At 38.2% G+C, this 144,179-nt stretch overlaps 6 protein-coding genes and 2 long non-coding RNA genes across 14 annotated transcripts; 4 read left to right on the plus strand and 4 right to left on the minus strand.

Annotated features, from left to right (window-relative positions):
- The first annotated feature begins 4,469 nt into the window (after positions 1 to 4,469).
- On the plus strand, positions 4,470 to 9,799 carry c1galt1la (core 1 synthase, glycoprotein-N-acetylgalactosamine 3-beta-galactosyltransferase 1, like a). Its single transcript, XM_059528014.1, has 4 exons — positions 4,470 to 4,763; positions 5,792 to 6,056; positions 6,561 to 7,225; positions 8,653 to 9,799. Exons 2-4 carry the CDS (start codon positions 5,834 to 5,836, stop codon positions 8,980 to 8,982), a joined length of 1,218 nt encoding a protein of 405 aa, XP_059383997.1. The 5' UTR covers positions 4,470 to 4,763; positions 5,792 to 5,833; the 3' UTR covers positions 8,983 to 9,799.
- Positions 9,480 to 12,204, minus strand: tac3a (tachykinin precursor 3a). Its single transcript, XM_059528015.1, has 7 exons — positions 12,041 to 12,204; positions 11,661 to 11,776; positions 11,476 to 11,575; positions 11,367 to 11,396; positions 11,230 to 11,283; positions 10,353 to 10,431; positions 9,480 to 10,144 (listed from the first exon to the last, which is right to left on the minus strand). The coding sequence occupies exons 2-7, from the start codon at positions 11,760 to 11,762 to the stop codon at positions 10,126 to 10,128; spliced, it is 384 nt and encodes a 127-aa protein (XP_059383998.1). The 5' UTR covers positions 11,763 to 11,776; positions 12,041 to 12,204; the 3' UTR covers positions 9,480 to 10,125.
- On the plus strand, positions 10,367 to 43,182 carry LOC132118289 (uncharacterized). Of its 2 annotated transcripts, XR_009425886.1 has the most exons (4): positions 10,367 to 10,448; positions 15,158 to 15,265; positions 15,465 to 15,592; positions 42,235 to 43,182. It is a non-coding gene; the product is annotated as an uncharacterized LOC132118289 (long non-coding RNA). The 2 variants fall into 2 exon arrangements; XR_009425885.1 differs by lacking the exon at positions 42,235 to 43,182 and having other exon boundaries at positions 15,465 to 16,302.
- On the minus strand, positions 30,907 to 110,177 carry LOC132118285 (zinc finger protein 385A-like). Of its 3 annotated transcripts, none has more exons than XM_059528011.1 (8): positions 109,872 to 110,177; positions 59,070 to 59,215; positions 52,122 to 52,232; positions 43,176 to 43,347; positions 35,664 to 35,993; positions 32,757 to 32,941; positions 32,551 to 32,643; positions 30,907 to 32,467 (listed from the first exon to the last, which is right to left on the minus strand). In XM_059528011.1, exons 1-8 carry the CDS (start codon positions 109,996 to 109,998, stop codon positions 32,240 to 32,242), a joined length of 1,392 nt encoding a protein of 463 aa, XP_059383994.1. In that variant the 5' UTR covers positions 109,999 to 110,177; the 3' UTR covers positions 30,907 to 32,239. The 3 variants fall into 3 exon arrangements, with proteins under 3 accessions (XP_059383994.1, XP_059383995.1, XP_059383996.1); XM_059528012.1 differs by lacking the exon at positions 109,872 to 110,177 and adding an exon at positions 100,789 to 101,259; XM_059528013.1 differs by lacking the exons at positions 59,070 to 59,215; positions 109,872 to 110,177 and adding an exon at positions 55,586 to 56,206.
- A 927-nt stretch (positions 110,178 to 111,104) lies between these two features.
- LOC132117733 (uncharacterized) lies at positions 111,105 to 111,921 on the minus strand. The gene is made up of 2 exons (XR_009425833.1): positions 111,631 to 111,921; positions 111,105 to 111,451 (listed from the first exon to the last, which is right to left on the minus strand). It is a non-coding gene; the product is annotated as an uncharacterized LOC132117733 (long non-coding RNA).
- Positions 111,922 to 112,808: 887 nt separating this feature from the next.
- birc5b (baculoviral IAP repeat containing 5b) lies at positions 112,809 to 113,991 on the plus strand. The gene is made up of 4 exons (XM_059527047.1): positions 112,809 to 113,124; positions 113,293 to 113,402; positions 113,551 to 113,668; positions 113,832 to 113,991. The coding sequence occupies exons 1-4, from the start codon at positions 112,999 to 113,001 to the stop codon at positions 113,910 to 113,912; spliced, it is 435 nt and encodes a 144-aa protein (XP_059383030.1). The 5' UTR covers positions 112,809 to 112,998; the 3' UTR covers positions 113,913 to 113,991.
- A 6,372-nt stretch (positions 113,992 to 120,363) lies between these two features.
- neurod4 (neuronal differentiation 4) lies at positions 120,364 to 123,688 on the minus strand. Its single transcript, XM_059528017.1, has 2 exons — positions 123,465 to 123,688; positions 120,364 to 122,214 (listed from the first exon to the last, which is right to left on the minus strand). The coding sequence occupies exon 2, from the start codon at positions 122,206 to 122,208 to the stop codon at positions 121,153 to 121,155; it is 1,056 nt and encodes a 351-aa protein (XP_059384000.1). The 5' UTR covers positions 122,209 to 122,214; positions 123,465 to 123,688; the 3' UTR covers positions 120,364 to 121,152.
- A 10,987-nt stretch (positions 123,689 to 134,675) lies between these two features.
- Positions 134,676 to 142,119, plus strand: LOC132118291 (myosin light polypeptide 6-like). 4 transcript variants are annotated; one of them, XM_059528019.1, is made up of 7 exons: positions 134,676 to 134,867; positions 136,972 to 136,999; positions 138,425 to 138,568; positions 139,930 to 140,103; positions 140,248 to 140,325; positions 140,580 to 140,620; positions 141,605 to 142,119. In XM_059528019.1, exons 1-6 carry the CDS (start codon positions 134,691 to 134,693, stop codon positions 140,606 to 140,608), a joined length of 630 nt encoding a protein of 209 aa, XP_059384002.1. In that variant the 5' UTR covers positions 134,676 to 134,690; the 3' UTR covers positions 140,609 to 140,620; positions 141,605 to 142,119. The 4 variants fall into 4 exon arrangements, with proteins under 4 accessions (XP_059384002.1, XP_059384001.1, XP_059384005.1 ...); XM_059528018.1 differs by lacking the exon at positions 140,580 to 140,620; XM_059528022.1 differs by lacking the exons at positions 134,676 to 134,867; positions 136,972 to 136,999 and adding an exon at positions 136,607 to 136,765.
- Positions 142,120 to 144,179: the final 2,060 nt, after the last annotated feature.

The raw sequence follows: 144,179 nt of genomic DNA on the forward strand, positions 1-144,179 counted from the left end.
GGAGATGAAATAAGGAGATGGATGTACTTTTTTGATAAAAACAAATAGAAAAGAAACAATAATTTGTACACAAGGACATAGAAAACGTATTTTTGTCAGGTTTTTTTAACTGTAATTTCATAAATATAGTAGCCTAATGTGTTTGTGGGTCCTTGAGTGACCTCTGCTGGCAGGATGGAGATAAGACACCAATTTCATTATATGTTATTTTCCTATTTTTCCTCCAGTAGAAACAATAAATATTATACACACACTGTATGTCAAATTTTTTTTTTAATTTTTTGCATATAGCACTGCATATAGGACACACTGGTGCTGCAGATACTTAGTAACTTAATATCTATTAAATAAGTACTAGTTGTCACAGTGTCTGGGTTGTGTTCCCTGGGTGTCCACTAGGTGTCCTCCGTTCCCACGGTGTCTGTCATATTATCACTTCCTGTTCCCTTATTTGGTCACCTTCCTCCTTGTTTTAGTTAATTGATTGTTCCCCACCTGTCTCCAGTTTCCCTATTATCCTTCTGTGTATTTATACCCGGTCTGTCTGAGTCTTTGTCACGGAGTCCTTGTCGTATGAATGATACCTCCAAGAGTCTGCTCTTCCCGTGTGTTCTGGTTCTGGTTTTGTTTTTATGTTTTTGGATTTTCTGGTTTTGACCCTGCCTGGACTGTTTATGCTTTTTGGATTGCCCCTCAGTAAATCTTTTACCTGCATTTGGATCTCTTTCGTGCTTCTTGTATCACCGTACGTGACAGAAGGACTCCGTCCACACAGAGATCCAGCGGTATGTCGATTAACGCTTCTTCCCCAGCCACCGAGCGGGAGAGAAGCAATCGGTTTGAGGGAACCCGCCTGGTCGTGTTTCGCGGGACCAGGGGAGGTCGCCGAGGAGGAGGTGGGCGAGAGGAAGCTCAGCATCGCTCTCCACCATGGCCCCCCTTCGACTCGGGGCTCACGTGGGAGGGACCAGAGCAGCCGTCTCACCAGGGCAGAAGGAGAAAGTCAGCGACACTGCCCATGATGGCCGCAGGTCCAGCACCACAGCACCAGATGGCCGCCAACCCAGCGCCGCTGCGGTGCACGGCCACCAACCCCGCACCACGAGGCCAGATGGAAGCCAGCCTCACACCACAGTGCAAGATGGCTGCCAGCTCAGCACCAACACCCAAGATGGCCGCTGACACTTTTCTCGATTACTTCGAGATGTTATCCAAGATCCTAGAGATTCCCAAGACGGTTCACGTCATGGCTGCTGAGCCAGCGCCTCAGCAAAAGATGGCCGCCAGCCCAGCGCCACAGCACAAAATGGCCGCCAGCTCAGAGCCACAGCACAAGATGGCCGACAGCTCAGAGCCACAGCACAAGATGGCCGCCAGCTCAGAGCCACAGCACAAGATGGCCACCAGCCCAGCGCTACAGCACAAGATGGCCGACTCAACTCCTGAATCTCCAGACAAGGTGCCACCGACTCGCCATCATAGAGGGCGGAGGAGGAGGAGACAGGCGTCTACCGTTCCTCAAAGCCGAGGTCGAGGCGGTGCCCGATGCCGTTCCGGAGGCCGAGGCGGTGCCCGATGCCGTTCCGGAGGCCGAGGCGGTGCCCGATGCCGAGGCAGTGTCCGTTGCTGTTCCGGAGGCCGAGGCGGTGCCCGATGCCGTTCAGGAAGCCGAGGCCATTCCGGATGCCGTTCCGGAAGCCGAGGCCATTCCGGATGCCGTTCCGGAAGCCGAGGCCGTTCCGGAGTCAAGTCAGATTCCTGTTGACCTTCCCAAGTCAAGTCAGGTGCCCATTGACTTTCCAGAGTTGAGTCAGTTCCCGGTTGACCCTCTAGAGTCGAGTCAGGTGTTCATGGACCCTCCTGAGTCAGGGTTAGTCACCGTCGACCTTCCAGAGTCAGGGTTAGTTACCATTGACCATCCAGAGTCAGGGCTAGTTCCAGTGGACCCTCCAGAGTCGAGTCAGGTTCCAGTGGACCCTCCAGAGTCGAGTCAGGTTCCAGTGGACCCTCCAGAGTCAGGGCCAGTCACCGGGGACCTTCCAGAGACAAGGCGGGTCACCGTTGAACTTTCAGAGTCAAGTCAAGTCACTGGGTGGCCTTCTGCTCCGCCCTGTTGGACTCCGGCATCGACCACAGGGGCGTGGTGGTCATCTGCTCCGCCCTTTGGGGCTCCGGCATCGACCACAGGGGTGTGGTGGTCATCTGCTCCGCCCTGGGGGGCTCCGATGTCGACCACAGGGGCGTGGTGGTCATCTGCTCCGCCCTGGGGGGCTCCGACGTCGACCACAGGGGCGTGGTGGTCATCTGCTCCGCCCTGGGGTGCTCCGGCATCGACCACGAGGAAGTGGTGGTCATCTGCTCCGCCCTGGGGGGCTCCGACGTCGACCACGAGGACGTGGTGGTCATCTGCTCCACCCTGGGGGACTCCGGCGTCGACCACGAGGACGTGGTGGTCCTCTGCTCCGCCCTGGGGGGCTTCCACTCTGACCACACGGACATGGTGGTCTTCTGCTCCGCCCTGGGGGGACTTCATATTACTGTTTGGTTTTTGTTTTGTGTCTTCACTCCTGTCCCTGTTCCCCTCTGTTAGTCTGGCCCTCCGTCCCTCCCCCTGAGCCTCCACCTGTCCACCTCCCTCCTGGTCTCTGTTTTGTCTATCGTGGAGCATCTGGAAGCCGCTCTGTAGAGGGGGGGTTCTGTCACAGTGTCTGGGTTGTGTTCCCTGGGTGTCCACTAGGTGTCCTCCGTTCCCACGGTGTCTGTCATATTATCACTTCCTGTTCCCTTATTTGGTCACCTTCCTCCTTGTTTTAGTTAATTGATTGTTCCCCACCTGTCTCCAGTTTCCCTATTATCCTTCTGTGTATTTATACCCGGTCTGTCTGAGTCTTTGTATCTAATGAACGAGTACTATCTAATCTAAAAAATACATACTATTACCCAATGAATAACTACTAGAACATAAAAATTAAATACTAGTCACTAGTGGAATACATACTAGTCAAAACTGAATAGTTGATATCTCAATGACGGATCCCCATAGAAGTTAATAGCAAAAATGTTACATTTGTTATTAGTAACAATCTAAAAGTTACTAGTCACTATTGAATTAAGTACTAGTATCTAATGAATAAGTACTAGTATCTTAAAAATAAATACTAGTATCTAATAAATAAGTACTAGTGTTTAATCAATATCTAATGAATAAATACTAGTACCTAATGAATAAGTACTAGTATCTAATGAATAAGTACTAGTACCTAATAAATAAGCACTAGTATCTAATGAATAAGTACAAGTATCTAATGAATAAGTGCAAGTAACTTTACAACAGACACTACAAGCTAAAGAATAAGCACTAGTACCTAAAAAATAAGCACTAGTAGTTAATGAATAAGTACTAGTATTTAATGAAAAAGATACTAGTATCTAAAAAATAAGTACTAGTAACATGCAAAAAGAAACTAGGCTTATAGATTATATGTTATACAGTAAATGCTTTTCTTAGTATATAACATTTAAGTACTAGTATTTAATAAATAAGTACTAGTATCTAATAAATAAGTACTATTTAATCAATAAGTACTAGTATCTAATAAATAAGTACTAGTATTTAGTCAATAAGTACTTGTATCTAATGAATAAATACTAGTACCTAATAAATAAGTACTAGTATCTAATGAATAAGTACTAGTATCTAATGATTAAGTACTAGTAACTTTACAAAAGACACTAGTAGCTAAAGAATAAGAGCTAGTACCTAACAAAAAAAAAAGAAGTAGTAGTTAATGTATAAGTACTAGTACTAAATGGAAAAGATACTAGTATGTAAAAAATAAGTACTAGTAATGTTAAATTAGATACTATTGCACTTTATAGATTAAATGTTATAACGGCTTGCCATAGAATGATGCTAGAGTTCACTCACACATGAAGTTAAAATAGAATAGGAATATCTTTCCCTTAGAAATTTTTATATTAAAAGTGTAAAAATAGCATACAATAAATATAAAGTAATATTAACTAAATATACATTGCTGTTTGATGTTGCTTTCTGAAGACTAGAAATAAATTATAATATCTATGCTATTATTTTATTCTATTGGCATTACTAGCTTTTAAAAGTAAGAAATGAATACAAATCTGCATATGACTGTGTAAAATAAATTATTTGAGAATACTTTAATTTGCAGTTGTGTTGTGTCTTTATCACCACTTTGTCTGTAGCTACTATCTAAAGGTTATCAGGCACTTTTTTGTTATTCAGTTTTAGGACAATATTAATTGTACTAAACGGAAATACATAACGTAGACTGACAAATATTATATATTATAATCATAGACTGTAATATCAAATTTGCCATCCTTGAAATAAGTGAAAGCCCCTAGTGGGCGGGGACTCCCATGACAACAAACCGGCCATTCCTCCAATCAAACACCTCGACACGGCGATCCGTGTGTGATGCTGCTGACACACACTGATGACAGAGGATCTGTTGTCTGGTAATGGCACACACAATAGGCCTTTTAATTTCCGAAAATAATTCGGAAGACTGGCGTATGCTACACCATGTCCTTTAACTAAAGAATGCAATCCTCAACGTTTGTTTAGGTGTAGACGTCACAACGCACACTCAAACGCACGCGCTCCTTTCACGTAAGCTCGCGGATATTTAGAGGAATAAAAGGCATGAAACTGACCGGAGTCCACAGCGTTCCTTGGGACCATGAGAGGTTTGCAGAGGGGTGTTAAAGAATGCAAGGTAAGCACGGGCCTCGATCTCTGATGCGCCTCTTATCTCTCAACGAGTGCGTGCATTAGCCTATGTGTATTTTACATATTAATTTATTTTATTTATTTATTTTTATTTTTTTGCGTAGACCATATAACCCAGTATTACTCCATGTTATTTATCTTATCCATTCATTAAAAGATGTGTCGTTACTTAAAATTCTGTGCCGTATTCTGTCTATTATTCTGGGGTTAAATAGGATTTGTTGAGTCTCTGCTGGATTTCCTGAGAGCAAACATTAGATTCGAACACTTTCGTTAAATTAAATGTTTAGGCCTAACAGTAATAACTGAGAGCTGTTTAGGATATTTGTAGAAGTGTTTCATCCATCATAGCACGGAGTGACTCTGCAGTCAACCTGAATGTTACTTGTCAACTTCATAAAATTGACAGTTTCATACAGCAGCAATATGACTGGAGGTGTGGGAGAGCAGGTGGCTAATTCTTGGAAATGAGGGTAAGAACCAAGATTTATCAGTCATGCAAGGTAACCAGCTTTTAATCTGTTTCTCAGATTTAACCTGGCAGCAGCTTAATTCTAAATAGAAAATGGGATTGGTATATCGAAATGATCTTGAAAAGAATATATGGTTTATGTTTTGTCTATTCAGTTATAGAAGGTTATAATTTATAAATTGTCTGACCCTAATATAAGAAGTATGTATGTTTTTAAAGGAAAAATCTAATAATTAAATAAGGGGAAAAAAAACCATAAATAAATAATTTTGTAAAATATATACATTAACTGACACCAGAAAGCCATAAGCATCAAAATTAGTTTAATAGGCTATTAACTTAAAATCTCAAGTTCAAGTTAAAACTGAAAAAAAAGGTTGGAAATCCCTGTTCTAGAGGGACACAGAATTTACATTTATTTGCAAGTTTTTCTATTATATGGCCAAGGAATACATTTATAATGCAGGATGTTTGTATCCAGACTGTTAAAACAATCGCTGAAAATGAATCGCCTCAAATTAATGTAGACAATATTTTTCTAGCCTCACAGTGACCAGTGTTGGCGGGATCCCTGAATTGTCACCATGAAAGCAGGGAATTCAAGATGTGCTTTCTTCCTGGGCTTCCTGGTGGGCAGCTGCTCCATGTACATCTTTTTGAGACAGGTGTGGTTTGAGGAGAGCTACAGCTGGAAGCGTGATGGCAAGAGCAACCCTGCTCCACTGGGACCTGAACAAAACACCCCCAACCTTACCTGGAAAGTGGAAGGATCTGTCCTGATCAACCTCAAACATCCTCACCAGCCAGGTGCTCAGCACCCTCTAGTGCATAATTTATGTTGCATACATTAATGAGTGTAACATGATATAAAGCACTGGAACATAATAGATGGTGCAAAGCTTTCACTTTCTACTCACTTCATTTAGTTTTTAATGGAAGATAACAGTGATTTGTGAAAGTAATTTTTAGCAGCGTATCGGCAGCAATAGGCAAAAACGAATGTTTTTAGTTACTCATGCCATTGTATTTGCAGTCAGTCATGAATAATTTATTACGTGAGTGAAAGTGTCAGTTGACAGGGTTGTTACTGTTAAAACGAGTGTTAGGATAAGTCAATGGGTCAATAATCTGACTCTTTTTTTGTAATAAGTTTTGTGTATAAATATATTTGTATATATATATATATATATATATATATATATATATATATTGCCTAATAGGTTAGTGTACATAGGTTAAAGTACACCTTCAAAATATGTTATGATTGTATTAAACTGCAATATAACTATAGAACTTGTTTTAAAAACACAGGAGAGGATGGTCACATCGCAGATGAGCTGTTTAAGAAAGTGCGAATCCTGTGCTGGGTGATGACAGGGCCTAGTAATCTACAGTCAAAGGCTCGGCATGTGAAGGCAACGTGGAGTCGTCACTGTAACGTAGTGCTGTTCATGAGCTCTGAGGAAGACCACAGCTTCCCCACAGTGGGTCTCGGCACAGGAGAAGGCCGTGACCAGCTGTACTGGAAGACTATTCGTGCCTTCCACTATGCTCTGAAGAACCATGTCGATGAGGCAGACTGGTTCCTCAAAACCGACGATGACACGTTCATCGTTGTGGACAACTTGCGCTGGATCTTGTCGAACTACACAGCAGAGCAGCCCATATACTTTGGAAAGAGATTCAAGCCGTACGCCAAGCAGGGCTACATGAGTGGAGGCGCAGGTTATGTGCTCAGCAAAGAGGCCCTAAGAAGGTTTGTGGAGGGTTTTAGCACTAAAGTGTGCACTCATACCACCTCAGTGGAGGATCTAGCGATGGGTCAGTGTCTGGAGAAAATGGGGGTGGTAGCAGGGGACTCCAGGGACACACTGCACCGCGAAACCTTCCATCCTTTCATTCCTGAACACCATCTTACAGGAAAGTTCTCTAAAACCTTCTGGTACTGGAACTACTGCTTCTACCCAATTGTAGAAGTAAGTCAAACACTTTTAATATTTTAATTATTTTTATTTTTGATCCTCAAGGCTGAATTTTTTTTTCTGGATTCTTTGATGAACAGCATTTATTTAAAATAGAAGTAATAATATAAATGTATTTACTGTCGAATTTTAGCAATTAACCTGTCCTTGATGACTTAAAATATTATCCCCAAATTTTGGATGGTAGTGTAGGATAAAATATGCACTTATTGTCCTGTTTCTTAAGATATTTTATGTCCTTCGTGGTCTTTGTGATATTTCTCTAAATTCCACAGCTTTTGTCTCCGACACATAGGAAGCACATTAGTTATTACTTTAGTAATGATAGAAGTTAAACTGGTTTTTTGAAAAGTTTTAAGAACTTGACTACTATATGCCTGAGAGGAGAAAACAATTAAAGTGTCAAAAGTAATTTTTCTATTCAGGATAGTATTATAGGTATGAATAAAAATCAACAACATTCTTTGAGAAATATACTTTGAGAACGAAATTATCTCTCATAATTTTAGCCGTCTCATTTTTAAATGCCAAACTGAATTAGAAACTCCTTCAGGGGATTGCAAGCGAAACCAACAATGGATAGGTTTGATGGAGACAGCTTTTGTCAATAATTTCTCTTTCATGTATGTAATGATGTGATTCGTGACTAGACCGCTAATGTCTAGCATTACAAAACCCAAAAATAAACACAATTTTGTCTTGTTGTGGTCATCAGAGTGGCAATGAAAAGAATAAACATGCTGTTTTAGTGTTTATAAAGTATATATAACAAATATAATTAAGAACAGAATTGTAATTTCTTTCAGAAAGATTCCTTTTTACACATACAAATTAGGCTTAATTTAAGAAAATTAATGACAAAATGACAAAAATGTCTTAAATTTTCCTTTAAAAAAAAGCAAAAAACAATGTTACAGACAATAGAAGTAAATTAAAATGTAAAATTGAGTAATACAAAGCTTATTATGTTGTAAAGCACTTAATTTAGTCTTCTGTTAAAACTATTCTCTTTTTTTGCTGTAGAGTTCTCTTTTTGGTCATTAGTAATTACACTGTAAACTTTAATATAACTATATTAGCAAGTGATTTTTTTCCACACTACAATCATACTAACACACATTTATCCTATGGATGAACGAACTAACACATATTTGTCCTATGGATGGATTTTAAGGTTTACAGATTGGCCACATTTACTTCAATTGAAAGTGCCATAATATAACCCATATTTTAAAAAAAGAAAGAAAGCAAGCAAGCACAGATATGTCAAAATTAATTTTAATGGTAATCAGCATTTTGACACAAGTGTGTTGATTGACCTTAACTTGTAATGAACCCAGAATATTTATTTTAATGCAAATAAAATCTGCAATCATATGTTAATATAACAGTATATTCGGTATATTTGTCTTTTCCTACAGGGCCCACAGTGCTGCTCTGACCTAGCTGTGTCTTTCCACTATGTAGACCCTGTGCTAATGTACACTCTTGAGTACTACACTTACCGTCTCAGGCCTTATGGCTACCAACACCGCTACCAGCCTCCAGTGCCTGCTGTACTGTCTTTAGCTTCACACACTGGGAAACCCACCACAGAAGCTCTGAGATTAGAGGAGCGTGTTAAAGAAAAATCACTTCCAACATACACCAAGAATCCCAGAGCTGAGAAAGTGAAGACTACTGGAACAACAAGTCACAAAGTCACAAATGCTGACCAGGGGAGAAACATAACCGACAGAAGCACTGCATGATTGTGAATATGATTGCCTCTTCTTGTGTACTGTAAATCCAAAATGACGCATGACAGATGTGAACTGTGAACTTGTGTAGCATTTTGAATCATCCAGACTGTGTACTGTGCAAATGGAGTGGTGAAGTGGTTACAGAAGTTCAAACTTTTACAAAGAAAATTTTTTGTCATTATTGCTGTTGATCAAGTAACTTGACTGGTTGCGCCAGTTATAAATCAACTGTAAATCACATCAAATATGTGTTTGCCACTCAACGGATTGTTAATATGGTACCTGCTATTTGAATAAATTATTTTGCTGCCTTCTAGTTAGAGTGCAGTGAAAAATGTGTCTGATTCACATTGGCTAAAGTACATGAAGGGCTTCAACAGCTTTGTATTTCAACAATGAAACCAAATGAAAAGCTGAGTTTCATGTCACTGATTATTCTTTGGGGTTTCTTTAATATTTATTTATTTTTACTTTGAGAGTGCAGATGGCCTTATTTTTTGGGATGATGTCTATTATTGTTACATTACTAAACTGTTTCCTTAAAGACATACTGTGCTTTAACTATCTACTGATATCCAAAGCACTAACACTCAAAGTCAAACTTAAAGCATTAGTCATTTGTATTAGGGACATCATGTTTCTTCTAGTATGATTAAGTTGATATCAAGTTAAAATAAATATATGGATGTACATAATTATATATGCAGTTAGTCATGAAGCTTCTGTGTTTTGGCAAATGTAGCAAATTATTACTGTGTACAGTATTTTGCGGGGTCGCTATTTTATGTTGTTTTAAACATTTGACTAATAAAACATTGTGAGATCAGATAGATATTTTTATTTACAAAATCATGTTTTATACATTAGACAGCAAAAATTACTTTTAATAAATATATTGAAATGCAGGGGATGTAAGTGGATATGTAAATGTGGAGACATTTAATCTAGGTTAATGTATAATTTGCAATACAATAAAACAAATCACACCATAGGAAATCATGTTTATTTGATTAATCTTATATAAATATTTTCTCTTGCTTTATTACTTCTGTAAAATAAATGATGACTTTTTGTTGTTGCTCCAAAGAAATTTCTTGAAAAGAAGCTGTCCCGACAGGGTGGGGCAGACGATTCACGAAACAATTCATTCGCCTATAACCCACGACGAAACCTGCAACAACAACAACAAAATAATAGTAATAATAATAAAAATAATAATAAAATATAATTATAATAAATACTTATATAAATAAATATATTTACAAGAAAGCCAGAAATTTTGTAACAATAGACAGACATGCTTTAGGAACAAATGCTGTGTTGTAATAGCTTCAGAAAGCCTGTAGATGGCAGAGCCGCTTTACTACTGAACTGCTCACCTCAGTTTGCATTTGTTGAAGAAGATGCCTCCGCTCGATCCTGTTTCTGGATACTCTTTTCTCCATGGACGCCCAGTGTCTGACGACACAAATACAGTATGTTTGAGATGCGTGATAGACTGAACAATCTTCTGACAATATTTGTTAAGTTTGACACATGTTTGAGGTTCAGCTCACACTGTTCAATTAAGACAAAATCGTTGGTAATGTGTACGTTAGGCTACTACTTATTGTCTCGTATGAACAACCAGTCATACACTGGTTTAAGTTTCACGAACCTTATTTGCACATACTGTATGCTTCATTTCGAGACGGACTTGACTTGAAAGTAATAAAATTTGCAGATTTCGATTCAGTCACCGCTTTAAGATTCGGTGAGTTAATTCATTAAATGATTAATCAGATTTAAATCGGAAACTCGTGTGTCTTATTGATCAATATTAGTTAAAATAACATACTCATAAGAGTCATTTGTTCGTAAACCAATTGACACTGCTTCTGGTATATATTTTGATTCACTAAAAAGAACCGGCTCTTAAGAGTCATTCGGTTGTGTGAATCAAACTGCATTGGTCAAGCTGCATGTTTTTGATTCCCTAAAAAGAACCGAATCATAAGAGTCATTTGTTCGTAAATCGAACTACTGTTCGTGCTTTAGGTTTGTTTATTTCGTGCACCACGCGAGGACAACTCGGACAACTTAAAATAAAATAAAATTATATATATATATATATATATTCAGACGTTTCGTAAATACAGCGTGTAAACACACAAAAATATTTCATGTAAGGGTAAAATTATATCAAGATAACGGTCATCTAAAGGTAACATTATTTCTTTCACAAACATCACAGAATTGAAGAGAAAACGTGTTTACCAGGGTCAGCGTTCCGTCGCCCCATGAGTCCAACAAAGATATCGTGCATTTCCCCTAAAAGAAAACGTATGAAATTTTCTTAGATCATTTTTAAACAGAGGATTTCTGAATGCACAAAAAGTACCCAAATGCCTTACTTTTACGCTGAGGTGGTATATCTTCTGTGTCTGGAAAAAAAAGAGTAGAAAAAAATTATGTAAATCCGATACAAAATTATCACAGCAGCAAATATATCTGTTCACTCACCGGCGTTCCTGCGCCCCATTAGTCCGACGAAACTGTCATAATCTATGTCATTATACCTCTTCAGCAAGTTATGAGGCGACCGCCGAAAACTCGGACTCTCCTGTGCATGAAATTAAGTTTTTATTATACAGTTCATGCAAAACAATATATGTATACCTTTTAGAAGATAATAATCTGTCACTTACGCCTGAAACTGCTCTTTGAGACTCTGACTGCTGACAGCTCGACTCACTCCATCGGGTTTCCAGCACCAAAACCAAGAACAGTAACACTAGCCCACGATACATCTTTACTGACAGGTCTGAGGAGAAAATATGTCAAATACTAAAACAACTGACAACATTTCAAAGCAACCGTTTGTTTACTTCACTGTTACATTTTATCCATAAATTAACACAAAGTTAAAATATTGCAGTATTCATTTATATAAATTCAGTACAAATTACAACTAAACCATCAGGATGAAAAAATAAAAGATTGTTTCAAAGAATTAAATGAAAAAAAAAAACTTAAACGATACTGTAAAATTGTAATTTGATTTACATTTTTCAAGTATTGGACTCACCTGAGCTGAGGATACTGCTATGTGGAAACAGCTGAGGTACAGTTTGTGGTCGAGGAGTTAAATCCTTTTGTGATGGATTTCAGTTCAGACAAGAGACACAGAGACAGGGATTCACTCTTCCCTGATTGTTAAATGATAGCAACATGTGCGTAAGTCCAATCAGATGTCGCAGTGTAGGTGTGGTTTAAGGGTTTGTAGTCTGCATCAGCAATGACCGTGCAATTGAGATCCTGACATCAGAGGCGTCAGGCATTCCTTAAAAGGACAAGAACCATAGCCTCTTTTGTTAAACCCTTGTCATCAATTACTCAGATTTGAAGTCTTGCAACTTTAATCCCATACATGTAACTTTGACAGATTTTTCAAGGTTACAGAGTACCAGGTTTGAATGAATCTGGGTCTCCCGCATCTGTGGGTCAAACTTAGAACATTTGCGTGAGAGTATGTCTACATGTAATGTTTGTTGACTCATTAAGATTATGCTGATATCTATTCGAATGCTACTTTTCTCTGCTAAGTAGGGCCTTATTGTCGTATTTTCCTCCTGACTGCCTAATTGGTGCGTCCACTGGCGGGAATGTAATCTCTCAAGGAAGCAATTACACAGATGGAGAGGTGGATGATGAGAACGGTGTCTCGCAGACTCTATGGACATCTTGAGGGGGCATCTAACTGGCCTGGCGACATGCAGAGTTGATTAGTAGGAACATCCATTAGTTGCCGCCCACACTCAGTGTGCAGCATGCAAAGGGCAGCTGTGCTTTGAAATTTCTGTTAAAGAACAGATTTGATCAGTTCATTAACAGAAGCCTATGATAGCAACAGCCCAGGCAGTACTAACCCACTTTTACATCAACATAATAAAGCCTGTGAGACTCAGACACAATCGTCAGCATCATTACATTTTTTTTTTTTCATTTTTGTTGACTTGATTATTTTTATCATCATTGTCTCTGATGTTATCTATATAAAAACTTTAATGCTGTCCTGTTGAGTGTGAAGAATGTGTTTATCAAGGCTGTGCACCATTTAACTCTAAATTGACTCAAAATTTCTTGTTTGTTGTATAGCAATTACATAATTTTATTCATATAACACATTTTAAACTTAAGAAAGTAAAGTTTACATGTATTTTTTTTAAACTACAGTTGATTTCTCTTACTGTTACTCTAATTCCACCCTATTAAAAATTATTATAATTAAAATGCATTTATTTCATACTAAGTATAGATTAAATCTGTTATCATATTCGCAGACCTATCACTCAAGACTTACTGATATAAAAATATAATAAAACTTTAGTTGGAGTACTACTTGGAGTACACAATGCAAAAACTTTTTTTATTCAGTCAACTCCATTTTTAACAGAGTTAGCCAGATACAGTTTTAGAGTTTTTAGTGAAAATACATTTTAAAACATAAAATAATTTGTTATAGATTCTTCTTGCCATGATAATAGCCACAGAAGTTGGCATGGTGTTAAACACAAACAAACAAACTTAGAATAGTTCCACTTTAGCACAATCAAATATACTTCAGTAAATCTATACTTACACTACTTTTGCACAATTAAAGTGCATTAATTAAAAAATTTGTTATTCCAATTTATCACATTTTAAGTGCACCAGTTTTGTATACCAATAGCACAATTCGCTGAGTATTTATATAAATATATAAATGTATTTGTAGTATACTTAGCATGAATTTAATGCATTTCAAACACATTTTAGTTCACTTTAGGGCAGTTGCTACTGTACATATTTTCCTCAGGTTAAGGTAATTTACACAAGTAGAACATGTTTTCTATGTTACTGTAAAATGTAACTTATCTCTTCCATAAGCACTTCACTGCATTCTAGCTTGTATTTTTATGCACTATATTAGGGATGGGACGATAACCGGTTTTATTGATAACCGTGATAAAATGTGCTGAAGGTTAGTAATATCGTTTAAAAATGAATTATCATTAAAACCGTGTTTGATTATCGCGGTTTTAATAACTCACTATTAAATCATGTCCAGCCAGCAACAGTCTGACGCAAGCGCAGCGCACAATGTTTTTTTTTGTTTTTTTCGAGAAGGAATGGCGAAAGTCAGTGACTTTTCTATGCTTTTCTATGCTTCTACACTTTTCATTGTAAGGAAGGAAATGCCACAGAATTTAATCTTTCTTTAAATTAAGTGCATAGAGTTGCTTGTTTTATTAGTTGTTTGTTGATTATTAAATATAAAACTTGCTGAAATGTTTTCAGTGTGAGCATCAACTATTTTTGAACACTTTCATCTCGTTTCAACAAAACCGTGATAATATTGATAATCGTGATAATTTTAGTCACTATAATCGTGATATTAAATTTTCATACCGTCCCATCCCTACACTATATTTAAAACTTAGTATTGCTAACCCTTTTTCTGTTGTCTCCTTGAGATGAATGGCTCGTTGCGTTCCTCATTCAGATAAAAGTGTCTTCTAAATATTTAAATAACTGTTTTTTTTTTGTTTTCTTTTTTGTTGTTGTTGTTGTACATAACAGTTTTTCCAAAAGTGTAGTGCTAAATTACTGGCCTAAGAATGTTAGCGCAAATGGTTATGACATTAAAGACTAAATTAATAATTTTGTATCTTTAAAAAATGTCCAAAGACCCTTGCTCTCTGCCACTTTACATTCTGTTTTAAATGAGACATGGAAATGCATAATATTTTTCTAGTGCTGATAGGGGAGGATAAATATCTGGAAGCAAATTACTTTGCAAATAGAGGGTTATAAATGTTATAAATGATAGTCAAGAGCAGCTGTTGATTGGGAGCCCTACGGAGAAAGCAGGCATAAATATATTGGGAATAATGTTGTAAATATGACTGATAATGTTTACAGTCCAAATTTTTAAATTCTGTATTTGTTAAAACCTGTGATGGCAATTTCTGTTTGTGCTCGCATAAGGCTTATAAAGCATTCCGACAAACAATAGAGCCAGTACTCTACCCGCATGCCAATTATTTTTCACTGCAAGGGATGTTGGCAAATATGCTGTACCTCTACTATGCAAACCATGTCTGTTTCATAATGTTTTTGATGCATATGTTTGGACTTCATCACTGAACATGTTGATCCACAGGAGACAGTCACTGCCGATGTTCTATGCAGACCGAGCTATGACTTGCGGGGACATGTCATCTACAAAAAAAGTGCAGGTCAGAGTTCCAAATGGCTGGATTTCCCAAAGGTTAGCGGATTAGCATTAAGATGTTTTAGTAATGAGTCCCAACCCATATATGTCTCTTCCTGCTCTGCATGGATCAGACAGCAGGTCAGATTAAGGATATGGGGATGGATGGGAGACACATCTGACAGCAGTAGGGGAAGAAAAAGTAATTAATTGCATTCTTCCATTATTAATGAATTCTTCTTTCCCTTAATCACAGAGCCACATCCTGGGAGTATCAATGAGAACACCATAGGGCTGTTTATTTGGCGCATGCTAGGTTAGAGGGTCCCTGCCGCTGAGAGGATGGCGACAGGAAGAGGATGCCATAGTGGTAAATTCATGACAGTATTTGATATCATTTAGCGCACTCAAAATGTGGAAGGGAGCTATGTATTGCTGCCAAGGAAAATTTTACTGCAATTATCTCAGTTTGTCATCTAAAGTATATATTTACTAAAGGATGCACATGAGAAATCAGGAATTGGTGCAACCAAAATCAGTCCCGATGTTCATGTCTCTATTGATTTCCTATGAGATAGAACAGCATTTTTTGCTTAATGTGAAATGGAGCGGTTACTTTATTTGTGGCAGCTGGTGTTTGAAAATCATCTTATCTTACTTGCTAATGTCATGAGCTTCTCACACTTTTTGTATGAGTTGTTTGTTTTAATTCTTAGTAACGGCTCACAGTGAGCGATGTTTACGGTAGAAATCAGAGTTTATTCACTTCACTGCACATAGAAACATCTTTCTCAGGGTTGTTTATGATTTTTCGAAAGTTCTGGTCTTCTTGTTTGGTGGGTTTTGGATAAATTCCAGGGGTTTTCTTGAGAAATTATGTTCATGATGTTGTGTTTTTTGTGCATAGAAAGGGAAGTAAATGAGATTTGACACATGATGGAACAGTGACTGACAAGTCAGATTACTGGTCTCAGCTATGCTCAGGAACAGCAGGGTGTTGGCAATGGCTCTCTACAGACCAAGACAAACACAGCTTAAAAGATCCATAGCATTAAATGGAGACTGGAAGGGTGACTGATCACAAGCAGTCACTATTGAGCAAATATGAAAAATGATGGTTAGATTTATTCCAGAAAAGTATATTACACTGGGGATAAATCTGTTCCATTTCAAATATACATATGATAAAATAATTCAATTTTAAGTTCTAGTGTAATGTGTATGACACTGTATAGGTATGGGTAAAGGATTTTTATTTTTACAATGTATTTTAGTGTTAGTATATTTAGACCGTTAGTGTTTTCACCTAACTTAACGTTTACATTCTGGTACAAAGATACATGAAATATGTTTAATATTGATTATTTTAACACTTTCATAAAATTTGATATTCTGTTTTTTATGACTGGTCAGAAATCATGAGATCGGTTGTGATTATTATTGTATTGACAATATGTCAACAGTAGAAAAAAAAAACATTGCATTTTTGTGTATAGATTTACGTCAGTACAAATGACATCATTTATGCCGATAATTTAATTTTGGGGAAAAAGCATAAAAATGTATAATCCAATAATTTACATTTTAATTTAATATTGCTGCTTTTAAAATATCCCTATATATATTTAAATAAACTAGGTCACACTTTATTTTAAGGCCCAATATTCACTATACACTAACTGGTAACTTTGCCTCAAGTAACTCCTAATTAGCTGATTATTAATTGTAAGTAATGTATGAGGCAGGGTTAAGGGATCTAAAATATGGCCATGCAAATAAAGCATGAATATGTGCTTTATAAGAACTAATATACTGTAAAGCCAATATGCTGGTAATATGCATGCTAATAACTAGTTGATAGTGGAAATTGCACCCTAAACTAAAGTGTTATCTAAACATATTATTATTACTGCCTTTTATATAGGGTCCCAAATTTTTCATCATCATAATTATCATAAGTAGGGGTCCTTCAATTAAAAAGTTTGAAAAACTCTTGATGCAGATGACGCCACGAGCTATATGTAAGAAACTTCCCCTTGCGTCTTTGCCACTCGTGTTTCATCAATTGGCTGGCTCCCTGCAGCCAGGCTCCTGACTAGAGCGGGTGTAAGGGAGGCAGACGTGATAACTAACTGGCATATGATGAAGCACACCTGAAGTTAATGCTGCCGTGCCAACTGCTGTTAAATGCCAAGCATGGCTCTCATACATTTCCAGTGTTAACACAGTGGTGTCCTCACAGGTCCAGAGAGGGAATGCGTCACGGCCATTTATATATATATATATATATATGTGTGTGTGTGTGTGTGTGTATAGTGCTGTGAAAAGGTCTTTGCCCCCTTCCTTTTAAATTTTTTTTTTTTTTTTTTTTGCATTAATCATGAAAACACTGTCCCGGTGTAAGATCCCTCGGATCCCTATATTAATGCTTTAATTTTTCCATTAAATCATGAAAGAATTGTGATTAATCACATTATTTTAGAAAGCGGAGTTAAATTTCACTAGCCACAACCCGGCCTGGTTACTGCCAGACCTGTTGAATCAAGAAAATCACTTAAATACAACCTGTCTGATAAAGTGAAGCATGGTTAATGGGCAACACATCATGCCATGATCTAAAGCAGTTCAAAAACAGATAAAAAATAAAATAGTTGATATCTATCAATCTGAAAAGGGTTATAAAGCAATTTCTAAGGCTTTGGGACTTCAGCAAACCACAGTCAGTAGATAGAGAAAACTTGGAACAGTGGTGAACCTTCCCAGGAGTGACCGGCCTACCAAAATTACTCCAAGAGCACAACAACGACTCATCCAGGAGGTCCTATGGTGTTCATGATTCAACAATAAGATAGAGACTTGGCAAAAACAACATCCATTGGAAAGTTCCAAGGCAAAAGCCACTGCTGACCAAAAAGAACACAAAGGCTCGTCTCACATTTGCCCAAAAATATCTTGATTATCCCCAAGACACTTGAGCTAAATCTATTTAAGAACATTTTATGTAAGTGCATGAATCAACAGCAACCATAAATAATATTCATGAAATGCCTGTTGCAAATAAAGCAGCATTTTGACCTCCACGTATATGTGCAGATCACATCTATAAAGTAACAAATTACGAAGGCAGGAGGCTGTTATTCCTCGCCTCTGCTGTGTTGGCAGAGGCCACGAAACCCCTGTCTGTGCAACTTTGTATTAGACTTTTCACATTACATTTCAAAGCCTTGTGTCTATTAAAGCATTAGAATGGACTTGAGCTCAAGGACAAAATGACAATCATGAATCAGAATGACAAACCTCACTTCCCCTCGCAGGTTTGTACTGGCTTTTATGGACGGAGGAGGAAAAGCAGCATGATTCAGAAAGAGGGTGACAGATGCAGGAGAGTGTCACAGAAAGCAGATAAAACTGAAGAGTTATTAAAAACTTGGCCAGAGGATGGTCAGTGTAGCAGCGGAGCTTAGGGGAGCTAAATGTGAAGACAGGCTTCGCCGGGGCATCCAAGGGTTGATAGGCAATGAGGCATTGGAGGTGGCTGCGTTGTGTAAGGGACGTGTCTGACAATAGGTTGAGCTCAATGTAGCTCAGAATCCCCTGCTGTTCATGTCACCCAGAGGCGACACAACAGAGCCATAAATAAAATGGACAAGAGGAAGCCCCGTCCTTTCCCCTGCATGTGTGACCTCACACACGCGTTACTCTAATTTGATTGATTAGCTGGAATAACTTGTGAGACTTAGTCATCTCCCCTTTTGAGCTGCTTCTACCCACAGGTCTTCATGATGAACTGCAAATTCACAGTTTTCCCCTTTCTTGATAGCTTTCAGGGTTTTATGGTCATCTATATGTTAATTTAAGTCTGATTGCATTCTCTTATCGAAAGAGTTGAATGTTCTGCACTTAGAGACATTTAGGGTTGTTAGGCAGCGTATTGTGTCATCAAGGCACATCTCCCATCTGTTGCACACATATCTCCTCATCAGCGCTTTGCTGCAGTGTTCTGCAGGACAAAAGGATTCAATCTTTGCACATAAGTGGAAATCCAATCGTGTGTTTTCATTTAGCTCTTCAAAATGCTGTTTGGAGATAATAAATAGTCTATTCTGTCTTTCGGGGTAATGCTGAGAACTGTGTCGTGATATCAGCATGTGATGAGCAGGGTTTATGGACATTTGGCTCTTCAGTAATCAGCGTGTCTCTGTCTGTTCTAGCTGTACTTTTCCATGGTTATTGTTTTATTGCTGTGCTGTCCCTGTGAACTGGTATAATTTTTAATTATCAGTTTAAGATATCACAGGATTACATCAATTCTTGCACCAGAATATTGATTAAATCAATTTGTGGTGTAATACAAAAGGAACAAATACACACAAAACGTAATTGATTACAAAGCAAATACATGGGGACTTTGAAGAATCTTCTGAGAATTGTCATTGGCTTATTATTAGAAATTTGCATTTATGAAATAACATTTAATTGTCCATATTTATTATCTATACTTTAGTATTGCATAAATTATTAACAGTGTCTTTATCTTTTAGGTGCTTTTTCAAGTGTTGCCAATGTTGTGTCAGACTAGATATATTTATTGCCTTTAGTGCATTATGCTGTAATTACAAAAATATTAAGTAATGGTAAAGTAAGCTGGTGATTTAAGAAGAACTGAAAAACTTCACTGAAACAAATTTGGTTGTAGAATCAGTTTTCACTCAGAAATTCCTTTGAAATTTCACAAATATAGGAAATTAACACATTAAATTAATTGTAAATTTAAAACACGTAAATAATCAAAGCTATTTTTATATAGTGTACATATACAGTAGATCAATCTGTTCTTTACTGTATTTATAATGTAATTTATTTTCTCATACTTCTATTGCATGAGCATGATGTTTTATCCTTGGTTGAAATATCTCTATACAATGCAAAAAGAAGTAAAGAAGACTTTTTGTCCCTTCTTTGGTGGTATTTCATAGATACAGTCTCCATGTAGTTCACATGGGAAGACTATTGTCGCAAAAATTAAATCCTAATCCAAAATCAGAGAAGTGAGTCACTTTATTTTGCATAGATCTAACTCCATACTGGCTTTTGATGGCAGTGCCCTTTGGATTCTGTTCTTTTCAGTGAGCTGTAATTAAGGTATTTAGGTGTTGATTAGAGCAGCAGGGACAGATTCGGTGACAGTGATTGTCACAGTAAACAGATCCTGTGTATTGAGCCAGGCTCTTCTTTTTCATAGAATCCAGGTGTCACATGGGTGCTGTACTCTATAAATACATCAGACATGGATTTCAGAGAGATGAGGATGTTCTAATGTGTAATAGATGAGCCAAAACTTTTTGTTTTGTATGTAAAGTTTAAAACTTTTCAAATACGAGTTAAAAAAAAAAACAGTGTGTTACTTTGAGGAAGTTTTCTCCAACCCAAAAAGTTATAAATTCCTAAAAGCACGGTTATAATTTATTAACAGGTACATTAAAGGTCAGAAATTTCCCCTAAATTCTGTTTCTATTTGTACTGTCCATGTTGTTCTAAACCTTTCTGACTGTCTTTCCTCTGTGGAGCAAATGGAAAAAAAAAAGAAAATAAAAATAAAAAAGAAGTTTCTGACAGACTTAACAAAAAGAAAAAAAAACAGTATCAGAGCTTCTTTTTTATCAAAAGAAAATAAGTCAAATGGGTTTGGAACATTGTGGTGAGCAAATATTGAAAGAATTTAAATTTTTGTCCTTCAAGAACACACTTAGAATGGAAGAACACCTGCTGATGTGCAGGAGAAAATAAAAGCAGGAATGTTAAGCTTGTATTTTTCCTAAAACACGTTTGCAAAATTGGTGCCATCATCCTGGAGTCCAATTTACACTTTTCATAGGCTTGTTTACAATTTTGTTCATAGTAATTCCTATTTCTTGATTCTCAGTTTGCACTTTCTTATTAAGGCTGCATTCTATTCAGAAATGATTCTTCCTCCTCTGCCATGTTCCATTCTTCCTCCACAAGGGCTTTGGAGCAATGAAGTGATATTGTCATTTAAAATGCATCTATATCTCATCCTTCCGGTTCCTGTTGCATAATGACTGACATTAATGAATATCCGTTGATTAATGCAAAAATAAACCTAATTTGAGATCTTTACACATGATTTGGCCACACTAATAACCACTTTTGCAATGTAAACAAAACAAAACATTATTTGAAAGGGCTGGACTTGAGGGGAAATTTTGAATGCTTCATTATTAAAATCTTTTATTGTTTAATTTATTTGACCAGAAATTTGTCAAAATGGTGTAGTTATATTTGATTCCTTCAGTAGTGAAAGTCAAAATGTTTACAAAAATAGTTTTTCCTTCAAGGTTTGCATATTCGTTATGTTTGCCATTTGAAACACATGTAAAACCCATTATATGTGTACTACTACATTGCAGTGTGTGTATCTGATACTCCACTGTAGCCAGGCTGAGGAGCCCAAGGATTCCACTGAAATTGCATCTGCCCCCCAACCTCCCTTGTCTTATTAAACAGTTCTGTCAAATCTAGCTCAAATTAACACTTAAATAAATATACTGACCCATGTAACCCATTAGACATAGAAATGTCTCTGCCATAATGAAGACAGTGTCTTTTAATACCACCTCTTTCCATTCAAACCTGTCAGTTACTGTATATTGGGTTACTGATGAGTTTCGTTCATCAACTAATCAGAAAGCTTTGCTTCTTCAGATCAACTATATTTGCAGTGAGTGTTTCTTTTCTGTGCACCCATGTGAGTACGCATTTCTTAGCTCTTCAGACAGGAAACTGGTGTTGTAGCTCAATCAGTGTGGCGCAAAATGTGATGAATACATCTGCTCTTATGATGCCCAATAACATAGTGGCTTATTCCAGTGATATTACACCATCCATGGCAGACCGATCTCTTCCCAACCAGCCAGATAAGGGCCTCCTCTACGCCTCTTCGGCGCTCATCTAAAATGTTTAAGGGAAATTGCAATATGACAGGGATCAGTATAGGCCAAGCAATAACAGAAAGTCAGATTGAAAAGGATTAAACTTGTCTGACTGCCATTTTGCATTCACTGATTGCAAGAGGGGGATCAATCTTTCCCAGATTTATTCTTGTCACTTTTCTGCACTCTCAATCTGTTCCAGCTACGATGATGCGCGTTGTTTGACACCTATGGGCCACAATTCTTTCAGCGTCCAATCGGTGGCAGGCAATGACATCCATTAAATATTAAGATGCCTCTCAATCCTGCAATTATTCAAAACTGATCGCTTCCAAACTGCTAATGATCAGAGCTATTCCGTGTTCATGTCGGCTTTGGAAAGCAGAGTTTAAAGTGTCTTGGAGACTGAAGGATGAATGCACCAATAAACAACGTGGTCAGACTCGTGAATAACCAGTAGGCCCTGCGGCTCTCCGGAAGGTGATTTATTGCCTTGGCAACACACGGCTTCTCTAGGGGTAAAGGCCATGGGTGTGAAAGCAATTTCCAAAGCAATAATACAGCTCTCACCTGCTCATTACTTTTGACATTTTTCTCTTTTGTTTCATTTTTGGAAGAGGACAAAGAATTGAGTGCCTATTAAAGACATTATTCATGCAGCTCTATGGACCCTTTGATCCATTACATACACATAGGTATGATTATTGCTTTCAAAATGTTCAGGGATGTTTCTTAATGGTTTCTGACATAACATAGCGGAGAACTTCTAACGCTCTGCCCTTGAAATCTCTCATTAGCTTTTGCAATGAAGCAGGGGTCATATTGCTTATATAGGTATCAAGTGAGTTATGGCCCTCCAAGGGAACTGTCAAAATAAAGTTTTCTATAAATTCTCCATTAAGAGATCTGTCTTTCTCCTATTTACCTTACTGCAAATGTTCACGGTTTGACACAAGGCACTGCAGTTTATATTCTGTGCTAGGAAACCGTGAAGCTTTCCTTACAAAACTTGTGGCTGTCTTTTTCTAGAAAGGCTAAAGTGGCTGTGATCTGTCTTGGCTTCACCGTTGTTGTCATATTCACTGGTTGGAGGCCTGTCAGTTAGGATAAAGATGTTCTGTGATGCTCCGCATGTGAATGGTTGCCTTTGTTGGGCTGCAGATATTGATGCTTTCGGCTAAATGTGAGTTTAATTGATGTCTTCCACTTGCTAGGTCACACTGGTCGAGGAAAAATGAAAAAACATGGAGAATGTAATTCGTCTACAGCCTTGACATAAATAAGATGCTTGGGGTTACAGTGCTCTTGTGTTAGACTGAATTAAATGTCTTTACAGTAATTTTAAATATTATACAGCTCATTTTATTTGCGAGCTCAGTGAAAATGTCTCATTAAGTTGTCTGTGCAAACAGAAAGAAGCAAATGCACTCCGTGTCTGATTGTAGTCTGCCTCATTAGCGGAGTTAAATTTTCAATTAGACATGTAGCTGACGATGTCCTTCATGGCACTTCATATTACTGTGCATTATGAGAGATGATGACAGCTCTATATTATCTTGTGCACATTTGCTGCTCTCGCATTGTTCATTACTCGCTATGATATTCTTAAGAAGATACATTCATTGTTCTAGATCTTTATCGATCCATTTCATATGTGCGTTTGCTGTATGTGTTTTCGTCTGTATAATGTTCCAGAGGAAATACTGACAAGTTGTTGATGGCATCATCCCATCACTTCCGACGCCTACACTCTGTACGCACATATATACGCAGATACAATTCATGAATGTAGAGACAAGATTGATGACCATAGGCTTCCCAAATGGTTGTCCCTCTATAATAGACAACTGCCATCCAAGCTGCCCAGTGCATGATGATTTGATTATTTTCACAACACACACAATTACAGTAAACAGCCTTGCCTCTATCCATCCATCACATAGAACTCCCAATAAATGCACATTTTGTTCAGGAAGTGTAAATGGCAGTTAAAAAATAAATAAATAAAAGTTGTCTTTTTTAGGGAAAGGTCACTGAACAGGTGAAAAAAGTCTGACTGGATATTAAAGGAGTATAAATGGCATTTAATTTTGTATTTGTTTTATGCAATGTTTGCAACCCTCTCACCAAATTTGTGTCATTTTGGTGTTTTCGTCCCAAATTAAACAACATTTACCCGTTTTTGTAAATCAAATAATAAAAACAAATTGTCCATAATGGTAACACTGCTGTAGTTAATTTGTGTAATATGACATTAGGTTACACTGTCTCGACAGACCTCTAGTTTGATGACAGTTTTCAAGTCTTTTCCTCAATAAAAAGATGTCATCTGTGTGAGAGACTCTGCCTACTTTCCTGTGTGCTGTATAGTCAGTTCATTCACATTGAATGCTGGGTAGAAAGGTGAACGTCCTTGAGATGTTCACTTCAACTGAGCAGTGTATGTACGGTACCAAATCAATTCGCCTCTTTTCTTAAGAATTAAATTTCACTGCAATAACCGGATTTGCGTTAAGTCCTATGAGACTCAACCACATTAATATATCTGCACTGGGACCTAGCTTTGAGAGTTCATTTGACAAGTCCATTGTTGTAAGCTACATATTGCATTCTATGAATGCAAAAGCAAATCTATCAGTATGCGATTACATCCCTCCAGCTATCCACGTCTGCATCTATCAGTTTTTCCTTTTAAGTCCCTCATGGATTGTAGTCACTTGTTTAGAACCAAACAGACAATTCTGGCTGCAAATGAGTCTATTACAGGCTCATTTATTTGAGGCTTTGGGAAGAAAAGGACAACAACTGTTTGTGTCCATCTATAGCTTCTCTCGTGAAGGATGTGTATAGGGAGATTGGTCTAATTATCAGTATGATGCGCTCACACCTGAACCTGCCAGGTTTTGTTCAGCTGAAGCATCATGGAGAGGCTGAAAGAGATTATAATGACTTCTTTATTGGAGACATCTGGAAGCACACAAATGTTCATGTAAAAATTTCCCCCATTTTATCTGGGTTTTTAAGTTTAAGTTTTTAGCTCTATATCTGTCTATCTATCTACAGTATCTCACAGAGGTGAGTACACCCCTCACATTTTTGTAAATATTTTATTATATCTTTTCACGTGACAACACTGAAGACACTTTGCTACAATGTACAGTAGTAAGTGTACAGCTTGTATAACAGTGTAAATTTGCTGTCCCCTCAAGATAACTCAACACACAGCCATTAAAGTCTAAACCGCTGGCCACAAAAGTGATTATACCCTTTAGTGAAAATCTCCAAATTGTGCCCAAAATGTCAATATTTTGTGGCCACCAAAAATTTCCAGCACTGCCTTAACCCTCAGTCCTCTTCCACTCCTCCATAACGACATCACAGAGCTGGTGGATGTTAGAGACCTTGCGCTCCTCCACCTTCCGTTTGAGAATGCCCCACAGATGCTCAATTGGGTTTAGGTCTGGAGACATGCTTGGCCCATCCATCACCTTTACCCCTAGCTTCTTTATCAAGGCAGTGGTTGTCTTGAAGGTGTGTTTGGGGTCGTTATCATGTTGGAATACTGCCCTGGGCCCAGTCTCCGAAGGGAGGGGATCATGCTCTGCTTCAGTATGTCACAGTACATGTCGGCATTCATGATTGCCTCAAAGAACTGTATCTCCCCAGTGAAGGCAGCACTCATGCAGCCCCACACATTGACACTCCCACCACCATGCTTGACTGTAGGCAAGACACACTTGTCTTTGTACTCCTCACCTGGTTGTTGCCACACACACTTGACAAAAATTTGAACCAAATAAGTTTATCTTGGCCTCATCAGACCACAGGACATGGTTCCAGTAATCCATGTCCTTAGTCTTCTTGTCTTCAGCAAACTGTTTGTGGTCTTTCTTGTGCATCATCTTTAGAAGAGGCTTCCTTCTGGGACGTCAGCCATGCAATCCAATTTGATGCAGTGTGCGGCGTATGGTCTGAGCAAGGCTGACCCCCCTCCCCTTCAATATCCGTTTTTTTCTCTCGAGGCACTTAAATATGTACTCATAAGTTTACATTAAGGGCAACACTGTGAGCATCTATGTAATCAAGAGCCTGCGTTCATGTTATTCATTTATATGTGACCTTAATGCAGTGGCCACTTGAGGCAGCGCAAGTGTGCGATATTAATTCATTTGGAGGATTAGAGTTGTTCTATCATAATGAACCTTTTTACATTTCATTATATAACAAATTGAACCCTCTCCAATTATCAGGATTGTTCATTTTCCTTTGAAGTCGGATTGCAAGATACACACCCCGATCTGAATTGCTGTTTGAGGTAGCATCCAAAATAATCGTGACTGGGGAAAGAAAAGCTGTCAAATGTCCTTTCAAACAGCCATCAGAACAGCCCCAACCCCTCAGGGACATTAGTTACCTCAGTATTGTTGCTCTCTCTCTGAGATGGGTGTCACACAGAGAGGTTGAAAGCTTCAGAGAAGTGTAGCCTCCAGCTTTCACTCTACATGTTTGATGTCACTGCTGGGATTCATAAAGCCATGCTCTCTCAAACAGATGCCAGCAACTGGAGCATCATGACAGAGGGAAGCACATCTCTATGGGATTGACGAGAGGAGTGGGTAAAAGGGGTGGGAAAATCTATTTTTTTATTTTAGGCGGTTAGAGAACAATAGTGAACTGCACAAATAATATAAGCAGCATTTGCACATAAGTCAAATTAAACATTTTCTGTTTTAACATGCAATATATTCCTGTGATAGCTAAGCTGAATTTTTAGCATCATTACTCCAGTATTCAGTGTCACATGATCCTTTAGAAATCATTAAAATATGGTGATTTGGTGCTTAATTTGAATCAGTTTTTATTGGTGCTTATTAAGAGGGGTACTTTTTATTTTCAGTGCTGAAGGTTTTTTTTTTTTTTTTTTTTTGAGGAATCTCTGATACATTTTTCTTTTCAGGTGTTCGAAATAGAGATCTTATGTAACATTATGAGTGCAATTCCTTTTTGAATGCATCCTTATAAATATAATAAAATAAATTAATTAATCTTACCCCAAAAGTTGAATGGTAGTGGTACAACATTGTGGTAAAGCAGTAAATTTTACTGTTAGTTGAGGGCTGAACAGTGGACCACAGTAAGACATCAGCTTTTTACAACGGCACACTATAAGGGCTCAATTTTCTACTGATTACTTTACGTGCAACGGTTTAAAAACAGAAACTATAATTAAATCCCTTGTGTTTCATTATCATAACGAAGGAATTTAATTATCATTAGCCTACTTCTTATGGTGGTGAATAATCTCAATGCGTACACGAAGAACTTGTCAAGTTCAGCGCTGCCACTGTGTTTTGTTTTGTTGTCAGCATTAGAATATTTTGTAGGTGTCAAGGATGTAAAAGTGCATTAATCACACTGTTCACTTTCTTTCTGTCTTCTCTGCGTGTCTTTCACCCTTCACATTTTGCTGTTGTTCGATGAAAGTGTATGTTCTGTGTAATTATCCCCACAGACCTGTTAGGTTTGTGCTAAAATCTTTGGTAGAAGTGCAGGCACATATTGCAGCTAATGGAGTTCTCCATTTGCAAAGCACGACGCATGAACCTTTCAAACTCTGACACCGTGTCCTTATGAGATGTTGTTCTCTCTCCACCCATCCTCTCGAGCGCAGTATGTGTACTTCAGCTGTGCTCCGTCCCGCTCTCAAGTGTCATGGAGAGGATTATAGCTCTAATGATGCTCAGATTTCAGTGCAGAACTGCTCTTATTCCTTGATTTTGGATGATGCCGAATCAAAATTTTGGGAATAGACTGGCTTTAACCTCGAAGGGTGGGTATTATGAAAAACAGAATTTTCCTTGATACTTAGTGATAAAAGAGACTACTGAAAACACGTCAAAAAGACCATTCATTGTAACTAGGCTATATGCTGCAAAAAAAAAGAAAAATAACAAGAAAAAAAAAAAACTTTTCTGAAGTGCATGCATTGCTGATGTAAATTTATTAACATATAATAAATATCAGCATATCAGTCCTACAGCGCCATCTAGTGAAGCACAGTAAAATTTACACACGTGAGCTAGGATGTAAAGCTGCCTAAATTATTCATCTATCTAAAGTTTAAAATGAGTGTTAACTGCTACCGTGATGGTGTCTTATATTTGTGTGTATGACTCTTCTATTAGTTTATTCCACAACTTGTGGAAAGGCTACTTCTGATGAACTTTGTTCATGTGTATTTCTTTATGCCACCTGCATCAAGTTGGTTGTCGCATGTGTTCAAGGGACAAAACAAAAGGAAGCAGAAAAGGGCTATTAGATTTGCTGGCTAATTTTAAATTTTTAATTTTTTAATTTTAATTTACAGGTTGTTCTGTAAATATGTTTACATTTCTTATGTATATATATGTATATATATATATATATATATATATATATATATATATATATAATTATTCTGACAATCACAGCTGTTTTTTTCTTCAGTGAAAATTACATTTTAATTATTTATTTAATACAGATTTTTTTTTTACACAGTGTACGGTCTTGATGTTTTAAATAATTTGAAAGAGACTACATTTTAACCTTTAAATCGAATTATAACAGTTCATTAAAACAACTATGAAAAAATAAGCATGAGACATGAGTTTTAATATTCTTTATTGATTTATTGACATTGATTTTTTCTTTTCTTCTTTTTTCCCAGTGGTAACTTCAAGAGCTCTGATACCAAGTATTTCCATAATTTTCTGTTTTTTATTTAAATTACATCTATAATATTTTACTCACATATGCATCTATTGGTTTATTTCCTTATTGCAATAAACAAGAGTAGCCAGTATGAGTTGAATATTGCTACGTTTCATCACACATACTGTTATCCCATTTGACAGCTCAATTCAAAAATAAATTTATTGGCAAGACGAGGTTTGACCGAAGCTTCTCCATCCACGTCCACTCCTGGAGAGGCCTGGGGTGGAATAAGGCTTAGGCTAAAATAGACTTCACCAACTAACATTACACCTGCCCTGAAAAGTTGAATAAATCTACCAAAGACAATTCTGTACAGTGATGACAATATTCTGATTACAGGATGAACGTGATCTTTACAGTGTTGACAGATGGGACTAATGAGTGTGTCTGGAGCCTGTGGAGTGTGATGGCTTTATCACCTCAAATGGTTTCAATGGGGCACTGGACACCTGGTTTCAAACTACAGCATGTGTCAGTGCGCATAGTGTTACCCCAAAATGCTTATCTGAAATCAGCCGAAAACACTTTCCACTGATTGTTTTAATGATTTAGTTTGGGATAGAAACAGCTGATTGCAAATGTGCAATTCAAAGGAATGGGTCACCACAAAAAAAATTGCTCATTTTATACTCAACCTTGTGTAGTTACAAACCCATGTGCTGTTTTTTTTTTTCTCCACAGAACACAAAAATATATATTTTTTTAAAGAATCAGTATATGCTTGGTCTGGGAAAGTATTTTTTTTTTAATCTAAAAATTATTCAGAAAATTCTGAAATTAGAATAAAACTACATTTTGTTTAGGTAGCAATATTGCTTTGGTAACATCCTAATTATCCTGTAAAGTAACTGTATGAAAACTATATAATATATATAATATATATTAAATTATGCAAGTTTTAACAAAAGATGAAAAAAATGCAAATGCACTCTCTGAGAGTAGGTGGCGCTTCTCACCAAAAATAATTTGCACTGATGGTGATAAGTTTGCAAGTATGATTTAAATCATTATTTCTTCAAAATAATTCACACAAGAGTCAAAGATCACTTGAAACTGTGGTAGTTTTTTTTTTTTTTTTTTTTTTTTTTTTTTTTTTTTTTTGGCGTTTGATACCCCCTGGTCTAAAAACTGTCATTTAACTGTAATTTTTCATTAATATCTCCTCCTGTTGAAAAAGGTCTGAAATGACATGAGGGTGAGTAAATGACAACAAAAGTTGATTTTTTTGGTGAACTATCCCTTAAGCCATATTCTGTCAGGTTTCCCAGAACTGGATTCTATCCGTACACACACAACACTACAAGATACACACCGACGCTGAAACTAAAGCACCCATAATAGTGCCTCTGTAACTAATGAAAAACGGAGGTAACGTTCCATCAAAGCACAATGGTGGATGCTAACTGCAGTTAGCATGAAGTAATGGCATTATTATGACGTTTCCCACACAATACAAACAAAAAAGTGAACTAAGCTACATACGCATAGGCTATGGCTGACTACACATTGTTTGCGTTCAGATATACCCTGTCCCCCACTCAGAGATGAGAAAAGACCCTTTAATATGAAGGGCCCGTCCCTGTGGGTGGCCCTTTCTTGCCTTTAAACGGCCAGCTTTTGTACTAAAAAGGCTAGTTTATCTCTGTGGAAGAATGTGGAGGCCTTTTAGCAGCAGTTCTTTTCTACAACAAATGACAATTGCTTATTGCATTGCAATATCTAAACAACAGTAAGACATTGTCGCACTTTGCTTATCAGTGAACTGTCGCGTATCTTCACCAATACGACAAGGCCCTAGTTTGATGTTTATGCTTATGTTACTTTACTTCCTCCAAACACGATTTCTACATGTAGATCCCACCCGAGTGCAGGTTTTCATTCTTCCTTAGAAAAATATTCCTGTTTTTTTCTTTTGCTCAGTTATAATTATTTTTTTCCACAACAATATTTGTTTAACGTAACAGTGTGCTATGAAAACGAACCAAAAAACCAACATCAAAACAATGAATTTATCATAATAAAAGGACAAAAATAATATGCATTGCATGGCTTTAGATTCAAGACAGGAAGTTCATACCAAAAAAAGGGGAGATTGCACAGTCGGGGTCCTCTGTGACCTCCTCTCCGTCTTCTCTCTGTTCATTTTTCTAGACTCACATGGCCGTCCGCTCTGGAGTGGCTGACCTGTTATGTCAGTCCTTGCGGGATGCAGGCCGTCTCGTGAGACTGAATGTGGAAGTCGGAAAGAAGTGGGGCCGTATTGCTTGGGGTTGCATAATGTCCACTGAACATACAGAGACAGAATGAACAGAGAAGCCTGTATGTACTGTAATTCCAAGTGTGTGCTTAGGTTTGTTGCCTTTCTCTGAGAATCAAAATACCCGTCCATCTTATTTCAGCAGTTGCATCATCCTCTACATACATATTTCACTTTGGAATATGTTCGGAACTAAACTACACTACTCAATAGAATAAATAGACATCTACTGATTTTCTAAGATTTAAGAAAGGGGTCTGGGGTTTTTCAGTCAACCGCTCCTAGCACAAATGGATGTAAAAGTGACACAAAAGAAATCTTGAGTGTCTCTTCTGAATCCCTCTGTTTCCCTAGGGAGATGCGACTGTAGTAAGTCGGGCACCATCTAAGCTTTTCAATTCAAGCCAGAATTGGGAAAGTTTCAGCTTCCTTAGACCTTTCCCACAATCCCCTGCTCGGAGTCTTGACGTGGTGGAACTGCGACGGAGATTGGGGTGATTTCCTCTTGCAAAGATGCCAAAGCCAGAAAGGACAAATTGAATATAGCGAATACTACGAGAAGCATACTGATGGTTTCTGTAGGTTCCTCAAGGTGCATAGGGTTGAGGGTGCATTTATTCAGAGCAACATTTAACTGTAGTCTTTGTGTGTTTTGGGATGTCTAGAAACTGATTCCAGCAAGTCTGGCTACCATGTGACTGCTGCTACCTCACAGTATGAGTATAAATAGAGGGAAGGAACAAGGACGTCAGATGCACTCTGCATACGATATTGCTCTATTCCAACAATCCCTGCATTCATTTATTCACCCACCAACGAATAAATCACTCGATCCGAACAAACGGAGAAGAAGGAGGCGGTTGTGGGTGATGGAAAGAGGGTTGGAACGCCAGTCGCCCCCTCCTTTGTGGCTGCGCCCCCTTCTGCTTGGTTTGATGATTGACGTTATTGTTGATGGGCCGATTCTTGTCATTGCTGTGGTGTTTTACAATTTTTTTCGTCTTCACAGTGTGCTTTTGGAGGTGAGGCTCCGGACTGGCTGTGATTGGCTAAGGGGGGATGAGGGAGGAGTCAGTACGGCGAGAACAGGATCGGCCCGTGTGAGGTGCGTATGGGCCCCGGAGCTGGTCTCAAGATGGCGTGGCTGAGGGGTGGACCCTGCAGGAGGTGATGATGCGGATGGTGGCCGGGGGCTGCCGCGCGGAGAGCGAGCTGATTGGAGGAGGCCGCTGCTGCCATTGCAGCAGCAACGGCCAAAGGACTCGGCAGGAGGCCGGCGCCTAATGCTTTGGTGAGATCCTATATGAAGAGAAAAATATTATGACCCAACGATATCATATTGTAATCTGCATGCATTTAAATTAGAATTGGTTACCACTTACCGCAAGGTCAGCTCCCCTGTGCTTCTTGTGTCGGCTCAAGAGGGGGTTTGGCTTTCCTGCCACTCCGTCCCGGTGCCTTCGACTTGATATGTGCTGAAAACATATCAAACATACCAATTTTTGCGCTATAAAAATATATACAGTATGAAAACAGCATGAAAGATTTAAAAGAATAAAAAATGACGAACACCATGACCCTCGCTCACCTGTTTGAGCTGCAGTTCTGAGTTGACCCGCACGTTGCAGATCTCACAGTGGAAGGTGCGTTCCTGAGTATTGGGGTCTGTGGCCCCGCCTCCCTGCTCACCGCTGGGCTTCGGTCCCAAACGAGGGTATGCCTTAATGGGGCCCAGTCCGCTGCGGGCTTCCAGAATGGTTTTGTGTTTAGTGCCTGAGGAGTGAGGAGATATAAAAATGTTGTTATAAATAAAATATAATGTATATATGTACATACATGCATAAAAATTAGGGTTCAAAAGTTTGGAGTTATATATCACTGTTTTTGAAGTCTCTTATGCTCAGCAAAGCTGCAATTATTTGATTGAGTAATTTTCTTTTCAGTAATTATTAAAAAAATATATTATTACAATATATTAACAACAATATTTTATTTCTGTGATGACAAAGCTGTATTTTTAGCAGACATTACTCCAGTCTTCAGCATCACATGATCCTTCAGAAATCTTTCTAATATACTGATTCAGTGATTAAGAATTTTTTTTTGTTTTTTTGCTTTATATTTATTATCTAAATTGTTTTTTTTTTTCCATCAGGTTTCTTTGATATATATAGAAAGTTGTAAAGAACAGCATATGTTTGAAACTGAAATATTTTGTGACTTTAAATAAATGTAAAAATGTCAATAAATATATAATCTAATATAATAAATACAAAGAATATATGAGGAATAATAAACATATCAACAAAGATAATAATAAAATAATAAAATAAGAATATTATATTATGTTAATGATAAATACATAACATTTAATTTAATATGAACTACAGGCAGTATTGCAATATCTGGCCATAGCCACTAGAGGGCTCTTGAATCTTCTGCTTTGAATTTTCCTCAAATGCAACTGCTCATGCTAAGGATGATTCTTATTTTTGTCCACATGTCTAATAGGCATTTTTTTTGTTTGAATGCTTTGCACTTGGAAATCATATCTTTTTTAAATTTCTTTCAGGTTACATTATTGTACAGTACTGTTCATAAATGAAGACGTATACTGCCTGGCTTTTAATTTTCAAAACTTTCTTACAAAACCGAATTTCTTAAGTCTCAGTGATTCATTCAGTTTGGCTTTCCTCATTATAATGAAGCTTTTTAATTATCCATTTCCTGTGTTTGGAGCCATGCGACACATGGTTCTCCTTAAATGTTTCACAGTCATGTTCCTGGCTTCACAATGTCAATGATATGGACAAAAACACACAACGTCCACATTCTCGGGTTCCTAAGAACTAATGTCTTTGTTTTGTTCTTATTGGGAATGTTGAATTATTCTCTTGCCAAACCAAAAGCAGGCTTCATTACCCCCCCCCCACCACCACCACCACCACCACTGACCTAAAGTTCAACTTAAGTTTGAGACAAGGCAAAAAAACAAGCAGAAATGAACTTTCTAATATTCAGACTTAAAATTTGTTACAGACAATGAGCGTTGCTAGTTTCACTGATTTGTAAATGTCATCTGAGAACTAAACAGATATAATAGGAATTGCGAGCTATGTCTGAACATGCAACTGCAGAAATATAGTAAGCTCATACTCTCCCTTCCCCTCCAGACTTATATCTGTTGTCTGCACAAAATATGATTTGATTTTTTGGCTGTGGTTTAGAGAATTAATTTAGGGAATGGACTCTATTGATTCCAGACTGATTAAAATTTGCCATTCCATTGGCAACAACACCCTGATATCATTCATAACTTGTTATGTTGAATTTAAAACATGATCTTGTTCCAAGAGGAACGACTTCCATGTGGCTTCCATGTATCAAAGTGTGAATATGCGTGGTTTAATTTTTTTTAAGACCACATAAACAGTTGTCAAATACTTTATGTAAAGGCATTCATTTCTTTTGGCTCAAGGAAAAACAGACCATTTAATCAACAAGCTCAACATGAAAAATTTGTAATTAGATGGTATATAAACACCTAAACTATGACTGCAGTTTTTCCTGATAAATAAAAGAGGATATCAATAATAAATAGAGTTGGGTGTGCCTTTGCAGCATAGTCTTCTCTACATTCACCTTCTCATCAAACAGGGCTGTTTGTGTTGTGTTGTGATATGAACTGAATAATAGAACAGGACGAGATATGCTCAAGCATTCGATATACCACGAGAAATCAAACACTGCCTAAAATACTACAAGCTGCACTGCAGTACAAAAGCTGATCTAATTCATTACTTTTTTGTGCACACCTTTGGGGCAAACCGAGAGGACAAGTGGCGCTGTAAAGGTGTGTATAAATCATGAGAGAGAGAAAGCTTCTAAAGACGCCCGCTTTAGAAGTTTAAAGAGGTTTTTTGGTGATGGACGTAATTGCTAGTGTTCCTCTGTGAGCTGTATTTGAGCAAGTATTGAAAAAGTGCTAAATTAAAGTAAAATCTAAATAAGGATTATAAAAATTTCCCAGTTTGTCAGCAACTTTATTAGGAACAAAAACATGGTTTATTCCAGCTGAATGATAGTCGGACATTTATTGCATTTTGAAAAACATGGCAAACAATAATGTCTTCACGTTTTGTGATAAATAGTTTTATGAAATATTTGATATGTTATGAATATATATTATATAATTATATATTATGAATATATATTTGATATATTATGATTTTTTCTATAACCTCTCCATTTGCCTTTTTTGTTTGCAACAACATTGTGCATTTTAAAATCATAGCAATTCAAAGTCACATGTACAGACTAGTGAGTCCCTCGAAAAACCAAAAAATACACAGGGATCATTTGTTATTATGTATAATCTATCCACCTCTAAGCGCTCATTGGAGACTCTTTTTTTCCAAATGATGGATGTTTTGTGTAATCAGTCAGCACAGTAAGTTATTCAGTTCAGATGAGCTGTCGTTAAACGAATGTTCACCTTTATTGTGAGCCTCCAACTGGGAGAGCGAATTGACGGCCACTTTGCACAGTGAGCAGTAAAGCAGTTTCTTGGCTTTGTCCTCTTCAGTCTCAGGGTTGCTGGGAGTGACTGATGGTGCCCCAGGGGCCCCGGTGCCAGCCTGCTCTGGGTTAGAAGAGCCACAGCCGGGAGATGAGGAGGTGGCTGGAGGTGGTTGAGGGGTAGTGGGAGTGGGCAGAAGAGGACAGGCAGAAGGAGCGGGGGATTCTGGGGTAGGGGGAGCAGAAATAGCCATGGGCCCTGGGGCGACCGTGGGTCCATTTAACTGTGGCGCTGGCCGCATCTCATCTGCAAAGCAAAGCAAACAACAAAATGACATTTAAATGGACTATTTATGGAAGTTAATGGCCTCTGCTGTTTCATTTTTGAAAATAGCAAAGCTGCTGTGCAGGAATTCAAAAGCTTTCATGCCACAGAAATGTGTTTTCCTGTAAATCTCAAACCAGGCGTACCTCAAATACCTCGTATTAAAGTGAGCAACCCCAGCTTTTATAGACCACATAAAAACAAGTTTGCAAAAAACTAACTTCATAAAATAAAATTATATACATATGTTTGTATGAGCCTTAACATATTGTTTAGTTTAATATGTCAAGTCAAATTGGAGATGCTTAGCAATATACATTTCAGAGCATTCAGGACTTAAAATATCAGCCTTTGCAAATAACTTCTGTTGACCAAAACAAAACCTGTGATAACTGCCTTGGAAAAGGCTGTTTTGTGTACAAAACGAAAGTTTTTGAAAGAAGTCTCGCCAAGGCTGCATTTATTTGATCGAAACACAGTAAAAACAGTAATACAATTTTAAACACTTTCAGCAGCCATTACTCCAGTCTTCAGTGTCACATGATCCTTCAGAAATCAGTCTAATATGCTGATTTGCTGCTCAAGAAACATTTATTAATATTATCAGTGTTGAAAACAGTCAGGCTGCTTAACTGTTTTTTTAGGATTTTTTATGAATAGAAAGTTCAGCCTTTCAAAATAAAGGTATTAAATGAGAAAATCTGTCCATGTGTCACTGAAACTCAAACCTGTGACCCAGGCATTGCTAGAACCAATTACTTAACAGAGAAAAACATGTTTTGTCATTCACCCTACTTTGGGTTCATACTAAAAAAAAAAAACTTAAATTGGGGGGTGTTAAACAGTTCCGACTGTCACCTTCAGTTTAAAAAATGGGTTATCGACTAAAAAACAAACACCCAGCCTACAGATTATAGAAAGGCTTTAGAAAGACTAGGAAAAAGTATCTATTTTGGGGGGGGGGGGGGGGGGGGGAAGTAAGCAGTGACTTCACCACTCAATTGCCTTACAAAGACCATGTGTTGTTTTTGTCATTTTACAAACATTTAACCACAACCTCTTGCATAAACTCTTCCAATATTCCAATTCATTGTCCCTCCCTGTAGAAACACAGTGTTCAGATTTTATTCAACATGGCATTTGAAGTTCAACAGCCTCTGCTATGGTGGCAAATCCTAAATGGCAGGTGGATAAAAGCAGGTTAGAAGCAACTAGATCTCTGGTTTGACAGGAAACAGTCCTCTCTCTGTACATTTCCAGGCGGATTTCTCACTGTCTCTTGGTTTGTGGAGATGAGAGTGTGCTGTGCTCTATATTTCTTTTGGGCTTGAGCTCCTGTCAGAGCCTCATAAAGATCATCTGGATCAAAGCATGGGGCGATGACATACTGCTCTTTTGGAAGATACAGGATGTTACAGAAAACCCTGTGACCCTTCAAAAAAACACCAAATATAGACCAACGCTTCGTCCAATAGCTATTATAGCATCAGAATTGACAGACCAAACTATGTGGCTTGTACTTGCGCAGGTTTGGTTTTGAATAGCCTGAACTTTTAACTCTAAGCTAATATTCCCAGGGCTCTTTTCCACAGCACACCCCATTCCCTTTCAGGCCCCCACCCTCCAACAAACAGACATACTCACACACTATGCGTGTGTGGTGAAAAAATGTGGGTTTGGCCAAGTGCATGTGGTTTGTGTTAGCAGATCGTGGTTCAGGGGTGGAGGAGAGTGTGTAATGGGGGATTTCAAAATCCTCCATACTCTGGATGGTTGCCATCCACCACCATCATTGACATGTCCTCCATGTTCGCGGCAAAGTGTGCCCGCCTGCCCTCCATTTATTCTTGCTCGGCATATTTGAAAGTGTGGTTACAAAACATGCACTCTCAGAGGACTCATATTTAATGCTTAAATTAACACACGCCTTCCTTCAACTGCTGAAGGAATCAGTAATCTGTAAACACTAGCTAGTAATGATGTAAGTATTTTTAAGAAGGTTCAGTGGTCCAGAAGAACCCCCAAATATTATGACTCTTATAATGCTTTAAAAGTGCAACTGTTGCAAACCAACAGTGGGCAGGGAATTATGGACATCACTTAGTATCTTTCTGTTATGCTGATTTGCTGCTCAAGAAAGATTTCTTATTATTAACAATGTTGAAGACAGTTTGTGCTGCTTAATATCTCTGTGGAAATCTTGATACTTGTTTTCTTTGATTAGAACATCACTTACTTGAAACAGAAATATTTTGTAACATTATAAATACTTGTATAAACTGAATGCATCCATGCTAAATAACTTCAGAACTCATACATGGTTTGTGTGTATTATATATATATATATATATATATATATATATATATATATATATATATATATATATATATATATATATATACTCTTTTAAAATATATTCAAATTAGTATAGGTCCTATTTGATAAATTAATAAATATATAAAAAGTAACTAAATCACAATTGTTTTTTCTGAAATTAATTGTGATCAATTTAATTAATGTAGAAACAGCATATAGTATATTTTTATATTTATTTAATGGCATCTTTTTTAATGACTAAAGGTGAATATGACTGGTACCAATACCAATACTACTAATGTCTCTGAGATTTTTTTTTCACAAAAGCCCATTAGAATGTCATATTTACCTGTGCCCTTCAGCAAGTAGAAATTGAAAAACTGTATTAAACGATGAATTCTAAATGAAATATAGATTAATCCTTAAAGCTACAAAAGTTATTGATTTCACTTTTTTTTGTTATTTGAGGAACAGACATCATAGCAACTGGGTTATTAGGTTTTTTGGCTGCTAATACTTTAAGAGCTGCCACTGCTGAACGTGATGCAATCTGACAAGCATGCTCGTAGTTTCATTCACACTTTAATATGAATTAATACAGGCTACAGTGCGTATATTTGTGCATGCAATGAAGGACACGCACTATGAGCACAGTATAACGTTTGACAGGACAGGAAAATTAATTTTTACTGACATATGGCCTGATAACATTTGACCTCGGTTCACTTCTGTTCTGCTGAAGCTGCCTCATCACCTGTACCGTTTCCATGCTCGTTTGACTAACACCTGGCACTGAGGCGAAGTGGAGTGGGCATCTGAAAAGTCTCCTGTTTGATGTGCTCGTAAAGACATTCTGCATCTAAACAAACACAATTCTTGTCAAGAAAAAAAAGAGACCGAAGCAGCAGTTGTGAGTGGGGTGGCCAATTTTAACTCTGCCTCTGCATTTAAATATTTTAATACCTTTAAACTACAAAAATGAATCACCTGCCTTAACAACTTAATTTTGACAGCACTAATATAAAATATATACTCTTAAAATATATACAAACATATAGTTTAACTAAATATATAGTTAAACGTTGAATTTATTTAATAAAATAAAGACATTTTAAACCATCTGCTATTAGATATTACTTTTTTAGTTTTAATGATTTAACTTTAAATATGTGATCTTATGTGGTCTAATCCACGCAATATAACATTTTTATTATATGAATATATATGAGCAGCAGGAACAGTTTTTTTTTTTCTGATATAATTGTAACTGATACAATGGGTGCAAAATCCAAATAGGAAGTAAAGAGCAACCACAGCACAAAAACTAAAAATAACAAATTATTACAAATTCTAGTGGACTGTCACTTAATTATAACACAACATGATGTATACTCGATGCTGAACAATTGGAAAACACTTCGTCTGTATAAGTTTCATCAAGTGGTTGGGACTAAATCTGCCATGACAAAAAGGGTACAGTAAATGATTCCTGTGCATTCAGTAGAATTATGATAGCTTAGTTAGAGGCTCCACATACAGAACCTGAACCCATGAGAACAATCTCTCAGTTTCCAGACAGTAAACTAAACCTGCTATTAATGCTCTCCGGTTTCACAGCATCCAACAGCTGTAGCGGAGAAGACAGTATGTGACGTGGTGAAGCAGGGGTCTGGTTGTGACCTATGCAGGCGAATCAGATGTTCTAGGGGTCAGGTAGAAGAGAGGCTGGCCTTTACCCCACTTCTACCCTGTCCATCATTAATGATTAATAAGCCCTGAAATAAGATGCCCCAATGAGCTGTGTGACTTATTAATTATGGAGTCGGGTGCATTCATTTGCCTCACTCAGATCGCTGTTTCCCAGATGCATCTTCCATCCAACACAGCAGGCCTGTTTACCAAACGATCCATGTCGTCTTTTGTAGAGTCTGCATGTTAGAGTGGTGATTCTTCCACTGTAGCTCAATAGAACAAAGCTGTCGAAGATGGAGAAAGATCTAGCTGGAAATTTAATGGCACTTCAAGCTTATGCTGTGAAATATGGAGGCCCAGAAGAGTGTCGTGCAGCCTTCTGTCTCTATACAATCTCCAGATGTGTAGAAGACTGCTGGAGATGTATGGCTTCATTAAACAGTGTGACTGTGCAGAAGTGGATCTTGGGGACAAACAGAGTGCTAAAATGGTTCAATGCCAAAAATTATGAGCATCCTGCGAAGTCTCCATGTTATTATGGGCTCTGTTAGTCGCATTCAAAACTTACAACAAATCCTCACTGGGATAAAAGTGTTCATACAACAGGAAATGAAAAAAAAAAGTTAAATTTAACGAATAAGCAAAAATCATAATTAAATGAACCATGAACCATTCTTTGTAAAAGAGCTTAGATTGCATCTGAGCATAAACTACATACATTGGTTGGGATTTAATTTTTTTTAGCTTGAATTTCATCTTAAAGGGAAGTTTACGTAAACAATTCTGTCATAAAATAAACCTATTCTGTATTTATTGATTTATAAAAAAACAAATGGAAATATTATTACAATTTAAAAGAACGTTTTTCTATTTTAATGTTTTAAAACTAATATATTCCTGTGATGGCAAATCTTAATTTTCAGCAGCAATTACTCCAATCTGTCCATTTTTTTCTTTTCAGGACTAAAGAATATAAAGTAAAAAAATCAAAAAAACAAATTTTTTTTTAAAATAAAATATTTTGTAAAATTATGAAGGCTTTATTATAACTGTAACAAATGCATCATGGATGAATAAAAGTAAAAATGTGTATTTTGGGGGGTGAACTATCACTTTAAATTATCACTGGTTCAGAAGACAGTCAAGGAAACATGCAGAAAGCAACTGAAACTCTATAGCTACTGTAAAGGTGACTACACAGGCCCTGAGTATTGTCTTTCTACCTCTGTGAAAATGCTGGCTCTAGTGATGCGTGAAACAAAATCATCAATAAATTACATCTCCGGCAGTTGAGGTCCAACACAGCCTAGTGTTTCTCATGAAGCGTGGGAATTCTCCTCTTGAGCTTTCACATAAAAATACACACACACAGAGCACCCAGCAAGATGTGTAGACAAGTGAGATAATGTAATTAGGCCCAAGCACCGAGCCCTGATGCATCCCCAATATCTACTCACATGCTTTAAAGTTAATCTCTGGCTGCAGTGGAAGTAGAAAAAAAGATGAAGAGAAACACACCCAGTGAGCTCTAAACTTTTACAAAATGACTTTGCACTGTACAGTCTCACCCAGACACACACACACACGCTGGGATTATGATGTCCAGATGGAACTGCAGCTGTCAGGACCCTAGGGGTTGGCAACTCAATGAAGGCTCTGTTGTGAAACTAGTATTATGGGAAGGCATCAAAACAAAGCAATTGTCGGGATATACAAACAAGCGAGCCACCGGCCTGCTAGGGGTCAGGGTCAAGGGAGTAATCTTTGGATGGAAAATGGCATTCTTTCATATGTATCTAGTTTCACATTTAGATCATGGCCGGTTTGTTTTGGCACTCTCCCGCTGGAATTCTTTCTAGGCCTAAGGACTATAGACAGTTTTTTCTGGACAGGCAAATCCCTCAGTGAGAGACACGGCTATACTGTCCTCCTCCATCCTCAATGAAAGAGATGTTAAGCAGGACAAGATGCTTGTATGCATCTAGATTTCCAGATGCATGTAAGTCACACACAGACTTGCAGGGAACGTTAAATAAGAGCTAAAAACTTGCAATAGGCATTGAATCCATTGTCCTTCTGAGGCCTTTGATATGGATTTCTTTTGGCGTTCATGAGTGTAGTTTAAAAACTGAAATTCAAACACTTGTTTTAAAGCTTCTCATAAAACATCTACCAGTTATGTATTTTATGTTTTTTTTACCTCATTTCTGACAGTTTGATCCAATAACTGGCACGTGAAGAGAGCAGGGAGCACAGATGTAAAGAGAACGGGAAAAGAACAGTGGCAAATAACAGGCACAAGAAGGAGTCACCCACCCTCTTGCAGTTTATAAACTCTGTGCCCCCATTTCATCTCACCGTCATAATGATCTGTCGATGTTTAATCATTTCTCATTAAAGCAAGATCAACTGCGATGTTTCCCTTCTGCCCTCTTAGCTCTCTGAACTTTTTTATATCCACATTCTTTGTCTCACCCAACTCTCACTCACTGCTCACCCTGTGCTCCAGCTCAGCCCTCCTAATCCCAAAGGTTATTCTGATACAGAGACAAATGGGTTTCTAATACCTAATAGTCCTGCACACATCTCCATAAACACATCAGCTAGGCCTTCCTAATAAAGCAGTGACGGTCAAAGTCACGCCACTCTAGTAAAATTAGGCTCTAAATGAGGTGGTCCATGTCTGAGACCTTCATCCAGACTTCCTCAAGATGTTTCAACAAGACAAACAAGGAATGCACCATAGATTGGCTGTTTTAAATCTTGGCCTGGGACTGAGGGATGTTGTTTTTGTCTATTTCTGTTGTACAGTTGGGACTGTAATTGCCCTGTGACAGACCCCAGGCCTTCAGTGTTGGGAATGTTCAATTGGCTGCTTCTTAAAGAGTGAGGTCGGACCACACACTTGGAGAAGATTGAATATTTGTGGCATCTTTATGTCTCATAGGGTGAGTTAAGTGTCCTGGCTTTCTAGTCATATCTTTTGAGAGTTTTGAAGCAGAATAGACCCCCTTGTATTATGACTGAAAGAATCCATATTGTTCAGCTTAATGTCTTTTCTGTGGAAACACATTTTCTTCCCAAGCGTTCTGTGTGAGTGAGCAGAGACAACCAGATGTGCATGTTTTACAGTAACATTATTCTAAAGCTCTTACCAGTTTTGCTGGGGTCAGTATCTGAGATGGCCAGTAAGGGTCCCGTTGGTGAAGGGGATGAGACGGGCCCGGAAGGAGGTTTGTCACTCTCTTGTGGGCGACTCTTGGAGGTCTCAATGCCTTTGACTCTCCTAGCATGACGGTTCCCCTTGTAGTGGGCTTCGGCCTGACTCTGAAACAAACACAGACAATGCTGCTTAAACATTCTATAAATGCAACGTTCAAAGAGGTACACAAACAAAACAGTTAGAGTTACAACATTTTTAAAGCTCAGGACACAGGCCATATTTGACATCTTTTTCTGGATGTCCTGTCCAGGAGGCATAAAATGGGCTTATACCTACATGCTTGTCCCTGGTCACTGATGCCACATGGAATCCATTTCCTGTGACTGTAACACTGTTTATGCGTCTGCTTTCAGATGTGTCTAATAAAGTAAAGCCCACAAAACATCAAACGAATAAACTTCAAATAAAATAAAATGTTATTTATTTTGTGTATATAATAGTTTAGATAATATATATGAAGTCATTTCAGCACTGTAGTTAAAAGTGATCATGAAACCATTCTATATAAAATATAATAACTAATAAAATTAGCAGTAATTATACAAATTATACAATATTTGTATATTTTAATACATGTTTATTGGCATAATACATAATGATAAATGTTTAATTGTATGTTATTATATATATATATATATATATATAATTTTTTTTTTTTACATATATCATATAACCATTATTCGTGACAAACAATGTGTATTCTGGCTATATATCATAATTATATTTATAATTTAATATTATAAACAAATGTAATTCATTTTTAAATAAATGTCTGATTTGTTTAAATATTTATTTAAAATAAAAAATTTACGGTTAGATTAGGATTAGGGTTAGATGTAAAAATTTCTTGTACTAAAAATAAAAATGTCTTAAACAGACCTTGTACACAGATGTTATAAATGAAATAAAATACTATTTATATAAGTATTTATACCATTACCCATGATAAATAATATGTATTCTGATTTAATATAATTTAATAATGATAATAGTAAGAATATAAAAAGTAATAATCTTTTATTTTGATTCAATTGATACATCAATTATATCATCAGTTTAATTTTTTGTAATTTTAAGATATTCTGTAATTTCAATATTATTTTAATACACATTATTATTATTATTTTTATTATTATTATACTTTAATAATATAACTAGAATGCTAATAATAATCATGAACAATTAAAATGACAAAATTATTTGTACAACCCGAATTCCGGAAAAGTTGGGACGTTTTTAAAATTTTAATAAAATGAAAACTAAAGGAATTTCAAATCACATGAGCCAATATTTTATTCACAATAGAACATAGATAACGTAGCAAATGTTTAAACTGAGAAATTTTACACTTTTATCCACTTAATTAGCTCATTTAAAATTTAATGCCTGCTATAGGTCTCAAAAAAGTTGGCACGGGGGCAACAAATGGCTAAAAAAGCAAGCAGTTTTGAAAAGATTCAGCTGGGAGAACATCTAGTGATTAATTAAGTTAATTGATATCAGGTCTGTAACATGATTCGCTATAAAAGCTTTGTCTTAGAGAAGCAGAGTCTCTCAGAAGTAAAGATGGGCAGAGGCTCTCCAATCTGTGAAAGACTGCGTAAAAAAATTGTGGAAAACTTTAAAAACAATGTTCCTCAACGTCAAATTGCAAAGGCTTTGCAAATCTCATCATCTACAGTGCATAACATCATCAAAAGATTCAGAGAAACTGGAGAAATCTCTGTGCGTAAGGGACAAGGCCGGAGACCTTTATTGGATGCCCGTGGTCTTCGGGCTCTCAGACGACACTGCATCACTCATCGGCATGATTGTGTCAATGACATTACTAAATGGGCCCAGGAATACTTTCAGAAACCACTGTCGGTAAACACAATCCGCCGTGCCATCAGCAGATGCCAACTAAAGCTCTATCATGCAAAAAAGAAGCCATATGTGAACATGGTCCAGAAGCGCCGTCGTGTCCTGTGGGCCAAGGCTCATTTAAAATGGACTTTTTCAAAGTGGAATAGTGTTTTATGGTCAGACGAGTCCAAATTTGACATTCTTGTTGGAAATCACGGACGCCGCGTCCTCCGGGCTAAAGAGGAGGGAGACCTTCCAGCATGTTATCAGCGTTCAGTTCAAAAGCCAGCATCTCTGATGGTATGGGGGTGCATAAGTGCATACGGTATGGGCAGCTTGCATGTTTTGGAAGGCTCTGTGAATGCTGAAAGGTATATAAAGGTTTTAGAGCAACATATGCTTCCCTCCAAACAACGTCTATTTCAGGGAAGGCCTTGTTTATTTCAGCAGGACAATGCAAAACCACATACTGCAGCTATAACAACAGCATGGCTTCGTCGTAGAAGAGTCCGGGTGCTAACCTGGCCTGCCTGCAGTCCAGATCTTTTACCTATAGAGAACATTTGGCGCATCATTAAACGAAAAATACGTCAAAGACGACCACGAACTCTTCAGCAGCTGGAAATCTATATAAGGCAAGAATGGGACCAAATTCCAACAGCAAAACTCCAGCAACTCATAGCCTCAATGCCCAGACGTCTTCAAACTGTTTTGAAAAGAAAAGGAGATGCTACACCATGGTAAACATGCCCCATCCCAACTATTTTGAGACCTGTAGCAGAAATCAAAATTGAAATTAGCTCATTTTGTGCATAAAATTGTAAACTTTCTCAGTTTAAACATTTGCTATGTTATCTATGTTCTATTGTGAATAAAATATTGGCTCATGTGATTTGAAAGTCTTTTAGTTTTCATTTTATTAAAATTTTAAAAACGTCCCAACTTTTCCGGAATTCGGGTTGTATCATTACAATGAATATAAGGTCTGTTTATGATTTACTATTAACACTGTGTTTGAATAAGTCAAGATGAAGAGATGTAACTGAAAATGTGACCATTGTTAAGCAAAAGGATATATTTAGCAGTCTCAGCAGTCAGTGCATAAACAGGACAAAGCCAAAGGAAACACAAAACACTTGACTATTGTGAAAGTTCTAATCTGCATAAACAATTCCACATCTCTGATGTGGCACAGTCTGTCCACTCATCAATCATGCTGACTTGACCTCTAGCAGGAACACATTAAGAGATATTTCCAGAAACACTGACACAGGAGCTGTCGCCTGTAGTCTGCATCCTCGTTACAGGGGAGCGGAACCGCCATGCAGCACAACGCGTATCTGACGTGCCTCCCAGCAGCACGCTACAAACAAATCAACTAGCAGCGGCCTCCCAAAACAGCGATGACTTCAGAATGCATCCCATCAAGACAAACATGATGATTATTAAGTGGCAGGATTATGTGTCGTGTGAAACCGAGAATGAGTTGACAACAGTTGCTGCAGACACTGGGAGCAGGACCAAGAGACTCATACCAGAGTGTCATCCAGGGCTCAGACGCTCACAACATTAGAAGAGGCACAGAACCCCTGCAGAGACTCATGGGAACAGAAGAGATTAAGACAGCTAGGAAAAGCCCTCAGAGACAGTTAGGGTACACTTGCAGTGAGGGAATGGCATTAGGTTGGCCCTTCCTGTCTGTTGTGGCAGGTTGTGGGCTGTAATTGGTGATGACAGAGCCTTATATAGCTAGTGGTCTGTAATCGAAGCCTTCAGGGGTTTGAAGGAGCTGCCTGTCTAAAGCACACAGGAAACTGAGGAGGATGTGGGAAAGAGGCACTAAAAGAGCACAGATCTCTGGGATTAAGGAGGAAATGGGTCTCTGGCAGGAGCCAGAAAGCTCAGTGGATATGGGGTTAAAGCACAGGTGCAGACAGAGATCACACAGACAGAAAAAGAAAGTAAAACAAGCTATATGAGTTAAGGAATGTAAAACTGATGATACTTGCAACGGAGTGAAGAAAAAAATCCACGTCCACATCCAAGAACAAATGAAAAACACAGTTCATGCCATTGCCATGTGCAAGGACTAGACTCAGTCTAGGACGGTAATCACAACCATGAGTTACAGAGATGTCAATACTGGAGATTCCAAAGATTTTTAACTCTTTTGGTTCTGGTTCCAATTACTCTTAACGATTAATATAATGATAAATATCTATTTTTAATTCTTGAAAAAATGCATTTACACAGATGTTATAAATGCAATCAAATAATTAGTTTTACCTGTACTGTATGTTACACAAAAATACCAAAACAATATATGTGGTAACATTTACAAATTTTTTTAGAGACAAATTAAAAAAATAGAAAAACCTATAACAAAACTCATCTAGTGCATCTTTAGAAATTATTTCTTACAATTAGTTGCAAGCTGTATTTGTTTGATTGACTAAAAATAAACTTCGTTAAAATAATTTGTCTGGGAATCAAACAAATTTTCTTTTGGGGGGGGGGGGTCAGAATATATTGGTTCCGCTAACTGTTTTTGCTTCCTAAAAAAACATCTCATAATAATCATCATTTGAGGAGTATCACTGGTTGCACAGCATATTTTTGATTCAATACAAAGAAAAGGTTCGTAGGAGTTGTTTATTGAGCAAACAGACTACACTGTTCATGCGCTCTATTTCATGCTGTAAATTCAGTAATGCTGTTGTGTCACCGCTGAAAAGCAGTTCAGTTCTCTGTCAGAGTATTTCAACACTGGTGGAAGAATTCTTGTTTGAGAACCCTTCATGGAATTGAGTGGTTTGTTTCCAGTAAAAAAGTTTGTGACACTTGACAAAAATGACACTTGACAAATGACACTTGACAAAAATACATCTTGTAGCCAAGCTCTTTTGGCCAGTTCTTATCTCTAATTCAATAAGATAAGCTGACCAGTTTTAGCAATACAAACCCAGTTTTTACATTTTAACTCTTTGAACCCACATACAGAATCCATTCATTGAAATTCTCAGTGAATGCTTTCTTAATGAATCGACTTACAAGAGAGGGCATACATTATGTGTGAAGAATACCTCAGCCATTAGAAATGAATACAAATCAAGTACCAAGCCAAATCCATGATGTGCCAATGAGAATGAAGTTCTCGTATGAATGCAGCGCTATCTATAGAATAAGGAAATGAGGAAAGTTCTCGTCCAGATGGCACAGGGTTGACAGATGAGTTGGCTTTGAGAGCACAAAAAACTAAGCACAACAGTGAAAAAACAGGGAGCACAAAGAACTTTTCCAAGGACAAATTAGGACACAGATTGTCTCGGTCTCATCGAACCACATGTGAACAGTATGTAATGCAACATACGCCAACAAAAATACAATAACAACAATAAAAATGGGAAAGGGCTGCAAAAGGTGGATTGACAGCTGTGGCCTAACATGAAGCTCAACACGCATATGGAAGTTAATTTGCCCTAGTGATGGAAAGCCTAGTCAACGAATGACGGAAATTGTGCAACAGCGGTGGGCCACTGCAGTTCTGGCAGAGGAGGGACACGCAGTCAACCCTGTCCTGCAGCAACAGAGACACAATATGGTGATATCAATTCTGCAGCACGGCAAGGTTATACCTCCATCTTGCACTAGAGTGAAAGGGACAGAGGGACACTGGCAGCACCTCATAAGACAACTCTGAGCCACTAGTTTGATGAATGCATCAGACAACACATGCTGTCAGCCAATAGTCTGCTTTTTCCACTACAAATGTCCTCAGTTATCGGCACTGGGGGTTAGTAATCTATGAATCCATAATGGAGCGTGAAATGATGATGGGAAGGAGGCAAGGGAATAGATATTTTCAAGGGAACAAAAGCATTGCTTTATTCAGCATATAGTAGAGGAACAAAAAGTAGACTCATTGCTCAGTGTAACCATTTAATGAAAGATGGCATTGTATAATTTAATCTCTTAATGTACTGTAGCTGAATCATTTCCAGTGCAACAATGCATGAAAGACGCAGCATAATGTCTAATACAACATCAGAACTTGCAATTCTTTGATGTCTTTTCTTTTACATTTACATTTATTCATTTAGCAGACGCTTTTATCCAAAGCGACTTACAGATGAGGACAGTGGAAGCAATCAAAAAGAGCAATGATATATAAGTGCTATAACAAGTCTCAGTTAGGTTAACACAGTACATGTATGGGATTTTAAATAATAAAAATAAAAATTAAAAAAATAACCGATAGAATAAAAAAAGAATAGAGCAAGCTAGTGTTAGATCTTTTCACATACACATACACATACACACACACACACACACACACACACATACAATTGCATAATAAATGAAAAGAAAATAGAATACAAAAAGATTAGAAAGGTAGATTTTAAAGAATAGAATTAGAATAGTGAGTGTTAAAGTTAGAGGGTCAAATAAAGATGGAAGAGATGTGTTTTAAGCCGATTCTTGAAGATGGCTAAGGACTCAGCTGCTCAGATTGAGTTGGGGAGGTCATTCCACCAGGAGGGAACATTTAATTTAAAAGTCCGTAAAAGTGACTTTGTGCTTCTTTGGGATGGCACAATCAAGCGACGTTCACTTGCAGAACGCAAGCTTCTAGAGGGCTTCACATAAGTCTGAAGTAACAAATTTATGTAAATGGGTGCAGAGCCAGTGGTAGTTTTGTAGGCAAACATTAATGCCTTGAATTTTATGCGATTATTAGATCAAAAATACAGAAAAAATTTTAATATTGTGATATATTATTACAATTTAAAATAATTGTTTTTAAATTTATTATACTTTAAATTATCATTTATTTCTGTGATGCAAAGCTGAATTTTTAGGATCATTATCACATGATCCTTTAGAAATCATTCTAATATGATGATTCATTATCAAAGTTGGAAACAGTTCTGCTGCTTAATATTTTTTCAGAACATGTGATACTCTTTTAGGATACTTTGATGAATAAAAAGTAATAAAAAAAAATAAAAGAAGCTATGTTATGTAACTCCTTCAGTCTTGAAGGAGTTCCCCGAGAGATGCTTAGCACTTGTTGGCCCAATTGGCAGGCAATAGCAGAGCAGGAGCAGGATAGCAGGAGATCATAAGCTAAACCTGACATTTTTGTCCGACAAGCAAACCAGACAGGAGAGGAGATTAACGTCGGTGGACCTGAACATATAAAAGGTGTATATTGATGTCTTTCTGTGGTTGAAACAAGATACTTTCTCATGTTCATGTTCATGTTTATTTCATGCCATAATTAGTAAAGAGGAAGAGATGATCGGTTCAGGTGCTGCTTGAACTGAGGTGCTACAGTAATCTGTCATGAGACATTAAAGAGCTACAAAACAGTATTTATTGTTACAATTTCTTAAAAAAAAAGCTGTGAATTTGTTTCATACCTAAAGTAACCTGCTTTGTCTTGTCTGTTGGCACGTTGTCAGTGTCCTTTTTAGTGTGAGAGCTTCATGGCTTGTCGGACATAGCAATAGTAACAAAGTGCGTGGGTCTTTATGAAGGGTCAATTACAATTGCATAAATAATGCCATGAGATTAATGGGATTTAAATGGGCATTTAAGGAATACTTCAACCAAAAAATGTAAATTCTGTCATCAATTACCCACTATTCTAATGAGTAAATGATGACAAAATTTTCAATTAAACAAATAAATAAAGAGAAAGAAAAAGCAGCCCCCATTTTCTACCCCTTTCATGGAAAGTGTTGCGTGCCTAAATTTGTGTATCGTTAAATGCAATGATGCCAAGCAGGGAGACATTGTAAAAACAGGGGTGTTGAAAGAATATGAATATTATTTACAAACCAGGACAGCTGCAGGTGTCAGAGATGTCCAAGCATCAGTCAAGAGCTTAAGGTTTATTGAACAACATGCATTATTATTTACAAGCATGCTTATATATGTGTCAAACTCGTTTGACTTAAGGTTCATGAACTGGGTTGTAAACTAAAAGCATCTTTGGATGGCACTTTGGGATGTGGAATTTATATCTGAACTAACAACTGTCTAGGATATTTACTGTGAACCAAAACAAAGCAACATTAGATGACAAAAATAACTGTAGTATAAAACTTCAATCTAATCTTCACCTCCCTTGAACTAACTACAACTCTTAAGTCCAATTGCTTCACAGAATTGCTGAGTCTCAAATTGTCTCCCTGTAAATCATTAAAAGCGAGCTAGGCTACAAGCAACTTTTGCAGGTCTCCACATGCAGGCTTGGCCTCTCCATCTTCTCCCTGTCTTTTATTCTCTGGGGCTGTGGTTTAAAGGAAGCCATACATCTGCTCGATTGGAGGGCCAAGATTACAGACTCACACCAAGAAAGCCACTTTCTGCCCATGATTACAGTTCTCGTCCATAAAAATAGCGCAGGCTAGTGGGGCACTCCCAGGTCCTGCTCCGTTACTAATCTCACACATGTCACAATGTCTGCCACAGCTGCAACCGAATTCAGCCCAGAATATTTCAGGCTAAAGTTTCTCCCTCCAACAAGCATAGTAGAAATTTGGTGCATAAACAACTTAAATAATTGCTTTCATTGATGCATGAAGAATATTGGAACAGCATAATGTGCGATACGGATTTTGCAATAAATGACTGTGGCAAGTCTGAAATTGAAAAATTGGAAGTTGTTTTCGTAGGAAGTTCTTACTTGTGGAAATAATATCTTCATAAAGACTTTGTGTTGAGAGAGATTTTCTGTAAAATAGTGTTAATCGTCGAAAGAAAGAAAAAAACACTTCATGCTGTAAGCTTCCACTCTGATGTGCTTTGCGGATACTGTACTTCAAAGAGGATTTGCCGTTGGCTATTTCCGGACTAGAAAGCAGAGGGTGCAAAATATCTCAGCAGTATAAACATAACGCTCATATTACATAGAAATCTCACTCGAAGAATGCTATATACCATTTCAGATCTTCAATAAAGCAAGCCATTTGAGTAAAACACCAAACATGCATGAAGTCAATCGGTCCAATATCAGATACCTTACCTCCGAGTTGAAACGGATCTGGCAGACATTACAGGAAATGATTGGCCGTTTGGTCTTCACCAGTGGGACTCCAAAGGTGTGGTTGATCACTGCCTTCTGAACAGGATCCATCTGAATACAGAACAGGAGAAAGAGAAAGAGGGAAATGGAAAAGAGAAAGGAAGTGTGAAACTAAACTCTGGTCCGACTCCCATTAGACAGACAAGGTCGTTAATCATGTTGATGGAAATGTCTAGGTGGCAGTACAGTGGCTGCAGAACATGGCTAAGGGCAGCCATATGGTGTAAAGAGTCAGGACACCTGTGAGGTCAAGTCAGGGTGAGCAGCAAATCTCCTGCACAACTGTTGTCCAGCCCTCTATCTATCTATATCTATCTATCGATTTGCACAACTGTTGTCCAGCCCTCTATCTATCTATATCTATCTATCTATCTATCTATCTATCTATCTATCTATCTATCTATCTATCTATCTATCTATCTATCTATCTATCTATCTATCTATCTATCTATCTATCTATCTGTCTGTCTGTCTGTCTGTCTGTCTGTCTGTTGTTATAACCATATATTTAGTTTTAACCATATATATATATGGTTATAACTAAATATAATTATAAATATAACTATAATTAAAAAATCTAATAAATGTAACTTAAATATGACAAATATATTGGTAACACTATAATATGTCCCTTAAAAGGTCCTTTCAGTAAGGTCTCTGTTATTTAACGCAAAACTAACATTAAGTAACAATGAGCAATGCATTTGTCATAGTATTGTAATTATTAGATAATAAATGTTGTCTCAGGTCTATTAAACAGTTTATATATATGTATTCATTTGTTTTGAATATAATATTCTATACAATAATATAATATATTATTATATTATATAATTTATATTTTTAAACAATTATTTACACAATAATATTTATGTACATACTACACACACACACACTCACATCATCTTTTAAATTCTTTCTGTTAGATCGGTGTCCACCATGTAAGAGGTCATATTTTAAAATAAATTTAACCAGTTATCCTAAGTACTGCATCCAATAGCGCCAAAGGCTAAGCCTCTGTTTATGACCAGCTTAATGCACAAAGCCTGATGGTTGCAGTCCAAAAATCTTTTGGCCTTGTGGTCTGCGTTCGCTGCTCTATTGTTATATGAGTCCTACCATTATTATTTGCCTGATAGTTTCATTTCATTTAATCAAAAATTTTGACTTGACATTTGATGCAGTTAATCTTCATACTGTACATTGACAACAAATTCGTCAACACTGTCTTTCTGTCAAACTTGATTTTATTATTATTATTATTATTTGACTAATGAAGTGGAAAGTAACACAGTACATCTAGTTGCAGAAAGAAAATGTTTAACCTTTCAAAAACATCTATAATGGTTGTACTTTTCATTCCAACTTCTAAGAACAATAGTCTAAGACGGGCCAGTTTGGAACATCTTCTCTTGGCTGGGAAAGATGGGGAGAGGCTGAAAATAATATTCTCTTAGTTAAACAAAAACATTTTGAAAATCTGCAAACGGATCATATCCAAGCGACCCCCCCTACTAGAAGCAAACACACAGAGAGCTGAGATTTGGTTCATTTGTGGGTTAGCAGGCCTTGCACTGGACTTCCTCAGAATTTTGCTTCTAATCTCTTTTGGCACATGCCTGAAAACTTGATTCTGCGCAGCCATATCCGTGGAGGTCCATGATGCTATTGTGCATGTACAAAGTCCACACTACATCAGTCAGACAGGCACTGGATTTGCCACGATGATGTTGTTCTATGGCTTTGCCTTCATGAATCTCCAGAGGATTAAGAGAAGCTGGCAGTTAGCTGGGTAATCAGAACACCTCCAGCTAGAACACATCAATAGATACAACTGTCATTACTAACAGCCTGGACGAGGAAACGGACGAGGGAGGGGCTCCGACAGGCTCCACTAGAAAAAAATCAAAGGCCTGAATAATAACTTTTAAAGGCTCACGTCTTTTTTTTTTTTTTTTTTTTTTAAGTCTGCTGGCTGTGTTTGAATTCAGAACGCCCTTCTAATCAAGATTTAATAAGATACAGATGTTGACATGCATCTATAGACCAAAATCCTGGGTGTTGGTCCATCAGGCTTAACTTCGTGAAGTAAAAATAGCACTGCAGTGAAGTGGTCTTCTGCTGGTGGCGATTTACTCCTCCGACCTTCTCGGAAAAGGGAGACATCTTGGCTCAAGTCTATCTCAACAAATTTCCTCCAGTGCAAATGATGTTATGATAAAGCTTATGAGGATGCTTCAAGAATAACTAAAAAACCCACAAACCACACCTGAAAGATACTTTAAAGGCATAGCACACCCGAAAATGTGTATTCGGTCATCATCTATTCACCCTAATGTCGTTCCAAACCAACATGACTGACTTTCTTCAGCAGTACAAAAGATACTCTGAAGGACACACAATATAAGTCAGTTGGGTCTAAAACAACACCAGACTCTACTAACTTGCATTGTATGGAAAATTTTGGAACAATGGAGATTATGTTTTAACTATCCCTTTAAAGGCCAGTACGTGAAATATTGCTGGTTTTATCAAAGCTTCTCCAACATGCTGTTTTTATGGTATTGGCAGACACTGCATCTATACTAATTATCAAAGTCAGCAAGTAAAAGCGCATGTTACATTTATCCATTTGACTAGCACAGTGTCTGTCATATGACGCTCCTTCTGGAAAACCACATCCTATAAACTGATAACTGTTCAAAAACAGCCAGATTCTTCTCATTAGAAAAGCACAGACCTTTTAATGACCCCTTAAAGGGATAGTGTACGCAAAAATTTAGATTCTACTCTAAATTCTAGGACTACTCTCAAAAAAAGGTCCGAATGCTGTCACTGAGGCAGTACCTCTTCAGCAGGTACACATTTGTACATACGGTATCATATCAGTACCATAAGTCCATATCAGTACCTTAAAGTAACATGTTATTACCTAAAGTGTATATAGTACATTAGTATCTAAAAGGTATGAAAATGCACCTTTTGAAAAGTAACTGCCACAGTTATAGCTTTTGTAAAGGACAAAAACACATTAAACATTTGTTCAAATATCTTCTTTTGTGTCGTGCCAAACAAAGTCATATAGATTTGAAACAGAATAAAAGTGAACGAATAACTGTGGGTGAACTAGCCTTTAAAAATAAATATGCCCTTACAAAAGTATCATAATATAATTTAGAGTAAAAAAAGATCCTGTGTCATTTATTACAAACCATGGATTGTTTCAGCCTGCTGAACACCACAAGCCCAAAATGCACTGTGTTCAAATACAGAAGAAGGTGCAATGCCACATAAAATATCCCACAAAGCTAATAAATGCTGTTCGCCATCCAGCGCTTTACACAGAGAAAAGTTCTCAGCTTTGTTACATCTCTGCCTGAGCTATTTCACCGAAGGGCACTCACCTTCTTATCCTCAGAAGCGCTTGGATCTCGCAGCTGCATTGGATCCTCTTTGAGGGAGCTCGTGTTTGTGTCTGGGAGGGTGTGTGTGAGAGAGTGTCACTCATCAAGAAGGGATCCTAGCTGTCCCACCACACCACCTGATTCTCCCACATTCACACGCTTCTGTGCCCCCTTCTGGGGACGCCAGCGAGTGATACTTGTGTTTGCAGGTCCAAGATATGATTAATTGTTGTCTCTCTTCCTAGTTTTGCTTCTTCTTTTCCAAATTCGGTCATCACTCTTGCCTTTATGGTTTGATTTCTTGTTCTCCGTTGCTTAATCTTATCCACCTTCCTTCCATTCTTCTCTCCATCCTTCCCGACACTTCACAGCAAGCCAAGATTACGTTCCTGGTTGGATGCTATCTCTTAATTTTCCTCTGTCTCTTACTTACTTTTCGTTCCTTCCCATATTTTTTACTCCAATAATAAATTCTGTGATTCTTTCCTGTGCTCTCTTTCACTGATCTCCTTCCACTTTCTGTTCTACATGCTTACTCGCTGACTGCTTATTTTGCTCAGATGCACTAAGAATGTCATGCACTCCCTCTGTTTTTTTTTTTCTTTCTCACTCCCCAAATCACCCTCCACTCCCTCATTCTATCAAAAGCACAAGCTGCACAATTCAGTCCTCCTCTGGCTCCCCTGTCATGACGGTCCTCTCGCTCTTGCCACATACCTCTACAAAACATGTGGAAACAATACAGCGGCGACCCAGGCGAAATGAATAAAACTACTAAAAATATCTGTACTTGCAATTGATATCTTCCAGCTATTAAGGTCGAAAATTACAGTTCTTGAGGGGGTCATCAGAGGTAATGTGCATGCAGCCAAAAGGTTCCAACTCCAAAAGTCCACGTGGATTTGCATAACTCAGTGAGGAAAATTGGCAAGCTGTGTGCATAAACGTCACCTTTTGCGAGTGAAAGAAAGCAAGGCTTTACTCGAAGGAGGCTGCAGGTAAGATGCAACAAGTTGGCACACGAGCCGCCCGATTTAACGCCTCTGAAATTCCTGATTCTGCTGAATAAGCGAGTGTCCACGCCATAACCAGCTGCTTGGTATAAATTATTCAGGTGCCTCAGTGCCTGCAGGCACATTGTCTGAGACAGGCAGGTAGAAGCCAAATCACATTAAAGACAAATTACAGCTGGACTGTAGAGGAATGGAAGAATGGGGTCCACCCCGGCTCTATCTACAGCTGTTCAAAAGCCTCTGATATTGGTGAAATTTACAAAGCAATATAATTTTTTGGCCAAACCCACACATTTTTGAAAAATACTTTGAACTAGAATACAGCTTCAAGTCTGTTTGATCAGGCCATTGCATTCCAACATGAATGCGATTCCAGACGGAACAACTTTAGCACAGCTGACAAATTGTGTGTTTACAAGCAGCGCTGGGGAAGCTGCTTTGAAACGGCAGCCTGCCAAACAAAGCTAATCATAATTTAAAGATAAAAAAAAACTTCTTGTTTATAACAAAACACAAAGTTGTAAAAACTAGCTACACTAAAGTTACATAAGGAGGTGTAATATGTTTTTTTTATAAATAAACTATAAGTAAAAAGATTTAAAGGGATAGTTTACACAAAAAATGAAAATTCTGTCATTAATTACTCATTCCGTTTCAAACCTGTAAGACCGGAACACAAGTTAAGATATTTTTCTTTCGGCCCCTGCATAGACAGCAATGCAACTACCATGTTCAAAGGCCAGAAAGGTAGTAAGGACATCATTAAAATTGTGACAGTGTGACATCAGTGACACAACCTTAATGTTATGAAGCTACAATAATATTTTTTGTGTGCAAAGAAAACAAAAATAATGACTTTATTCAACTATTTCAATTTTTCAAACACGAAAGTTCCACAAAACTTGCATGAACGTGCATCGAAAGCTGACAAGGAAGAGAAGAATTTGTTGAAATTTGAAAGAGAACTTCTTGGGATGAACTGATTCAATAGACTCAAACATACTTTCAAACACCATAGACTTTCAAACAAAACTGTATGAGCTTATTTGATTATTATTACACTGTGCACATTTGATTTTAATTTCTAATATATGACAGTTCTGCTAAGTTAATAAGTAGTAACACATTTTTTATGCATTTTGTATGAATTTATGTATTTGGCAGACATTATATAAAAAGAAAAAATTTTTTTTTTATTAAACCGCATAACCGATGAAAGCTAGTATAATACATCAATAGAAGCATATATATATTACAGTCTGTGTGAGTGAATTCCTTTAAATGTCAGTATTACATTAGGCAATGGCGTAAACACTGCAGTGTGCTTTCACTGTGGTGTCCTAGAGTGTCCTAGAGAGAGAGGTCAGCCTGGCCTTCCAGCCTCGCCAACATCGCCACCTACTGGGCATCAGAAGAATTCCCCCTTCGGACATCTGGTCACTCTCACATTGAGCCGTTAACCGTAGTGATTAGCTTAGTGCAACGCTAAAGCTGCCTCAATCTAAAGATTACAGCTCAGTGTATGAATATAAAATAAATGGCGGAAGTACACGAGACAGTAGTTAAGCTCTCAGATGCTGACTCTTTCACAAGCTCATGCATATTTCAAAATATTTAAACATCCCTTGGCTCTTACTAAAAAGATAATAATGTGGCAGAATTGGAAGGCAATGTGTGATGTGGATTTATTGAGCTGGCATGGGGAGATTGTTTTTCCCTTCTCAGTGTTACGAGACTGTGCCAAAGGGCAGGCCATCTTTCACATTGGCAACAAGTGCAGGCAAATACAGGGAATTTAGGAGAGAGAATACAAACGACGGACATTTCTGGCATGGCTGGATCCCACGACTAACCTTTCCCATTCAATTTGCTGACCAGCATCCTCATTTACATAACAGAATGCAATCTGGGAAATGTGCAGAACAGACTCGGAGTAAAAGTGCTGAGAGAGTGAAACAAGCTGCATGCTAATCAAAATGATTAGCTATAAGTCACGATGGCATGAGAGAACTCACAACATTACAGCGTCCAACAGACAGCAGCCTGGCAAATTCAAATACACGAACAACCCAGGTATAATATTTAAGGTCATCTTTTATTTAATCTGATCCCTATTTCATAACAAGGACACATTAACATATTATGACATTAATACACCAGATCTGAATAGTGTAGGGGAATATTTTCAGGAAATACTTGGATAGTGCACATAAAAATGAAAACTGTTTCGTCATTTATGTTGTTCAAAACCTGTATAACTTTTTTTTTCTGTACAATGTCGGGAATGTTGGTAACCAACCTGTTTTGATGAGCATTGACTTACATTGTATGGACAAAATACTATATTTCTTATATTTCTCTCAAAATATATAGATAAAAACCTATAAACAATATAGCATATTTGTTGTTTTTTTAAGAGTAATGCAATAATGCAGCATGGTCAACAAAGGTTTTAAGAGGTCTAATCTCACCGCATTGAAGTTGTGGAAGAGCCCAACGCTGTGTGGAGGCTGAGTCTCCATAGGAAACTGTAGGAAGGGCTTCATATCCAGATGAGGCTGGATGACTGTGGGGGTCCGCAGAAACGTAGGGATTGCCCCTGTTCGGTTGATGCTTCCTGCAGAGACAAGAAGAAAGCAGCTAAAGTTAAAGAAGCCAAACACACTAATTCTTTCTTTAAACTTTCCGAATGAGCTTAGTGTCTTGTCACTGGGTTAAATTCGTAACATCAAGCCAGAATAAAGAACCTTTGATCAAATTCTGACTTTCATGAAGTACTGAGGTAAAACACGGAGGCTCAGAGGTGGCTGTGCTGACACACAAAACTCATCAGAGAGATGTCAACATTTGGTTATGAAACAGCCCCCTCTATCTCTCTCTCTCTCTTTCTGTCTTCCAATCCACGTCACTGAGTCTGTTCCCTGTCAGCCTGTCTTCTCTTATCCTTTACAGCCCGCGCAACCTCTTGCATGAGACTGTATGAGGACCCTCTCATAAGAATTAAGCTTTAGCGAGCAGTTACTTTAAGCTGCTTAATTTCTGCTGCTGGATTTTCCTCGCCTCAAATTCCCTGCAGTCTTAAATCTGTTCCCTTCTATCTCTCTCCGTCTTCCCCTCGCTGCCTGTCTCCTTCTTAATCTTGGATGATTTCTTGGCTTCTATTTCAAGATTGCTCGTCAAGACTACTCTCTCCTGATTTCCTAGCACAGTTGAGATGGTTTCCTCACGTAGGAGATGTCATTAGGATGAGCTGCTGTGGGCACACATGACAAGATGCGCAAGGAGAAAGAATGAAGGAGGAATAGAGATTGAGAGATACGCTGTCTCAGCCTGGCCACAGCTGTTCCTCCTGCTCTCCTGCTGGAGCCTCGGGTCTGCATGAGTCCTGGCATCATTAACTCAAATTAGGCTTGCAAGACTCCTCACTGGCTGCACAGCACACAGGGAGATAAAGAGCAAGGGAGAGAAGGAGAACAGCAAGAATAAGGAGGCAGACTGGTTGCAAGATTGCTGGTGAGAGAGAGAAAGTGCCAGTGGTCGCTTCTGGGCACTGCTGGTCCCTGATGCAGTGCTCAACAAACGACTCACTCTCTAAATATTCCCTTTTGCTGCAAACAGTTCTCTTCAAAAGTGCTGCAGTGTGCCTTAAAGAGATAGTTCACCTAAAATGGAAATTGTGTAATTTGCTTATCCTCAGATGTTGTTATTTGTTCCAAAAGAGAGATTTTCTTTGAGTATATAGTTATCAGGGGCTTTCAAGCTCCAAACAATACACCATAAAAGCACAATAAAATATCAAGAAAGTGATTCTTCTGGCTCATTCACTGTATTTCAAGTCTTCTTATGCCATAAAGACTGACATTTAAGCCATTATTTACTTCTCACAGCAAACATCACACATTAGTTTTAAATTTATGAGATTTTTTTATGGTATCTGGAGGATCAGGTGACACTGAAGACTGGGGTATTGCTGCTGAAAATTCAGCTTTACCATCACAGGAACTATTTCATTAAAATATGGCAGCTAAGAAACTTCTTTCATAAACATAAACATTAATAAACTTACCAACCCCAAACTTTTGAAAGGTGGCATTTGTTTATTATTAACCACAAATCAACATTTAGTCCGTAACTAGCTTGCCCATACAAATAAACTTAATGTTTAATATTTTAATTAAAAAAAATCTAATTATAATATTGTAAACATTCTGTCTATTTTATTTTGATGTTTATTTAATATATATTTTCATTATAAATAATCACAGAAACATATATTCAGAGTTTTTACCAATCCCAAATTTTGTAACAGGGTTGAAAGGGAGAAAAAAAACATTGATTCTAGTGAACAGAAACCAAATCTGCTCATATTGTTTACATGATGATGTGAATTCCTCGTATACAATATACGCTATATTCACATTCAGAATTCATACTGGCATTACGTTTGGTTACTGTGATGCTAGATTCATTAAAGAATATTACTGAATAACAACTTTTGCATTTTAATATTTTTTTAACATTTTAAAACCATTGTCACTATGAGTAAGGTGATTCAAACAGTCCTATATATATATATATATATATATATATATATATATATATATATATATATATATATATATATATATATATATATATATATATATATATATACATAATAATGATACAGCTAATTCTTAAGTGCACTATCCTTTTAACTGGCTAAGAGTTTGTCTGAATGGCACTATGCCCTTCAACCACATAAACAAGGCAGAATACTAAGCTCTAATATACACTGCCACTCTGTGTGCTTGTCACTGCAATACAGTGCTGACATAATTCAGGACATGTGTGACTGATCCAACGAGAGGACCCAAGCCTGTTTAGTCTGTCCACATGCCAGCAGAGAAATGGCACAGATTTGTTGACATCGAGGGAAAGACGTAGAGGGAACACAGAGGGAAACAGAACACGAGTGCACTTGAAGCGTGTGGGGGACAGTTGTCCTTGCAGCAGAGTCAAAGTGTGTGACAAAACACCATGGCCAGCATGCATAAATCAGGTCCAGTCTGCTTCCTGCCCCTAGTGTATAATTACCTCATTAAATTAAAGAAAACTTTCAGGGCCCAGCTCACACTGTAAATCACTGTGACGGGGTAAGTGCATGTGAGTGCGCGTGTGTCATGCATTTACAAAAACGGGAGTAAGATCTCGTACTGCTCAGATAACGTATGGGGCTTTAACACATCTTCCATGAATTCAAACCAGTAAAGACCAGCACAATGACTACTGGCTTCAAACAAGCACATTGATTGGACACTGAGATCTTCCGCTGACAAACAAAGGGCCTTGATGATGGTACCAGCGGTCTTAACAGCCTCATCAAGCCCATGTGGCTCAGGGGGAGATGTTGTTCTGCTACTGTATCTGAGTCTGATTCTCCTAACAAGCTGCAGGAACCTGATCGGGCTAGAGAAGGGTGCGGAGGACCGGAGTCACATGCTAGGAATCCTGCAACACTCGCAGGGCCTGTAATCACCACGTTTAAAGATCGTGAGGAGAAGGGGCAGCCGGGGGCCGAGGGACAGATGCACACGGGAATAAAGGAGCTGGTGTGAAAGAAATCTTTGGGAAGAGGATTTGGGAGAGAATGGTCCATGGCTGCATGGGAGAAGTGCGGGAGAAAGAGTGGGGGAGGAGGGGTTTATAAATAGAGAGAAGGGCATGGGAAGATCAAAGGCGAGGGGAAGCGATTCTGCAAACTCAAATAATTCGGAGCCTGTTTGGGCCTGATAAATGGAATCTCAGGCGTGCTTGCCGCTCTCTAATACTGAAGCTTGGCAATCCTATTTCTTAGGCCATGCGTTTGCCATTTTCCGAGGGCTGGCGTAATTGTGATGAGCGCGGGGGGAGATAAGGATGAAATGGTTTGGAGATAAGGAATAATCATGATGAGGTCAAGGCTGAAACAGCTACGGAAGGAAAAAAAGGGAAGATTTTCGATGGCTGGAAAATAAAAGGATGCTACTGTTATAGCATGCATAAAAGGCACTGAGCTGTATCTCATTAGTTAGCCGGTCACCTTCAAAACCGGGAGGTTGGTAGTTTAATTGGTTTCAGTGGAAGAGAAATCGGTGACTTGGTTTCTTCAGGTGCGGAGAGGCCCCCAAGGGAACAGCACAGCGTTTCTGGCCTCAGGCTGCTCCCCTGGGCAACATTATTCCAAATTTGAATACATACAGTACATAAAGGGTACAAATTGGTGTCATTATTTTGTTTGATTTTTGCTGAATTGAATTCATAGAAGTAAATGTTATTTTTAAATTATTGATTTTAATGACAGTATATTTTTCCTGCTACAAAAAATTGACATTATTAATAATCATGACACTCAAGAAGTAACATTATTTTGCATCCTTTTGACAGCATAATGGGAATAGAAAATAATAATAATATTAATAATAATAATAATAATAATAATGAAAAACCTTGCTATGTGTACTGCATTAAGCTAACTGAGACTTGTTATAGCAGTTGCATATCATTGCTCTTTTGTTGATTTTGATTGCTACAATTTTCCTCATTTGTCACTGGATAAAAGCATCTGCTAAATCTGCGTGTGTATATGTATATACATTCAAAAAATCATCATTCATGTAGTAGAAACAAATGTTGCAATGGCTACAATAGCAAGAAATGAGAGGAAGGTTAAAAGAAAGAAGAGGGTAGCTGGCTTTGAATGAATACAGATGTTCCCTGGCAAGCAGCAGTGGCCCTGAACAGATTGGAGAGAGACTGAGAGAGAGCCAGGGTCCCCGAGAGCCCCTCACTGAGCACCTGTCGTTCAGATGATCCAGAGGAAAGTGAGATTGGAGCAAATGCAGATTAATGAGATGAGAGATGCAGATAGATGTTTAGTCCCATCTGAATCCACCGCTCTATGTCTGTCTGTCTCTCACTAGCTATGAGAACTTTAATCATGGCTATCCTGATAAAGCTTTAGATTAGTGCCATTCACTGCTGGGGAGTAACTAAAGAAAAACAGACCTCATGTTTTACACTCACAATTACGTGATAGTAAAAAAAAAAAAATCCATTCTATGCAAACTTCCCTTAATTATGAAAGTTATGAATAACGTCCCATTCAAGGGCACAGAAATAAGTCATTACATTTTATATAGCGCTTTTCTAGGCACTCAAAGCGCTTTACATTGTCAGGGGGTATCTCCTCATCCACCACCAGTGTGCAGCATCCACCTGGATGATGCGACAGCAGCCATAGTGCGCCAGAACACCCACCACACACCAGCTTACTGGTGGAGAGGAGACAGAGTGATGAAGCCAATCAGCAGATATGGGGATTGTTAGGAGGCCATGATGGTCAGAGGCCAATGGGTGAATTTAGCCAGTATGCCGAGCAAAATGCACAATGTACATTTATTGCTATGTATAAACATTGTAAAAAATCAGATTACACAAAAAGCCCAGATCTTTCCTCTAAAAGCCACCTGCGCTGCATATTCCAGAACACAAAGTGTTGTGTAATTATAGCTTGTATTAGAACAGACAGGTGTCATCTCCTTCAACCATCAAACGAAAGCTATAAGCAGGAACAGTTGGTATATATTAGAGAAAGCACTCAGCATTGGACAAAAACTCATAGTATGTTTCCATTATTATGCTTTGGAATGTGCAACTCCTCAGATGCTTAAATTTTTAAAGTATGCGGCAACTGCGTGGCACACTGTGTTTGCAATTCATGATTATGTGTTGCAATAGCTTTTGTATTACATTTATATTTGTTTATACCACATTTGCTGAGACTAAAGTATGCTAGGTAAATGCACTGATTTTTGTTCATATTGCTAGTGACAGTTTTGTCGCGCGCTGCTGACGCATGTGCATTTTTTTGTGCTGTGTAGAGATTTAATTTGCTGAAACCTAAGAAGGCCAGAAGAGAAGACAGCCTGGTGATAAGGTCAAGTTTTGTCTTCAACTGTCTACAGCTGTAAATTAGAAGGAAAACAATCAAATCAGCTTTCCAACCAAAATTCATCAGAACTCATCACTTCTGCTGATGGGGGAAAAAAATAAAATCACACACTGTCTCCAGTAAATTAATTTCTTTCTTTTCATTCATCTGTATGCTGACAGACCCGTCCGGTTGGAAACCTGAGGCTATGTCTGTCCTGTCCTCAGCTGTGACCAAGGCAGCAGAAATGGCTCATTCATTTAACCAATTTAGGTCCAATTACTGTGACGGCAGCATAGCACTGGTCTCTATTCCAGTCCTGTCTCAGAATGGCGGGGAGAGACAGCCTGCCCCTCATCTGACCGCCAACGCAATCTGCCATCAAAACCAACCTCAGGATAAAAAACACACTTACACTCACAAACCCGATCTTATCACTGAAACACACAGCCTGAGTGGCTTATTGCTTTAACTGCATAAAGAAGTGGCAACAGCAATATGGTAAAAGACACAACATACATCTGCTAATATGCTTTCTTAGTCAAACCAGTCAAGACTGGTTTCATTATCTGTATTGGCTCTTTTATAAAAATGGTGCATTCAATAAGATTTTAAAGCTGGAACAATTTTTTATTTTTTTTTACTCTTAAACATTTTATACGCCTCAATCCAGTGAATGTCTGATCACCAGCCGCCTCTATAAGCCACTGTCTGGATTTCGTCACTCAGGCTGAGCACATGAAAGTGGCTCGAGGTCTGTGGAGAGATCTTCTCATTAAGATTCTCGTTTAATTAGAGTTAACACACTTATCGACGCTTCGGCACTTCGCCTGGCGTCCTTCAGCCTAAACTCAAGTGCATCAACAAATATGAGAGAAAAAACATATGCATAAAAATATCCTGAATGGAATATACTGTATACTGCCTGTTTGCTTAAAACAGTACATGAAACAGTAAATGCTAAATATGACACCCATGTGTAAAGCACAAGCAAAGAAATGAGACGAGACAATAACATAATTGGCTGCATTTAGAATGGAATGCTACTTTACTGCAAACTGTAAAGTATATTCTGTATTTTGCTACAGTATTTGTTAAAAAAATACTATATAGACAGTATACAAATATTACATTTCCAATGTATACAGTCCAGTGTACAAGATAAAAGGAACAAATAATAAGACAAGAATATAAGAACACTGGCCATACAGTATGTTTGGAATGCGATAAGATATTTTATGCATACCATGCAGAATATAAGGTCAATGCCTAGTACTTATTAAAAATTGTGTGTGAAACAGTGGACAGTATGCAACAGTACATGTTATATATGTACAGTCCAATGTAAAAAGTATAAGCAAAGTAACAAGGACAAATAATGACCATGACAAGACTGTACAAGATCATTGACTCTGTCTAGAATAGAATATCAGCATACTGCTTACTACATGTGTGAAACATAAAAAAATTAAATTAACAGAAAACCCTCTAAAATTTATTGTGTTACACTGTTTTTATGTAACTTCATTATTTTGAATGCCAGAAACGTTGGATATAATAAATTAATGAAATTTTGACCCCACACTTTTGAATGGTAATTTATATTTAAAAAATAAATGCACAAAGTACATGCTGCATACCACATAAATAGCATGAACAGTATGCTACAGTATTCCAAACATAGATTATGAGTATAGAAGATGATATGACTGTGTCAGCCAATTTAATAACCCATGTAAAAAGCAGAACTGATTTGAGCAGCACATCTCTACTGTCACTGGAATGGTCTGGCTGTGTCACATGCTATATTTGGCCACAAGGATGTGCTACTGTGACCTTGCTTGCTGACCCTTCCGCAGATATCAAACAGGACATAAATCCCTTTTATCCTTTTTTCACAGCTCTTAATCAATTAGTCTCCCCCTCTCTATCTTTAGGCTGTGCAGTATCAACCCCTCCCAAAGCGCTTCTGATGTTAAGTAGAAGTTTTGCAGGGAGATAAAAACTTCTCGCCAACTGCATGTGCTCAGCACTTTCAAACACAACCTGACTATCGTGCCTTGCTACATAAGCCATGTCTCCGGTCCGTGTGTGTGCCCAGAGTGAGGTGAACAAAGAGATGCTTGACTGTGATAAGCCTCCAAGACGCTACAGCGGGAGGCCAGTATGAGCCCCAGCATGTCTGACATTAATCCCACACATCATTCCTACACAAACCTATATAAACACACATTCACAACTGCACACTTCCACTGCTTGGTGCTGGTGTCTTGGCTGAATACTAAGAGAGACAGAAAAAAGGTTACGAGAAAGAGTGTGAATCAGCTAAACGATTTGTGTTTGTATGTGTGTGAGATAGAGCGACAGTAAAAGAGAAGAAAACAGATAAAGAATGTGTGTCCTGTCACACTTGTGATTTAAAATGGCACCACAAATTATATGTCTGTGGGAGATGCACCATCATAGTGGCCCAAATGATATTTACGGGGGCTATAATTTCAGTATTTTATGTTGATTTACTTCAACCTGAATTATAGATTGGGTTGTAGAGTCTGCACATATTTAGGAGGTCACCATATCAGTTCAAATCCGACCACGGACTCTAAATTAGATTAAATCAAAGCGGGTGTTAAATGAGCTTGTGTTGAATAGGGATCCGTCTGATTTAAGCACTTCTGTAAATGGACACAGACAAACTAGACTAGCAAAGCAAACCACGCTGCCCCCCTCACCTCTCAAAACCAGCACAGTCATTGTAGAAGAACACTGTCCATATTCATAAGTCAACAAAGCTTCTTTAAATTAAAAAAGACTACTTGGACTAGTTTCTGTGTAGCTTGAAAAGCTAGTTTCAATTTAGCTAACCAGTTCTCAGAACTATATTTTGTTGCAAGCCTCTAACAAAGAGCAGCTCTGCAAATATTTACAAATAGGTATCAGATACTGTAATACAATTACTTAGTTCATAGTTATACAAGCACACATTCATTTGTTCATATCATTTTCATACAAAATGATGTGTAATGGTACAGTAATGTTCAGAACGTTTCTTTTTTTACTTTTGAACTTTTATGTAACCAGAATGCAAACTTGTATTTCAAATAATGGATTTAAGGAATAGTTCATCAAAAAAATGTAATGTACCAAATGATTTACTCACCCTCAAGCCATCCTACAGTAGGTGTATTATATGACTTTCTTCTTTCAGATGAATACAATTAGAGTTATATTAAAAATGTCCTGGCTTTGTAATAGCAGTGAATGGGTGTCAAGATTCTGAAACCCAAAAAAGTGCTTCCATCCATCATAGAAAGTGTTCCACATGGTATTATAAAGGCTTTATGAAGTGATAATTTTTCTGAAGTGGTAATTTTCATTTTTGGGTGAATTATTATTATTATTATTATTATTATAGTAAATATAATATAATATAATAAAAACAAGAAATGCGTTTTGAGCAGCAAATTAGAAACTATTGCTGAAGAATCATGTGACACTGAAGACATGAGTTATCAATCACTGCTAAAAATTCAGCTTTGCCGTTGCAGAATTATAAATTACATTTTAAAATATAACCAAATACAAAACAGTCATTTAAAATTGTAATAATATTTCAGATTTTTGATCCAATGATAAATAGCTTACTTAACGTGAACTATTCACATGAACTGATTTACTCAAATTCACAACACTACATTTTCCTAGAATTGGAAGGGCATTCTAGGAAAGTGTGTTTGATTGTTGCCTCATAACTTGAGACATACCTGTATGTACAACACAATGCAACAAACAAAACAACAAAACAGCAATGACATCACACTACATGGCTATTCAGCTTGTGACTAGAACTGCACTATTCTGAATTAATCTGAGCTAATGTCAAAATGTAGTTATGTTATTTATTTTGTTATTTACATCTCTATTTTAGTTAGTTATTCCTCAACACTGCTGTATCCATTACTAACAGGTAATCTGACTCACACAAACAGATATAACCATACACATGGCCTGCTTTCAGACAGGAAAGTTTCCAATGGCTAAATACGGGTAAAGTAATGACAGGCAACACGTGTGTAATGACACCCCGTTGAGATAACAGATGACCAAAGACGAAAAGCCCCAGAACGGACCGTGCTTTGATCTTATAAGCAGGTGAATCAAGGCTGCAAGGGTTTAATTACCCGTCTGTCTCTCACAGAAAAGTGCTGAGTCTGTCTTTAGCGTTACAGGACAGATGAAGTCATACTGAAAGTACCTTTGCTCCGCTCTGAAACTGATTAAAGTTGGAGTCTTAAACTCCCCCCATCTGCGGCCCAGTGTTAAACCTCCTCCTCACAGCCCAGGACTCTGTGTATGTGTTCCAGACACAGAAGCAGATTCACACCCTAATCCTCTGATAAATCTGGTCTTGGCTCCACCGAAGGGCCCGAAGGTGGTTCTGCCCTACAGTGGGAATCAGTGAGAAGCAAAATTGCTTGTGGGAGAAGCGCTCTGAACACTCAGACACACTTCTTCTTCATGTCCAGACAGAAACAACTTAAAGCTGGCTAGAATATAAGCCAGTAACCATCAAGAAAAAAATCATAAAATGCATCAGTTTTTTTTTTTTTTTTTACTATTATTATTATTATTATTTATGCAAATGGCGCATTTTTTCCGGCACAGTTTAAAACATAGGTTTGATGCTATTTCTCTATAAGGATTTAAAAATCATAAATCTAGAAAATATTTATTTAAAAAATGTTATGTGTTCAATATATATATATATATATATATATACATATACAAAATATATATATATACAAAATATTTTAATATACTAAAATAATAAGTATATTTATTTATATATAATAAATTAAAAGCTCTAATATAAAAAAAATTCTAACACATTTAATGTGTCATTTATATAAATCTACACAAGGAATTCAACACATATAATACATATATAATAATTTTAAATAATATTCTAAAATAATAATTTTCAGATTAACAACAGACAGTAATAAATGTTCAAATTTAGCATTACCATAACAGACAAACTGCAGAAGCTAAAACTTATTCATTTGTTGTTGTTGTTTTAAAAGTTTTTTACTAAAAAGGAACTACATTAGATTATTATGAGATTATAATATTTAACAACATTTTAAATAAAAAAAACATACAATTTTAAATATTCTAAACTAAGCAATAATTTGAAAGTGCTTATTTGAAAATTAGCCTAATACCTTGAAAACATCTGTCTCATGATGAGTCATTCACCAAACACATTCAAAGTGGTGATTGCGGCTTATTATTATACTACTCTAGTGTAACTCATTTAGTCTGTTAAGAGATGTTTTCATCAAGGGAATGATTGCCTAGCTTTACAGAGAGAACAAATACATGTAGTGAGGTAAGTGCCTACGGTACAAACAAAACCTGCTTATTACTACAACAGAACGAAGAGACAAACAGACGAGAGCACGGAGAGACCAGCCAAACAAGAATGTATCCTGTCATACAAATATCACAGTCATGCTGCTGCATAATGCCAAAAATATAACAAATAATGCAGTCAAATGCATTCCTCTAAGTACATAACATTAAAGCGCTGTGAAACTGACAGATATTCTAAAAGGACACAACTGATTCACTTTACATTAGCGTTCATTAATCTCTCACCCCATTCCTCTACCTCTCCACCTCCTTTTATCCTCTCTGAGCTATTCTTCCTCAAGTTTCTATCATTCTCTTCCCATTGTTATAAATCGCCCATGTTTGGCTGAGGGCCACCTTGACTGGTAAGATGATCCGTTCTTATCCATCTGTAATCTATGTGAATGTTCCTGGCTGCAGGGCACACTGGAGTCTTTAATGGATGGTAGGATGGTGTGAAGTGCTCAGGGTGAATCGGAAAAGGGTACATACCATATAAAGAGAGAAATAAGGGCGGCACCTAATGATCCACTGCGTCTTTTATCCGTAATTCTCATTGGCAATACCAGCATAAAGACACACTGCCCTGATACTTCAGAGTTCAAGCATTTGATCCTTAATCAGTCTCGAGTGTGTTTGCCCTGACCCTCTGAATAATGCGGTTCTCTTTAAACTGGCTCTGTGCCCTGAAAGTGCAATAGCTGTCTTAGTTGTGTCCTCCAACACAAAAGAAGAACGTGGAACGTGGCCACTCCCTTGTTTTATTCGCTTCCCCCTCAGCAGTTTCCCATCTATCCTCTCGCAAACTATCTATAACCTTCCTCAACCCCCCCCACCCATCCACCCACTTCCCCATTAAAGGTCTGGGGTGCACACCCAGGAAAAACAATGGCCATCCTGTCTATCTTACCCGCGTTCTCAAAGCCTCCTGCCCTCAGGTATGAAATCCTATCACTCAGCACAAATGGGTGGATTAGGCCAAATTCATCTGCGGAGGGAGAGGAGAAAGAGGGCTGGGAGATTCCTGCACAGATAACAGGGAGGAACATGGGTAAGATGATCCACTGCTGTCCGTTTTATTAGCAGTTCCTTGAGGCCACTGTTTCTTTAAAAAGGGGAAGAAAAAAACTGCAGAACGGGCCCCGGTAAGTCACAGGACATGAATAATGGAGGAGGGTTTGCTTAGCAAAGGAAAGGTTCATATCTGTGGAGTGCTTGTGTGTTTTAAGTTGCATGATAAACGAGTGTATCTTCCACTCTATTAATGTACCATTTGTGCCATCGGTCCAATCACTTTAAGTGCTCTGAGTTCTACGAATGTGACGCTATTGGTGTATGTTCACAGGAGGCTGATTGTCCTTAACATTGTCCTCAACTTCAATATATTGCTAGGTTACTTACTACTTACTTTGTCCTTATCACCCACTGAGCAAAAAACTTCAATCACCAAAAACAATAATTATACACTTTTCCTAAGTAAGCTGGAAAATTTGAACTAGCTTACATACTGTTCAGATGTTTGGGTTTATTTTTTACTTTTTTGATAAGTAGCATCTTGTGCTCACTAAAGCTGTATTTATTTGTGAATTCAAATGTTTACCTTTTGTATCACTTTTCTTTTATTTTCTTTTTTTTTTTTTGCTTTGATGCATAGAGAGTTCAGATGAACAGCAATTTTTCAAAATGTTAAAACAACTGTTTATTTTTTATTAAAACAATAGTTCCCATTGTCTTGGAAAACCTGGATATACTTTATGAGGAAGCCTAATTTTAAAAGTGCTGTTTCTAGACCTGACAGGTCATGTAAATGAATAAAACATGTAAAAGTAATGTAATGAGTAAAAAAAATCTAAAACAAATATGTATTTTACTAGTTATGCCAAGCTCTTAAAAATTATTTTGGGTAGAAACTGTGAGCAAACTTTATGAATAAAATAAAATAAATCCTTATCCAGTTAATTACAGACTGGAAGAATCATTATTTTTAAGGGTAAAAAAAAGAATATAAAAACTCCTAAAACTTCTGTAATCCTGAAATTTAATTATTTTAATTTAAAATATATTTATTTCATTTTAGTTATTATCTTAGAGTTTGTTTGTTTTTTATTTAATTTAGTTTTTCTCCTAAATTAGGAGTAGATTAAAATAATAGATTCAAATTCTGAAAACAAAACTAGGAATACAAAGTGTGGTGTGTGGGGGACCTAGGAGTCAAAAGGTTAAGAAACTCTGAATAGAAACATCTTTAATGTTACTTTTGACCAATTTTAAGCTTAATAAAAGTATTAATTGCTTAAAACAACAACAACAACAACATTTGAACGGTAAAAAGTAAATGAGAACTGGGGCTGCAAATTCCAAAAAAATTACCACAAAGCAGCATAAAGAACCATACAATGGTTGTACATTCTTCTGAGACAAAACAATAGCTTTGTGTGAGAAACAGGCTAATTTAGACACTAAAAATCTTCTACTTCTAGAAACTAGCAATATCTGACTTGTAAACAAAGTCTTCTTAAAGTACCAGTCTAAATCATTCATTCACAAATTCATTCAACCTTAAAGCTCACTACATTAAAGAAAAAGATTATTCAGAAAATAGCACTTGGGCTATTTTTATACTTTTATGGTTCTTTTGGGTCATTTTTAAAGCTTGTAATCACCAAAAGAGTGACCAGGTCCTGTATATTTTTCAGAATTTCTCTTTGTGTGATCCACAGAAGAAATAAAGTCATACAGGTTGTAACAGCATGAAGGCGAGTAAATGTTTTCATCTTTTGGTGAACTAATCCTATAAAGCCGAAAAGCAGACACTGAGAAATACAGAGTCGATAATGAAAGATAGTAAGAGAAAAAAAAACAAGCGGGGAACTGGGTTAGTCTTAAAACACATTCTCTTTGAACGTAAAGGTCCCAAAGGCGGCTTGCAAAAGAAAAGGCAAAGGAAGACACAGAGAGGGGAATCCTGACCTGCTTCTATGAATCTCAGACTTCAACGCCACTTTCCCTGAATACTGTCATTTAATATAACTGACTGCAGAATAGTTCAACTCTCAGAAGGAAGTGTGATCATTTAACATTCATCTATAGCGCTGGTTAAAATCGCACGCCGAACAGTGAGAAGCAGCTATTAATAAGTCCTCCTCAGGCTACTTGTCTTCCTCTAGAAAATACATCCAGAGCTCCAGGAAGGTCTAATTCCCATTTAACCTTGATGTACTGTATGGTTTTTGTTATTACACACACACACACACACACACACACACATATACAAACATAATCACACATCTGTAACACATGCTTACATCCAACAAATGTGTCCTGGCAGTTACCTTATATAAAGACAGCCGACCTTGCAGTCCAGCTGAATGTGAGAGGAGGGAGAACTGGGCATAAGGTAAGAGAAGGAGAAAGGCTGACTACTGACGCAGCACCATATTGCATTCTCTCTTTTAATCTCTTCCACTTTGTTGTTTCCTTCGCTCTCATTTTTATAGTTTTCCTCACCTTTTTTCACTATCCAGTCCTCCTCTATGTTGCAGTTGTTTCCTCCTGTTTCTCCTTTTACAGTTTTGTGTCCTTATTCTCCTTTTTAGTTTCTTACTCATGTCTCCTTTTTACTATCTTGTGTCCCATTCTCTTCCAATTTTTACAGTCTAGTGTCTTCCTGTTTTCTTCTTTTAAGTTTAGTTTCCTCCCCATATCTCCTTTTTACAGTTTTGTTTCCTCACGCTTGCTTTTTCCATTTTTGTGTACTTTTTAGTTTAGTTTCCTTTTTTAGTCTTGTTTCCTCCTCTCCTGTTCTTTTTACAGTTTTGTTTCCTCCTTTTCTCTCCTTTTTACAGTTTTTCTTCCTCTCCTCTCTTTTGTACAATTTAGTTTTCCTCTCTCGCTATTCTGAGCTCGGAGTTTTCCTCTCATATGAGACTGAGTTCTCTGTTTTTTCCCCAGAGCGCTCCAGTATTGTTTCCATAGATCGAGTTGATGATTATCAATCATACTGTTTTGAGATACACTATTCCATCTATGAGCTGCTCTATCAAAGTGCCACGAGAGCCCCTCCTTATTTGAAAATCCATGCAATGGTAAGTGTGCACGTGAAGTCTTTGCACACTTTCTGAAATCCACACTTTGGTAAGTTCGCACGCTAGTATTCTGCGTTCTTTCTAAAATCCTATATGGTGAGGGCTTCGCGCGGTTGCTTCGTGCTCTTTCTTGAGTTGGTAAAAGCCCCGTTCATCTTGGGCGCCATTCCACCTATGTATCCTCGGATACCTATCTAAACAGGGTGTTGCTACTAGAGAACTGTCGAGACAGCTCTTTCAGCAAGCTTATGCGTAAGCTAGCGGTAGCCCCTGTGTGACAGGCAAGACTTGGTAGAAATGCTAGGTTCTTTGCCGTATCCTTTTAAAGGAATCTTTCCTGATTCCAAGCCTTCAGCTCTACAATGGGCCGAGGCCCTAACAATTAAGTTGGGTTTGTAGCTTAGGCCTTTTGGCCGTAAGGGGTACTGTCACAGACAGCCGTCTAAAGTCCCAGGGGCAACTCCCATGGAAATGGTAGAGTTGCTACTTAGTGCTCGCCATGATTCTGGCCTGCACTCCCCTCAGCATGGCGGCGTGGGTATACTGTTCCCCAAAGTGCCCCCTAGAGGACACAGTTCGAAGTTCCCTCGAAAGGGAACTGTCTCAGGTTACGTATGTAACCATAGTTCCCTGAGTAGGGAACGAGACACTGCTTCCTCTAGCTCCCTGCCATGCTTCAGACGCAAGCTTCAGACGAAGAAGATAATGACATGCTCTCCCGGTGCTGATTTATAGTCGCGCCGGTAGTGACGTCGGAGGCTGTCGCTGGCCAACAAGTTGGTGTTTTTTCAATGTATGCTTCAGACACGGGTCACGACGAGGTGTTCCCCAAAGCGCCCCCTAGAGGACGCAGTGTATCGTTCCATATTCAGGGAACTGAGGTTACATACGTAACCTGAGACAGTTTCTTCCTCTCTGTTTTTCCACTGTTTTGTTTCATCCTCTCCTCCCTTGTTTGCAGAAGCAACAGTGACTATGACAGAGAGCTCCATGGAGGTGCAGAAGTGTAAGTTTGCTGATGCCGCTTCTTTCATTGTTATTGTCTCATTTTTAAATGAGTCAACTGCCCCCTCTCTCTGCCACACAAAGGCCTGATTGAACGTGGCATCCCATTATCATGTAAAAGAGTCCGGCTTCATCTTTGAGCTGCTGACTGACAGCTGATATCATCTGAGTAATTGCACTGGAGACACACACTCACTTACAGTTTGGAGGAGCTCACAGGGGAAGAGAGCTTTGGAATTTTCTGGAGCTGGTGAGTGTGAGAATGGAGGAGGCAGTGGATCTACTCTTCACCAGGAAGAGTCTTCTGGGATGAGAGCTGTGTTTTGTGCTCTGTTAGACTATGTTTTAGACTATTACACAACACTGCGCAAGAATCCTCTGCACGCGCGCACACACACTCAGGTGGGCGGTTGAACAGAGAGGCTAAGCACACAGCAGAAAGGTTATGTGTGGTGTGAGCCAGAAGAGGAGGGAAGCAACTGCAGACACTAAACTCAACAGAGCGCAACGTACAAGAGTTTGTGAAGCTACTTTAAAGTTGGAGGAGCTTGAAGCATGTCAAGCTTCAAGCTTCAAAGATCAACAAGTATTGTATTGAAAAAGACACAACACAAACTAGCTATATACCAAAGCTCTTTTAGGGAACGACAATTTATTTTCAAATGTAATTATATAAATCACATATGTTGTATTTGATGAGGTGTTTCTCTGGCTCAGTGATAAAGCATTGAGTTAGCAGCGCAAAAGGTTGTGGGTTTGATTCCCAGGGAACACACCTACTGGTAAAATATGTATAGCCTGAATGCACTGTAAGTTGCTTTGGATAAAAGCGTTTGTTAAATGTAATGATAATTATAAATGTGCTACTGTTTAAAAGTTTGAGGTCAGTAATACTTTTTAATGTTTTTGTAACCAAAAAGCTGCATTTACAGTATTTAATCCAACATATAGTAAAAACAGTTATATTGTAAAATATCATTATAATTCAAAATAAATGTTTTCTACTGTTATATGTTTTAAAATTTAATTTATTATTGTGATGGCAAAGTGGAATTTCAGCATCATTACGCCAGTCTTTGATGTCACATGATCCTACAGAAATCATTCTAATATGCTGATTTGCTGCTCATTGTGCTCAAGAAACTTTTCTTATTATTACTGATGTTGAAAACAGCTGCTTAATATATAATGGAAAAGGTAGCAACATTAAGGATTCTTTGATGAATAAAAAGAAGAACAGAATTAATTTGAAAATAGTCTAGATTCTTTGTAATAATATAGGGGTTTATACAGTCACTTTTTAATTTGTCCTTGCTGGATTAAAATATGTATTCCTTTTAATCTACATAGTATTGTAAAATAACAACTATATTATTTTTCATACAATTAAAAATGTTGCACAGCTGTCTGCACAAGAACTGAATGAATCAGTTAATCAGTTCATTTAAATGAATCAAACCAGTTCACTAAAATAATCATACTTTCCAATGTGTGCACACATAAGTGTGTTTGATTGCATTCGTTTATTCAGCTGTAAAATGCAATGTAGAATTTTGTAACACTATAGCACTGGAAAATTAGCTAGTTACTGAGAAAAAATTAATTATATTGAATACAGTACATCTGTGCTACTGTCACACTACTGAACAATGTCGTTAAGCTCAGAGCTGTGTTATATTCACCTCACACACAACTGGGTTGGTGCATCATCTCTGCAGCACTGTTCACTGTCTGATTTTGTATCTAGAACGATTCTTCCCCCTTCACTCTTTTCGTTCAAACTCCTTTACTTCCTCCTTCCTGCATCACTGAACACCACTCCTCATTCTCTCTCTCTCTCTCTCTCTCTCTGCAGTAAATGATGATTGAGCAAACAGCACACTGGAGGAGGGCTGCAGAAAAGATGGTTATCTGGCCTTCACGTGCCATGCATCCCAAATCAACCAGCTCTCTCCTCTCTGTGCTTATCTTCCGTGGCTTTGGAGATAAACTGGCAGACAGTGGCAGTGTGCAGCATGTGACACAGTGTATACATTAACCCCAATCTCCAGCTTACCCAGGAGAGACGGCTGAGAGAATGAGAGACGGAGAAAGAAAGGGAGCCACGTGGAAAATGTCCAATGATGGGCTGCCCCTGAGGGTCCATGTGCACCTGTAGGGACATTTTCAACGCTTCTGTGACTTTGATGTTTCTCCTCATAGCCCAGAAGCTGAGATGACGGTAGGGAGAGGAGGAGGAGAAGAGGAAACACTGAATGAAAGAGAAGCACTGCAGTGTTGTTACAATGGCACTCCACTACAAAAGACATATGGCTTCTGAGCTGTCAATTCACTACTGCTGTAAACGTCTTCTGTGGAGGTTTGAAGGGGACTCTGGGACTGAAAGTCACCTAATGTCTCATATGTCATCTGGTGTTACTGCTGGAGGAGTTAGTCTCTGTTTCATTGGTGGGGAAAGCTGTTTACAGATGAAAGGAATTGCATGGCTCATCAGGCATTAAGATGATGCAATTAAATAATCCTGCAACTGCCGTCTTGGATTAATAATTCATGTTCTGGGGTCACAATTGTTATAATCTTGCCTGTATTTCTTTGCTGCCTCTTCTTCATTGACTGACTACTATTCCTTAATGTGAGATTAAAAGGTGACTATTAAATGGATAATGCACCGAATCTGTATGACTTTTTTCTGTTGTGTTCATCAAAATAAATAAATAAGTACAAATAAAAACATAAAAACAGATATTAAATAAACACAAAAACAAACCCAAATAAAAACATAAAATACTTAAATCAATAAAATATAAAAAGTAAACACAAAAAGTAAAAAACATACATAAAATAAATACATAAAAACTAAAAAATAAACAAAAACAACAAACATAATGAAATAAATAAATTTGTTTGTTCATTCATTCATTCATTCTGCCATCATTTACATTTAAAACAAAAGTCAATGGGTTACAAATAAAAACTATTTTTTTTAAAGTCATACAAGTTCGAAATAAAATTAGGGTGTTTAAATAATGACAATTTTAAAAAAATATATTTATGGATGAACTATTCCTTTAAGAGCTCTCCTCCTCTCCAAAAATAACAATAAAGACAAATAAGGACATAAAAATAATACAAATAAAAACATACAGAAATAACAACTAAAAATTCAAATAAATATATACATGAAAATAAAAACAAAAACAAAGACAAACAGATAGATAGATAGATAGATAGATAGATAGATAGATAGATAGATCCATTCATTCATTCATTCATTCATTCATTCTCTCATTAATTAAATAAAATGAGGGTGAATAAATGATGACACTTATATCAACTCAATTCTAGGTCTTTACGCAGATCTTGATCTGGTGTGTGTTCCACCTGCACCATGAAGGACACTGAGGACAAAGTCATTCGTTGAAATCTCATGCTTGTGATCCGCACAGTGATGTTGATTCGATCACGCTGGCCATTAAAGTGATCTGTATGTGTCATCAGTCTTCCGTGGGGCAGACACAACAGGCAACGGAGTCCATCAAGTCCCTGGTAATTCTCGCCATAATGGCATCCCACCACAAATGAAAAGATCAGTCCTCTCTTTTAAATCCCTGTGTGTTTGTATTAAGCATTTAGATCTATCACTGTTACAGTTGCTTAGAGATCGCCTCCATCCCAATCAATTGACCTGTCTAAAGGGCCAGTTTATCTGCTACAAATATCCTTGAAGTAATTCCCTTCTCAGCCAGGGTGGAACAAACTGAAGGAGTCAGAGTTTCTGATTCAATGAATATTGATATATACTTCTGGCCACCACTGACATATGTGGGCAACATGGCCGCTGATCCAGAATAATGCTATGCTTCATCCATGTTGTGAACAATTAGGCACAGGAACGGAATCAAAAGGAGTGCTCTCTCGCCCAATCAGTGTTTTCTTCTGTGTATCCTGGCCTTGCTCATTCTGCATAAGGATCAATGATAAGGCACTGGTTTCTCTTTGTCCTGTATACAGTATAAAATAAATCAAAAACTAATTTAAAAAAATCATTAACTTAAAGGGATAGTTCACACAAAAATGTTTTTTATTTTTATTTTAATTTTTTTATTCTGACATTAATTACTCCCCCTAATGTTATTTAAAACCCATAAGACCTTCGTTCATCTTTGGAACACAGATTAAGATATTTTTGATGAAATTCACTTTCTGACCCTGCATAGACAGCAATGCAATGGACACATTCAAGGCCCAGAAAGGTAGTAAGGATATCGTTAAAATAGTCCATGTGATATCAGTGGTTCAACCATAATATTATGAGAATACTATTTGTGCACAAAGAGAACAAAAATTATGACTTCATTCAACAATTTCTTCTCTTCTGTGTCAGATTTCAAAGCACATTCATAATAGTACCACTGCGCAGGTTGCATTGCTATCTATGCATGGTCAGAAAGCTCTCGGATTTCATAAAAAGTAATCTTAATTTGTGTTCTGAAGATGAACAAAGGTCTTTCAGGTTTTGTAACGACCTGAGGGTGATTAATAAATGACAGAATTTTGATTTTTGTATTAACAATACTTTTAATGACTTAAATAGATCTCTTTATTGAGAAAAAAAAAATCTCTGAATTCTAACAAATTTTTTATATTTTGTGGGGTCAAAATTATATAAAAAGTGTGAAATTTGTGAATAAATAAAAAAAATACTTTGCATAGTTTTTTTTAATCATGCATTTAATCATTTGCTATTTTATCACATTTTATTATTACTTTTTATTTAATCACATTTTATTATCACTTTTTTAAAAACAAAATCATGTGGAAAGAAAAAAAAATAAACAGGAAATAATATGACTCGACTCAGGCCAAATTAATTTCCGCATATTTTTTTTCTATTTTTGAAAGGAAATAAATGTGCATTTATTTACGTAAAACAGTAATACTGTGTAATGTTATTACAATATTTTTCCTTTTAATTGAACAAAAACTTTTTTTTTTCTATTTGAATATAGTTTAAAAAGTCATTTATTCTTGTGTCATTACTCCAGTTTTAGTGTCACATGATCCTTCAGAAATTATGTTTGGTGCTAATTTGATGTTTTAGAAACATTTTGTATTATTATCAAACTTGAAAACAGTTATGTTGCTTCATAATTGTGTGGGAACAGTGATATTCACAGATATGATTTTCACAGTGATTATATTTTTTAGATAGCTTTTTTTTTATAACAATTAACAAGTTTAACACTGAATATAGTAATAAAAGTAATAAGAAAAAATAAAACCGTTACTAACCTCTTAAAAAGTAGTATGTATAATATCTTGTGTATTTTTACTTTTTTCTTGATGGTTACACAATTTGACGTTTTTAGTCATTAAATAAAAATATTTTTTGAGGCAAAAATGTTTTCAAAAATGTATGAAGCCAACCAGTTCCCTTTCAAGGGAACTTCGAACTGCGTCCTCTGAGGGGACACTATGGGGAACACCTCGTCGTGACCCGTGTCTGAAGCATGCTTTGAAAAACGCCAACGTGTTGGCCGGCGACAGCCTCTGACGTCACTACCAGCGCGACTATAAATACGCGCCCGTAGGACCCGTCACTTATCTTCTTCGTCTTCAGTTGACTGTTTTGTTTGAAGCGTGCATCTGAGAAACGACCAAAACGGTAAGAGCGATCTATTACTGTTTTCATCATGGCTTCCACTAGCAAGGCGTTTAGACACTAGCAAGGCGTTTAGACGCGCGCGATGTCCTTGAGGGGGCGGTCTGCGTGCACTGCGAGCGTTTCTCTCTGAGAAAGCTCCACTCTCGTTTGTCTCTCTTTTCGAGGAAAGAGGGACAGCCATCTGGATCCCGTGGCTCTGGTCCCGCCGTTGCCGAGGCACGGAGGAGAATGAGCTCGTGGGGATCACAAATGGATCTCGCTGAGGAGTGTAGAGAGGGACCTTCCCTTTCACACTCTCCGGCGGCGAACGAGAGCGAACTTCGGGAGGCAGATGTGGTATCATTAACCCATTCTGACACTGAAGTTAGTGCTCTGCTGGGTTCTACCCAGGAAGAGCAGGAGATGTCTGAGAGTGGTGAAGAAGCTGAGGCTGAGCCTTCTCAATCCTCCTGTCCCGCGTATGAGGAGCTGTTAGAGGTTATGGATCGCGCCACGGCAAAATTAGATTTGCCATGGAAGCGTGCCAGTAAGGTGGCACCACGAGGTCGCCTCGCTGAGCGGTACTTGTCTGACCATAGCCCTCCAGCCCAGGTGAGCCTTCCATTCTTGCCTGACTTACATGCAGAAGTCGAAAAGGAATGGAAGAGGCCGTTTTCCTCTCGCATCCACCGGTTTCAGCATACGAGCTATGCTAATATCGAGGGCTTGCATGAGAACGGCTATGAGAGGATGCCCCCTGTAGAAGAGACGCTGGCTTGCTATCTCTCTGTGGTGCAAACGTCCTCTCTTAAATCTCCCGCTTTGCCATCTAAGCCCCTCCAAGATACATCCCGCTTAAATGGCAGGTCATACGCGGCAGCTGGTCAGGCTGTGGCTTCACTGCACACGATGGCGGTGCTCCAGGTCTACCAGGCTGACCTGCTGAAGGACCTGGATACAGGTGAGGGCCTTTCACCTGACCAGGTAGCCGAGCTGCGCCGCACCACAGACCTCTCTCTCCGAGCTACCAAGCAGGCCGCCTCCGCCATGGGCAGGTCTATGGCGGCCATGGTGGTGACGGAGAGACATCTGTGGGTGAACCTGGCTGACATCGGGAAGGAAGAAAGGGGGTTTCTTCTCGATGCTCCGGTCTCGCCTTGTGAGCTTTTTGGTACCTCCGTCGAGATGGTGGTCGGGAAGTTCAGGGAGGCAAGGGCGCGCTCAGCGGCCTTTAAATCCTTCATTCCACGAAGGTCCAGGTCCGAGCCCGAGCAACTCAGGGGTCCTGGCCCATCTCGATCTGAGGGTCGTAGAGGGGCGCAGAAGGCTAGTGTTGCGGCTCGCGCTCCTCCCCCGCCTAAGGGCAGGGGCAAGAGGAACTGCGGGTCACGGAGCGGTAAGCAGGGTCTGAGGGACGTGACTCAGACGAGGCAGCGTCCTTGCCCGGGTCAGAGCAGTAGGATGACCTAGTAGCTCCGGATGTTTTTAACCTCTGTTTTTAACCTCTGTTTTTTGTCCTCCCCTGCCTAATTCCCCTGTAGCCACCAGCTTTCCACCTGATCGAGGTTAGGTGGACAGTCTCTCACATAACAGTCTCCTTCCTGGACCTTTGATGTTTTGGTTGGTTCTATGTTCATAACAACCGCCTTACTGACGGTCCGGACCAGAAGGGGGCGCCCCGCAGCGGGACTCCAGTACAGGAGGGTGGGTGAGTACGTAACCCTTGCTCTACCTGTTTATGGAGGTTATGTTGCTGGTGGTTATATGTCTACTAACAATCTCTGTGAGTTTCCTTTACAGTAGCTAGGTGGCCAAAGAATTGGCACAGCACTGCCGGGAATTCCATAGATGTCCGGCCAGGTCACCCTGAGGGGCCGCCTGGCCGCCTGGCGCATCCGGGGAGGTGGTGGTTACGGCAAGAAGCTCTGTATTTACTGCCTCAGGTGATGCTCCCCTCGCCTAGAAAAGAGGGTTGGAGCTCACCGCTCCCGTGCGATCCAGCGCCTCTGCGATGCTTGGGAACCTCTCTGTACACACGCTTACCTGTGTACTTTCTCAAAACCACATAGTGGTCAGTGTGCACGTTAACGATTTGCGCACTGTCTGAAATCCACGTAAAGTGGTAAGTGTGCACGCAAAACTCTGCGCACTTTCTGTAATCCACGTAAAGTGGTAAGTGTGCACGCATGACTTTGCGCACTTTCTAAAATCCTGTACGGTAGGGGTTACGCGCTTCGCTTCGCTTCGTTCCCTTTCTTATGATGATTAGACCTGGGTTCCATGGGCTTCATTCAACCAGTGTGTCTTTGTTATACACCTCAAGCATCGCTTCCCTCAACATGAGGGGCTGGGTGGACTCCCACATATTGTGGTTATCAGGTCGTAGGCTTCATCAGGCCTCCCTGATGGTGAGCTCCCACATACTGTGGTTGCCAGGTAGTAGGCCTCACCAGGCCTCCCTGGAGATTTAGCTCCCACATACTATGCGTTTCCACGGAATAACATATTGTGGTTTTTTCAGATAGTAGGCTTCATCAGGTCTCTCTGAAGGCGAGCTCCCACATACTGTGGTTGCCAGGTAGTAGGCCTCACCAGGCCTCCCTGGAGATTTAGCTCCCACATTTTGTGCGTTCCACTAAATAGCACATTGTGGTTTTCAGATAGTAGGCTTCATCAGGTCTCTCTGAAGACGAGCTCCCACATACTGTGGTCGCCAGGTAGTAGGCCTCACCAGGCCTCCCTGGAGATTTAGCTCCCACATACTGTGCGTTTCCTAAAAAGCGAGCTCCCGCGATTTGTGGTTGTCAGGTAGTAGGCCTCACCAGGCCTCCCTGGAGTCGAGTGCTTTCAGTTTCCACTGAGGTGGTTATCTGGTAACAGATAGTAGGCCTCTCTAGGCCTCTCTGTAGGTGAACTCCCACATATTGTGGTTATCAGGTAGCAGGCTTCACAGGCCTCTCTGAATGTGAGCTCCCACATACTGTGGTTGTCAGGTAACCTTTCAGTACACACGCTAAGCCTGTGTACTTTCTCAAATCCACATGGTGGTCAGTGTGCACGTTAACACTTTGCGCACTGTCTGAAATCCACGTAAAGTGGTAAGTGTGCACGCAAGACTCTGCGCACTTTCTAAAATCCTGTATGGTAAGGGTTACGCGCTCCGCTTCGTTCCCTTTCTTGGGATGATTCGCCCCGGTGTTCCTTGGGCTTCATCCAACCGGTGTGTACTTATTGTACATCCCAAGCCCCCTCAACTTGGGGGGGGGCTGTGTGGGCAATTCTCGGGTAGTTCAGCAGCACTCCCCTTTTCTGAAAGGGTCACCTATGAGCATGCTGCCCGGAGCTCGGAGTCTTCCTCTCTTGGGAGACTGATTCCCGGTTTTTCAGAGCGCTCCAGTACCACATACTGTTTGAGATGCTCTGTGAGAGCAGGCATCTCCTGCGAGAGCCCCTCCTTAGAACAGTATTTGTAAATCCATGTTATGGTAAGTGTGCACGTGAAGTCTTTGCACACTTTCTGAAATCCACATTGTGGTAAGTTCGCACGCTAGTCTCTGCGTTCTTTCTAAAAACCCTAGATGGTAAGGGCTTCGCGCTGCTGCTTCGTGCCCTTTCTTGAGTTGGTTTAAGCCCCGTTCATCTTGGGCACCACTCCATCTAGGTATCCTCGGATACCCATCTAGAACAGGGCGCCGCTACTAGAGTGCTGTGGGGACAGCCCTTTCGGCAAGTGTTGCGAAAGCTAGCAGTAGCCCCTGTGTGACAGGCAAAGACTTGGTAGAGGAAAGTGCCAGGCTCTTAGCCGTATCCCTTTAAAGGAATCTCTGTGATTCCAAGCCTTTAGCTCTACCCCGGGCCAGGGCCCTACAGGATAAGTTGGGTATGTAGCTTAGGCCTTTGGCCGTAAGGGATAATGTCATAAGGCAGCCGTCAGACCGTCCCAGGGGCGACTCCCGGTGAAGAGAAAAGCGGTAGAGTTGGTACTTAGTGTTTGCCATGATTCTGGTCTGCACTCCCCTCAGCATGGCGGCGTGGGTATACTGTTCCCCATAGTGTCCCCTCAGAGGACGCAGTTTCGAAGTTCCCTTGAAAGGGAACGTCTCAGGTTACGAATGTAACCATGGTTCCCTGAGAGGGAACGAGACACTGCGTCCTCTAGCTCCCTGCCATGCTTCGGACGCAAGCTTCATGAAGAAGATAAGTGACGGGTCCTACGGGCGCGTATTTATAGTCGCGCTGGTAGTGACGTCAGAGGCTGTCGCCGGCCAACACGTTGGCGTTTTTCAAAGTATGCTTCAGACACGGGTCACGACGAGGTGTTCCCCATAGTGTCCCCTCAGAGGACGCAGTGTCTCGTTACCTCTCAGGTAACCATGGTTACATTCGTAACCTGAGACGTTTTCCACATGTTTTAAACTAGATTTTGAAAATGCTTCTTCTGTAAATTTTTTCAGACATCCTTATTTGTCACTGACCCATAAATAATTCTCTTTTCTTTTTTCCCCATCCTCATCTCTTTTATCTCAGTCCTCAGTGTTGATTTTGGTTTCTCTTTATCTGTCTCCTCCTCAGCCTGTCTCCCATCGCTGCTATTTAAGGCTACATCCTGTCTCTCGGTAGCAAAGGACATGCACATATAATTTAATGCACCTTGGAGGTCTCCCCAGCTGCAGGCTGGACTGTGGTGCATGGTGTCAGAATGTGAGATGCGCATTTTCCTCTGTAGAGCGAGTTAAGAGCCGGGCGAGGAGGGAAGAAATGGTGGCGGAGCTCAGAGCAGCCCGTTGAGTCAGCTGGGAAAGAGCGGGAGAGAGACAGATGGGAGAACGGCTGAATGTAATGGAATGCAGCTCCGCAGTGCTGTCTGTTTACTGTGAGGCACCAGGAGGGACCGATGTGATGCTTCTTCAAAACAGATTTGGAATCATGAGAGCCCTCAGCCTTCTCTTTTGTCACCGCTTCTTATGTGCGTTTTCAGCCCCCCCTCTCTGTCTGATTTTCCCCATCCCTTCATACTTGCCTTGATGTCTGTGACTGCAGGAATGCAGGGCAGCCAACTGGAAAATCCACTGATTGTTTCTGACAAAAATAGAGGGGGTGACAAAGAAAAGATAGATGGTAAAAGAAATTAAAAAGAGAGAGAAATTGGATGGCAAGAAAGAGAATGGATGGCACATAAATAGCAGGAGAGGGGATTTGAAAAAAGGGCAGTTATAGAGGTCACTGGTTTGGAGCTACTGCTGGCGACCAAGACGTCACACACCTATTTTATTTTAGAGCCAGCATTGGTGGTCCTGGCTCATTTGGGGGCCTATGCAAAATAAGACATGACTAAAGGAAAAATATATACTTTTAAACAGCTTCAAGCACATTTGTGCAACTGAAAAAATTGGAAAGTTCTGTTTAGTTTCATACTTTAGTTTAACAGTCGAATATTCAAACAAAACATATATTAAATTATTTTAATATAGTTTTTTTTTAATATTTAATACTTTACAGGTTGAAGCAAATAATGATGCCATTTTTAAAAGTTTAGTTTAATAGTTTCCTACTAACCTAATATCAAATACATTTCTATGCATTTATATATAATATATTAAGAATTCATAATATTCAATAATATTCCTAAATAGACCTCTTTATTAAGAAAAAAAACAAATATTTGATTTCAAACTAATTGTTAAATAAGGTAAGTAGTATAATGTATAGGTAGGAGATTTATCATTAAAAAGTGTGAAATCTGTGAAAAATACATATATTAAATAAATATTGTTAATATGAAAATTAATTATTAGTATTACCATTACCATTATTATTATTATTATTATTAATAATAAATAAAATATTTTATTTTTATTGTATTTTATATTTTCCCATTATAAAATACCATTTGGAGCATCCCACCTTCAGATAACAGGGTCTGAATCGGAAACTGAATGAAATGGGATGAAAGTGGAGCAGGTTTAGGGTTTACATAACATCCTCTAAAGGGTTAAGGAACAAGACGCAGGTTTTTGTGCTGAAACCCCACGCGCAAAAGTGGTGCGACTTCGCCCTTGAGTGATCGTCACCAAGGCAAATGTCTAAATATGTCATTTCGTACCCCGCTTTCCCTTTCCTTCCTCTGTCTCTCTCCCTGTCGCATTAGCCTTTGAGGCTCCACGCTGTGAAGGTCATCCTCCCTGCAGCTATGGATTACACAGGCGTGCACACACAAGCAGAATTGGATACTGTCCTTGAGGGGAGGTCTGCCTAACGCCGTCCACCTCCACCAAGGTGTTAATGTTGGCCATGCATTGGGGTTCACCCAAGAATACAGAGCATATGACACATAAGTGTCAGTGACGTTATATAAGTTTCTAGAATAAAAACTAATTAAAAAATAAAAGTAAGATAACAATCATCTATATATATATATATATATATATATACAACCCGAATTCCGGAAAAGTTGGGACGTTTTTTAAATTTTAATAAAATGAAAACTAAAAGACTTTCAAATCACATGAGCCAATATTTTATTCACAATAGAACATAGATAACATAGCAAATGTTTAAACTGAGAAAGTTTACAATTTTATGCACAAAATGAGCTCATTTCAATTTTGATTTCTGCTACAGGTCTCAAAATAGTTGGGACGGGGCATGTTTACCATGGTGTAGCATCTCCTTTTCTTTTCAAAACAGTTTGAAGACGTCTGGGCATTGAGGCTATGAGTTGCTGGAGTTTTGCTGTTGGAATTTGGTCCCATTCTTGCCTTATATAGATTTCCAGCTGCTGAAGAGTTCGTGGTCGTCTTTGACGTATTTTTCGTTTAATGATGCGCCAAATGTTCTCTATAGGTGAAAGATCTGGACTGCAGGCAGGCCAGGTTAGCACCCGGACTCTTCTACGACGAAGCCATGCTGTTGTTATAGCTGCAGTATGTGGTTTTGCATTGTCCTGCTGAAATAAACAAGGCCTTCCCTGAAATAGACGTTGTTTGGAGGGAAGCATATGTTGCTCTAAAACCTTTATATACCTTTCAGCATTCACAGAGCCTTCCAAAACATGCAAGCTGCCCATACCGTATGTACTTATGCACCCCCATACCATCAGAGATGCTGGCTTTTGAACTGAACGCTGATAACATGCTGGAAGGTCTCCCTCCTCTTTAGCCCGGAGGACACGGCGTCCGTGATTTCCAACAAGAATGTCAAATTTGGACTCGTCTGACCATAAAACACTATTCCACTTTGAAATAGTCCATTTTAAATGAGCCTTGGCCCACAGGACACGACGGCGCTTCTGGACTATGTTCACATATGGCTTCCTTTTTGCATGATAGAGCTTTAGTTGGCATCTGCTGATGGCACGGCGGATTGTGTTTACCGACAGTGGTTTCTGAAAGTATTCCTGGGCCCATTTAGTAATGTCATTGACACAATCATGCCGATGAGTGATGCAGTGTCGTCTGAGAGCCCGAAGACCACGGGCATCCAATAAAGGTCTCCGGCCTTTCTCCAGTTTCTCTGAATCTTTTGATGATGTTATGCACTGTAGATGATGAGATTTGCAAAGCCTTTGCAATTTGACGTTGAGGAACATTGTTTTTAAAGTTTACCACAATTTTTTTACGCAGTCTTTCATAGATTGGAGAGCCTCTGCCCATCTTTACTTCTGAGAGACTCTGCTTCTCTAAGACAAAGCTTTTATAGCTAATCATGTTACAGACCTGATATCAATTAACTTAATTTATCACTAGATGTTCTCCCAGCTGAATCTTTTCAAAACTGCTTGCTTTTTTAGCCATTTGTTGCCCCCGTGCCAACTTTTTTGAGACCTGTAGCAGGCATTAAATTTTAAATGAGCTAATTAAGTGGATAAAAGTGTAAAATTTCTCAGTTTAAACATTTGCTACGTTATCTATGTTCTATTGTGAATAAAATATTGGCCTATGTGATTTGAAATTCCTTTAGTTTTCATTTTATTAAAATTTAAAAAACGTCCCAACTTTTCCGGAATTCGGGTTGTATATATATATATATATATATATATATAGGAAAAATGTTGCCTGGTCTGATGAGTCTCAATTTTTGCTGCAATATTCAGATGGTAGGGTCAGAATTTGGTGTAAAGAACATGAAAGCATGGATCCATCCTGTCTTGTCTTAAGGGTTCAGGCTGGTGGTGGTGGTGTAATGGTGTGGGGGATATTTTCTTGGCACACTTTGGGTCCCTTAGTACCAACTGAGCATTGTTTTAATGCCACAGCCTACCTGAGTATTGTTGCTGACCATGTCCATCCCTTTATGACTACAGTGTACCCATCTTCTGATGGCTACTTCCAGAAGGATAATGCACCATGTCACAAAGCTCAAATAATCTCTTGAATAAGTTTCTTGAACATGACAATTAGTTCACTTTACTCAAATGGCCTCCACAGTGACCAGATCTCAATCCAACAGTGCAGCTTTGGGATGTTGTGGAACGGGAGATTCACATCATGGATGTGCAGCCGACAAATCTGCAGTAACTGTGTGATGATATCAAGTCAATATGGACCAAAATCTGAGAAATGTTTTCAACACCTTGTTGAATCTATGCCACAAAGAATTAAGGCAGTTCTGAAGACAAAAGGTTGTCCAACCCAGTTCTAGCAAGGTGTACCATTGTACTTAATAAAGTTTTGGGGACTTGCACCATGAATTTTTCAAACTGCACAAATCAAAAAGATCAAAATTTAGATTTAGATTTTAATAGAACAAAAAAATATGACTCACTGACCCATGAAGATGCTGCATTTTCTACAGCGCTGTTTCTTATTTTAGTAGTCGGCTGCTTTGATTTTTGGAGAGTGAACTGACTTTATTGTGTTTTGTTTTGCACAGCACGGAGGTCCTTATGTAAGTGTTCTGAAGTTACGCTCCTAAGTACATAGAGAGTGACAGAAAAGTAAGCCCGAAATAGATGCATTGTAGGAGAACTCCACCATCAAGCAACAGAGAGCAGTATGACTCATGCTAACCCAATTCACGAGTAATACGGTCTCTCTCTCTCTCTCTCTCGGCTCCGGTCCGTATCAAAAAACACCCTCAGAGCTGCAGCAGCACATCTCACATGTACTTCACTATCCCCATTTTCTCTTCCAACTCAAGTTCAAAGACACTCATCACCTTTCATCATTTCTCTATATACGAACAATAGGCGATTTGGGCCTCCGGGGGGAGGGGGAGGATGGATGGGCGTGAAGGGTCTTGATTAAATGATTATGCTAGCGGCGGGCCTCGACTGCGTTCTGTGATGTGTTGAAGGTGGACAGGGAAGATTGGTCTAGCACAGGTTGTCTCTGTTGTCCACTGCCTGCTGTGACCTTAATTTGTTCTGTCTTGAGTCAGTACACCCACTGGGCGGCTGATGCACCTTCAGGGAACAAAAGAAGAGCATAATTGAAGCTAGCATCCTAGCAAGCTGACGTGTGTGTGCTTGTGTGTCCAAAGCCTAAGTAGAAATGACAGAAGAAGAAAAAACAGGGAATGAGGCTTGGGTGGAGGAGGAACAAAGCAGGATTCATTTCCCACAGCTTATCCGCTAATGAAGATATGTAGCAATCTATGTGCTGTGATTATTGGGCTGACACAAAGCCGAATCACTCCCATCGCCCAATATAGCAACACTTATGAGGAGATAGACAACAAAAACACAGGAACGTGGTGGCTGGGACCTTATTTAGCGCCTCTTTACCGATGCAGCACTGTATAATATGCTCTTTAATCCAATCCGGTGCTAGTGTAAAGATATTTTGTGCTTAATTCCATGAAAGGCCACGTATATGAGATCAGCGCTAGGCGTTTTGCACAGTGAGGATTGTGAATTCTTCAGCATCTCTTGCTGTTGTCTTCGCTCTGCAGGGGCTGCTGCTTCATTCCATTTTCTAAGCTAATTTTATGGAAATGGCCCACGTCTTTTTCCACAAGCCGCTTTGCTCTTTTTCATCACAGAGTTCTCACAACACGTTTAAGCCACTGGCCGCATCTCAATAAGATGAAGCAGGAGAGCACAGTTTGAGCTGTAAATGGACCAGTGATGGAGGGAGAGAAACTAAGAAGCCCATGTCTTATGTGCTTTTCATAGTATAAACTGTCTCTGCAACTCAAGCGAAAGATTGTGAACAGTTCAACTTTCATTTGATAGTGTGTGATGAGTGGGGCCGGGCCAGAGAGCCGTGGGAACGGAGCGAGGCCGGTGGAGTGATTGGGAAATGAGCGACACCTGCTCCACTCACCGGTCTCGAGTCCCACGGAGGAGATCGGAAGGATACAAAAGAGGAGCGACGACAGTGAAGGACGAGAGAGGACCAGGCCTGGGCTTTATTTTGTGTTTTGGTTTTTGTTTGTGCGCGGCAGTCGTCCACGAGGGGCTGTCGCGCTGTTTTGTGTTTATTTTATTATTAAAGCTTAATTTGAATGTCCACCGGTTCCCGCCTCCTTCTTTGTTTTTTTGTAAACAGTTTTTAGAGAACAAATCATTCAAGTGAATTAATCATTACAAATGGTTTTGATGAATCGGTAGCGTAAACTTGTAGCCACATACTGATGCAATGAAAGGTCCAGAAAATTAATCAGTGAATGAATCTAAAGAAATCTTTTTGGTAAACTGATTCATAATAATCAATAAATAATCAAGTAATTTAGTGCAGAAAAGGACATAAGCAATGAAAAGAAAAGAAAAGAAAAGAAAAGAAAAGAAAAGAAAAAAATATGATGCTCAGCACTCAAATTAATTGCATTTTCTATTTAATAAAGAAGAAACAGGTTTCATCACTCTGTCTTCATCAATGTGTCCAATGGGATTAATTAAACAGAAAGTGATTTATATTATTCATGTATAGACTATATTCTTTGTGTGATTCATACTAATGTGGATTTACCTATTCAAAAAAGCTATCAAACAAGAGAGCACTGTATGAAAATGTTTTTTCTTAAATCAAAATTCCTACCACTAATGAGGGCAGTTCTACTCAAGAAAAAGGCATTTTTCATTAAGAGCTTGAGACCAAAGGGAGACTAAAGTGTTCATAATTCATAGATACACCTCCGCAAGGAAGCTGAAATATCAGCCAATGTGCTCAGGCATGTCTGTCACTGCCAAAAGTGTAGCTACGTTGGAAAGGTTTCCTTACTCATTGCTGGACCCGGTTAGCCATGTGGGCCTGGTGCTCCTTGCTTAATCTCCACAGAGGCATGTGCGCACACACACACCAGCACGTTTACCTCTTGGGCAGGGGCAGGTCTGAGCGCAGTCCCTCCATATCCTCTGCCCTTTGCTAGATCACAAAATGAAGGAGGAGGGGAAGCGGAGAGGAGGTGCAGGTGTGCATACCACAAGCTCCTGACTGGTGCATCACTTTTCTTTTCAGCAAGGAAGCTACCTGCTAGCCAATGACCCTATGGCACTCATCCAAACACTGCTGCAGGTTCCACATTCACACACAGACACATGTTCTCCCTTTATCTCCTTCTAACACACACGCACACACACACACAGCATTCAGGCAGGTCTGAGCCCAGCCTGCATAGCGGGAACTGCCTCCAAAGCCCATTAAAACTCTTCGGCCTCTTTTTAATGATGGATTTACAATAAACATTCAATAATTTGGAGCCTGAATGAACGTAAGGTTGCATTTCGGAGACCTAACTAGACAACAGAGGGTCAAGCTAGTCTCCAGGCCAAAACAATCACACTGACAGTTTGTTCGCACAAGCTGACAGGCTGCTCAACACCTTACAAATAAAAAAAAGAAAAAACGAAATAAAGAAAAGAAAAGAAAAAGAATAGAAAAAAAGGTGTGCATTATTTTAACTTTTAACTGAACCTTCCCCCAGGATATGTCTATGAGAGAACACAGAACACAGACATTTTCTGAGATACTGAATTTGTGATTTTCCTTAGTTGTCAGTTATAATCATCAAAATTAAAATAAATAAACATTTTAAATACATCAGTCTGTGTGTCATGAAGGAATATAATGTACAAGTGTAACTTTTTGAATTAAATAAGTGAAATAAATCAACTTTTTGATGATATTCGAATTATATGACTAGCACCTATGTTGATACGTATATAACAATTTTATTTTCTGTATGTGCAAAAGTGGTACAACAGGAAGCAGATGTCTACATGTCGTGATGAACTGAAGTGAATCAAAATTGTCCTGTGACCATATCATTAACAAAGATCCATAAAAACACAAAAACACCAACAGATCACACTAAATAATGCCTTGAACATTTTCTAAACAACATAAAATGCAACTTCAGGATGTGATAACTAAAATAAGAAACTAAATTTTTAAATAATAAAAAAAAAAGTAAATAAAAAAAAGTAAAAAAAAAATTTAAATAAAGAAGGAACGGCTAAGTAAAAATAAATAAAATAAAATAAAATTGAAAGATATGTTAATTTTGCACTTTCCTAATAAATTATAAGGGGGTTCTTTTTTAACCTTTATATTTTGTTACCTTTATATATATATTTGTAAATAAAAAATATTGTAAGTACACTGCTTTGTTGAAAATGTATACTAATATATATATATATATATATATATATATATATATATATATATATATTACAGTAAAATTTTCTTTTAAAACTAATTTTCACAAAATATAGCAGGATAACTAGCCATTAGTCATTAAACATGTTATTAATAAAGCATTTTTTTTTTTTTTTTTGGTATTTTCTTTTTTCCCTGGACATTCTCCATTGGGAAAAGAAGAAAAACACACATGTATCAATTGAAATCAGAGTAAATAAAGGCTGACGGGAGTGTGATATTTGGGTGAACTGTCCTTAAGGCATATAGCATAACACATTTATCCAGAGTGACTTACAAAAAGTGCTACAGTTTCCATGCATGAACCCATCTAGAAAGGGTATAAGATACTCAATTTTGACAGTGAGCTTGGAGGAGAGATTTCCCCCTCTCTGCTGCAAGCTATCACATCTCCAGCCCTCCCTCATTTCCCCCTCCACACTCCCAAGAATCGACCTTCCAGAATTTCAAGGAGAATTGATTTTGTTCCTCTTTTTCGAAACCTTAACAACAGTGGGAAACAATGAACAGCAATACCAGTTATAAACATCTACAGATATTCTTTCCTTAAATGGCAAACACTGCATTTTCTCTCCTCACACACACACACACACACACACACACACACACACACACACACACACACAAACACACACACAAACACACACACACACACACACACACACACACACATTTCCCCCTCCCTCAAAAACCCAGAGATATAAGCTTCATAATTCATCCAGCCTTCCAATTTGTCAGGGATTTGCGCTCAAACTATTGATAAATGTGTGCTGTTTGTGGACGGATGTATGTATTTATCATCCGCTCTGGCTGGCATATTTCATAAACTGCCTTATTCAAAGGATGACCTCCTTGCTATTGTATAGTCAGGCTTTTATGATTTGTTTGCTCTCTGAGTCCTGTCTATACAACAAAATAAACCGTAAAGCAAACACGGAAGCTCTGTAACAAAGCCAGGATCCAGTCGACCATGTGCATCACAGCAAACACAGATACCAGGAGCGCGTTTTGTTAGACAGGATACCACAGAGGGCTGGCCGTGTGCTTTAAAGAGCAGCACTATTGGACACCTGGCACTAACACGCACTATGCTTAAACCATTAGAGAATGCATTCGGGCCAGAAATGGAGTGTAATACATGTGTGTGTGTGTGTGTGTGTGTGGATGAAGATACAATTGGGACCATGTCATTGGTCTCACACAGCAAGTAATGCATTTCCGCCTCCCAGAGCTCTTGTTATAGGCAATTCATTAGTGTCCGTTACACCCACTATTGACAGTCTTCTAGCACCCAGCCAGTCTGTATGTCCGGCTAAGAGTGACGGCTGCGTTTGACGGGGAGAGGGGGGAGGAGGACGGAGATGTAAGTGCTCACATAGTGTGAAGCTCAAGTGCAGTTAACCTGCCATTTGGCGGAAAAATAAACTGACCTCCTACGACGCACGCAGCTGACCTGTCTGAAAAACACACACATGCTGCTTTAGTGAGTAATGATTTCCCTCCACATGGCTAATTTATTACATCGTTCAGCCATTTCTTCAAACGTTTCCTGACTCGTTCTGTCAGATATCGGATTTTCTTGATGGTTTTGTGGGGTGAAATCTCGCCAGCTGAGACAAAAACAAAACCATTTGTGGAGAACGCTAACATAAGGTTTGATTAGGTTATAAAACGGGAAGTGAATGTGCATTGGCTAACCAGCAGTTGCTCAGCCAAACCACTAGCAGGTGTTTAGCTTTAATGGGTGTGAAACTGCACATAAAATCAAACTGAAGAGTATCTGCTTGAGGAGGGAAAAACAGCATGGAAAGAACAGTTTAAGTTTCTCCAAAGTGAACAAATCCTTTTAGTCAAAACACGAGAAACATATCATAGTGCTAGAAGTAAAGATTGGAGAAAGGTTCACATTCCCGTTCAATTCCATGACAGTTCTTGGTAGGCGCATTCAGGCCCAAAAAAACACAACCCAGAAATTATATGTAATTATGGAAAGGAAACTACGGGAGAAAAATGATGCTGTGAGAACATAGATTAGCTGATGGTCCTGCAAGAATGCAAACACCAAAGAAAATATCAGTGCTATCATTGTGAACTTAAACTATAAAAATAATTTTCAGTAACTGAAATAAAGCTAGAATTAAATAAAAATTAAATATTTTGTAAATGCAATAGAACTTGAAAATGATCAATTCTGCCTTGGCAACTAACTGAAATAAGTTGGAGTACTATTAAGTAGTAATATTAAAACTAGTAATATTAAAACAAACAAAAAAAGTTTTATAAAAACGTTCATTTACATAAAATTACGAAAACATAAACTAGAATTAAAATTAAAGCCAATTTAAATTAAAATAGATAAACAATATTAAAGTAACACCGCAAAATAAAGCAGAAACAGTCTACTCATATATACATGACTGGGAGAAATCAGAAGAACAAATAGTCCCGAGTTACACTTTAAATGTTATTGGATGAAAAGACCACCCTATAGACCAGAGCGATTTGTGGTTGGTCTTGCAGATATGATCTATAAAAATATGCTATTAACCAGCTATTAAGCATTTTAGAAGCCATGTTGCTCGAAATGCAATAACCAATTATGCAAGTCTTTCCTACAGTGTTGTACATCATGCTTAAGTAAAGTACACACTTAAAGATGAAGGGCAAGAGTCTAGATTTAATTAGGCTATAATATGCAGCATTCGGACTGGGCTTTAGGGGACAGATCTCATAATTGCTGTGTCATTCTCTTCTAGCCATGCAGAGGAGACGAAAAAAAAAAGCAAAAATGCTGAGATTTTCAAACAAACACATTTTTTGTTTCACAACCTCAAGGTGAGTGTTAAGGTTGACCGCAGCAAAAGAGAGGAGAGCAGGAAGACAGAAGGTGAGGGCGGAAAGGATGTATGACAGATAACCAGGTAGACAGGAGGCGTGAGAGAATGCTGTATCATAAAGACAGATATGCTTGCAATGAACATGAAGTCAGAGATGCAGACATACAGAGAGACAAGGCAACACATCAGATGACCCTGGGCACTGTGCATAAATGTCACAGAACATAACGGAAACTAATAAGGGATGGCATGTGTAAATACAGAGAAATATTCTCAGTCCTTCCTTCTGCAATGACTATTAAGCTCAAACACTGCTGTTAAAGGGATAGTACCCCCCCAAAATGTAAATGAATTCATTAACTCACACTCAAGTCATTTTGTTTCACATTTCTGCTCTTTGTTTATTTTGAGAAAAATTATGGAAATGAATGCTTGTTGACAAACTCCAAAAATTACAAAATGTACTATGAAAGTATTACATATGTGCAATCTTCCAAGTCTACATCATAAGCCATACAATACCTTTTGTGAGAAACTCACCAAAATCTCGAATTACTTAGAAATCAGTCTTTCCCTTTATCTCAAGTCATTCACTTTTGCATATATTCATACACAATGCATGATGCATGATTGCACGTCATGCCAGGTTTAATAGTAGAACCTGTCTCCATCTATATCTATATCTATATATATATATACATATATATATATATATATATATATATATATATATATATATATATATATATATATATATATATATATATATATATATATATATATAAGAAGATTTTCGGTAAATAATAGGTTAAATTTCTGTCTTTTCCTCACATAAAGGTGCACTGCTGAAGCTCAAACAATGCAGCAAGTTGCTATCAACCCCAAGGTCATAAGTTCATTTCCAGGAAATGTGACATCTGAAAATGCATACCTTCAATCCTTCAATCTGCCAAATGCCTAAATGTAAATGAAGCTACTGTACAGCTTCATATAAATATAGAGCAGAAGTGACATGAAAACACTCATGAAATACATAAGCGTGAGTAAATAATGACCAAACTTTCATTTTTGGACACTGTTCCTTTAAACGAATTGGCTCTGAGAGCTTTACTTATCTGTGTGTGAGCTCAGACAGGTGTGCAGGTGTGCATGGAGGAAAGGGGGGGACGTTCTGACTGATTGGCCACAATAGAAACTCCACACTGGGCAGACGGCAGTGAATGCACATCGGGGTGCTGCTGCTTGGGTTACTCACCTCTCCTTCAGCAGCCAACCCCACTCTTTGTCTCAGTCCTGCCGATGAAAACACTGGGGACCAGGCGCAGTGCCACAGCTCAGGAGAGTCGATGTGTGTCTGTGCATTTATAGCAGTGTATGGTCTGTCTTGTGGGGCTTAGTGGATCTCTGCTGTATACACTGCAGGACTTTTATGTCCTATTACCAGAGTAAACTGTGTCTTCACACCACAGGGAACAAATTTCACAACCTGCTCACCTTTCACACAAAAAGATCTAAAAGAACTGAGAAGTTCAAACTCATTTACAATAAAAACTGACAGCCAATCAGAATCCATCCGACTGTAAAGAACTTGAGAATTTAAAGTGGCAGATGACATAACTGCAGTGATCTCTTATAATAAACAGAACGTTAACATGCATCGGTGTGGATGCTAATCCAGTTATCTTTTGATGTGAAAAGGGGTAAAAGCAGATTAAAAAGAGGAAGGGGATCTGGTCAAAGTCATTCAGAGTATATTTAGATAAGGCTGTAAATGAGTCATCACACACACACTGCTCGAAAAGGAAGTTCATAAAAGGATTGTTTTGCATCACTCTACAGCTCTTGTAATGTAGAGTGTTGTCCGTGGAAGTGTGTGACATTGTTTTTGTTTTACTGGAGTGTAAAATAGTGCAGAGATGTGGAGCCCTGAGTACATCTGCATTCTAAAGGTCACCACAATGACAAAAGACTTTGTTCAAAATACCAACGACCTACATTAAAACAACAACAAATAAATGAGTAAAGAATTAAGATACAAGTCTGCATTATAGTGGAATGTATGATTTATCTTTAAATGTGGCAATGCAATTTCTACATCATATGTAGTTGTGTCCTTAAACATGAGGTCATAGCAGCACCAAGCACACCTATGCACAAACAAAAAATCAAGTATTCATTTATTATTAGTCTGATTCTTATTTTTAAAAAAGGCATATAAAATGGAAATGTGGTAATGAACACACAGATGCCGGTGGAGTGCTTTAAAACATTTCTCTGTCAGATGAAGTAGCGTACTTGAAAACATTCGTTGTCAGACGTGACTGATTGGATTGGATAGGCGCAGCTGTAATCAGATGGGTTAATGAAGCCATTAGCCCATCTCTCCAGTCACAAACATCATTCCTGCCTCTTTTGATGGGAACGGAGCAGCACGTCTGTGCATGTCTGTTTGTTCATTCGAGACCAAATTCAAGCACACAAAATAAGTAAAATATATATTTTTAAGACGAAGAACACGCAACTAAAGGGGTTTAAAATTAAAATGTAAAGTTTATTATTCAATTTGTTAATTAAAATAGAATAAAATGATTTGATGAAATGATACAACTTATTAATTAAAATTAAATAAATATAAATTATTTGTTTACCCATGTCATTCCAAGCATGACTTGACCAAATTGACTTTCTTGTTTACGTGCAAGACAAAAAAAGTAGTTTAGCAGAATGTCCAAGCTGCCCGTTTCCCCACGATGAAAGTAAATGGTAACCATATGACTGTTCCTGGCCTCCAATCCATTATGCGAAATTTCTCAATTTGCATTGAACAACATGAAGATGAGTAAGTGATGACAATATTTTCATTTTAGGTGAATTATCCTTAAAATCATGAAGAAAAAACGATATAAAAAAGAGTCTATAAGAGGCGGGAATAATACACACTTTTTTGGTAAATTATCTTGTTTAATTTTAACAGAACATATAGGACATATATAAAGCCTTTAATTCTGAGGATATTTCACAAGTCTGCCCATTCTGCATGCTAGATAAAGACTGCAAATGGAAGGCTGATTGTGGTGCATAATCATACACTGCAACTATAAATCCTTTCTGTCTGTATTAATAATGGCATATAAACACACACACACACATATAGAGCAGACAGATCACACATTACAAGCCCTATAATCATTATGCTTGGCTCCCTGGAAAACATGCCCTGAGGAAAATGCCGGCGAGAAGTGTAGCAGCCCGGCTGTTAAATTAGCCCAGGCATGCGTTAAACAATGTGGCCTAAACTGGTGTTCCCTCACAGAGAATTACACAAACAAACACACACAGCAACACTTTTATACCACAGCATCACACAGGTATGTTACAGATACACTAAAAGAGACCCATTATCGTGATCTAAAATACCTAGAGCTAAGCCACACAACGACAACTGTCCGACACAATTGTGTTGTTGCAATAGAGTACAGAGGCTATATTCACACAACCCCTGCAGGAATATGAGCTGGCTCAGATGCTGCAGCCTCTAGTCACCATGCACACACACACACATCTACAGCCTAGAGCAATGAAGGAACTCTCCAGAAGCACCCAAAAGACTGTAAAGAAAATTAATGCTCAACATTAATAAACTGCCAAGGTTGTTTATAGCTTTAATTTCAGAACTGAGCTCATGATATAGGCCTAGACAATTATAAATAAATAATAAAAAGAAGGTTTAAGGCTTGCAAATAGATAAATGCAGAAGATATCAGTATCAAATCAGTTTTCTGCCAATATTACAGATTATTTTTATTCTCTGATTTTGGATATTTAATTATGCAAGCTCATTTTCTCTTTACATTTATATTACTTTTGCAATCATCTAACAAACATTTAATGTTAACCTTTAAAAACAACAATAAACAACAATTTTATGTATTTTAAGTTTCAGTAAATTTACAAAAAAAAATTAATAATAAGTTCATTGGCAGTAAATTAACTTGTAATTTTTCTTTTCTTTTCTTTTCTTTTTTTTAATATTATTTAATCAAATATAAAAATGTAAAAAATTTATTTTAAAAAATTCAGTTACTGATTGTTATAGGCCATAATATTAAAATAATGATCAACATATCGTTATTGGCCAGAATTGTATTGCAGTGCATCCTAATTGCAATCATAATTATGTTAATAATAAGCAACGATTTGCACAAAGAATGCAATGGTAAGCCAACAAAAAAAAAAAACAAGAAAAAAAAACAAACAAGAAAAAACAAAATACTCCTGGTCGTATCCATTCATAACCTGCCATAAAGTATACCTAAGGAAGTTCATTTTATGAAGTGGTTTGTTTTGTTCCTTTAGATCTTAAACCTTTCTGTTTGCATATTTGAGTGTCAAAATCCCTCTGAGAATGGTCAGCGGGAGTCTGACCAAGGGTGAAACAGCTTGTACCACTGAACACCCGCTGCTACAACTGTGACCTTCAGCGTCAGCCAAGATTCTTGATTCAATACTTGCACATCAGGTCTACACAAGTTGAAAAGAATGGCATTAAGGAAGTTGAGAACTCAATCAAAGAGCTGATGTTTTCCAAATCACATTTTGATGGTGCCGCAGCACTTAACACAAAGCTTTGGAGAAAAACCGGAGTAGAACTCACCCAAGATCATCCTAAAAGCCTCGCTCCTTCGATCAGGACCAGCTCTCCTTGAATTCTAATCCAGGGGAGCACAAGTTCTTCTCAACGCTCCTCTCTGCGCTTCTCTTCTGAACCAGAAATGAGTCAAGCAGCCAGCACAGCGTGAGAGAGAGAATAGCTGTTGTCCATCCTGTATCTGGAATGTCCTCTCTCTCCAGGTGAATAAGCAGTGTTCTGAGGGGAGGGATCTGCAGGTCTTCTGCCTTCTTCTCTCAGGTGAGTCAGAGGGCAACGTGGGGGAGGGTCCCGAGACAGGGGTTGGGGGGTCAGAAATGCCAGAGCTCTGGTCAGTGAATGAGCCGAAATCCCTGTAGGTGCACTGGGACACACCGTGCTTCTCTACAGCAGACAGAAGATGAACAGTTTCCCTTCAACAGGAACATTTCTCAGATATCATGAAGAAATGCCTCAGTAGCACAGTCAAGCCGGTGTCTGCGCTACGCTCTCTCTCTCTTTCTTTTCTCTCTCTCTTGCTTTTCTCTCTCTTTCTCTCTCTCTCTCTCTATCTCTCTCTCTCTGTCTCTCTCCCCGCTTCTTGTTTTTGGGGTTGGGTATAACCTAAAGGCACCTTCCCTGTCTGTGCTCTGATTGGTGGCAGTCCCAACCAATTGGAGAGGCAGCAGCCGCTTGTCATCCTGCAGAGTGGAAAGCATGGAAGCATTGCCACACACTCTCTCTCAATTTTTCCCTCCATCTCTTTCACTCTCATAATCGGTGATGGTGGTGGTCACTTCTCCATCTCTCACTCCTCTTCTTGTCCCCTTTGCAACCCTGTGATGTTCAACTTGTAAGGGGATTAACGTCCTCTCCTCACTCCCTGAAGCTATCCTTTAGACTCTCTGTTGCAGGAAATATTCGTTACTGAAAGCTTTTCTCAATAGTTTGGGGAGATATGAGAAAAGAGAAGGAGCATTCAGAAGAGATGAAACAGAGAGCGACAGAGCGAAGGAATCAGGAGGAGGAGGGGGAGATTAAACTAAATTCAAACTGACAGAGGGATGAGGAGACTTGGAGTGACAGAGAAAAGACTGGAAGGAAGAATAAGAGCGACGAAGAAACTAACAAATACAGAGAGAGACCAACACAAGATGGGGTCTTAATAAACAAAACTGGGCCAATTTCAAAACTTTTCATTTTCGGGTTGGAATGCACCTCATAAAGAATTCAAATTTTAACATCTTCGGGATGTAAGTGATTCGACTCGCTATACAGACAACAGCAGAGCTTATGGCAGCCTTTCCGAAGGAGGAAAGCCATGCTGCAGGGGTGAATTGAGCATTTAAAAAATGCTAGAAAAGAAAGGAGGCGTCAACAATGAATTATCTAAAGCCATATACTAACACACACATAATGCACGCTTGAGCCAGGGGCTAGAAAAATTGCAGTCTTTTATTTTGTCATCCTGTTTGTTCCTTTTCCCTCTCTCTCTCTCTCTCTCTCTCTCCTCTGTTGTCTCTGGCTTGTGCAGTAAGTCAGCGAGTGGAGATCTGAATACTAAGGAGGCTGGCTGACACTCTTGGAAAATAAAGGAGAGTGGGGGAAATTGGATGTATAAGCTCCATTATTATAAAACTACATGTACATTACACGCACATTCACACACACGTCCTGTGTGCCCTGATACACAAATGAGTAAATACACTGATACAAGTGAGATATTTATACTGATCTTTACTGATTAACTGCTCATTATTGGAGCTTTGCTTAATCATTTGCTTTGTAAAGGTCAAGAGGAAGGTCGTGAATCTCAGTTTGTCAACTGTGGATGCAAATGGTGACAAAACTAACGCAAACCACCTTCCTGTTGAGGACATGATGGGCTTATGATGCTGGTATCCCTATTAGGGCTAGGCCTTGCCTTGCCTTGCCTATTAGGGTTAGGCAAATTTAGAATTTAAGAATCGGCAACATTTTTAATTATGAATGTGAATTTGGATTGAGTTGGCAACACCCAACAAGAAGTTGAATTAACTTTAAATCAGGATGACAGGATTTGGAATTTATTTTCTGGAAAGGCATTCCAGGAAATGAAGTGTTTTTATAAGACCTATAAACTTTTTTTAAGCTTTCAAACAAGATTATCATGCCAACAGTCAACATTTGTTCTGACAAACTTTCCTTTTCCAAAGAAAAACTGTATTAATTGGGATTATACTCATTTCTTTGAATTACAATTTATTTTAATTCTACCTTAAATTAAAATTCAAACTGCAATGGAATTAAACTGAATTCTGAACCAGGCTTCTTAACTATTGTAGCTTAATCAGCAAGCCTTTGTCGGTCAACCAACTTTTTTGCTAGTGAACAACATAAAGATGGCACCAAAAACAACAAGAACCAGCATAAACAAACTTTTTTAGGGTTGGCCGATATGACAAGCCAATAATAATCATGTCATGGCTGATAACTGGCACTATGGCATATATTAAAATCACACACTTAAAACTAAATGCTGAATTTAGGCATCATAGCATTAAAATGTACATTACAAAAAGTGTACTGTAAAGCACATGTACAGTGAATATGATTTGCTCAGAATTACATTTAACAGTGTTATTAATTTTCAATATTATTTTAAATTATTAGGGGTTAAGTGAGCATTACATGATGCCAAAGGTAAATAAATCATGCAGACCATGCAGAATCAGATGTGGACTGGTCAATAAGCCAGTTTGGATGATCATAAAAATTCACACTCATCTAACAGGCTGCGTTTCCCAAAAGCATTGTGAGTCAAGTTGATCGTGGAGACCATTAGTGGCAATGGGTTCTACGATCCACATATGCTTATGATTCTTTTGGGAAACACAGCCCAGGTCTTTTCACTGAGGCCATCTGAGCCTGTGAAGGTCAAAGCACTGATAAACAGGTTAATTAAATGGGCTAGCCCACTCCTGGCACAACGACTGATGGCTGGGTGGACAGTGTGCCGGTGTGGACGGCAATGCAGAGCTCAAACAGTAGTGTGACCATGTGTGTGTGTCTCATCAAAAGAGGGTATATGGTTTCCTCATTAGTTGTGTTGGGATCAATAATTCAGAGCAGGGCCTTGTTGAGCTCAATGGTCCAAGCGCTAATGTGCTGTCTACCCGTTAGGGACTGGGACCCAGCAGGACTTTAATGGATGTCATGATGAGAGGGTGAAATCCAAGCATGGGTATCCTTTTGCACCCCCTGACTCCGTGTGTGTGTGTGTGTGTGTGTGTGTGTGTGTGTAGTCTAGGATGGGTATAGTCACAGCATGAAGAGAATGGCTATCAAAGAACAGGTGTGAAGAGATGGATGGATAGATGAGAACATCAAGAAAAAGACCTGAAGATGACAAGCAACCCTACAGTAACTTCAGCATCTCAAAATTGTTACTTAATTAACTTATTAGCTCTTTCTCTGCTTGACAGCTCTGACACAACAGAATCACATCACGACTACCTAGGAGTCATTAATGAAACTAAGACATACAGGTGCATCTCAATAAATTAGAATGTTGTGGAAAAGTTCATTTATTTCAGTAATTCAACTCAAATTGTGAAACTTGTGTATTGAATTCAATGCGCACGGACTGAAGTACAGTAGTTTAAGTCTTTGGTTCTTTTAATTGTGATGATTTTGTCTCACATTTAACAAAAACCCACCAATTCACTATCTCAACAAATTAGAATATGGTGACATGCCAATCAGCTGATCAACTCAAAACACCTGCAAAGATTTCCTGAGCCTTCAAAATGGTCTCTCGGTTTGGTTCACTAGGCTACACAATCATGGGGAAGACTACTGATCTGACAGTTGTCATTGACACCCTTCACAAGGAGGGTAAGCAAAAACATTAATTGCCAAAGAAGCTGGCTGTTCACAGAGTGCTGTATCCAAGCATGTTAACAGAAAGTTGAGTGGAAGGAAAAAGTTTGGAAGAAAAAGATGCACAACCAACCGAGAGAACCGCAGCCTTATGAGGATTGTCAAGCAAAATCAATTCAAGAATTTGAGTGAACTTCACAAGGAATGGACTGAAGCTGGTTCATCCTAAGGTCATGCTAGGCTAAGGGTCAGAATGTAAGTCAAGTACAGCTGTGTGAACCCTATAATCTGTTCATATCCCTGAAACCATATGGAGAACACACAGAAAAAAAGTGTGTGTGAGAGAGGCTGGAACATCTCCCCTTGCCACCAGTCAACCATAAAAGCCCACTGCCAGAATAAACCTGCACTGCGACACACTCAGCCTCAAAGGACACGGCCTTGACTCCTGCTTTACAGTCCATTTCATTGTTATAAAGCTCCTCACTGTGTAACCCCTACAGCAGAGGCAAAAGCGCTTTGAGTCCCTCTGCAGGTTGAAAACTACTATTACACACAGGAATCACCCATAAACACAAAATAAACCAGCATAACAATGACTGATTTACATATTAATCATTTAAATAATATGTCTTCCATCACTTTATTCTGAATGAAAATATGGTTGATGTAGGCTACCCTCAGTCCATCATATATTTTCATTATATATATGATGCTTATGTAACTCTGACATTTGAATATACAGTAAAGGATGCCTGCTATGTCATATTTCATCCTCCCTCTTAAAAGTTATGATTTATGTTTCATTTAGAGAGCTATTTTTATATAGAGCCTTGGGGAGTCACATCACCAAACACACTTCTGTAACGCAGCAGCCTGGACTGCCTTCAGACTGTAAACCAAGCCTTGCAAGCTAAGCTTCTCACGCAAGCACCAAGCCAGCTCCTGCAGGGCAAAGCGGGGACATAAACCTGGGACACAAACAAACCTGGAACTAACATGCAATATTAAACACTGTACTCAGGGCAAGATCAAAGATGCAGAGACATCAAGAGCCAGAGAGAGAAATAGAGCTTTCCGTGTTGAGATTACTGCTCAGCTTCAGGGAAAAGCTCCATGTGGTAGGGGGACCGGGCCAAAAACATTTTAGGGACTCTATGAAGGCTTCCCTGTTTGGCTGGAGGCCCATGGATATATTGGAATATTGAGGTTCTATTTTTAATGTGTTTAATGAGAGACCAGAGCACAAGAAATTAAATCTGGACTCTGAGTTGGCTAGTTCAGCAGAAATAGATATAGTATATCTAGGGATAGAGTGAAGCCCAGTTGTAAAAATCTGTGTACTAACAGATCTTTCATCATAATCAGTTCTTAACATGGTGCTAATAACAGACCAAACAGACATTCTAGAGGGGAAAGGGACATATATAAAAAGAGCTGGGTAGTAACTGATTACATGTTATCTGGATTACCTAATCAGATTCCAAAAATTAAGTACTTGTAATAAGATTAAATTACATTTCAAAATATTCTTAATCAGACTATAGTTCTATTATTTTTATTGATTACAAATTATTCGTGTAATAGCAATAAATTCCTCTTTAAGTTCAACTTTTAAATGTTCGTTTCTAAAATAGCTTACCACTTATATAAGTCTTCCAGTTTTGTGGACATATATACGCAGTTTTAAAATACATAAATGCACATTATTTCTTATTCCCAAACTTTTTTGTCATCTGAACATCTTTTGCCTAATATGTTTACTTCAAGTAGCCTGCGATTTTAAAATAAATATTTTATTAATTCAGTATCACATTTGCATGTTCATGGTTGGTTAATGGTCACATGACATGCAGGTAAACACATTAAATATTCTATTTTTGTAGTGTTTTATTTTGATTGATGTTATTCTAAAATGACGCCCATGCAGTTAATTTACAAACTTCAGTTAGGGAAACCTTGATGTAACATATGTTTAATGCACTTCATGTTATTAATTACAACGAATGAAATGTATTTTCTTATTCTTTGTATTTTTGAAAGTGACGTGACATTCAGCCAAGTATGGTGACCCATACTCAGAATTTGTGCTCTGCATTTAACCCATCCGAAATGCACACACACAGAGCAGTGAACACACACACACACACACACACACTGTGAGCACACACCCGGAGCAGTGGGCAGCCATTTATGCTGCAGCGCCCAGGGAGCAGTTGGGGGTTCGATGCCTTGCTCAAGGGCACCTAAGTCGTGGTATTGAAGGTGGAGAGAGAACTGTACATGCACTCCCCCCACCCACAATTCCTGCCGGCCCGGGACTCGAACTCACAACCTTTCGATTGGGAGTCCGACTCTCTAACCATTAGGCCACGACTTCCCCTAATATTAATATTTTTATATTAATATGGTATGAGATAATTAAATCAATGTGGTAAACAACTTTAAAAAGTAATCTAAAAGTTATGCAAAAGTAGTCTGACTACCTAAGAATGTGTGATGTAATGGATTTAATGGATTTAGGAGCTAATGCCATAACCTTTTTTGTCTAAATGGTTCAACCTTTAACATCTGAAGAACCTTTCTGTTTTACGAACAAAGAACAAAGGTTCCTCAGATTATAAAAAGGTAGGAAAGAGATGTTTTTTTTCTTTTTTTAAAAAAAAAAAGAACCTATGACTCAATGGTTCTTTGTGTAGCCAAACATGGTTCTTCTATGGCATTGCTGTGACCTTTATTTTTAAGAGTGTAGCTACAAGTTTTATCATGTAATTTGGAATCAGTAACGGACTACAATTTTTAAGTAATCTACCCAGCTCTGTATATACATATATATATAGTCCAAAAGTTAGGGTATAATTCATCAGGATAATTATCTCAATGATATTAATTTTTATCAGCAAAAAAAAATGAAATGAAATGAAATGATCATTTTAAAAAGTAGCTAGAAGTCATGGGAAAAGACAAAGTTGCTTTGATTTATGACATTGAATTCATGTTTAACCATTCTTGCAATACCATTTAGTGCCAGTAGAAGCAATATTACCTTTCAATATCATAACATGCAGTAAAACAAGCTGATTTTCTTGGCTGCAAAAACCCAATATAATAAGACACTGTTTCCTGATTGTATATATTCTCTTATAAAGATAAGGAGACAAATTTTGTATTCTTTAAATCAGTTTTCTAAAGTATTAAATGACTCAAATCTGCACCAACCTGTACAATAGTCATCATTCTGTCTCACCGTGTCGCTCATGCAGACTTCATACAGGCCACGTCTGGGATGGCTGGATGGGGAATGTATTTCACAGCCTTTCTCTAAGATTTTCCTTCCTCTCTTTTCTTCCGGTCAAAATGATCATGACTTTTATGTATTGAAGGAGCTGCAGTGTATGTGCCATGTGCTCTGAGAACACACTGTATATATCAACAGCAGTGTGTGTTGGCGGATGGGTGGTGAATTTAGAGACTGCGCTGAAAGGTCAAAGGAACGTCCAGGGTCCAGCCCACTATATAAAAAATAACCTAGACTTAAAGTGCAAAAGGGAAAAACATCAGCTATATGGGTAGGAAATAACAAGTAGGCTGTATTAATAAAAGTGCTGATCTGACATCTATTGTTTGTCACATGTGTCGATTCGTTCATGTAACCTTTTTCGATGTTGTCAGCATTGTCTCCTACATATATTAAATCTAATGTGGTTTGAAACATGGAAAAATAATGCATGCCTAGCAAGGTTAAAGGGATTTATTTTGATATTCATTAAATATGCGTAAGACCTTCACAGTTCCGCTTTAGTGCCCTTGAAAAGCACAGAGCCAGCAGCCGGCATATGAGTATCCTTTTGCATGACAGTGGATGATCACACTAAAATTAGACTATATTGATCAAGAGTGGATCCATATCAGTTAGGTTCCTGTGCAACAAGAAGGAAATATTTCTAGAAATACGTTGGAGCGATGAGAAATTTCCAACTGGATAGCCTGTGTGCTTTCTCCAGCTCTGTGTATGAGGGGAATGTTGAAGTTGACTGTCACTCTCTCTCACACAGAGATGCTAATTTCACACCTTTGGCAGAAGAAGGAGAGCCTGCTAATTCCATGTCTACACCCGTCTATCTCAGCAAATATCCAGACTTGTACATATAGATGCTTATACGCATACACATTTATATATGCACACATTCATCTCAAGAGATTCACACTAATCTGATTTATGACAAAGCTGTGTCAAATACGTTGACTTGAAGATTGTTTGATGATCATACATGAAATTTGAGTGACAAATTTTTTCATGTCAGTCTAACAACTTGAAACATATGTCAAATAATAATACATAACGCTGTAAATAAGCATTAGTACTAATATATATACATTGTAGGTTTTAAATTAGTTTAATACCTTTCCTGCAAAGTTAAAATCAACAAAGAAAGGATATTGCCTTAGTCCTAAAGTGATTGGCTGAGCTTCAAAGCTCCAGTTTATTTTACATCCAAATACAGATATTAAATGTATGTCCTTTCTATGTCCTTCACATCGGTAAAAAGTAAAATCAAATAGCAAAGGTATATTTCAAAGGTCATTCCAGGCATATTTTTGACAGCATATACAGTAGTTCATTAATGGCTTTGGGTAATATTTCTTCTGAAATTGCTAGCACACTCAAACACACACACACATTAACACAAAGCCTACAGGCATGTGCACTCACACAAACACACAATACATCGATTGCTTGGCTTTTTTAGTGACTTATAAATCTTAAATCAAACTCATTTTAGCTTTATTGATGAGAATAATAAACGCTGTAACAAAACTGTTGAAGGATGGCTTTTATTGCCGATAATGAATAAAGAGGAAGCATATATCTACAGTGAATGCCAGTTCAAATGTCCAGGAGAAGTGCGCACTTCTTCATGAAATGCAATCTTTTTAATGACAACTCTGACATGACTAAATTAGGAAGACTATATGCTGAACAATCCATGAGACGTATCACATCTCCTAAACTATTAATCTATGTCTTGCATGCTATGTATATCAGAAATGCCATAGTACATGAATAATTTTAACCCTGAAAATATAAATAAGCTTCAGTGTTCTTAGTGTGTTATAAACATATGAGTACACACGAATGCTATACATTTCTGCCCATGTAGCAAAAAGGATCTCCAGGGAAAAAGTTTGTGTTTGGATGTGTTCACTTGAGACTGCAAACAGAAATAGATATTAGTGGATGTTCTTACCTGTACCCCACATGAAACCCTCTTCCTCTGACTGTTTCTCGTCCTCTCGTCTCCTCTTTCTGCCTCCGAGGGTCTTTCCACTAGCACCCTGACACCACAAACTCCCTGTAGAAACCTTTGCTGGCATGAACAACGGATCGTCCGGACCCAGTTTTTTTGAAGCTCCAGGAATATTTGGAGCCAAAATAGTCCTGATGAATTTACGGGAGTGTCTTCTGCACAAAGTATCACACAGTCACATAGAGACACGCATTTCCTTCTTTTAGCCCATCCCACTCTCAATCTCCCCACACTGAGAATACAGGACAAGTGCATGAGATTCCAGCAGATAATCACACCAGGACCTTAATAAGTAAGGACAACCGTGTGAGGAAGGGGAGAGGAGGAGAACGAAGAGGAGAAGGAGGGAGTGGGTTAGAGAGAGTGAGAGAGTGAAGAGTCAAGTGTCAATGAAGCATTGATTGGGATGAAGAGGGAGAGAAGTAAAGGCTGGGCAATGTGAGACACATACCTGATAGCTGGCAAGATGTAACCGGCTTTAATCCTTCCCAGGAATGGTGTGATGAAATCCAACTGGAACATCCAGGTCTTATTTTATAATATAGATAACTTTGTCATTGCATAACAAATGATTTACATTAGAGCTCAAAGTGAAAAAATGCAGCCACTATGTTTTGCTTTCTATGTAAATGGTGCCACTCAAGTTTGGGAATGTTGCAACTGGAGAAGGATATAAGGAAAATTCAGCAGTAAAAGAAAAAGCCAGTGAATAATATCAATATTCCAGTCATACAAATTATTTCCAATTAATTCCATACATTCCAGGTTGTAAATATGAACTTTTAAATATGCACACATCTCAAGAGCTTCACAATAATTCAATTGTGACAACATTTTGCCAAATCTATCTCTTGGGAGAAGATGGTATAAAAGCATTTAATTTTGTCATGCCAATAATTGAGTTAAAAAACTAATAAGTAATAATAATAATAACGATTGCTATCATTGTTGTAAATATAGCTTGCTATTTAATTAATATTTGTTTATTTATCTTTCAGTAAAAACAACAAAACAACAACAGTCATTGTTTTTTACTAATGATATTGTGAATAAAAAAGTATTATAATTACTTTTAAATATGATTGATTTATTATTTATTTATTTATCTTTCAATAAAACAACAACAATAATTACAATACCAATAAATATAATAATTATTCGAATTCTCATTATCAAATGTTGTTTAAGTGATTTTTATTTATTTATCTTCCAATACACAAACAAACAAACACAATCTTGTCTTGGAATTGGAGAAGTATATCAAGAAAATTCCTGTCATGTTGAAGCTGTGGCAACAAACCCATTTAATAAAATAAACATTATAGCCATGCAAAGCAATTCCAGTCAGTTCCATCTAGAGTGTGGCTTGGGTGAAGTATTTACTTTGTGGTTTTGGCCGAGCCACACACAAGATGGAGGCCATACAACAGCTGATGGTGATGTATTCACACTTAACTTCTGCGATGAGTCCTGAGCAGCCGACTGCAAATGGGTGGCAGCTACAGTGTGAGGTCTCTCGTCTGAAACGAATACGGCAAATGTCATGTCTGCCATGAAACTCTAGCCTGAATATTAAGTGACAAACTATCACAGCAAAAGAGAGAACAAGCAGCCACAAATCTTCTCAGAATCTTACAAATCATTTCACAGAAAAACCTCCTTTAGACTTAATATGGCCATCCCAGTTGAGTGATCTCACATTCGCTTTTCAAACAGATTCACATATTAACAGCAGAATTTGTTTGTGAAGCACAAACCAAAAGTCACAGGGAAGTTCCTATCAGATGAAGGGCAGAGAGGGGTGGAGGGGCCAGTTTTTCGAAGCAGTAAGCACATTTCAGCAGCCTGGCGAAGTAAGATACAGTTACAGAAAATGGTGACAGCAACAGGGCCTCTCCCTATGCCCAACAGTCATAAACAGCTTCCAAACACTCACATTGCAAACCATTAATGTTGTCTGCAACTCACTATGATCTCACTTTATGGTGTATGTATTGGCTTACAGTAATTGGTCGGGTCCAAGTAACAAGGGAAACAACTTGCTGAGACCTCTAGACTAAAGTTTGTGTCTAGTAAACAGCTGATGATGTACAGCCTGTGGAAATTTACTATTTGTAATGCAGAACTAGTGTGCCGTCTTCAGTGGTTAACTACATAACACAGGAATCTTTACAAGTCTTGTTAAGGATTATGCTTGACATGAGGTCTCCATTCCAATGCATTTACTCTGTGGTTTTATAGCATATTATAAAAGTCAGTGTTATGGAACTCACAAAAGAATTTATCCAAAATGACTTAAAACGTAACCTTTTTTTTTTTTCGTTTTTTTTCTTAGAAATAGCGCCATATAAGAAAAATAAATAAATAAAATATATTAATAAATGAACAAATATTTTAATAATGAATACACGCATTCATTAGGCATACTTAATAATTCTGTTATTATTATTTGTGTGTGTGTGTGTGTGTGTGTGTGTGTGTGTGTGTGTGTGTGTGTGTGTGTGTGTGCGTGCGCGCGCGCGCGCGTGGTCCTGGTTTTCCATATGTTTTAGGGACCAAATGTCTCCACAAAGATAATAAAGTAATAGGCTATCAGTAAATTTTAACCTTGCGGGGAATTATTATTATTTATTTTTTTTTCACACCAGGAAGCAAGCCTATAAAACATACAGAAATATATTTTTGAAAATGTTATATAGCAGAAAGTTAAACGAAAACTTCGAAAACGAAACCTTTTCAGTCAGTCAATTTCAATTTGTGCGTGTTTACGTTCATCCAGCAGAGGGAGACATCACACTATTTATTCAAACGTGTGACATAAACTTTACTAGTTTCAGTCAACATAATTTGTCAGTTTAAATAATACAATGCAATACACGTCCATACGTCTACAAGAGTAACATCACAAATTTTAATATCTCATTTTACAGCGATGTTTTTCTTTTTCGTTTATCCTCTGATCAGCTGTCAGCGATTCATCAATCAATAAGCTCCCAACCAATTTAACATCCACTTTCAGCCAGGATTATTGTGTGGAGTTGAGTTGCAGTTTGGTGGTGCTTCAGAAATGTCTAACGCAGAAGTCATTGCTTCCCGACTTTTGACGTTTAATCAGATGTATAGTTATGAAAAGCGACTACAGACTTTTTCCGAGTGGCCTTTTCGAGAAGATTGCCAGTGCACACCAGAGTTGGTGAGTGTGTCGAGGAAAAAAAAGCTTGAGAAAGAGCGAGTGAAACTGACTAGCCTCATAATAAATAGAAGTCAAATTGACAGCACTGTTTTGAGTATAGGCACTTTCACAACCCACTGCTGCTTTAATTAAAAGATGTAATGAAGATCCTCTGAATCCTTTCTTCAGATGGCCAAGGCAGGTTTTGTGCACTGCCCTAGTGAGAATGAGCCAGACGTAGCCTGCTGTTTCTACTGTCTCAGAGAGCTGGAGGGCTGGGAGCCGGAAGACAACCCCTGGTGAGCTGCAGCAGCACACTTTTATAATCTATGGGCATTGTTTTTCTGAGCACATTGTTTATTTCTTTGTGCTGATGTAAACCTGAGATTGTAACAACTGACTTTGAAAAAAGGGGAAAAGTTTTTATAGACTGTCCTTAACATTAAGGTCTGAGCATGCCAAGCGCTCCCCCAACTGTGCCTTTCTTCATATGAAAAAGACATTTGATAAGCTCACAGCCATTGAGTACTTTCAGCTGGAACAGGAGCGGCTTCGCATCTACATTGTAAGTGTGAATGCTTTCGTGGTGTACGACTTTTCTTTTCTTTTTTTCTTGTGTGTGTGTGTGTGTGTGTGTGTGTGTGCGCGCGCGTGTGTATAATAACTTTTGGTACTATTGATAAAATGTAGGCCTATGTATTAATCTGTTTAACTGATTTCCTCCTTAGAAGAAGATGGGTCACAGGAAGATAGCCTTCTTTCGTGATGAGGTGGAGACCACTAGTAAAAACCTGAGAGCTCTTATTTGATATCTAGTGAGGCTAAATTATTTTAATTGTATACGGTTTGTGAACTTGCACCAATAAATTGTTTTTATGTTCCATCAATGGGTTAATTTTTTTTTTTTTTTTTTTTTTTTTTTTTTATGCCTGCTGCTTTGGAAGCTGGTTGTTCAGACCATGTAGGGGCAATGTGTGAATTGGGAAGAATGTACCTTCTTTTGCTCCACCTACAGTATTTGTAAATGATGACCTTTTAGTGCTTTAACAGAACATCAATAAGTATTCAACACTATTCTAGTTATGTAGCTCAACTTGCCACTTTTTCTCTTTTGTGAGTCCTTCTGCCATCCAAACTTGACCCTGGGCAGATGGCCCTAAGCCCCTCCCTCTCAATACCAACTGTTGCCCCATGACATCTGTCACTGTATATATGGTAGTGGAGGTGGGGAAAAACCAAGTCTACCACTGGAGGGCTCTGTGGGCTCTGGTACTGCGGATTGCCAGTTATTTTGAGGTGCAGAGAGGAAATAAACAATGTCCATTACGAAATTTCGTCTTGGTGGTGTTCTTGGATGAATGCTATGCCATACTTTGAAATCAAATGTGAGGCATTCTTTAGTGATAACTGTATAAACCGCTTTAGTTTGTGTGTTTGGGATGGGGCAGGCAAGGGATTAGAGATGCTATCCCATCTCCCCCTTCCGATGCCCTGGATTACTGTCTAATGCAACACTCTGGACACTGAGCCCTGATCAACTGCTTAATTCTCCTTTATCCGCTCGCAACCAAGCAAATAGGAAAATAAGACCTTTTCTACACAAAAAAAAATGATGTAACACTCATCTAGAGGAGGAGGTCAGAACAGACCCCTATAAATTCTGAAAATAACGATGGTCTGAAATCACAGTTTTGATTTTGCGTAGTTGCATCATTATGTGGAAGTTTCTTTTTCACAACTTCACTAAATGTTGCATTGTCCAGCAGCTCCCTGGTTCTGGCTATATGCATGCAGTCGAGGGCGCTACAGGCATTTTGGATATGTTAAGTCTGTTAATAATTCAGTTAGCATTAACAATTAGTTTTCTGCCTTTTATTTGTAGTAGTTTTTATCCCTACATCCCATGATGCAGCATACAAATGTGAACAACTGGTGCACAGATCATCACTTCCTGTCTGATCACAGGAAATGACTGGTGTCCACACTCCACACTGACTGGGGCTTCTCTCAAAATGTGGCATATGGACAAACTGACAGATGTTCCCAACAGAAAGTTTACAACCTGAGAGTGCCATTGGGGCCCATCTGTTGCTGTGTGTGAGTCCTCCCCCTCGGCTCTCCTCATCTTACACCAGAAGAGGCTCTGCCACACACCCCTGCCTCACCTCTGCTCAGCATCCCCTCCTTTCACACATAATTCAACTCCCACCCCATTCAGTCTTTATGACACACTGAGCCAAATTAATGCTGAGGGACTCACCTGGAAGAGCGTAGATTAGCTCATGCAGGGGCCAAACAAAGACCTATGTTTGGAACAGACAGACGGTTTAACTTTTTTATTATACTTTTTTCATTAATTAAAATGGTTTATTAGTCTGGGTGGACATGGACTTTTTGGAATTTGACAATGTTTATGTTAGTATGATAATATATAAGTAACATCACTTGATACTAATGTCATGTGCATCCAAAGTCTGTTATCATATTCAGAATACGAATTCATGTGATGGTAATTCAATTTTGGAATTATTCATTAAAACTAATAAATTACTACAATACATTAATACAATACATTAATTATACAATTTAGAAACTAATTATATTACATATTATGTAATATTAACTTAATATCATTTTGTATTGAAGTGATAGTTCACCCAAAAGTGAAAATTGTCATCAAAAATTACTCCTCCTCAAGTTGTTCCAAATTTGTAGTATTTTCTTTCTTCTACTGAACATAAAGAACATTTTACGAGGATTATGTGTTACCCACATACCTATATATATATTCGATTTTCACACATATATTTATCACACATTTTCTGTAATTTCTATAATCTTTTCAGTAATTTGAAAAAGAAATTCAACATTGTTTATCAGTAAACATTTCATTTATGCCGACAGGTTTTTGTTGAACAGTTTCTCAACACAAATATTATTTTTTATTGCAGTACAATATTTGTTTACTTAAGTGTATTGTCAACTTAGTAAAGTCATAAAGTGGACATACAGCACTTTAAGATTTTTTCATAAATGATCCTGTCTGAAACCTCCATCATCCTCTGAGTTTTCCCCACTTTAGACTTATGAAGGGCACCAGGACAGGCTTATACTGTATAGATTATATATATATATATATATAAATATATATATATATATATATATATAAATAGACGATTGCAAATCTCAAATCTCTTTGTGACCTTTCCCCTCCTCTTTTCCATCTCTTTCTTACTTTTCCCATCCGTTTCTCTTTTAATCTCCATTAGTTTGCATGGCAATCAGTGTGAGCTAACTGCAGGCTCTCTCTCACACAGTCGGGCCCTCCTACCTTGCTTTCTTTTTGTGCCTCCTTCCATAGGGACCCCCATCTGTCCCTCCTCTCCAGCTATTGTGGGGGCTCAAAGCTGGGCTACCTCCACAATGCAGTGGGCGTGTAGGGGGGGGGGGGGGGGGGTGGCAGGGTAAACATGACAGCATCCCCATCCTATTAGAAGCTCTTTAACTTTGACAACCCAGCACTCTCACAAAGCTGTGAGGAGACGAGTCTCGCCTCACAATGTCACTTTAATGGCTTGTTCCACCCTTCTGTGAACTCTAACCTCTCTTTACCTTTCCTCTGCTGTGGATCATCTTTGAATTTGGCTCTTGCTGTCATTCTTTAGTCTGATCTGATCTCACAGGGCAGGTGCACCGCCGTCTGCTGTGCTGGAAACCTATCCGGAAGAGCACAATGTGAATTTTTTTCTGTCTGTTTGTCCGTCATACATCCAACCGTCAGTATAAATCATTTCTATCTATCTATCTGTCTATTGGCTCATCTATCCATCATAAATCCATCCATCAGAATAAATAATTTCTATCTGTCTGTCTGCTCATCTATTCATCATACATCCGTCTGTCTGTATAAATCATATCTATCTATCTATCTATCTATCTATCTATCTGTCTGTCTATCTGTCTTTCTGCTCGTCTGTCCATCATCCATCCATCTGTCCATATCTTTCTATTTGCCTGTCTGTCTATCTGCTCGTCTGTCCTCCATCCATCCATGTCTCTATCTATCTATCTATCTATCTATCTATCTATCTATCTATCTATCTATCTATCTATCTATCTATCTATCTATCTATCTATCTATCTTTCTGTCTGTCTGTCTGTCTGTCTGTCTGTCTGCTTGTCTGTCCATCATCCATCCATCTGTCCATATCTTTCTATCTGTCTGTCTGACTGTCTGTGTGTCTGTCTGTCTGTCTTGCCACTTCAGCATTTTTTGTTTCCGTCTTTCTGCAAACCTCATCCACCTCCTCGCAGTTTCCTCGACCAGCTGCTTTTTAGCATACACCACCTATCAGTTTCATTGTACTCCAGCTCTGTACCTTGACCTCCTTGTTCTCCAGCCTATCCAGTGTGTTTGTGCGAGTGTGTGTGATGTGACTCATGAGGAGGAGGATCACAGCGTTAGCTGAAGCTTAAAGGCAGGGGATTACGGTAGCACAGACACTGATTAAAGCCTTCCAGCCTCCTATGGCCCCATTAATACAATCTTAATCACAATGCTTTATCCCCATCTCCCCCCTATGGATCAGGACCTTTCATTTAGTGGGAGACTGAGTTGTTTGGTCAATGGATTAGTGCCAGAGAGACAAAAAAACTGGGGAGGAGTAAAGACTGCACTTTAATGTCCCATCATCCACTCCTCCTATCTAACTTGCAATGAAAAATCCCAACTCCAAACAAGATATATAATTACCTCATGTAGAAAAGGAAGATGTGCTACTGCCCCCAAAAAGTATTTGAACACTGTATAGCCACACTTTAAGAAATATCAGATTAAATGACCTGCAGACAATGTGAATGCCTTCAAGCCTGAAATGACGTGTAACCATCTGGTGTCAAGGTAATATTCAGTGGGTGTAAGAAGTCAGTTCCCCTCAAGTTTGCACAGGTTTTCTAGCAGAGTAATCACTGGTGTTAAAATAATCCTGACCATCATAAAGTCTACATATCTCTGTGTTAAATTTTACATACAAATATACAGTATATTTTGAATTGCCATTTTATAAATTAAAACAAACATTTTGTGGATTGATTTAATTTAAAGATGTTTTATTTATATAAATGCCATTTGTTTTTAAATTGTATCCATTAATGCAATTAATCACTTAAAATGGCTCAAATATCTTAAGTACTATGGACCGCTGTATCAGACTGTCATCTGCCTTATCCACCTGATGTGGAGACGGGCAGAATAAATCCTTTTGAGCTATGGCTGTATTAGAATAAGATTTAAAATTAATTTAGGGTCTTTTAGGGTCTTAAAATTATCACTAAGATTGTCGTAGTATCATTTTTTTTATCATAAACTTTGTATGGGTGTTTGCTGTGGTACAGAGGTCACAGCAATGACCATCTGCCCTATGGGAAAGTTCAACCATCTTCACATGCCTTTTCATTCTTTCTAGCACATTTCTTCTCTGTGCCTTCTCATCTGTTTTCAAAAGATATGTCGACAGCAGCTGACAACTCTGAAATCGTTCCCTTATTTCAGCCCTGCTGAGTTCTGCACAGACGGCTGCTGTATTGGCAATGAACAATGCCAAAGACTCTAAAACATCTTGTATACTTTGTATAACTTCTGTGGGTGGTACACTACACAGTTTATTTGAGTAACTTGCTGAGATTGCAGTGGCATCAAATGTTTTTAAAGCAAATATTTTCTCCAAACAAAGTCTGATAGGTTTAAAATAAAATATATGAATAAGTTGTTGAGGACATTGAAAACATTCTAATCTAAATCTAATATGGTGAACTCAACACTAAAATGAGCTACATGTTAAGAGTCACATTTAATTTTATTTCTAATAATTTGTTCTCAACTAAAGTGCCTCTTGAAGGCACAGCTTGAAAACCTTCTATGCACTTGTTTCCCTCTATTCTGTCCTTTCCTCATCTTCAGCTGCTCTCACCATCTCAACGTGTGGAACTATGTGTCATTCCGATGCCCAGCAAGGACCCACAAGAGAACAGGGAAAGGGGTCACTCAAGAATAAGGCCTTGTTCACCTCCTCTGTTTTGTTTTACTCCCTCTCCCACTTTCTTTTTCCCCTTGCTCTCTCTCTCTCTCTCTCTCTCTCTCTCACTAGTTTGGCCCCAGCTGTCCATCAGCCCCCCGCAGTTCTCCCAGCTGTCTCGGCTCTCCGAACGAACAGCCTCACAACAATACAGGTCAGAGGTTGAGAGAAAGAACACACTGCACTTACAATAGACCAGTGGCGCCCACTAAAACAATCGCTCCTTTTTCTCCTTCACTTCTCTCGCCTTGCCAGGGCTGGAAAAGACAAACCTTTGGAGCGGCAGACGAGGCGGGGTCCACTTCAGACAAAACACCCTCTGAGGCAACCATTCTCATCTTAGTGCTGCTTTCAACAATAAACACACGTTCACACACTGGATCTCCGGCTTGTCATCCCATCATCCCTCTGTTTGTCCATTTGGAGAGGCATCACATTGTCCGTTATGAGCACAGAGCTAAAGTCAACGATCGCCCTGTACTCTAGTGATTTAAAGGTTAGTGGAGATACGCTTTCAGTACAGCTATGCGAAATGCTACTTGAACTATTAAAAATACATTTTTCACTCTTTTTTTTTACTCCCACATCATTAACCCCCTTTTTGTGTGCTTGTTTTGTTTTGTTGATTTCCCCAACCATTTTGGCACTGAAAAGGCTGGGAAAACGCAAGTGAGACTGAAAGGGGATCCCATGACACAGTCACCTGTTCAACAGCTATGTGTTCCCATGGCTCCACATGCTCCACTGACTCCCATGCCCATCAGAACACTAAAATTAAACACTAAAATGGCTATTATGCACATGATTCAACATCATCTTACAAATTCAGTGATTGCATAATTTTTATTACATTTGTATATGTATGTTTATGTGTAAGTGTGTACATGGATGGATGGATAGATAGACTTTTTTAAGTCTATGAATAGATGTAATCACACATTAGAGAAAATTCAGCATGACTATGAAATAAAGATTATGCATAACAGTGCAACATTATACTGATGTTTATAATGACAAAAATCTAATAAATATTGCATTATTATTTTGAAATACAGTGTCTGGTTTTATTGTTAAAATGATTAATCTGGTTAGTGTTTCATTATGTTTTCAGTATACATTATAGTATCTCTAAATGAAGAAGATCATAAGAATATGATAAAGAACACAAGAAACAAATTGTGTCATATTATATAAGAATATTTATTTTATTAAGTGCGGAACAGGTAAATATTTACAAACGCTTGAGCAAAATTACAAATATTGTGGAGAATAACAAGAATACATTAAACTGAATGAATTCCAATAAATAAATTAGATACTTTATGAATATTGGTAGCAGTGACTGGCAGTGTACCAACGAACCAATAAAAACAGTGCTGACAAATTGTTTCAAAACATACAACTGTCATCAAAATAAATATTAAATACAGTCATAAATAAATGCATTTGTTATGGCAAATGTAATAAATTTGTCCTTTTCCTTCATTCTTTCTTTTTATTTATTTATGTTTTGTGTGTTTTGTTTAGTGGAAAATCAGCATCTGGTTGAACAACGCTGGAGAAAAAAAAACTGAGGCTCTTACTCTCTGTATGCATCTAAAAAGCTTGTGTTTGTGTCAATTTTGATACACTTTTATGGCATGTGCACCAAAGTCGTCATCTTATTTGAGGTGAAGAACATCAAGTGTATACAGAATACAAATCCCAGATCAATTAAAAATAACATTTAAAGAAGTAACAAACTCAATCAAGACAGAAACAAGAATAACTTAACAAAAAATATGCATTTCTTTCTCAGTACTTCAGTTGCCACAGGTAGGTTGTGTTTCAGATACTCTCTCTCAGTGACCACTATGGTCTCTTAAGGGATCAGACAGGATACATGCAAAGTGTCTCCTTAAATGTGCTGCCCCACTGGAGGCACACTGAGGAGCAGGAGGCAGAACTGCTGAGTGTCTCTGGTGGTCATTTCTGTTCATTCACTGTAAATGCTGCTCATCTGTGATGTCACAATGTGTGAAGGGGTAAACGACTCGAAAGCCATGTCTAAAGGAAGCTCAAAACGGGAGCCTGGGAACATCGGGTGACCCTGAGGAGCTGGAAGACCAGCCAAGGAGGAAGGTGGGTAAGGGTGTGAGGAGATGTAATGAGTGGCGTGGGTCGGGTGAGGTGTAAAGTTCCTCTCAGCCTCATGCGGCGACGGCTCCTGCTTGAGGGCGAAGTTGCCACTGATGCTGAGTGGCGGAGTAAGAGGACCATCATAAGGTGGCGTGCTGCTGCTACATTCATTGGGTGAGGAGTTCTCATAGTTAGCCCCCTTGAAGCCCTTCAGATGGAGCAAGTGTGAGGCCTCCAATGAGCCATAGGGTGGACTGGGAAGTCCTGGTGAAGGATAGCTAATGGGGTGACCCTGTGGACCACCTACTCCTGGAATCCCACACTTTTCATCCAGCTTGTTGATCAGCATGGACGAGGGTCCAAGTTGGAGGCAGCCTGCCACAAGGTTGCTGGTAGGTTGCGAAAGCCCCTTGCATAGCATCTCCACAAAACCATGGCTCTCGGGTGACTGGCCACTCTCCAGAACCTCCGACAGTGCCCATATGTAGTTGCGGGCCAGCCGCAGGGTCTCGATTTTGGAGAGCTTCTGGGTCTTGGAGTAACAAGGCATGACGCTCCGCAAGTTGTCCAATGCATCGTTTAGCCCATGCATGCGTGATCGTTCCCTGGCGTTGGCCTTGACGCGTCGGGCACGGAAACGTTCTTGTCTGGCTTTTGTCATTTTCTTCTTTTTAGGACCTCTTCGCTTGGGTACCTTTTCTCCATCCAGACCAACTTCTTCCTCTTCCTCCTCCTCCTCCTCCTCTTCCTCCATATCCTCACTGCCAAGCTCTACAGGTCTCCTGTGTAGCGCATAGTGACCGATCTCAGGTGTCTGGTCACTATCCTGTGAGCTGAGGTCTTCCTCCATCCATCCGAGAGAGCTGACAAGTTCAGTCACATCCCCTGGTTTTCCATAAGGTTTGGTCATCATTGTGATCTAAGGGCACAGGAGACAGATTTGTGAGTACATTCAAATCAAATTAAAAACAGTATTTACACCTCTATGTGTTTAGATGTTCAGAGTAGGACTCCTCACGTGAGTTAAAACCCTCATAATGGAGAAGCTTGACAAACAGCACGATTATTGTGCTGATTATTATATAGCTTACAGCTGTATAATTCCATTTATTCTCTCAATTTTAATGCTCCATTTAATGGCAAAGACTTTTTGTATAAACCCTTTGATTTCCGCGGTCATTTTGGAGACGCTGTCCAATCTGGGACACGACTGGATTTAGTCCACAGATAAAGCGCTCGGATTTAATTTGTGTGGAGTCTGTAAACCGGAATCAACAAACACAGGACCAAGCCACGCTAATACTACTAGAACAGTTTTGAATTTGATTTGATTGGTAGACATCCGCATTGTCTCCAAATACAAGTTTTTGTCACAGAGATTTGTTGGACTCGTGATATCCTATTCTTCCGTCGATGTATAGCCATGTTTTCCTTTGAAACTCTAGAACTCGAGATGTTTAGTTTGTAATTAAAATTACATTCTGTTTTGCCCTTTATAAAAATTCCTGGTATGTATGCTTTGAAGCGTGCCTCCTTTATAGAACACAAACGTTTGTAATAATGAATGGACCGGTCGGCACACATTTCGACTGGATAAAATAATCTGCATTCTAAAATAAATAAATAGGCCTAAATTCATTTTCATTTTAACTGTTTCCTGAAAATGAAATAAAAAAAATGCTTCCAAAGTGAAAGAAGTTCGTTAATTGCACGTTTTCGACCAGTTTGCATCCAATTACTTACGAATTTGCGATCTGATCAAATAACATGCATAACTGTGACAAAATGCACGGAAACAAGCTTGACATACAGTATAGTGGTGAACCAGTTTTACAGCCTAGTATGGATTACCCTGCGTTTAGAGCCAACGCTATTCTATTTTAACTTTATATAGGCACTATATTTAATATTAATGCAGTTATGTGTTTAATTATTTTTAACAATGAGAATACAATTAGGCCAATAAACAACCTTGGTTTATTACGCAGAATTGTTTAAATCTGTATCTTCGAATAAAGCTTGAAATAAACATCTGATCACACATGGGTTTCCTACAGCTTTCAGAAAAAAAGTCAATTTTTTTTGCACACCATAAGAGCTGAAAAGTAATATACACATATTTATACAAATATCCTAATAAAATAAAACTTTAAAAAAAAATAGCCATACCTGTCAATGCGCCACTTCGATAAAACTGGACAAAGGTGATCAGAAAGCCTGAACACACTGTCAAAATGTTTCAAAGAAATGCTGTAAAACAAAAAATAGAAAAACAAAGTTCCAGACTCCCCGCTGATGGTTTATGTGTCAAGTCCGTCTGAGCCAGCGCAGGTCCGTTAGCTCTCCATTGGTGCGTCAGCGCGTCGTATGCCTCACTGAAGCGCACTGACTCCCGGCTTTGATTTTCTAGCGATGCTCAGAAGCTCCGCCCAGAAACCCCTCACCCCTCCAGCTGATCCGAACGCGCGTGGCGCGCTCGTGGCTAAAAGTTTGACTACTTAAGTGTGTGCATTTATCCCCCGGCCCGACCATTGTGTCTGAGGGTGTTCGCATTTGTGCGGAGGGAACGATGCAACTTCCCTTGTACATTAACCTTAAAAACCTTGCAAGGTGAGAGGCATTGCAATCCATTTGTCATTTATCAGAGAGAGGAAGATTAAAAATGTTTCTAAGAGTAGCCTATTTGGGTCGATGACGTGCAGTTTATACACAGGCTGTGTATTTTAATCTATTAGGCTACGTTTTCTAAATGGATTTAAAGGTAATTTATTGTGCAATGTAATGTATTAAGCTATTCATTTAATTATTTGTAGGCTATTATTTTTATATTAAAGGGCTTTAAAGGCTTTAAATATGTTGATACAAAAGTGTGAAGATATTGGCATAATATTTTAGTAGCCTATTGTTAGTTTAGTATTAAAAAGTATGTTTTGTCTTTAATTATGCAGTAGTGTATCAACATACAAGAAATAGAGAAAACACTTTTAGACCCGCCTGACTGTCACCTTCATTAACAATAATAATAGATAATAATAATAAAAAAGAAAACTTGATCTACTTTTTATTGTTGAATTGATGGTCAGTAGCACATTAATTTCGTTTACTGGATTATGTAATACCAGTTGATTCGCAGTGTACTATTACAAATTGAAAATAGCCTATCATTGAGACGCTATACAAATATCACTCTCCGCTTTTCTTTCGTGACCTAACGTATTTTCTGCCCCAATAAAGCCCGCACAGTGCTGGATTAATACCCCTGAGCCCTATTTGGTTTACGGCGAGGTCAAATGTTGGTCTTAACTCTAATTACAGTAGTCTGGTGTACAAAGCCGCGCGCGCTTCCCAGTAAATGATTGTGACAGCTTGGTGCAGTGTGAGCAGGTGTGTGTGTTGTTCACCCGTTTCATTCATTCGCTCCGTCCGCTCATTATCGCCCCTCGGCCCACCAAAACATAACGCTCAATAACTGCTGGATTAATCAAGCCAAAACGCTTTTGTTTCGCTAAGAAAACTCACTCAGCCATGCATGCTGCGCGCCGAGGGTGTTTGCCCCACGAAATACTTTTCTGAAAAGATTTTTTAGACTAGGCTACTTCATACGCAACAGATAGCCTACTTACATTACGCTGTGCATCCTTTAATTCGCAAACGACATACACACGTGATAATATCACAAAAATGTTTAATTCAGAACGTTCTCAGGGTGAGCGCCGTTTAATATTTCGCGAATTGAAACGATGCTGTGAAGAATGAAAGAGCACCACATTTACTTTATTGCTAGATTTTTTACATCTTATCTTGGAGAAACATTTAAAATAGACAACTTTTTGTAAAATAAAAAGGTAAAAAAAAAACTATTTATAACGTGGAGTTAACAAGTTACTCTGAGAAAGTGTAACTTATTCAACCGATTGATAGCGAAGCCTATACTCTTTCTTGATTTCATGTAAGAAAATCTTAATATTGCATCTACCCTGAATAATGTACATTTATTTACATCAATTCAGATTGCGTCCTCATATTTTTCATTTGAATGTTTTTGTCTATAAAAGTTTTTATACTAATATAATATGAAAATAATAAAACAAACATCCTATAGTGCACTTTTTAAACAACGTTTTAGTTATTATTATAGTATAGCTATATTGGCGCGTGAGCGCTTGTGCAGCAGACGCATCACTTAAGACCATCTGTTCATTTATCAATCACCAGTGTTTGGCTGGACTTAAATCTTCAACTATCTAAGTGAACTTCTATAGCAATTATAATGGGGGATAGAAATAACAAATTAATAAAAAATAAAAATTAATAAAAAAAAGATAAATTAGGCATCAGGTTTGGAAAAAAATCGTAGTGCCTCTAAGTACCATATGAAATTTTCTTCTAAAATGAGCAATAACCTATTCATTGCCGTTAAAGTGAAGTTACTGAACCTACACATAGGAGTCTGATGAAAATGCTAATTTCAGAAGAAAATTTCAGATGGCACTTTGAGCCTTTTGCATCTGAACTTATATATACAAACAAGAAGATAACATTCTGTGCATTATTTAGCATTTATGAAGTTTTGCCCTGATAAAATTTGACTTTTTTTGGCAAAATAGGGCTACTTATTATGTGTTCATACCACAGTAGGGGCTCTATTGTAGTAGTGTGCTATTGACTGTGGGGCTTCAGGTCACACGTGTCCTCACACTGATCCCATTGTATGCACCAAGTGTGCACATCTGTGGCCTAGAGAGTATGCTCACACTCTCTCTACAAAACTTTTGGTAACACTTAAAGTTAACTTCTAAAATTCATTCTAAATCTAATGCTAACAGATCAAATAATTACTATTTTAAATACTTTATAATGTATTGCTTAAAGTATTTTATCTTTTTTATTGGTATCCACTATTTAAATTATAATTGGTAAGTTCACTTAGATAGTTGAAGGTTTAAGTCAAGCCGGACACTGGTGATTGATAAATGAACAGATGGGCTTAAGTGATGCGTCTGCTGTACCAGCGCTCACGTGCCAGTCGCCTGCCTACCATAATCTCTCGTGCGACAACACAATCAACACAATAGGACAATATCCATACCGCTAGTTCACTCGGGTGACGCTTCTTTCCTTTCACACAAAGGGAGGAAGGCTTCCACTTGCCGGCATAGATGTGATGTTAAGATTGAAAATCTATGCACTGATGAAGATAGAAAGCCTTTGCTATGGTAACACTCAACAATCAATGTCCAATTAATCATGATTAACTTGAAAGAAAACGATCATAAACGTCATTAAGTATTCTCTTTTTAACACTCATTTTCAAGTCGCTGTGAATCTGTTACTGAGAAATTGACCTTCAGATTTTCGGTTTGTGTGGAGGTCATGATAAGGGTGACTTCTACATGCATTTTCATGCTCAGAATGCATCAAAAATATCCACATTTGTGTTCCAAAGATGAACGGAGGTCTCATGGGTTTGGAACGGCATGAGGGTGAGTAATTAATGACAAATTTTCATTTTGGGGTAGAGTCACCGTTATGTCCCATATGAACCAGGGATCACATGTGTGTCAACAGTATGCACACATAGTAACTGTGTCATGCTTCCCCAAAGATCCCAGGGTAACCCTGCTTCACCACAACTTTACCTCCCAGGAGTGTTTCACAATGCTGTGTCACACCTGCAACCTGTATTGGGAATTACTGTGTTGAGCCCAATCTCTCCTCCCTTGTGCCCTACCGAAGGACGGACAGCTAACTTAGGGACCGAGTCCTGCTGCATTTTCTAGTCCAGCTCAACCAGAAGTGAACAGTATAATCACAATAGACCATTTACTCCTCTTTACCATCTGACCTAAATGTTTGTAGTTTCATGAGGCTTTTCTCAAGTGTTCATGCAGTGGGTCTTCATGGAAAATCTGTGAATGCACAGCCACGAGAGCAGCGGTACTCAATAGACAACCTCCTGTTGAGACAGTTTAGAGTTCAAATTATATCCAGAGGAACAGCACACAGAACTCCCATGACCCGTTTCACTGTTTGGAGTGAGAGCTCCTCTCCCCCAACCCCCTTCTGCAGTCCCAAGGAATTACATTTCTGCAATTATACAGAAAGTACTGAATGGACTGATAATATATTTCAGTGAATGAGACATTAAAATGATACATTTAGGAGCCAAGTGATAATATTTGTTCACAAATTACAGAATTTCTCAGTAAAGATTGTGTTATATAAGAAGTTCTGTTCATTATATAGTTTCAGACTCTTGGCGTTTAACAAGAGTAGCAGCTGTTTTAGAAAAAAACCACCATATTCAAGGGTTGGGTTTCAGTAAGATTTTTTAAAAAGAAATTTATATTTTTATTAAGTCATGATGCATTAACTTGATCAAAAGTGACCTTAAACACATTTAAAATTATACAAACATTTCTATTTCAAAGAAATGTTGTTGTTTTTTAACTTTCTATTCAGACAAAAAGTCCTAAAAATGATTTCCACAATGGTTTTCAACATTGATAGTAAGATGAAACATTTTGAGAACCAAAATCATCATAATAAGAATGACATTCATTTGACAATGAAGACTGAAGTAATAGCTACTGAAAATCCAGCTTTTGCCATAAAAGGAATAAATAACATTTTAAAATATGTTAAAATAGAAAACAGTAATTTTACCAATTATTTTAATTTCATTCTACAGTTTATTTCTATTTATCAAAGAAACTATAAATTGGTGATCTTAAATTGGTGAGCATTGGTGTCTTCTATAATAGGGTATTTATATAGTTTTTGCTAATTAGTTCCAATTTGATGCCATCATTGTGGTGATCATAATTTGTGCCATAAATATATATCACACTGTTTTGAAAGAATATTTTTACTTGTTTATAAAATAAATAAATATTATAATCTAATCAAAACAAACAAACAAACAAAAAACCTTTTCATATACAGCAAGTCCCTGACAGTCACCTTAGGGTTATTGGATGCAAAACAATAACCAATAAAAAAGGTATATTTATAATATTAGGTCTATATTTATATCTATCTACATCAATTAAATTTTTTATTAAATAATTAGAGCAAAAATCTTGTGGATGTGTATCTTTATTTATACATAAAGTAAATACACTGATGTAAAGCCTGCAGATGATCATATTACAGTAACAGCTGCTGATTCGTTTTACAGAAGTCATAATAGAACACAGAAGATAGAGGCTGTTTTAATGAATCTCTTTAACCGACTCAAATAATAATAAAAAGAAAAACCTGCTACAACTTGCGAATGCTGCCGTGTTTGTTGTTGCGTGCAGGACCCACTGGCACAAAAAAATTATACCATAAGGTTTTCTGAAATGATTTCTGCTGAACATTTTTTGTAACATTAGCAATCGTTTTAATCTGGAGCTGTGCTATGAAGTTTTTGCTGAATGCATTACCCTAAAAAACATCAAATCTTCAAAGAAACCTGACAAGCCAAAACAGACTAATCAAGCGCATCCACCCCCTATCAATACATCAGCGACAGTTAGTAGGACGCGTCTCCTTAAGCACACCAGCGATGACTTAATACTTGTTTCCTCTAGCTGGCTTGTTGTGATGCTGTTGTAGTTACCTTGAGTAATTCTCTGTGCCAAGAAAAAAAAACACACCCACAACTATTGCCACAAGTGAGTTATCCTTTTTTTGCAGTCCCAAGGGACCTGTTTGGAGTGGGAAGGGGGATCCGTCCGCCTCTCTGACAGATGGGTCCTTGTTTCTGTCTTTCTCTCCCTCACTCCTTCTCTCCTGAGCTCAGACACTTGCTTAGACTGAGATTGAACGAATACAATAGGAATTAAAGCCATGCACACATGCTCCTTATATGTCTCCTGAAAGCTGAGCCCCTTGTAATAATTATAAAAGCAGGGGTGTGTTTGGGTGATGGGGGCTGGGCTGTTTGGGAAAACTTTGATAAAAACTTGGACTTAATGACTTTTTCCTAACTAAGTTTGTCAAAGTTATAAATAAACTATTCAAAGAAAAGAACCTTCTTTGTTTAAGTGTGAAGAACAGTTTTCCACAATACTACACCATCATCTTCTAAAAGGGTTAGTTTACCCAAAAATGAAAATTAGCCTGTGTTTTACTCACCCTCGAGGCATCCTAGGTGTATATGACTTTCTTCTTTCAGACTAATCCAATCGGAGTTATATAAAAATTGTCCTGGCTCTTCTAAGCTCTATCATTTAGGTAGGTGGGTGCTTCTGTTTAACAGTCCAAAACATGTTAAATAAATCGCAAACATCTATAATAAGACAAGCCTCACACGTCTCAGGGGCATGCATAAAGGCCTCCTGTAGCAAATCCATGTGTTTTTGTAAGAAAAATGTAAATATATCAAATGTAATAAACATTTTCTCTCACTTCTGCTTACTGTCATATGCGGAAGTGTTCCGGTGGATGACATAGGACGTATGCTTCGCGTGTATCCCTTTTGAGATTAGATAATCTTGTGAGCTTGTTTAAGGAAGCTTAGTTTTCTTAGCAAAGGAAAACCAGTCTCCTCTTGTCTTATATTGAAATTCTCTGACATTTTTCTTTACAAATCCTCATTTTGTGTTTCTAATTCATGACTGGCATTTTGTTTTGTTCTCTCTTCGCATTCGTTACTAATAATGCAACACTGACGACCTACGTCATCCACCAAAACGGCTTCCGCTTATGACAGATAGTGAAAGCGATAGAAAAGTGTTTATTACATTTGAAATATGGATATGTTTCTGACAAAAACACATGGATTCACTACAGGAGGCTTTTATTCACCCCCCGGAGCCATGTGAGGCATGTTTTATTATGGATCCCTGCACTTTTTTAATATGTTTTGGACTGTTGAACAGAAACACCCGCCCATTGGAATGATAGAGCGTTTAATATAACTCCGATTGGATTCGTCTGAAAGAATAAAGTCATGTACACCTAGGATGGCTTGAGGGCGAGTAAAACACAGGTAATTTTTTATTTTAGGGTGAACCAACCCTTTAAAGCTGCTTTTTAGCTGAACTCATGAACACTGACACTATGATTTAACTGAATTAAATTAACATTGAACTGACTTAAGCTGAATAATGACACCATTCTTCTGTTGAGCTGTGTTTTTAGCATAATTGGGGAATTTTGCAAAATTGACCCTGTTATTGAACTGAACTGAATCAACTTTGAACGGACTGGAGTTGAACAACAACACTATTGTCTCCTGTAGAGCTGCTTTTCACTGAAATGAACCCATTTCACAATTGAAAGGTTTAATGGATGTTCTTCATCTGTTCCAATATGAAACATTCTGAAAACTGAATTGTATTCCCTTAGGAGAATAATAGAGAGTAAGAGTGTGTCTGTGTTTTAAAAGATATGTGTTGTAAAGGTAATCCCAGAGCTCTGCCCTTATCTGCTTACTGGAGCTGAATACAGGAGTTCTCTGGGATGGATCCTGAGGGACAGGAGAACAGCCTAACTCATGCTCTCAGACACCTGGGAGAAGTGGGGCCGAGTTTTATAGCTATGGACTTTAAACCTCCGTAGTACTCCCTTCATCAGCACATTATTACTAAAACCATTTATTTTCTCCATTAAACACACTGAAATCATGGCCGATGAGGAGTGAGTAGGAAGGAATTGGGCAATAAAAGCCAGTCTGCCAGTTTTTGAAATCAATCCCATATTATATCAAGTACCCACTGCATAATTGGAACCATAAAATTGCCCATTTGCACATATGCCACCTGCAACCCCTCTCTAGGCTGCTCTGCTATTGATACGATGGCTGGACAGTGTCCACGCAACACCTCTTGCAATTTTTCTAGCGTTTGCTTGGAAGTTGTGCAAATTCCATTCTGTTGGGGAATTTTGAGGGTCATACTGGCTATTAGAGTTAATGTAGGATAATTGAACCATTTGAATGAGCCAAATACAATCATTTATAGTTCCAATGAAGGTGGTCAGAGCATTCCACTTAAACCACATTTTATAAAACAAAGTGTTCATCTATTGGCAGTCCATCCTTTTCCTGAACCCCAACGCTGTTGGGGTGAGCTGTGAGAGACAAAGGGGAGGGGGTTCCATCTGCTTTGCTGGCTGTCCTTTGGGACGTGGGCATACCCCAAGGGGCTGTAGCTGGGAAGGATAGAGGGAGGGGAGGATGGGAGGGAGTGAGAGAAGTTGAATAGATTGCACCCATGCACTAATCAAAGGCCATATTTAGTATGCCCAAACACAATAGGCAGATTTTGCCCATTCCTTGTTCTAGCTTCACCAACAAACACAATCATTAGATTCATAAGTGTCATAAAAACAACTGCAACTGGCGTTTCAGAACTGATGACATGAGTGCGCAGATTTGCAGGGTTTCATTTCAGCAAATTAAAAGATTTCTGAGTATTTGGCAGGGGGCCACAGATTGTGTGTGATCAGGTGCATGTAGCCCACAAGTGGAATAGTCTGATTCCCAAAGTGGTTTACGGCAATATGACAAACACAAAGGTGATAAGTTGTCTGATTTCATTCTTATAAAATGAAATATCGTTCTCTAAAATATTAACACAAATAAAATAAAAATAATTCTGAATATTCCCAAATGCAGCTCTTTTCCCACAGCTTCAAGAGAAAATAAAATATGCATTGGTGCAATGCCAATGAGACAATGTTTAAATCAGCCCAATGTATTGGTTTTTGAAGTAGTTTTCCACTTATACAGACATTTTGATGCAGAAAAACAGATGGCAGCTGGAAAACACTACAGTTTCTGATTAAATGAGACGAGAAGTGATTGTTTGTTTGCTGCACGAAAGACAGAGAGACAAAATAAAAGGAATCAAGTTGCATCAAGTTTCATGGTTTCTCGTCAGCTCGGACTTGTTGAAAGATGCCTGGATCTGAAAGCCACGGGTCCGTGTGGGTACCCCTGCTTGCATCCCATTGATTGAACTGCTCCTCCAGGGCAAAAGCAACTTCAATGCTTTAGTTAACACCCCTCCAGCAAACTGCAGGGCTTTCCGATTGGCTGTCTGCCTCTAAGCTGCCTATCTTCTAGGCTTATTGTTTTGCGAGCCCTACACAGTCAATATTAAGCTTGGATAATGTGATATAGAGGCAGCTGGAGGAGCCGCAGATATTACCATGACACTACAGAGAAAGGGGTGTAATGCCATTAAAAATAAATCAGGTGGTTTGATGATTTGGCATGGTCCGGAGATTCTGTGAAACATTAGGTGGGGCAGTTGCTATAATTCTATTACACATTCTGGGGGAACCTCTGAGGAACAATTGAATCCCTTTCCCTAGTTCAGCATAATTCAATTTATTTTCATCAAAGGCTTGAAAAGAGTAAGGCAAAACAGAAAGTTTACTTTTCCAATTGGAAAAATCAGCCACCAGAATGATAAATTCTGCGCTTGTATAAAAAAAAAAAAAAAAAAATGAAAAAAAAGCAGATGTTCTGCAGACCTTTCACCTAAAGTTGGTAAAATGACTCTAATGTCATACTACAGAAACATTTGTTTAAGTCGAATTGAAAATGTACACAACAAAAATAACTAAGCAGAAGATTTAGGACATTTCAGCATACTTGGTTGTTGCTCAGATTACAGTTCAAACAGAGATTAGGAGAAACGTGAGGCCCGAAAATTAATCTCTTTAGTCGGTTTTAAGACTTGATGTTCACTCGGCAGACTGGCTTTTGTTGTGACCTTCTTCACTGAGAAAACACGTGAGGTCACCACTTGTTACAAAAATACATTTTGCTGCGAATTAAACAGGTCTGGCGAGCATTTGTAATATCCAAAATGTGCATTAATAAAATTAATTCGGTGGGCCGTTGGTCGCGCGGCGGGGGTCCTGTGTCACCATTGTTATGATGCTCGAGACACATAAACGGTGATTTCAAGGCCCATTGAGCGCGCGATGGATTGTAGCCTACGTAAAATCTATTAAAGGGCGGGGAACATTGATTATTCCTAAAAGAAAATAAATAAAAAAATTCCAAGAGCACTAAATCTATCTGGACGTATTCGACGTCTTAGAAGAGATGAGCTGTCAATAAAACAGATATTTTAGTTAAAAAAAAAAAAACGTTTGTTTACATGTTATATATGCTGTATTATTAGTGGGTTGAAAATATGCATAATTTAGTGACATCATGACAAATATGAATGAGACAGGTTATTTAGAGGTTTACTCAGTAAATCAGTAATCATAATGTTCAATTTGAATATTTCAATATTGATAGAGATTGAACCAAAATAGTCTTATTTAGCCTTTGAATTATTATATATAAGATGGTTATTTTTATTTACTCACGTGTGGCATAGGTGCCAGGTGGGGGAAGTTTTATAATAGTAGTCTCATTTATTTCGTTTTGGCTGTCTGGTTAAGGTTTTATTTTAGGCGATACTGACATCTAGTGGTTATAGGCAAACACTACTTTCCCTTTGCGCTATCACGCCCTATCCGTGCTGATTGGTTAGTAATACCATGCATAGAAAACTAATTCCTGTTTAGTGATTTTATTGTGAACTCATGACCTAGGCACCCATAAATAGTAATTCATCCCAAAAGGGCTCAACACAATTCTCTGGAAAGTATCTGTATTATAAATAGCACTAAGAATAGGCTTCAATGGAATGACAAACTTGTTCAATCAGAAGTGGACGTCATTATACTTTTGTAAAGCTACATTACTCTTATAATGTACTACATAAATACTCCTTATAAATACATACACAATACCTCTAAATATAGCATGGACTTTATTGATTAGATTAGACTCATAGGCTAAATCATTTAGTTAATACCTGAGCAAAACTAAGACATCTATATATTGTGGAGAAAAAACGATACAATTTATAATAATAATAATAATAATAATAATAATAAAAATAATAACAGAATCAGCACAAGGAAACATTGAGGAAGGTTGCAATTACCAAGAGACTGAGTGTGAGAGAAATATTTCCTAGAGATGAAAGGAAGAGAATAAAAATAGAAATACCTATAAATAACCAAATAGCAGATCTAGCTCTTCCACACACAGAGGTCTTGATGTGCTTTTATACTGATACTGCTGTCTGTCAGTGACACAAACCCCTAACACCCACATATGAACACGATTCTGACCTACATATAAATACAAGCAGAGAGAGTGAAACAGATTCGGTGAGACAGCACTCCCACGCACACTCTCGTGCACTCTTACTGCATGCACATCCACTGCATGAATTCATCCTAGATTAGTCCTGCTACCTGCTTGCTTCTCCTGTTCATTCCTCTCTCTTTTTCTACTATCAGAGGACACACATGCAATTCATCTGACAGAGCTTTTTTTTTGCAAAGCAGTGGACAGGGAGGAAGGACACGTTTCAAGGTCTAAAGATGGCACCAAAACGAGAACCGTCCATTAAAAAGTCTCCATCAGGGGGAACCTTACCAAGGCACGGACCACCATTTCCTTGCCCTGCCACAACACCTTCACCCCCAAAATCAGCTCCTGAGTTGAAACCGCGGATGCTGCGCCCATCTGATTCCCCCTTTGACCCAAGCACATTAGAGGTAAGTGACGGTCCTGCAACAGAGCCTTTAGAATTGCTTATTATTCATTACTATGGCAGCAGCTGTTCTATGCATCAGTAAAATAGCAATGGCAAAGGAAGCAGAAATAGAATGTGGATCAAAATGGAGCAAAAACCTTCAGATGAATAACTTGATGTGGACCTATCAAGAATAAAAAATATATATATATTTTCTGTGCAACATACTGAAACACAGCAACACAAGTATCAGATCAGAGTTTAATATTAGCTAGTTGTGAATAAAACATCAGTGTAATCTCTTTTTATGCAGCTTCTGATTACCTCAGCATTGCACATGGAAAACTGTGTCAACCCAGACCTCAAATCTTAAGAGAAAACTAGAGCTATATCAGGATGGAGAAATGGGTCACTGAAGCTGGTCCACACAAAATGCATTACCGTCACCTTCAGTTTTACTTAAATGTAATAAATATTTTATATTCTTCTTTGTTATATACCTTATTCTCAAATCTAGGTTGAAACCAAAAGAGCAATCCATTCATAATTGATCATATATTGGAGATAAGCATAAAAACAATGGGTGTATGTAAACAATGGGCTAAACAATGAAAGCCTATTATATATATATATATCCTGTATTTGATGAATTGTCATTATACATTTAATTTGTTATTTCTACAATTCACAGAGCCTATCCTTACATGAATATGGAGCCAACACCTCCATGTGCTAGGAATGCAGCATTGAAATTGAAATTTACAAACAAATGCTTAATCGCATGTTTTACAAACCTAAAAATCATCAGCATTGAATTCACACGCTTGCCAATTATGTGCAGTCAATGATTGTGTTATAGTGATCTGCGCTGGTAGTGTCTCTGTGCACTTGTCACTTGTGTAATGTGTGTAATGAGTGTGTATTGTAATGAGAATACTCCACTCGTCGTAAAGGGAAGTCCGATCATTCTCGCGAGTCGGTTCTTCTGAACAGTTCTTTTTTAAGAATCAATTTTTAAAAAAGTGATTCAGCAATTCTTTACGTCATGACGTATCCCGCGGTTCCGCATTCCAAGTTATTCCATTCCATGTTATTAATAGGCCTACTTAATTAGTAGTATAATTATTTTATAAATTAGTGCTGTAATTGCATGCATCCCAGTTCAGTGTGTTGCTACCATGAATCAACCTAATGTCACTTAGGCTGTCGTTCGAATCGTTCATTTCTGTTAGTAAATCTGTTCAGATAATTCTCTGAAAAGATTCGACTCAGAGAAATGATTCGTTCACGAATCGGATATCGTGACCCTTCATAACTCAGCAGCGCCAGCGCGAGTCATTTCACACTCCCGCCGCAACACACACCCGGAAAACAAGCCACTACAGATATGGTAGGCATATTGATAAACGTTTAATTTAAAATAGGTTTCAGTAGAACTTATCTAAATAACGTTAAACATTAGTAAGTGTGTAGTCTGGTAATTATATACACGCTTATTGCTAAGAATCTGTCGTTAGCCTATTTCATGCTAGCTAACAGAGTTGTACGCTTTTTAGCACGCAAAAAAGTGACTAAACCTTTATAAATTGTTCCTGAAATTATTTTACAGAATCCCAAGAGTATGATAGTTAACTTACAATGATCACAAGATTGTTTTTTAGCCTATCGGTCACCCGGTAACACGGCAGTGTGTTAGCGGCCAGTATTAACGTTAGCTGGTCAGTTTTAGCCAAGGATAGAAAACTTGTCGAACTTTTTCGTGCGGCCTAAAATACTTATACAGACGGATTTTATGGACCATAGATGTGTTGTTATTAGAAACCCCATCTTATTCAAAGCTTTGCTATTGTGCATCATTTCATATTCATTGAATGTCGCTCTGTCTCAAACAGTCTGACTTCAGCGAGGACCAGATTCTTGGTGAGTTTGTGTCTAGTCCATATGCACGTTATTGTTTCTATTACTATGTATATGTTCCATTTCCCTGCATTTCTTGCTAGAAAGCCTGCTTTCATCATCTCGTCCGTGTTATTCTGCTCATCTGTTCCTCTGCCCCTGCATTCCTCCTGCTTACTTTCCTTACCTTTGTATTGTTTCCCTTTGCCACTGTTTTATGTCACCTCCAGATTGAGTTTAACTTGGAGCAAATACACGGTGAGTGCTTTGACAACTATTTTGTTCTGATGTGATTTAGTTTGCATGGTGTTAAGGACAACAAGCTGCTGTCTGTGTGTCTGATAGCACCATACCTGCCTCCCTCATTTGAAGTGCATTCAGTAATTAATGTAAATTAACTCCAAATATCATAATTTGGTTTGTTCGAAAAGTAGAAATGCATTTTTGTTGCGAAGGCCTGTCAGCTAATGTGTTTCTTCTGTAGCATGGACAGTCATGTCTGTAAAGGGTGTGTCTTGAGTCAGGAAATGTTGTAACTGCTAACAAAAGAGTGCAAAGTCTTGCCGTGTTAAACATCTAAATATCAGCTCTGAAACTAGAATATTGGAGTTCTAATCGGTGTTACTACCAGTCACATGAGCTTTCTTTGGTAAATGGCCATTTAGGTTCATCTTTGCTCTTGTTTGTTTTAAGCAAAGGAAGTAGACATACTACTGCTCACTCTCTCGTTTTCCTCTCATACCATATATGGTTAAAGGCTCGATTTAAGGCATGCAAGGGAACAGCCACATTCCAGTGAGCAACAAAAGCATTACAGAGATGGGAGGTTTTTTTTTTTTTTTGGAAGGGCCTGTCCTAACGGATAACATTCAGTTCTTTCAGCGAACTCTCTGGCTTAGAGTCAAAAGAATCATTTATTTATAACAGTTTAAATGCTCAATAATGGAAGATTAGGTTTAGGCTTTAGGGTTAAGTTTTAAGATGATCTAAAAACAACTTGTGTGTATAAATGGATAGATATATAGATAGAGAAAGAGCCATATACGTACATGCATACTCACACTTATATATATATATATATATATATATATATATATATATATATATATATATATATATATATATATTCAGATTTTATACTTTACTGTTATTGGTAAATTAAATATGCTAATAATAATAAAATAAGTAGAATCAGGTATTTGTAGATGGTTCACTAAATTATAATAGTGTAGTTTGGTCCCGGTAAGTTTGCCAGAAGTTCTGCTTAAATGGCTATTTGGTGTGTATGAATATTTCACTAGCTTTTTAACTTGATCAAAAGGTCTCTGAGTACTAAGGTATATGATGACTTAAGGTGGATGGATAAGATTTCTGTGGTCATTAGCCTAGAGTTTGCATTAATATTGATGGCTGGTGCAGTATTTCTCTTTGTGCTGATCCACTGGGCTCTTTAAATTAAGTCAGACTCTTTAAAGGAATGGCCTGTCATTACATCTTTACACAGAAAGGCATAATATATCTTGTCCTGTTTTTCTTGTTGAGTAAAATCAACAATCCTTATTTGTCATCCTTGTTCATGTCAGTTTCTTTTTTATCATTTATGTATTTTGTCCTTAAATTTTTCCTGTCCTCTGTCTGTTTACCAGGATTGTTTCAATGATTTTTGTAATGATCTGTGTTCAGAGTTTAAAGAAGCCTTCCTCCTGTTTGACCGGACGGGAGATGGGAAGATCACCTACAGTCAGTGTGGGGATGTGATGCGTGCGCTGGGCCAAAATCCTGTCAATGCCGAGGTGCTCAAAGTCCTGGGCAACCCAAAGGCAGAAGGTAGGACAAGACACTATGGAGAATGGCTGACCTGTATAATCATTTCCTTAATATCATATATTGTCTTTATCTGTGTTTACAGAATAATATATTTCAGGGCTCAACAGTACAAATTTTTACCTGCTCAGCTGGTTGTTCAAATTTGTACTTGCCCTTCCAATATTTTTACTGACTTCACAACAAAAAAAGGGGATGTGGGGTGTTTACCAAAAAAGCTTTATACCATTTACATATCTTTTTTTTTATTTTCAGTAATGGCTGAAAAGGTGTACAATTGTATTTAAATGCATAAAAACATATAGTGACAACAGCACTGTGCTGTTATATTATAACTACGATAATTAGAGTATTTCTCTCTTTGTGTATAATATGGACATTAATGCTATCTTGTAGGGCTGCTCCGATCCAGATTTTTGAGGCACAGAAAGCAGTTCAGCAGATCTGCAGATCCGATCACTGAAACAGATCTTTTTAAAGCCTTCTTTTAATCATGTAGAATTTATTATAGTGATGATCCAATCAAGATTTTTAGACATTTATTCAAAGCCTGAATTTCAATTTTGAAAATTAATTCCTCTCTTAGGTGACTCTTGTGAGAGGATTTAATTTTTTCATTTGAGGGGTGGAGGGGGCCCTTTAAAAAATATATATATATATAATTTATCTCACCTAAATGTTTGATCATGCACAATCATTTTTTACAATCGTGTATTGTTGCACAAGAGCTTACACAGCACAAGCCTGATTTTGTGAACTGTATGCGAGGTTCACACATACTCTGTTTGCAGTGCTTATGTAGTCCATGTGTGGGACAGAAGCAGCACGGACTGTGCTTTCACACAGGAATCGGCTCCTGTTTATCACAAAAACAACATTTATCCATTATTTTGATTTTAAATCCAAACATTGATACTTAAAATGCCTTTTCAACATTGTGATTCTTCTTTTTACACAGTACAGTAAAAGAATCTTTCATCAATTATTTAGTGCTTTTTACTTTTATATTTAGTTTTAGATTTACATATTAAGTTGCTAAAGCAAAACATTTTAACTTCTTTTCTTAGGTTATCACAAACATTCTAAATTAAAACTTACCATTGACAGAAACAGTCAACTTTACTGCCTTTTCTTTTGCATTCTTTATTACTAACAGAACTGCAGTTCATGAACTTTAATTAAGAACTGTAAGAACTTAAATTATTGCCGTTTTTATCTTAAAGTGCTCTTTTCCTTTAAATCTGCCTTTTTAGAGACCGCCGATCAATCATCCCAAAACGATTATTGGCTGATTGTGATCAGTAGCTGATCAATCGGAACACCCCAACTATCTTGTATGATTAAAGTCTTCTTCTGTTCCTCAGAAATGAACCATAAATTGCTGGACTTTGAACAGTTCCTGCCCATGCTCCAGGCCATCGCTAAGAACAAAGACCAGGGCACGTTTGAGGACTTTGTGGAGGGGCTTAGAGTATTTGACAAGGAAGGCAACGGCACAGTCATGGGTGCTGAGCTCCGCCATGTTCTCACCACACTGGGTAAGCTGGCCTGCTCTCCTGAGGAGATATTTATAGCCCACTCCTCCACATTTAGGCCAACGATTGTAGACACGGTTGAAGTGAACATTTTAAGTGCTCTGTTTGCACAACATTTATGCATGGGTTTATTTATTCCTTTTATAGGAGAGAAGATGACCGAAGAGGAGGTAGAAACACTTCTAGCTGGACACGAAGATGCTAATGGTTGCATCAATTATGAAGGTAAACAATTGAGTTTTATTATGCATAGGTTTATCATGAGAGCACTTTCTGTTCTATGAGCCTAGTTTTTTGTCTGTAGAACGTTAAGTTAATAACAGTACATTTTAATACAAAACACAACTTTGTGCTGGGAATTGAATGGATGTATTATGTTTATGCACCACATTGGAAAAAAATGTTGTAAGCATTTTTAATTTCTTTTTGCGAGAATCGGGTCTTGAAAGCATGCCGTAACTCTAACTGATCTTCCACAGCCTTCGTTCGCCACATCATGTCTGGCTGAGAGATGTCTCTGGTATACATCTACCTCCTGCCCTCAACATTTATAACACGTGAAGCAACAATCCATCCAGGCTTTTTCTTTAATGCTCTTAGACGGACATGATTGCATAATCTACACCTATCAACTATATATATGGTCATTCAGAAGGCAGCTGTGCCTCATGTGGCGTCTAGAGCTAGAGAGCCTGGTTGGATCTAGTTTGAAGGTTTTGAAACATGGTTGGACTCTTCCCCATCTCTGCAGCAGCCTTTCCTCTGGCCCCTGGCTGCAGCATGCTCTCTGCATGTGGCCGTCCCTGCGACGGCTCTCAGAGGCAAAGGGCGACTGCACTGCTTCAGACTTGAGTGCATGTCAAGGGATGTAGCATAACCGGGTGTATCGCTTTTAAAAGCAGTCTAAGATTTCTCTTCCGATATCCGCACACTCCCTCCCTGTGCTCACCAAGCAGTACGGTTGCTTTCATTATTAACTAACCAATCAATTTGCAGTGATTTGGCTGTTTTTGCTGATCTTTCTCTCCCTTTTCCTGATGGAGGCTGATCCATAGCTCAACTCTACGGTCTCTCATTACTGAAGCTGTGCTATAAAACCGTTTCCACTCTTGCCCTGTAGAGGAAAACCAAAAGGAGCTTCTTTAACATTTTCTTGAATCCTAGAACTGGTTAAGTCTTTGAGCTGTGGTTTAGTAGGAGCTAGCCATGATCTTGCTCTCCCCGTTTCTCAACACTTATGAACGAGTACAACCGGGGAACGGCTTCCAACTACAGCAAAAGTCGCAGGCTAAACGCAATTTTTGAAGGGTTGATGAGGTTGTTAAGAGCATTGGTCTATTTTATTTTTTTTTAAAAAACTTTATTTTATTATTCATAATCATCCTTGTTTTAAAAGAATTTGGATTTTTGCAGTAGAACTTTACGCTGCATGCTGTAGTTGGGGTCAATCCCCTTTTTGACACATTGTAAATTAACTTTGTTTTATTTTTTTATTTTTCTACAGAACTCGTCCGCATGGTCATGAGCGGTTGAAGATAAAGACCACAACTCCTTTGTTTGTCTTTTCTATGTAATATTTTCTTTACATGTATTTCTATTCATTCCGTCACCTTCATTTGCTTAATGGCTCCAGTCCTTCGCTTGTGTTTGCACTCATTTGGGTATTATTATTGTTAGAAGTGCCTTTATCTTCTTTAAGTTCCCATTTGACTCCCCAAGAGGTCTGCCTCCTGTCCTGTGGTATTCAAATCATATAGCGATATGAAAAAGATATCTTGTGTGCTGACTGATCTGCAATAAAACCTCTCAATACAGCACATTAGCACAGCAGTGTGTATGCAATATCCAGTGTATCCTCAGGCATCTCTGCTGGACTGTGCTGTAGTAGAAATGTTGTGTCTGGCCTTTTCAGAATAAGTTCCCTTTATCAAATTGAGAAATTATGGATCGGAAATGCAATAACATTTTAATTAATTTAGAATGTCCTCATTGTCCAATAAAATACATTTTAAACAGAAACTATTTGTTTGTCTTTATTTCAGATTCTTCAAGAGTCTTATTTTAGAAAGTGTAAAAATAAATGATTGTAGTTGTAAATTTAATGAACATGAGCTTCGAGTCCAGTTGAACTTGCCTCTCTCCTGTTTGCAGATAGATGGCAGTGTTTTTACACTTGCTGAAAGCTGAACTCCCCACCCCAGTTGATTTAATTGATTGTGGTCAATTGTAAAAACCAAGCTGTCTGAAGTGAAATTAGAGCAAATTGCTGAACCTCTTTGGCAGTTGGACTAATGCAATTTAAATGATCCCTATTTGGTTTCAGGTCAGGGATTTAAATTAAAGGTAAATGTTGTTGGCACTAAGATGTTTAGTGTCTTTGAGACTAATGGGTGTCAGGTGCTTATAAGGATAAAAATCTCTAGTTTTTCATGCTTCTCTGATAATGTATAGTTTTTTTTTAAATTTCATTGGAAATTTATCATAAATTATCATATTAGAATGATTTCTGAAGGATCATATGGCACTGAAGATTGCAGTAATGATCATTACTCCATCACAGGAATACACTAGATCTTAAAATATATTAAATTGGAATTTTTATTTTTTATTAAATTAAATTCAAGTTTATTTGTATAGCGCTTTTTACAGTACAAATCGTTACAAAGCAACTTTACAGAAAATTATGTTTCTACAATATTTAGTAATAGCTTATAAGTGGTGACTGTCAGTTTGTGCACATATGACAGAATTTGTAGAAAAATTTATACAAGTCGTAGTCAGCCAGATGATGAACATTATTAATAATTATTATATGATGCAATCACACTTGTAGCAATATTTGTTAGTTCTGTTGTTGATTCAGGGTTAGCATCATCTGGGGTCCTCTGAGGGTCAGCATCATCTCTTCTCAGGTGTTCTGGATCCAGACTGGAGCTTGTGTAAATCTTAGTGGCAAAACGTAGAAACAAATAGAGACATCGTTAGCATAGCTGCTGTTCCAACAAAGTAAAATTAATTAGTTTAACCCAAGCTAAAGAATAAGAATGCACATTTGATCAGATACAACTATACTCACAATTTAAGATACATCATTCAAATGCTTGGCGAAAGAGATGCGTTTTTAATCTAGATTTAAACAGAGAGAGTGTGTCTGAACCCCGAACATTATCAGGAAGGCTATTCCAGAGTTTGGGAGCCAAATGTGAAAAAGCTCTACCTCCTTTAGTGGACTTTGCTATCCTAGGAACTACCAAAAGTCCAGCGTTTTGTGACCTTAGGATGCGTGATGGGTTGTAGCGTGGTAGAAGGCTAGTTAGGTACGCAGGAGCTAAACCATTTAGGGCCTTATAGGTAAGTAATGATAATTTGTAACTGATACGGAACTTAATAGGTAGCCAGTGCAGAGATTGTAAAATTGGGGTAATATGATCATATTTTCTTGACCTGGTAAGGACTCTAGCTGCTGCATTTTGGACTACCTGTAGCTTGTTTATTGATGAAGCAGGACAACCACCTAGAAGTGCATTACAATAGTCCAGTCTAGAGGTCATAAATGCATGGACTAGCTTTTCTGCATCAGAAACAGACAACATGTTTCGTAGCTTGGCAATGTTTCTAAGATGAAAGAATGCAGTTTTTGTAACATGGGAAATATGATTTTCAAAAGACAAGTTGCTTTCTAATATAACACCCAGATTTTTGACTGAAGAAGAAGTAACAGTACATCCGTCTAGTTGCAGATTGTAATCTACAAGATTCTGTGTAGTGTTTTTTGGTCCAATAATTAATATCTCTGTCTTATCCGAATTAAATCTCACAATTTAAAAATGTATATTAAAAAATGATGTTCGTACAGGCTTTGCGACAGTCTGTCTTTATTACTGCCTATATATCTCTGTATATGATCACTTATTTCTACTGAAAAAAGTAACTTTAAAAGAACATCACATATACATAAGAATAATTTGAGGTTTTGTTTGGGTGTGCTGAAATACCCCATGATGCATTGTGTGCCAAGAGGAGCCCATCAACAGCTCACTGACCTTTTCACTCTGTCCACTCGGCAGCAGTCAGAACTA

This window comes from Carassius carassius, chromosome 37, assembly GCF_963082965.1.
Source record: "Carassius carassius chromosome 37, fCarCar2.1, whole genome shotgun sequence".
NCBI classification, from domain to species: domain Eukaryota; kingdom Metazoa; phylum Chordata; class Actinopteri; order Cypriniformes; family Cyprinidae; genus Carassius; species Carassius carassius.

Bases quoted from the DNA above. Each gene is read 5' to 3' on its own strand.
- c1galt1la (XM_059528014.1), top strand. From the start codon at position 5,834: ATGAAAGCAGGGAATTCAAGATGTGCTTTCTTCCTGGGCTTCCTGGTG. The intron at 6,057-6,560 runs GTGCTCAGCACC...TTAAAAACACAG, and splicing joins CAAACATCCTCACCAGCCAG to GAGAGGATGGTCACATCGCA. The intron at 7,226-8,652 runs GTAAGTCAAACA...CTTTTCCTACAG, and splicing joins GCTTCTACCCAATTGTAGAA to GGCCCACAGTGCTGCTCTGA.
- LOC132118285 (XM_059528011.1), bottom strand. From the start codon at position 109,998: ATGCCAGCAAAGGTTTCTACAGGGAGTTTGTGGTGTCAGGGTGCTAGT. The intron at 32,942-35,663 runs GTGAACATTCGT...CTCACTCCTCAG, and splicing joins GTTGGAGGCTCACAATAAAG to GCACTAAACACAAAACCATT. The intron at 32,644-32,756 runs GTGAGCGAGGGT...ATATGTTTTCAG, and splicing joins CAGAACTGCAGCTCAAACAG to CACATATCAAGTCGAAGGCA.
- birc5b (XM_059527047.1), top strand. From the start codon at position 112,999: ATGTCTAACGCAGAAGTCATTGCTTCCCGACTTTTGACGTTTAATCAG. The intron at 113,125-113,292 runs GTGAGTGTGTCG...TCCTTTCTTCAG, and splicing joins GCCAGTGCACACCAGAGTTG to ATGGCCAAGGCAGGTTTTGT. The intron at 113,669-113,831 runs GTAAGTGTGAAT...TTTCCTCCTTAG, and splicing joins AGCGGCTTCGCATCTACATT to AAGAAGATGGGTCACAGGAA.
- neurod4 (XM_059528017.1), bottom strand. From the start codon at position 122,208: ATGATGACCAAACCTTATGGAAAACCAGGGGATGTGACTGAACTTGTC.
- LOC132118291 (XM_059528019.1), top strand. From the start codon at position 134,691: ATGGCACCAAAACGAGAACCGTCCATTAAAAAGTCTCCATCAGGGGGA. The intron at 140,104-140,247 runs GTAAGCTGGCCT...TTCCTTTTATAG, and splicing joins CCATGTTCTCACCACACTGG to GAGAGAAGATGACCGAAGAG. The intron at 140,326-140,579 runs GTAAACAATTGA...GATCTTCCACAG, and splicing joins TGGTTGCATCAATTATGAAG to CCTTCGTTCGCCACATCATG.
- tac3a (XM_059528015.1), bottom strand. From the start codon at position 11,762: ATGTATCGTGGGCTAGTGTTACTGTTCTTGGTTTTGGTGCTGGAAACC. The intron at 11,397-11,475 runs GTGAGTGAACAG...TTTTTTTTCCAG, and splicing joins AATGGGGCGCAGGAACGCCG to ACACAGAAGATATACCACCT. The intron at 11,284-11,366 runs GTAAGGCATTTG...GTTTTCTTTTAG, and splicing joins TATACCACCTCAGCGTAAAA to GGGAAATGCACGATATCTTT.